Source organism: Bos javanicus, chromosome 6, assembly GCF_032452875.1.
Source record: "Bos javanicus breed banteng chromosome 6, ARS-OSU_banteng_1.0, whole genome shotgun sequence".
NCBI classification, from domain to species: domain Eukaryota; kingdom Metazoa; phylum Chordata; class Mammalia; order Artiodactyla; family Bovidae; genus Bos; species Bos javanicus.
The window spans coordinates 87,516,289-87,638,184 of record NC_083873.1 but is presented as its reverse complement, the minus strand read 5'-3'; the positions used below and the strand labels follow the sequence as shown (position 1 = coordinate 87,638,184).

General features: G+C 38.4%; 1 protein-coding gene across 1 annotated transcript; it reads right to left on the bottom strand.

Annotated features, from left to right (window-relative positions):
• Nucleotides 1-1,639: 1,639 nt before the first annotated feature.
• On the bottom strand, nucleotides 1,640-82,763 carry NPFFR2 (neuropeptide FF receptor 2). Its single transcript, XM_061420427.1, has 5 exons — nucleotides 82,483-82,763; nucleotides 17,397-17,452; nucleotides 13,327-13,658; nucleotides 10,526-10,625; nucleotides 1,640-7,346 (listed from the first exon to the last, which is right to left on the bottom strand). The coding sequence occupies exons 2-5, from the start codon at nucleotides 17,438-17,440 to the stop codon at nucleotides 6,512-6,514; spliced, it is 1,311 nt and encodes a 436-aa protein (XP_061276411.1). The 5' UTR covers nucleotides 17,441-17,452; nucleotides 82,483-82,763; the 3' UTR covers nucleotides 1,640-6,511.
• Nucleotides 82,764-121,896: the final 39,133 nt, after the last annotated feature.

The window sequence follows — 121,896 nt, the reverse complement described above, 5'->3', positions numbered from 1 at the left end:
AAAAGTTTATAGTCTTTGGGGCAGGATTTATCTGGCATAAGGGCTTCCAGGGTGGCTCAGGGGTAAAGAATCTGCCTGCCAATGCAGGAGACACAGATTTGATCCCTGGCTCGGGAAGATCCCCTGGAGAAAAAGTACAGTGTTCGTCATTCAGTTGTGTCTGACTTTTTGGGACCCCATGAACTATAGTCTGCCGGGCTCCTCTGCCCATGGAATTTTCTGGGCAAGAATACTGGAGTGGCTTGCATTTCCTTCTCCAGGAGGTCTTTCTGACCCAGGGATCAAACTCAGGTCTCCCATATTGCAGGCAGAGTCTTTAACTCTGAGCCACCAGGGAAGCCCATATCCCCTGGAGAAATGGCAACTCACTCCAAAATTCTTGCTTGGAAAACCCCACGGACAGAGGAGCCTGGCAGACTAGACTCAGCAACTAAACAACAACAGCACATATTCTATTTACCCCGTAAAGCTCATGAACTGCGCCTTGACGATGGATGCAATACACTCAGTCCAACTCATCTGAACCTACAATGCATCATTTTCTTTAAAGAACTGATACTTCATAAATAGAAAAATGTAACATTTCTTTGAAAGTTACCAGATGATGAATGTGGCTGATTTTAAGTACTTAAGATGGAAAAGCATTTACTTATTTTGAGTAAGTCTACTTAAGGCTTTTCAGGATTGATAAACTTGAATTATCTTTTCACTGTTGTCTCAGGTCTCTGGGCTTAAGTTGTTACAGCCTTACACACATACAAAATCAAATATCTTGAAAGTATTTGCCACTTAAACTGATAAAGGCCACAACTTCCCATATGTATTAAACACTGTACTACTTTCTATAAATAATGTGATAAATATGTTCTTTTTCATCCATAAGGAAAGTGAGTCCTTAGAATATCTTGGTAAATTTCCTATAGTTATACAGCTAGCAAGTTGCAGAATTAAAATTTTAATGCCTCAGGTTCCAGCCTGTGCTCTTTATCTACATCAAACTGCCTTGAAAAAAGCAAATGCCATTTTTACTTAAGATTTGTTTGCAAACAAGAATTCATAAAATACTTTTCTTTTAACCAATTATTTTATGGGTTTTGGCATTCAGCACTCCTGAATTTAAATACCAGTTTCAAATTTCTTTGTTGAGTAACCTTATTTGGCCTCTCTGGGTTTTAGTATTCTGATGTGAAATGTGGCTGGTATATATTTTGCAGTTGTTGTGAGGATTTATTTTAGGAAGTGAAGAAAAGTGTTGAATCCTGCCCCAAGGTTGAAATAAAACAAGAACAATTCAATGTTGTAATCAATATATAACTATAAGGTCCTCGTTATATCTGGGTTATAATCTTATAAATGGAACTTGAATAGAAAATACTGTTGTTATTGTCGTTGTTTAGCTGCTAAGTTGTATCCGACTCTTCTGCAACTCCATGGACTGAGGCCCACTGGGCTTTTACTTTTATATTGTTGTGTTCATTCACCGTTTTGTTATTCTGCAGTACCATTCCATTGTTTTCCCACTGTCTGGGAAAATGTATACTTGAGCACTGTCTGTTTACATGGAAACATCTTTGGAAGACATATGTATAGGATAATTCATTTTGTAATGAGGTAAATATCTTTTTGAAAAAAATACTGCTTGAAAAAGAAAGCTAGCTAGAAATATATAAGAAAGCAACAAAGTAGAAAATCATGATGCATATTTATTTTCTAGTACATAAGGTACAATAAAAGATTGAGTTTTATATTGTTTGTTTTTTAAGGTTATTATCCAAGCAGCCAGTTTAGAACAGTTATCTTTAACCTCTGAGTTTTACCTAAGTGGGAATAAGCCTCTTAAAAATTGATTACAGACATTAGGCTGATACAAACTATGTTTCCTCTTAATAAATGGAAGAATACTAGGTATAGTTCTAGTCTATTTACAAATGGTATTGCATTAAATTGCTAAATGATTTCTATTATTATGTCCATTTTACAGTTGAGGAAACTGAGTTATTGAGAATTTTAGGAACTGATATCTAGATGGCAGAGTCAAGATGCAGCCCTAGACAATCTGACTCCTGAATAAATATTCTTAAATAGTTCCTTATGTTAATATTTGAAAGCTTCAGCCTTTGTGTCTGTTTGAAAAGGTGAATATTAAAACTTACTTCCTAGTATATAAGGATTCAATGAGATGATTCCTGTAAAGAGCTTAATGTAGTGCCTGCCACATAATAAATATTCATTAAATGCTGAAATGGGTTAGAATTTGGCTCCATGAGTCACTGTTTATGTTCAGGGTTATGGTTGCATAACCCTGAACAACTTCCTTTACCTCTGTGAAGTCAGTTCCTCATCTGTAAAGGCTAATATGTGGTAATAAGGTCCCCACTGAGCTGGACTGCTAACATCAAGCACAGAATCAACATCTATATCCTTTAAGAATCCAGTGTGTTTCAGGATTCTGTCACAGTGGCTGAAACTTTGTCCTCATATCTGTGCATATACACGTACATAGTCACACATCAAATAGAAAAAATGTTTGAAACATGTCTGATAGTCAAAGATTAATATCCTGACTTAGGGAGCACTTTTATACACTGTTGAGAAAAAAATCAAATAATCTAACCAAATAGGAAGTAAAGAACAGGAAGAGGGAATTAACTAAGAAAGAGATACGAGTGAATATGATGGGCTTCAGAGGAGGCCACCCCAGAATATGCCATTGTGGCAGGTGGGTTATTTCAAGCTGAACATGATAAAGGCCCAACAGACTCAAGAAGAACTTTTTATCTGTCCCTTAACGCCCTAAAATAATTTAGATGGGAGCCTACCAGGAAGAGAGCTATTGTAAACATATATATATATATATATATATAAGGGAACAACAGAGGATGAGATGGTTGTATGGCATTGCCGAGTCAATGGACATGAGTTTGGGTAAACTCTGGGAATTGGTGATGGACAGGAAGACCTGACGTGCTGCAGTCCATGGGGTCGCAAAGAGTCAGATGCAACTGAGCAACTGAACTGAACTGAATTGATATCTATATACATATATATATATTTTTTTACATAAAAAAGACTTTGCATGGTGTGACAAACATTTCCTTAACAAATATTTTCTCTTTCCATTTTCCTGTGAATTATCTTCCTCTCCTTTGACATTCCATCGCCTACCCTTCTTCTCCTTAGTCCAGGATGGCATAAAAGCCTCAGTTGCCTGACTCTCTGGGAGCCTCTCATGTCTTCATGGGGCTCCCATACATATGTAATTAAATTGTTTCCCTTCTGTACCGTCTTATGTCAATTTAATTATAGATCAGTGAACAAACTAGAAAGAAAAGGGAAATGTTTTCTTCTGCTACAAATACAAGTGAAGATAAGTGAATACAAATGAATCAAATTAAATGAAGATTATTTTAATGTCCGGCTGCATAACAATGGAATGAAACAAACATAGGTATACAAGTTCTCTCTGACCAAACTGACAAGACAATTTTGTTCTATGAAGTAAAGATGAAGTGAAGTGAAGTCGCTCAGTCGTGTCCGACTCTTTGCGACCCCATGGACTGTAGCCTACCAGGCTCCTCTGTCCATGGATTTTCCAGGCAATAGTACTGGAGCGGATTGCCATTTCCTTCTCCAGGGGATCTTCCTGACCCAGGGATCGAACCCAGGTCTCCAGCATTGTAGACAGACGCTTTACTGTCTGAGCCACCAGGGAAGTCCATGTTCTATGGAATATGCCATATTATAAGTGTGTGAGTGAGCAAACCCTGTTACACCACTAAAGTGAAAGTGAAAGTCACTCAGTCATGTTCAACTCTGTGACCCCATGAACTGTACAGTCCATGGAATTTTCCAGGCCAGAATACTGGAGTGGGTAGCCTTTCCCCTCTCCACGGGATCTTCCCAACCCAGAGATCAAACTCAGGTCTGCAAAATAATTACAGGCAGATTCTTTACCAGCTGAGCCACAAGGAAGCCCAAGAATACTGGAGTGGGATAGGCTTTATGGATAGCTCAGTTACACCACTAAGGGAAGTATGAAATATTAAAACCTATTTAAGAAATATTTGACAATGTGTATTAAAACATTATCAAATGTACCTGCATTTGGACATGCAGTTGTGTTTTTATATGTCTATTCTAAGATAATTATAAATATGCCCAGTATTATACAAGGTACACATAACTGCATCATTTTATAGATTTAGGAAATAGCTTATATTTTCATCCTCAGAAAGGAAACTTAGTAAATTAAGGAATGGATATTTGAAGAATATTAAACAACATGGACATGTGTTCTTGATATACTAAATGAATAAGAAGTTATAAAGTACATGTCCCAGAATCATTACTTTATTAAAGAAAGCATGTAAATATGCCCCCAAATGACAGTAAGAATGGTTACCACTAGGTAACTAGATAAGTAGTGTGAATGATGTGTGTAGGATATGAGACAAGATTAAGGGGTGGACAGGGGGCAGAAAAACTAAAGGTGTGTAAGTCCTGATAAGGAGTTTGTTGTTGTTGTTATTTGTCCCCTAATTTGAAAAGAAATGATTAATGGCTTTTAAGCAGAGAAAAGACACCATTTTTATGTTTTTTTTTTTTTTTTTAAAGACCAATTCTGCCTGTTATTGATGGTTGATACACAAAGTGCACGGTGGTGGTTTAGTAGATAAGTTGTGTCCAACTCTTGCAACCCCATGGACTGTAGCCCGCCAGGCTACTCTGTTCATGGATTCTCCAGCCAAGAATACTGGAGTGGGTTGCCATTTCCTTCTCCAGGGGATCTTCCCGACCCAGGGATCAAATGCAGGTGGCAGATTCTTTACAAACTGAGCTACAAGGGAAGCCCCCCAAAGTACATAGTAATAGATAAAAGACAACAACAAAACTACAATGGGAAAATGGCCAGTGAATGGGAAGAGGAATAAATACAAATCAATAAGAAACATGAAATAATATTCAGCCACACTAGTAATCAAAACCACAAGTTTAAATGATTTTTCACCATTAAAGTAGCACAATTGTAGAAATTTAATATGTATTAATGATATTGTAAGGTAGACAATGGCAAAATAATCATTCCTGAATAATCACTCTTGGCAAAGATGTACATACAGGATGCTGATCTACATAGTGTTTTCACTGTTTTATTTCTCCTTTGAAGAGGAATTACATGCAATTTTTGCACCATTCTGTTTTTCATGAAAATTCCACTAGTAACAGGTGTTATTTTGATAATATCTGTTTTGATATTTCGTAATGTAAATTTTATTATTTTATAATCACAAAAGTGGTTATTAAGGAAGTCCCAAATAAGTTCTTCATAACACATAGACGACATGATATAGAAGAAATAATGAAATTCAAAAAAGGTTTTGGAAATATGTAACACATACAGATTTAAATATTATATAGCATAAACCCAATTAAAACAATTATTTTCTCAAAGGCCTATAGTGTTGGAAAGCTTTTACCTTAAACCACATTACAGCCCGAGAAAACGTGATAGGTCCAAGCCCAGAGATTTATTTTTATTTGCAAAACTGTTTGTTATTTTATAATTCCCAATTTTCTAGGGTCTATCCCACCCCAGAATAAAAGCCAGCATTTATGACTATTGTCACTACATAATCCTAACCAGGCAGAATCCAGGGGTTCACCATTCTCTTAGTAGCAGTATTAATTTGCTAATCCAGTAGGACTTCCAGATTTAAATGTCCTGCCCAGTAGGAAATCTGGAATAATCAGTTCAAATTTTCTGGGAGTCTTACGATGACTGTTGAACATCTCTGATCAAGCCCTTCAAAAGAGAGCTGCTTTCCTCTGACAACTGCTGCTTTATTACAAGATTGACTTTTTTATGTCAGGGATTCTATTAGAAAGGAGGTCAACTTGGGATCCTGAATCATCTCTACAAGAAACGTGGGTTCAGCTAGGGCTTAAATTCATTTATGGAAGTATTAAAACTCAACAATAACTCATTTGGAGCAATTGTTACCAACTTTGTACTTTTTAAAAGGAAAAAAGTCAGCCTTTAAATACAAAGAAATACAGTGTCCCTTTATTTGCTATTGCAGTTCTTATTCTAAGAAAGCTGAGTACATTTTAAAAGCACACACAGATAAATAGTTCTGTAGTCTGAAATTTCCAATTCAAAAGCAAAAGGAGAGTTTGCAAAACATGCTCTCATGCAAAGAACTGCCCATTTATCACCATTTGATGAAAATGTGTGTGTATGTGTGTTGCATATATATACACAGCAAAGTTGGAAAAGATGAGGCTTTGAAAACTAGTCCTAGAAAATAGATTTATCCATGCCAATTTGTGTATGTTTCTGTATATATTTTAAATACAATAAGGTTGATTACAAACAGGAGGTTCATTTTGTTGACTTTTTCAGAGAGGGTTTCTAACATTCATAGAAAGAACTAAAGAACGAAGCCATAGACATCAACAATATTTCAATATATATCACACAGCAGAGTTAAAATCATCACACCAGCTCTTTTTACATCTCATTGCTACTGGTAATTTCTCCTAATTCTTCCATCATTAATTCCTGTAAGGGCTTTTCAGCACTTATCCTACAAAGCACAGTTTCCTCGTGTGGGTTTTTAACTGTTGATTCCTGTGCTGACAGATGAGATGTGTTGATGACCACAGTGTTTTTAGCTCTCAGAGTGTAGACTTCCTTGGACTTTGCTCTTTTTTGGCAGAGCTGGAGGTGAAAAGCATCTTGGAAACCACGACGAAAATTTTCATTGAAGAAACCGTAAATGATGGGGTTGACGCTGCTGTTGCAGAAGGCCAGCCAGTGTGCAAAAGGGTAGATGTAGATATTGATGACCTGCAGTTCATTTGCAGACAGGTCAACATAATCTGAGAGCATCATCAGGGTCCACAGGGGCAACCAGGAGAGAATGAAAAGCAGAGCCACGGTCAGGAGCATCTTAATGATCTTCTGCTTCTTCTTGGATACCACGTGCCACTGCTCCCGGTTCTGTTTGCCTGTGTGGGGCACTTTCCTCTTGAACAGTGAAATTCCAATCCTTCCATACATGATGACAATGAGGGACAGGGGAGCCAGGTAGATATTGGCAAACAGCACTGTGGTATAAATCCTCCTCATTTCCTGACTTGGCCAGTCTTCCCGGCACCAGTAGACTGGACTGGTTTTATCCTGGGAGTTGAATCTCACTCGGTAATTTTTTTCTTCCTGTACATGTAACATTACTGCAGATGGGGCCATGATGGCAATGGCCAGGACCCAGATAATCATAATGATGACAAACGCCGTCTTGATAGTGAGCTTTGGTTTAAAAGGGTAGATGACACACCGGAACCTGTAACGAAAGGCAAATATCAGTGAAGGACTGCTCATAACTTCTGGCTGAGTCATTAATTAAATTTCAGTAACTGCAGTCTTCATCCACGTTCTCCCTAAAACGTAGAAAGTTAGAATTAGGAGAGACGCATTTTCTGTAATTATTATATGAGATTAATTTCAACTCAAAATGCGAATAAGTGGAGTATATCAGACACTATTAATAGCAAAAGTACTCAGGCTTCCCTGGTGGTCCAGCGATTAGGAATCCATCTTGCAGTGCAAGGGATGCTGGTTTGATCCCTGGTCCAGGAGGATCTCACATGCTGCAGAATGGCTGAGTTGATGCATCACAACTACTGGAGCCAGCGCTCTAGAGCCTGTGAACCACAATTACAGAGCCCATGTGCTGCAGCTACTGAAACCTGCGCACCTAGATCCTGTGCTCCATAACAAGAGAAGCTGCTGCAACAAGAATCCTGTGCATCACAACGGAGAGTAGCCCCACTCGCTGCAGTTAGAGAAAAGCCTATGCACAGCAACGAAGACCCAGCACAGCCAAAAAGTAAATTAAATAAATAAATACAATAAACCTTTAGAAAAAAAGCACGGATGTATGCATATGTATTTACAACTGATTCACTTTTCTGTATAGCAGAAATTAACACAACATTGTAAATCAACTCTACTCCAATAAAAATTTTAAAGATATAATAAAAATGTTAGTGTTAAGCAGCCCATATTGAACATTTAATATTCTGTTCTAAGGTCCTTTTCATTGGTTTGCATGGATTGTATCTTTAAGCCTTTTATGGGGAAAAGTCTTAGAAAGGGTAAAAATTCTTGCCCATAATCACACATGATTGTTGCACATGTGGTTTGGCTGCAGAGCCCATATTCTTATACTTTCCTTCATGCCCTTCTGGGGTCCCCTCACATATGATCTGTGTGCTTGGACATGCAATTTGCTTTGGCCAGTTAGTTGAACATTAGCAAGCATGGTATAAGTGGAAGCATGAGCGATTTCAGCTGTAAGACATAGAGTAGGAGAACCACACCCAGCCAATCTACAGAGTTGTGGGAAGTACTAAACACTGCTGTTTTGAGCCACCAAGTGTCTTGGTGGTTTTTTTCAGAGCTGTAAGACTCTGAGAGTTGCCAATTATGAGTTCTGTTTATACACCTTCCTGGTGTTCCATATCTTCTGAGCATGAAAATTCAACATCAGTATGAAGAGTAACACTGGTTCATTTTACTGCTGTTAATTTTTGTCATTGTGATTCTTAATGTTATTATTGATGTTCATTATGTTCATTATAAGATAACCATGTGCTCAGTCATTCAGTCATGTCTGACTCTTTGTGACCTCATGAACTGTAGCCTGCCAGGCTCCTCTTTCCATGGAATTTTCCAGGCAAGAATACTGGAGTGGGTTGCCATTTCCTTCTGCAGTATAAGATAACCATACAACTATGCAACTGCATAACATATTTTTCAAAGTATTATCATCTATTGAATTTTCTAGGATTTTTTTGATGACTCTATAAAACTGAAATGTTATGAAACTTACTGTTTTCCAGATCTGCAGGTAAGAAAACAGAGTTTTTAAATGGCTTAGAAGCAACCCAAACTAATTTAACTAATATCTTTATATAACGACTAGTTAGCTTGAGCTTTTACTACTCTGTTGTCTTTCTTTACAACTCCTTCAAAGCATATGTAAAGTCTTGTTTTTGTTGTTGCTCAGTTGCTAAGTTGTGTTCAGCTCTTTGCAACCCCATAGACTGCACCACGCCAGGCTTCTCTGTCCTCCACTATCTCCCAGAGTTTGCTCAAATTCATCTCCATTGAGTCGGTGAAGCTCTCCAACCATCTAATTCTCTGTCACCCGCTTCTCCTCCTGCCCTCAATCTTTCCCAGCATCAGAGTGTTTTCCAATGAGTTGGTTCTTCACATCAATTGTAGTTTCAGCTTCAGCATCAGTCCTTCCAATGAATATTCACGGTTGATTTCCTTTAGGATTGACTGGTTTGATCTCTTTGCAGTCCAAGGAACTCTCAAGAGTCTTCTCCAGCAGCACAGTTCAAAAGCATCAATTCTTTGGCTCTCAGCCTTCTTCATGGTCCAACTCTCACATCCCTAGAGGACTACTGGAAAAACCATAGCTTGGACTATATGAGTTTTGTCCACAAAGTGAAGTCTCTGCTTTGTAATACACTGTATAGGTTTGTCACAAGGCTTCCCTTGTAACTTCCAAGAAGCAAGCATCATTTCATTTCGTGGCTGTGGTCACCATCCACACGTGATTTTGGAATCCAAGAAAATAAAATCTGCCACTGTTTCTGCTTTGTTCCCATCTATTTTCCATGAAATGATAGGTCTTCTGTCTTAACCTCCAAGTGTTCATCTAGTCTTCTAATCAGTGGATTCTCCCATTTACTCACTCTTAAATTACGGATAACTTCATAGGTGCTGTTCTAGGTATTTTTGCTCCTTTTGTAAAACAATTATGGAAACTTCAAGTATTATTTTTTCATTTATTCATTCATCAAATAACGTATTATACCTTGTTATAGCAGGCCAAACTAGGACATGAATCATCTCTAATTATTTAATTTTAAAATATGAAAACTTTACTAGTTTTATTTTATTACCGAACTCTTAGTGTGTGTGTGTGTGTGTGTGTGGTTTCTCAGGTGGTGCAGTGGTAAAGAATGCTCCTGCAAATGCAGGAGGCATGGGTTTGATCCCTGGCTCAGGAAGATCCCCTGGAGTAGGAAATGGCAACCCACTCCAGTATTCTTGCCTAGAAAATTCCATGGACAGAGGAACTTGGCAGGCCACAGTCCATGTGGTCACAAAGAATCAGAAATGACTGAGTGACTGAGCATGCACATGCATACACACTATCTCCCTCTCTCTCTCTCTCTATATATATATATACATATATAAAGGGATACATACTGTGGATACAATTTATGTATATATAATGCACAAATATATATACACACACATATATACTATGCATATGTATATATATTATATACTACATATATATATATATATAAAAGGATATATTATGAATACAATTTTAAACAGATATGCCCAAATGTAGTAGATGACACATTTTTCACTGGTTAGGTAGAATAGTTGCAGACATGCTCAATTTTCTGGATTCAGAGTTTGGGGTTGACCTACCTATCCACTGCTATTGCAACTAAAGTAAAGACAGAAGCTGCAACGGATATTCCCTGAACCAAGCCACTGATCTTGCACATTGTACTTCCAAAAGGCCATCCTGAAAGGGAAATGGAACAGTTAGTCTTCAGAGAGATCATACATGTATATTTTAATTTCACTGAAATTTTGAAGAGAAAGACATGAAATTAGATTCATGTAACTGTTTCCTAAAAGATCCAGGGAACAATCAACGTTTCCCATTATTCTCATTAATATATTCAGAGCTTTGTTTTTCAGTATATTAATAATGTCAAAGCTTATACAGTAGTTTCAACATTCTATATGCTCTAATAAATATTTTGCATCTATTAACATATCTAATCCCCACAACAAGCTTGGAAGCTTTATTATTCACCTCATTTACATCTTTTTGATGTGTTAAAAACACATATATGTACTTTATATGTTTGAAGGTATTGGCAAGAAACTTAACTCTCCTGGAAGAAAATCTGAGAAAACATTATTGATAGCTATACTCAAAACATTAAACAAATCAAAAGATTATGCCCTTATTAAATCCAGGAAAACAAAAACATTTTATAAGAGAAAAGGTTGCTATCATAGTACTCTACATGGTTCAGCAGGGGTAAGGTACATATAATAATAGTAATGCATACCCTAAATATTGATTTAACAAAAAACAATGATGTGCTCATATTGAGAGAATGAGGGAGGTGAAAAATGAATGTATATTTGTGGCTTTGTATAAATGTGTCTGTTGGTATTTATACCAAATTTCAACCAGTCATGTTGTTTTTCCAATTTCACATTCAGACAGTTTCTATGGATTTACATTCTTTTGCCCTAGTGCTGTCAGTTCAGTGGAGTTTGGTGAGGGAAACTATCTCCTGGGGTAGAAGAGGATAATGAGAACTAAATTGCATCTTCTGCAGTTGGATAATATACTAGAATAAAAACATGTTATTCAGAAATATTATAGTAATTACCAAAAATAAATGCAAAAATGCTGAATGTGGCTGCCTCCTGGGAATAGGAATCAGGGGTAGGGAAGGATACTGTATATGAAAAAACTTAACTAGTAATTTAATTATAGATATTTATGGGAGACATATTGAGATCATTTCTTAAGTTTATTGAGACAACAATTTTTATCAACTCTTTTTGTCTAGCACATCTTAAAAATGTACATCATTTTTTTTAAATGTACATCATTAATAAATATTGCTTTTAAATGACAAGCATCATGGAAACACAGAATTTATGTAGTATATTATGATAGAATAGCCACTCAAACATTCCCTGACTCCCACTTCAGAGAAAGGAAAGAAACAGAAATAAATTCTTAAATCTCCATTTTTCAGTAAACCTATGTTGAATGCCATAATGGAAAAGAACTGTGATATGACTTTTGTTATTATTGTTTAGTCACTCAGTCGTGTCTGACTACACAGCAGTAACAACAAACCACACCACAGTTCTTTCCCTTTTGTGGCATTCAACATCAGTTTACTTTCTGGGCAAGATTACTGGAGTAGGTTGCCATTTTCTCCTTCAGGGAATCTTTCCGACCCAGGGATTGAACCCACATCTCTGCATCTCCTGCATTGCAGGCAAATTCTTTACTCCTGAGCCACCACAGTAGCCCCATGATATGGCTTGTTTGATCTAAATACTTTTTATATTTTCTTACACAGATTTGGAATATGAGTATCTTGAGTGCTATTCATTAGTTTATACAACAAATATTTATTAATCAGGTACTATGTACCAAAACTCTACCAGGAGCCGTAGATACACCATTCCTATACTTCTGGGGTGTATAATGTGATGTTTTGTGCTTGGTCGCTCAGTTGTGTCCAACTGTTTGTGACCCCATGGACTGCAGCCTGCCAGGCTCTTCTGTCCATGGGGATTTTCCAGACAAGAAAACTAGAGTGGGTTGCCATGTCATCCTCCAGGGGAATCTTCCCAACCCAGGGATTGATTACAGGTGGATTCTTTACCAGCTGAGCCACAAGGGAGGGACATAAAGTTGTGTTAGGAAGTGGTAATACGGACCTGGAAGTCCTCTAGGGTAGCACCCGAACCATTGTTTATGCTGCACATGTAAATTACTACTCCATGAATGAAACTACCACTTTGTGACATATCATTGGTCCTGCTGCTTGCCTTCCATCAAAAACTGTTGGAAATCTCCCAACCACCAGAGAAGCCCAGCTAACCACAAGAGGGTTTAAATATCTATTTACATTATATCAAAGACATGGTATTAATGGAAACCACATTTAGCAGTTCTTTGAGCTTTATGATCCATAATAGTCTCAATAACATTCCTACCATACTATATGTGCTCAGAGCTGTCAAAGAAATTCAAAGTCTTCAGTAAGAAGTGTCATCATTCACAGATGACTGTCAGTGAACTCTATAAAAATCAGCCTCCACATCTCATCTCTGTCACTTGCTTTACTTTTCCCCATAATTTTTTTTATTCTCTGACTGTTTATATAGCTTTTTGTTTGTTGTTTTTTTATCCTCCTTTATAATGTAGGCCTCATGAGGACAGCTACTTGGAGAAGTTCTTGGAACTCCATAAATATTTGAAATGAATGGATGACCGTACCATAGCTGCAGGAATATGGGACAAATTTTTTTTATATTATCTTTGAGCTGTACACAAATCAACATAAGTGAAGTCACTCAGTCGTTTCCAGCTGTTTGTGACCCCATAGACTGTAGCCCACCAGGCTCCTCCATCCATGGGATTTTCCAGGCAAGAATACTGGAGTGGATCAACATACCTGCTATAATATTGTCCAGCAGTGTGATAGGCATACAGAATATACCAACTAGTAGATCACTTATGGCCAGGTTCAAGATGAAGAGATTAGTGACTGTGTGCATATGTTTGTTCCTCATTACAATGAAGCAAACCACTGTATTTCCCACCATGCATAGGAAGAAGATCAAAAAGTAGGAAATAATGAAAATCGCTGCCACTTGAGGCTGGTGAAGATAGTAGTTCACATAGGTAATATTGATATCTGAGTACAGATCATGTGTTGTGGCATTATTCCAAATGTAATGCCAGTTTTCTGTAGAGTTTGAATCCCATTCCTCACTCATGATGGACCTGAACAAAGAGGCAGAAAAGAAAAACATGATTAAAAATCAAGAGAATATAAGCTTAAGAGAGCTTTAGAAAGATGCTTTTAAAATTCCATGGAATTTTGATGGATTTTCTCTAAGGACCCCTGGGCTTCTCTGATGGCTCAGTGGTAAAGAATCCACCTACCAATACAGAAGATGCAGGAGATGTGGGTTTGATCCTTGGGTCAAGAAGATCTTCTGGAGAAGGAAACAGCAACCCACTCTAGTATTCTAGACTGGTGGGCGGCAGTCCATGGGGTTGCAAGGAATCAGACACAACTGAGCAAATACACACACACATACACACACACACACACAGTGACCCATAAGTTTTGCTTAAAAGGGCTTCCGTGGTGGTTCAGATGGTAAAGAATCTGCCTGCAGTGCTGGAAACCCAGGTTTGATCTCTGGGTCAGGAAGATCCCCTGCAGAAAGGGAATGGTTACACACTCCAATAATAGAAATGAGTTATAAATCAGACATTCAAATTATTAGGATTCTAATCAAGAGCATTTGAAAATTCCACTTTGTGCTACAAGTAAAAATTATTATTATGTCATTTTCCTTGATATATTCTATATTATTCATTTATTTACCATACTTTCTATCCACTTGCAAAATTTCAAGGGAAATCCTGCAAAACTCCTCTTTCTTTTGCCTTCAAATATCATAACCTGTCAAAATCTACTTGTTCTAACTAACATGCCTTGAGCTTTCCTGATATTTGAATGAGATGAAATGTATACATCTCAAAAGTTGCATTGAAAAGAGCTTACTGTATTTTCCTTATTCTGCTTTGACTCAGTTAATTGGATATTCTTTTTATATAGTTCTGTGTGTAGACATAGCCACAAAACTGAATTTCTTAAAATAGGCCTGGATTACTTATCTTGGTTTCACATAGCATAATTCAATTCACATAGTATTTATGCAATAAATATTTATTTAAAATCTATATATCTTAAGAAAGACAAAAATCAATGGGTGTCAGAGGTCCCTGGTAACACTCCCAAGTTTGGTGGTTTATTAGAAAGACTCACAGGACTCAGCATACTGTGTGTGTGTGCTAAGTCACTCAGTGGTGTCTGACTTTTTGCGACTCTATAGACTGTAGCCTGCCAGGCTCCCTCTGTCCATGGGATTTTCCAGGCAAGAATACTGGAGTGAGGCTGCCATTTCCTATACCAGGGGATCTTCCAAACCCAGGGATCGAACCTGCATTTCCTGCATTGCAGGTGGATTCTTTACCACTGAGCCACCTGGGAAGACCAGCATATAGTGTATTCACAGCTAGTTTTAGTATAGCAAAGTGATCCCAAGCAAAATCAGCTTTACACATGGAGTAAAATCTGCAGGAAACCAGGCACAGGGTTCCAAGAGTCCTAGCCCAGTGGAGTCTCACAGGACATGCTTAATTCCTTCAGTGACAAGTTTGACAACAAGTGTTAAATGTTGTCTAGGAGGAAGGCTTGTTACTCCATTCCAAGGTTTTTAGAGAGAGATCAGATGGGCAACTTCTTTTTAGTATGTGTCTAAATTCTAGGCTCCCAGATGGAAATTCAATGTGCAGCATGAACTTTGTGATTGTATAAACAAACTAGGCACTGTGAGCCACTCTGCCATTTAAGGAAAGCTTGTATCAAGATAGGGAGCTGTTTAGAATTTATTTAAATTCCCAGACTCTAATCCAGCTTGCAAACTGGGCCCTTCTAAAGATAGCACACTCGGGCCTACTTGTTAACTCTTTTCTGCATGCCTTGTAAATTGGATAGAATGTTATATGTGTCCTTAAATGAAAATCAACTTGATAGTGGACATGTACTATGGAGCTCCCATATTTGTGTTTTTAGTAGTTGAATTGTTGAGGGTAAATCCAAATGTCTTTACAGGTAGATAATCAGACCCTAGTTTGCAGAGACTGAACCATTTAATGACCTCATTATCATTTAGCATTTTTTAGTCTTTTACCAAGTACACATTTACATCATATTAGGGGAGCATGTCTATTTTTGTCAGTGCTATATAAGATTAATATATGTGTTACTTACTTCTGATACTTGACTTTGGATAGTTTTTGTATTTTAGGTACAGGGAAGGGTAAACAAGTTTTTTACTAATAAAAAATAACTCAGTGAGGATCATTTTTCTCCAACAGCTCCCATTATTTTGCCATTTAATTTCTTCCCTTTCCTCAAATTTTTAAAATTCGTCTTTGCTTTTCTGTACTTCATATTCCTAAAGTTAGATAAAAACTGGAAGTGAAAAGCAAAGTGAGCATGGGATCGGGTGAGGGCTTGGAGAAGAGAAAAAGAAAGGAATTTGAGTAGAACCAACGGTAGGCTGCTATACAAATTCAAGCTGAGAAAGTCTTTGGGGTCCAGAGACGCACTGAGAAAACCTACCAGCTTGACAAAAATCATTTTAAAGTTTCCAAAAGAAAAGCTTTCACACAAATATTTAAAGATATTTGTACCTAAGGCAAGGAAGCACTTTAAATACAAATGAGAAAGACATGAGAAAAATGTAGGAAGGTAAGAGTTACTAATAAAAAACATTTTTCTGTGGATTCAATTAGAGCTGGCAAACATATGGTTAGGATATATCGTAAGATATAATGCTTTATATTTACACATTCTTTTTTCTTATAACCAGGCTGAAAGCAACCACGTGTGTCCGAAGCAGATATGCATCCATGATGTATCTGTTGAGATTAGAGGGTTAGGAGGATTAATACAGAATCTTCCAGTGTATTATATTACACTCCATGTCAGTCTTTCAAGACAGAAGAGTCTCTTTTCCTCTTATTCCAATCGATTTTTTTTTCTTTTAATTTGGATAGCTCGGGTCTTAGTTGTGGCGTGAAGGATATTTAGTTGCTGCTCATGGACTCTCTAGTTGTGATGTGTGGATTTAGTTGTTCTAAAGCTTGTGGGATCTTAGTTCCCAACCAACCAGGGATCAAACCCACGTCCCCAGCATTGCAAGGCATATTCTCAACCAGGAAAGTCACCCAGTAGATTTTTTATAAACTAAAATCATATTTTGTTTTGGGTGCCAATATGGATTTCACTAATCCTATTATTGGTTTGCTAACTGCAAAATAGCACGCAAAATGCAATGCAAAGAGTTAAAGAGTCCATCATTTTAAGTGTTATTTTCTCCTAACATTCAATTATAAATTTTTTGTACATGAGGTCAGAGCTTTGACCATTAGATTAACATATAATAATGTGACTTTGGGAACAACATCATCACTCATAGAATTACTATAGTGAAGTGGAGAAAAGTCAGATCCTGATTTATCTCAATGTAATACATCAGGGGCAACTGCTCTTTGCTATTCATGTATCAGGCATCTTTCTTACTGGGCACTTAAAAGTTCCATACCGTTGATTAAAAAGCTTTAAATAAAATGTACCCCTGGTTGAACACCTTTAAAACTAAAATTATTTAAAGTATACTCTGTGAACCATATTTGTTTCTAGATGAAATAATATAAGGAGTAAGAAACTTGAGTACATCAGTTTGAGGAAGGCAAATTTACACATACTGATGATTCAGTAGTTTCAAAATGCTTCACTGAAAATATGTAATGTCTTTTTAATAACAGAAAGTCTAAATGTTACAAGTTAGAACATACATGCTAAATAGATAAATTGTAAACATAAGCCATTTTACCAAAAATTAGTCTTATATTCTCTATTTCTACATGGGAAAATACCTGATGAATACAATACTTGGTTGTGAGCTTTCTTTTTCATTCATTCATCTTCAATTCTGGAGAGAAAAAATAGGAATAATAGGATAAACTTCATGAGTTCCATTTACAATCCTGTTATGACAATTTACTCATTTTTTTTAAATATAAATTTATTTATTTTAATTGGAGGCTAATTAATTTAAAAAATTGTATTTATTCAGATTCTTCTATAGGAAGAGTATCTAGGTCTTCAGGAAGAGAAGTCAGGAGAAGAAATGATTTAAAATTTTTTCCTTCTTGGAATTGTACTTGCCGAAACACTGCCAGTAGATAGATTACTCTGGAAGATGGAATGGTTGGATAATATCATTTTTTTTTTTTTTTTGCTTATTTATATTTCTCAACTTTTTTCTTATTTCCAGATTTTTTTATAGTCTGGGAAAAATGCTTCCATATTATTATCTGAATTCATTTGTATAGAATAAACCACTTGACATAGCTTAAGTTCCTCTTATAAGTTCACAATAGTAATAAGTTATATGTTGTTGTTTAGTTGCTCACTCACGTTTGACTCTTTTGTGGCCCCATGGATTGTAGCATGCCAGGCTCCTCTGTCCATGGTTCTCTCTAGGCAAGAATATTTGGATGCTTTGCCATTTCCTATGCCAGGGGATCTTCCTGACACAGGGATCAAACCCACGTCTCCTGTAAGTCTCCTGCCTTTCTGGCTATAAATGGTGTTACTTTACCCAAAATAGTTGTATCCCCCAAATTTCAATTAGGAAAGAATCCATAGAGACTCTAATTTATTAGGTTTAAATATACTATAATACAGTGTTTACACATACTATAGAAAGAATTATCCATCTGAAAGAAGAGTCCATATTCTTTATTCTTATATCAAAGACTCATTAAATAGACCAAGTTGGCAAATGTCAGCAAGCATTGTTTACTTAGACTGTGAGACACACCAAAGCTGACCATGGCAAGCGCTCTCCATTTTTGTCATCCTTCTCTCTTTGGACTTTCCCCTATTGCCTCTATTATTACGCTTGTTATTATTAATTTTACTGTATTCTTCATGTTTTCCTTTTTATTTATGTGTATTTGTACAAGGAATTAAGGACAGGAAGGTGGTGGTATTTACTTCTATCTATTTTGGATTATCTAAGGTCTAATGAAGTCCCTCAGAAGAAATGGAGTAGCCATCATGGTCAACAAGAGAGTTCGAAATGCAGTACTTGGATGCAATCTCAAAAATGACAGAATGATCTCTGTTGATTTCCAAGGCAAACCATTCAATATCACAGTCATCCAAGTCTATGCCCCAACTAGTAACGCTGAAGAAACTGAAGCTGAACGGTTCTGTGAAGACCTACAAGACCTTTTAGAACTACACTCAAAAGGATGTCCTTTTCATTATAGGGGACTGGAATGCAAAAGTAGGAAGTCAAGAAACACCTGGAGTAACAGGCAAATTTGGCCTTGGAATACCGAATGAAGCAGGGCAAAGTCTAATAGAGTTTTGCCAAGAAAATGCACTGGTCATAACAAACACCCTCTTCCAACAACACAGGAGAAGACTCTACACGTGGACATCATCAGATGGTCAACACCAAAATCAGATTGATTATATTCTTTGCAGCCAAAGACGGAGAAGCTCCATACAGTCAACAAAAACAAGACTGGGAGCTGACTGTGGCTCAGATGATGAACTCCTTATTGCCAAATTCAGACTTAAATTGAAGAAAGTAGGGAAAACCACTAGACCATTCAGGTATGACCTAAATCAAATCCCTTATGATTATACAGTGAAAGTGAGAAATAGATTTAAGGGCCTAGATGTGATAGATAGAGTGCCTGAGGAACTATGGAATGAGGTTCATGACGTTGCACAAGAGACAGGGATCAAGACTATCCCCATGGAAAAGAAATGCAGAAAAGCAAAATGGCTGTCTGGGGATGCCTTACAAATAGCTGTGAAAAGAAGAGAAGTGAAAAGCAAAGGAGAAAAGGAAAGATATAAGCATCTGAATGCAGAGTTCCAAAGAATAGCAAGAAGAGATAAGAAAGCCTTCTTCAGCGATCAATGCAAAGAAATAGAGGAAAACAACAGAATGGGAAAGACTAGAGATCTCTTCAAGAAAATCAGAGATACCAAGGGAACATTTTATGCAAAGATGGGCTCGATAAAGGACAGAAATGGTATGGACCTAACAGAAGCAGAAGATATTAAGAAGAGGTGGCAAGAATACACAGAAGAACTGTACAAAAAAGATCTTCATGACCCAGATAATCACAATGGTGTGATCACTCACCTAGAGCCAGATATCCAGGAATGTGAAGTCAAGTGGGCCTTAGAAACCATCACTACAAACAAAGCTAGTGGAGGTGATGGAATTCCAGTTGAGCTATTTCAAATCCTGAAAGATGATGCTGTGAAAGTGCTGTACTCAATATACCAGCAAATTTGGAAAACTCAGCAGTGGCCACAGGACTGGAAATGGTCAGTTTTCATTCCAGTCCCAAAGAAAGGCAATGCCAAAGAATGCTCAAACTACTGCACAATTGTACTCATCTCATACGCTAGTAAAGTAATGCTCAAAATTCTCCAAGTCAGGCTTCAGCAATATGTGAACCGTGAACTTCCTGATGTTCAAGCTGGTTTTAGAAAAGGCAGAGGAACCAGAGGCCAAATTGCCAACATCCACTGGATCATTGAAAAGGCAAGAGAGTTCCAGAAAAACATCTATTTCTGCTTTATTGACTATGCCAAAGCCTTTGACTGTGTGGATCACAATAAACTGTGGAAAATTCTGAAAGAGATGGGAATACCAGACCACCTGACCTACCTCTTGAGAAATTTGTATGCAGGTCAGGAAGCAACAGTTAGAACTGGACATGGAACAACAGACTGGTTCCAAATAGGAAAAGGAGTATGTCAAGGCTGTATATTGTCACCCTGTTTATTTAACTTCTATGCAGAGTACATCATGAGAAATGCTGGACTGAAAGAAGCACAAGCTGGAATCAAGATTGCCAGGAGAAATATCAATAACCTTAGATATGCAGATGACACCACCCTTATGGCAGAAAGTGAAGAGGAACTAAAAAGCTTCTTGATGAAAGTGAAAGTGGTAAAAAGTTGGCTTAAAGCTCAACATTCAGAAAACAAAGGTCATGGCATCCGGTCCCACCACTTCATGGGAAATAGATGGGGAAACAGTGGAAACAGTATCAGACTTTATTTTTCTGGGCTCCAAAATCACTGCAGATGGTGACTGCAGACATGAAATTAAAAGATGCTTACTCCTTGGAAGGAAAGTTATGACCAACCCAGATAGCATATTCAAAAGCAGAGACATTACTTGTCCAACAAAAGTCCATCTAGTCAAGGCTATAGTTTTTCCAGTGGTCATGTATGGATGTGAGATTTGGACTGTGAAGAAAGCTGAGTGCCAAAGAATTGATGCTTCTGAACTGTGGTGTTGGAGAAGACTCTTGAGTGTCCCTTGGATTGCAAGGAGATCCAACCAGTCCATTCTGAAGGAGATCAGCCCTGGGATTTCTTTGGAAGGAATGATGCTAAAGCTGAAACTCCAGTACTTTGGCCACTTCATGCGAAGTGGTGACTCATTGGAAAAGACTCTAATGCTGGGAGAGATTGGGGGCAGGAGGAGAAGGGGACGAGAGAGGATGAGATGGCTGGATGGCATTACTGATTTGATGGACGTGAGTCTGAGTGAACTCCGGGAGTTGGTGATGGACAGGGAGGCCTGGTGTGCTGCGATTCATGGGGTCACAAAGAGTCGGAAATGACTGAGTGACTGAACTGAACTGAACTGAAGGTCTAATTATTTTTATTAAAAGGTATTGTAGTTATTAAGCAACTAATTTAATAATTATGAACTGACTAAATTGAATGCAAGCAGTTATGACAACTTAAATTGGTAAAATCATTTAGTTGAGACAGAAAACAGCAGTAACAGAAGTGCTGAAAAGGCACATGCTTAAACTGGGGGTGAAAAACTACAAGAGACAGAATGATATGACCTAATATTTTAATTTTCAAAACAATTTCAAATATATCACCAGAGGGTAGTAGTATCATATAAGTACAAAATGTCCTTCCTTTTTCCACCCCCATTTAACAACTAAAATTTGGTATTCATTTATGAACGAAAGTGCCACTGTGGGAGTTGTGGGGTCCAGCGCCGAATGCCAAAGGACTCAGGAGGAGTCTCTCCCACCTGGGCATTGCTTAATAGGCAGGCAAACTTCACATGGGCTTTGGAACCAGTACGAGCCCATGAACTGGTTCCAGCTGTCTTCTGCCACAGCTGGGAAAACCTGCAGGATGCTGAAAAGGGAAGACATCCACAGAAGAGAGAGCCTCTGTAGAAGTTCCGGTTGAAGAGAGATTCCAGCGCTCCCTTGGATCAAAAAAAAGTTCGGACGCCTCAGAGAGTGTAAGAGGAACTTTACTAACACCATTCTCATACCTGGTGCTGATTAATAGCTGGTGTTGGGAGAAAACCCTTAGACTTCTTTCCTCTGAATAAAGAAGGTTGCATGTGTGCTAAGTAGCTTCACTCATGTCCAACTCTTTGTGACTCCATGGACCATAACCCGCCAGGCTCCTCTGTCCATGGAATTCTGCAGCCAGGAATACTGGACTGGGTTGCCATTTCCTCCTCCAGGGGATCTTTCAAACCCAGGGATTGAACCTGTGCCTCTTATGTCTCCTACATTGGCAGGCATGCTCTTTACCAGCTGAACCACCAGGGAAGAAGTTTCAAATAGCTATGCACAATTGAAGATATCAGTAATTGAGATGGAAAAAGCATATCAAAAGATGTTGAAAGAGTTATGTTCACTGTGAACATGGCTTATTTCTACTCCTTGTCGGGTATTTCAAATATTGGTGACCGTCAAGGTATGAGAGACACTATTCTTTGTTTAAAATATTAAAGGGTGTGGTGATATAATAAAAATTTCAGAAACTTGTAGCAAAGAAATTTTAACTGCGGTTAGAGAGTGAACTGATTGGAGGTGTTGAAGCAGCTGGTTGGTAGCCCACTTTTCCCCCAAACATCATGAGAAAGCCTTCAGAGAAGAAAAGAAGGCTGATGATTCAGACTATTATGTGAACATAATAACTAGATCTCCAGGTAAAGTAATGTTATTATCTAAGATTATGGCCTTATCTATTTAAAGGTTTTAATAGGATATTCCTAAGACTTGCTTAGAATAAATAAACCTAGAGTCTATGGATTGAGGAGGTATGACTCCTTAGAAAATGTTATGTAAGCTGAGATATAAAATGAAGATATATCATGGATTGAACACTCGCTCTGCTGGATAGGTGATACTACAAAACCTAACTTAGAGACCTCACCTATTACTCTGGGCTAGAGAGTGAGCATCTAATCCCAGAAGAGGGTTCCTAAGGAGTCACCTTCAGTATTCCAGACCTTCTTCGATTAAGCCTCTTAATTGCCTTGAAATTATTAGTAAGTCATGAAATTGAGTAAGATTTCAAAGAAAGTGATTCAGGTTTTAGCTATAAAATACAATATGCACAGAGAATTGAATAACTTTTCCTATCTTTATATCCAGAAATGCACAGACTAATATTTCAGTCTATCTCCTACTGGTGTTTTTACTTTATATTTTCCATTAATGTCCTGTGAATAATTGTAATATTATTTTCAAGGAAGTTATGGCTTCTACTGGAGTGAGAAATGTCTCACTTAGAAAAATACTTAGAAGGGTTCTCTTCGTATAAGAAAGTGACTAACGTCATACAACGTTACCCTCTAGGGCATAATGAGTTTGAGTAGAATAACCAAAGATATAGTTAAATACTTTATTATACTTACATTTTTAAATCACCTTAAGAACTTTATTACCTTTGAGTATTTTAATATCACCTCTGTGCTGGAAACTGTGGTAATTGCTTTATGTATGTCATTTAATCACAGTATGAAGTAGATACTAACTGTATCTCAATTTAATATATAAAGAAAGTAAGAGAGAAAAATGTTACGTGACCTGACGTAGGCTCCACAGCTAATAACTGGAAAAGTTTGGAAAGAGAGAAAGGGTATCCTAAGAGTGGAGGGTCAGCAACACAGCTGAGGGAGTGGACAACTTGAAAGTTGGAAACTGGCCAGAATCAAGTTCAATGAGATGGATATGGCTGAGAAAGTTCTAGACTCTATTATGAAAGCGAAAGTGTTAGTTGCTCAGTCATGTCCAACTCTTTGCAATCCCATGGATTGCAGCCTGCCAGGCTCCTCTGTGGAATTCTCCAGGTAAGAATACTGGAGTGGGTTGCCATTCCCTTCTCCAGAGGATCTTCCCAACCCAGGGATGGAACCCAGGTCTCACAACTTGCAAGCAGATTCTTTACCGTTTGAGCCACCAGGGAAGTCATAAGATCTATCATGCCTAATATTTGATTTTAAACTCACTCTTATACTACTCCATGCCCAGATTCCCAAATTGTCAGCAAATCTGTTAGATATAACTGCCATTGTGAGAGGTATTTTTCAATTATCAAGGGAAATGTTCTAATATTTGGGCTAGTGTAGGGCAGAGAAAAAAGAGCAGCTCTAAAGGAAAAGATTGGAACAGAATTCTTCATATTTATCCAGAGAATTCCTGGAGACACTGTGGTAGGGAAGACATGTGGATACTGGATTCTCCACAGCATATGGGAGGGAGACAATTTTATTTGAATGTAACAGCTACACTGAACAAGCATGATTTGTGAGATGCAATGTAAAAACAGTTATATCTGTATACTACTGACCCTTTAATTTTATTATTTAAGGCTAATTTCCCCATTGTCCCTGGGGAAAATTTGGAAGAAGTCTTAATATTTTCTAATCATTTTCTGATGATAAAAAGCAGCATAGTTATTAACATAGCCATACAAGTATAATAAACTAAATCTCCACTAAGGATGCCTCTTGTCTTGTCTCTTTGCTGACTTGCTCTAACATATCTCCACTTTTATCTCATTAATCTCAGTTTCCATCCTTGCCAGAGTTGTAGGTGGAGAGGTTAGGGAGATGGAAAGGACCAGGAAAAGTCTCGATTTTCTTTCTAGGGTTGCCACTGGGGTGTTCTTTGGATTTGACAGAGCTTGGAAGCTGACCCTTACTTTTCTGGTCAAAAATAACAGACTTATCTTCAAGAAGAGCCTAGGACTGATGGGGAATACCAAGAGTTTTGCTCTTATGGCCACTTCTCTACTTCCTGTGTAGGAATGTTTTACCATCTACAGAAATGGAGAGAATTAAATACAGCTGAAGGCTTAGGTGGCTGAAGCACAGATCCATCTGGGCAGAAATGAGACTTGGCTAGTTACTCTGTCATAGTTTCTACGGTTCTAAGACCTCTTTATCCCCAGGGAGCCACAATTAAACTGATCATTAAATATTTCTACCAACAAGGCCAGTCCTCCAAAACATTATCACCTTTGAGATCACTGCTATTTTTCTAAGAAAGGTTGCTATTTAGAGTAGCTTGCGATTGTATCTATTTCAATTTCTTATGGTAAATAAGATGTATTTTTAATAACTTCTGATAAGATTTATTTGGAAAGTGTATTTCTTTCTGATGAAGACAAATCAACACAGATTACTAATTTGTAATTATTTTCTAAGAGTGTAACTGCAAGTGGGGTCTGGCTGCTCACTCCTCAAAAGCCAATAAAGAGACAAGATTAGTGGAAAGGAAGTGAAGTTGCTCAGTTGTGTCTGACTCTTTGTGACCCCATGGACTGTAGCCTACCAGGCTCCTCCGTCCGTGGGATTCTCCAGGCAAGAATACTGGAGTGGGTTACCATTTCCTTCTCCAGGAGATATTCCCAACCCAGAGATCAAACCTGGGTCTCCCACATTGCAGGCAGATGCTTTACCATCTGAGCTTTGGATGCTAACAACCAGGGTGGTGTGAGGGGAGAGGGCAGATGCCTGTCCAAAGGCCAATTCCCCACAACTCTGACAATCAGAGGTCAAGAGCTTTTATAGCCAGAGGGAGGGATCTACATGGAGAAAGAGCACAGTGAGTTCTGACAGTCATCTTGAAATTGGTTATGGGGTGGTCTGACCTGCACCATCTTGATTCCTTTGTGTGTGTGTGTGTGTTAGTTGCTCAGTCGTGTCTGACTCTTTGCAACCCCACGGACTGTAGCCTACCAGGCTTCTCTGTCCATGGAATTCTCCAGGCAAGAATACTGGAGTGGATTGCCATTCCCTTCTCCAGAGGAACTTCCCAACCCAGGGATCGAACCCTGGTCTCCTGCATGGCAGGCAGATTCTTTACCGTTTGAGCCAAAGTTAATCTTCACTTCCTGAGTTGGTTTGTTCCTATTTCCTTGGGGCCAATTCTTGGAATTAACTTCTTCCACCTGGTGAGGGTTTCCGTATCTATAAGACAGCTCACAGATAAAGGCTCAGAATAGTTTCTATAGCCCTTGAAAAGGAAATAAAGGTCTTTCATTTTTCTTACTGACTCAGTTATTATAGTTTTGTCCTATTATTCTTTGCTTCTACATTTTCTCGCTTCTTTGATTAAACTTACTCTTTGGCTAAAGTTTTTCTATAGACTAAAGACAGGCTGAGGACATGGTGGAGAAGGACCATAGGGTTCTGCTCTGTTTCGTTAGTACAGTTTAGAAATGACATGGCACTATATCTTACTGTCTCTTTGTATTTCCTTAAAGTCAAAACTTCATAGGTTTTCTCTTTCACTATAAACTATTCTTAGATTTTAGATTAGTAATTGAGGGACCCAATGAAATAATCTTTTTAATCTTCAAGAATAATCAAGAAGGAACTTTAGACAGTTCTTATGAATCACATTATAGAATTGACTCTCAAAATAAGGCAATTCTCTTAACAAATCCTTTGTGTTTACATTTTCTAAGTTGGTCTCAGCCTATAATTTCTCTTCATTCATCCATCCTGTAAATTCTTTCTCATCCTGTATATTAAGTTGTAATTATCGCAGTATAGGTAGTAATTTCCTAAAATAGTGTATTTTGGGGTTTCCCACTCTTTAGCATTCTTCAAAGGCTTCTCATTCCTACCAGTTGAACTCCAAACTCACTAATCTGTCATTTAATTTCTTTCACAAACTATACCCAATGGATCTCATGAGCCTTATCTTCAATTCTTAGTACTCAGGTTATTCCACTAAGGGACTCATGGTTAAGGAGAATGGACCTATACCCATGAAATTTGGGGAAGTAGCTGAACTTAGAATGACTTATACATTTTCACCTCATAATATATCTGAATTTTTCAGAATAAAAAATATTTTCTTTTTTTTAATTTTATTTTTTAACTTTACAATATTATATTGGTTTTATTAATTTCTCCTGTTAAAATATAATATTTCTGAAAAGTATGGCACATACCTTGTGGCTTTGTGAACCTCCTGACTAACAACCTTACTCATGAGCATATCAGTTGGATAATATATGTGCTACTCTCCTCAAGAGGGGCATTCCACATATATATTTTAAATTTTAATCTTTAAATTTAAATCTGTTTTAATTTAATCTTTCTTATGTACCTATGTCCAGTTCCTCTAATTTTAATGTTATTGCCTCAAGGGAGAAAATATATTGTAAATATCTGTCTCTTTTGAGGACCTACTCTATTTCCTTTAGTTCTTTTTACAAATTTGGTATTCAATACAAATATACTTATTTTGACCTTGTTTTTGGAATCTTAGATTGCATGGAACTAAGCATATCTTTATTAAGAATTACTAGTAGGTAAACAATAGTGAATGAATAAATTAATGACTTCAAAAAAAGAATTAATGTACAGAAGTCAGTGAATTTAATGGTATATGAATTATCCCAATAAATTTGTTAAAATGAAGTAATGTACAGGACAAAGACAGATTTTTATGACCAACTATTTGTTTTATTTTTCTTAATGGAACTTCATTACTTAATGTGTAAATGAGTGGAAATAGCACAGATATTTCTTCTTCCTCTATAGAAAATTAGCTCTTGAAAACTGTTTTCAAGTAATTATATTTTAGCAACTGGAAACTGTCATTGACAAGAAAATAGAATCATTTATCTCAATATGAAGCTATGAAAAGACCCTGAGTTCTCTCTAGCTGGTTGAAAATGATAACAGCCTGAAAGTAAACCATCTTCTTGGCAGTAGTTATCTAACAAACACTTAAGAAATTTCTGAAATCTTCATCACTTTCAATTCACTGCTCCTTATGTGTTCAATTATAGCATAACTACCTTTTTTTTCAGATGGCATTTTATTACACTCTGCATGCAAATTCAAGAAATTATATTAACAGGAAACCTCCTTCCCCAAATTCAATCTCCTGCTAATGATACACAAAGAAAAAAACAAGCAAAACTTCCTGTCCTATCTGAACTTAAAGATGACTCAAACAAATTGGTAAAAATTATAATAATACTATTATTATTGTTATTATAACATTATTATTATCATTGTTGTTATTATTCCTATTATAGAGACCAGAATATTCTACTAACAGTTAAAAATTTATTGAGTCACATGTTAGTTGCTTTACATTTATTATTTCACTTAATAATCCCAGCAACTCTGAAATTCATGTATGATTATCCCTATTTTATAAACGAGAAGACTGAAAGTTCAAAATATTCTTATTCATCATTGTACAGACATTAAACAACAAAGGTGAAATTTGAATTCAAGTCTAAATGCAAAGTCTATACAGTCTATTATCAGTTCTTAAGTTATGTATTCAGTTCTTGAGTTATTGATTCATTTTAGTCTGAAGTAAGCAGTTTCCCCATTTGTATTAATAAAATATAGATATTTTATGGATAATGAAAAACTATTAATTTTTGAAGCACATAATATTGAATGTTGAAAATACAGTATCTGAACTGCAGTAGAATTATCAAATATTAAGTTAAGTATCAAATTTATATGAAATGGATAAAGGAAAGCCCCATTCAAAATGGAGTCAGAAAGCCTCCTAGAGCGCTGGAGCATGTACCACATATACACCACTCGTACCACCTATGGAAGCTTATTTTACATACCCCAGCAGGAAGAATCTCATTTTACAGATCCCAGCAGGAAGAAGCAAGATTTTCTCCTTGTAAACAACCCAGCCTATGAAAAAACTGCTGCAACTCAGCCAATGAGAAGCTGTCACACCCCACAAAGGCTTGCTCTTCTCCAGTAAACTTTCATTCAAAACAGTCCAATTTCCTCCTTTCCTCTGCAAAAGAATGCTTTCCCTTTTTGTGTTCCAGACTTACTAATGGTGAACCAGAGTTTGTCTCAAATTGTGATTCCTCTGCTCTGTGCATGTGTGTGTGTATGTGTGTGTGTAAAGTCCCTTCAGTTGTGTCTGACTCTTTGAAACGCTATGGACTGTAGCCTGCCAGGCTCCTCTGTCCATGGGATTCTCTAGGAAAGAATACTGGAGTAGGTTGCCATGCCCTCTTCCAGGGGAACCCCAAGGTATGGAACTCGTGTCTCCTGGGTCTCCCGCACTGGCAGGCAGGATCTTTACTGCTGTCACCACCGAGGAAGCCTATTCCTCTGCTATCCCTGAATAAACTTGATTTTGCTGGCTAAACCATATACCTGTTTATTATAAAGTTTGACAATATCAAATATGAAATTAGAACTTTAGCACAAACAGCCTAAAATTAATCTTAGGAATCAAAATACTTTAGTATTTCTGAAGGAACAAATCCAGACATTAGGTGTGTGTTAAGAAAACTAACACTCATTTACGTGTGCAAGCATGTGGGAAAAGTGATGAAATGGGACATCTGCTTCCTTCTTGTTCCTGATTCTGGCTCTCACTAAATTCTCTGTTCCTTTAGACTTCTTGGCCTCTCCACGCTAAGTTTTCAAAGTACACTTATGTTAGGTATTTGATCTGGGATGATGTTGGGGAATTGCAATAGAGCTAGAGATGAAAACAACCTTAAACTGAATGTTACGTCGCATTTTTCTTACAGTGCCCCCAGCCATACCTACCATAATCAAAGTTTTTTGGGGGGAAATTTAACCTCAGTTTATGGGAACTGCTCTAACCCTCCCTATTCATTCCCTTCATTTTCTCTCATCCAATCCTAGCCACCTGATTCCAGAAAGCAAACAAATGCCCTTTTATCTTCAGCCTATGGACCTCACACTCATGTTAATTTGTTATTCAGAAAGTTGATGTATTTTTCTGATTCTTCTAGATCCTTTAGAGGGCTTTTCACTTGTCATAACTGAATAAAAATTACCTAAATAAGAGAATTTACTAATGCTTAAATCCTAGCAATTAAAAAAAAAAAAGAGCAAAATTTCAAGTTTTGGTTTAACTTTTCCTCAGTTATATTTTTAGCCAAGTCTGTCTACTTCTGCAACAATCTCTGTAAGTTGAAAGCAGTAGAAAGCATATTAGCTATCTTTCCAGAAGAAACACAAAGGGCCATGGAAAATTTTTGAATGTTATTTTAATTTTTCTTTCCAATGTATTAGCCACAGCAGCAAACAGCAAGGCATTTATCAAAGCAATTCACAGACTCTATAGTGGGTCTTAAACATATTTCTAACAAGCTGATGTGTGGATCACAACTCATATATTTCAAAGCTCAGAGGTTAGTGTTAAAAATTAAACTACAAGCTGTCGTGTACCTTCAGAGCACACCCACACATCAAAATACTGATGGACACCACTGAAATATTAGCCTGAAATAGCCACTCGACTGCAACAGGTGTTTCTGATGGTGTCTAACAGTCTATTAACATTATATAGTTTTAAACTTGTTTCCTTTTTTATCCCAGTATTTCTAAGAATATTTATAAGGAAATTACAGACTTGTAAAAATACTTACTAACTTTCTTATCATTAAATATGCATTTCAAATTTCATCAACAGTTTAGTCATTTAAAATATACACTTTGGTGTTCTCATAACAAACATAACTTTTTAAAACCCTGTGTAATCTTACACTATTTATATTCAACTTGGTCTCTACCAACAATAATTTTGCTATCTATTCTGCATTATCAATAAGCTGTTAATATTCTTCTAAAAAATCTTTCTTTATTTTGTTGTTTTTGCCACTCTGTTTTTTTGAAGGATAATTGCTTTACAAAATTTTGTGGTTTTCTGTCAAACATCTTTCAGAGGATCTATTTTTGAAGAATTGCATACTATTTAAGTAATGTGATTGTATTTTGAATACTAAATAGAACTAATCCAACCATCAATTTAAACTTTTTCTTTGTTATAGAGTTTAAAATGTTCAAGTAAATGGACATGAGGTTATTTTCTTATAATCAGGGAAAAATCAGAAAAAAAAACATGTAGATATATGTAGCTTATTTTTCTATATCTGAATTTCTAGAATGCTTTTACCTAATTAAGATCTATTTTTCAGTGGTCAGTTTATCAACTCACATGCTAAGAGGCCTTAGTAGAACACTACAGATAGCAAGAATAGCTTTAAGTAATGTAGCCTGCCTACAGTTAGACTGACAGAAATAGAGCTGTTAATGAAATCCATGCACCAGACCATCAGAACTAGTAGAAGACTTTGAGGGCTTTAAAGAGCTGAAACACATTGCAAAACAAAAAGTATCTAAATATTTGTATCTTGTCTAAGCTAGTTCATGGACTATTTTTTAAATACTTTCTGCCTTCAGTAGAGAGCGATGGTTGACATTTTATCACCAAGAACATAATAGGCGATACCAAGGAAAAGACATTTATTTTGTACTTATTATGAACTTGTACTCAGTGCTCATCAGTTGCTCAGTCATGTCCAATTCTTTGCAACCCCATGGACCATAGCCTGCCAGGCTTCTCTGTCCATGGGATTTTCCAGGCAAGAGTACTGAAGTGGGTCGCCATTTCTTTCTCCAGGGGATATTCCTAACCCAGGATTGAACCTGCAGCCCCTACATTGGCAGGCAGATTCTTTACCACTGAGCCACCTGGGAAGCCCTTACTGTGTACTTGGTACTCAGTAATTCCTGATGCATTATTTCACATAAAGAATGTCCATAAGGACCCTGTGGGGCACGTTGTTGACCAGGAGTCATTATTGAGCCTCTTGTTAGTGTGTATCATGCGAGTCATACACAGCTCCTGTCCTCTTTCGGTTTATAAAATTAGGAAACCCACACTTTCAACCCATTCTTTCCTTTCTTAGATTTTGGCTTGCTATGGCTATATGCATGCATGTCTTAATTGGTAGTCCCAAGAATTACAAAAATGTCACTTGACATTCGCTTCATTTCAAAATTTTAGTTTTCTCTACTAAGGCATTGCTGAGAGGGGTGGGAGTATAATCATTGTAGGAGGGTTCAAAGGCTTTTGTTTTTAATTAGATAGCAATTAACAACTCTTTACATCTAAATTGTCTCACAGATCTAATTCATTGAACCTGACATAATTCAGTTGCTCTTGTTAATCAGTAATTATGTCAATAAAAAGTGAAAAAATATAATAGAACATCATTTGCCCGGGCAATTAGGCAGAAACAAGTCTAAAATTAAAACATGTTTTATTCTGTGATAATCTCAGCATGACGTGTATTTAGTTGAACAACAACAACAAAAAAAAAACAACCTAGAACATGTATGGGAAAGGGAAGAAAAAAAATGCAGGGAATAAAAAACCAAACAACTTCATAACTAAATGTTGAAATGCAAAATATATATATAAAAAAATCCAAGTTATTGATCCTTTCTCCCAATAGACTGTCTTTCCTCCTCCTTCATAGTTGAAGATTATTTGGTTTTCTAGAAGTTTCAGATGGGCTCAGTCATAAAAATCTGCTTGCCAATACAGAAGTTGGGGGTTCAGTCCCTGGTTGGGGAAGATCTCCTGGAGAAGGAAGTGGCAACTCATTTCAGTATTCTTGCCTGGGAAATCCCATACAGAGGGATGGGATGACAGTACAGAGAAGCCTGGTGGACCACAGTCCATGGAGTTGCAAAAGAGTGAGACATCACTTAGTGACTCAACAACAAAGAAGTCTGTGATACCAACGACAAAAGATATAAAGCTGGGAGTAAAGAACAGTAATAATTCTGTGTTTACCTGAGAGCCATGCTATAGACATTGACTGGGAGTACAGTTACTTTCCAAAAGCAACCATCTATTTGCTGCCATAGGTAGTGCCAGACAGTCTGTTGCCCTCTGAGTCAGTTATGAGTCTTAAGTCTCAAACTCATGGTGGTTTTCTTAAATTCCCTCTTATTTCCATCCCACTCTGTGACTAGGCTGGATATGGTAGGAATATATCTGTCTCCTGCTTATGAAGTGTGTGAATGTTGTAGGTGGCTGGGGAAACCATAGGCAAGGGAAAATGCTATAGTCCTTCAATTTTCTGCAACAAAATACCCTCTCCAAGCGTTCACTGTACTCTTGGCTTCTCTAAATTTTTTCAGAGGTGGTTACTGGGAAGCCAACTAAGAATTACTAAATCAATTATTAGCCTTCTTCTTTCTATGTCCACTGATACAGGTGCTGTATCAGTAAGGGTTCAGCCAGGAAGGAAGAACCATGTGGGACATGGAATTCTTATAGGAACTATATACAGAGGTCAACAAATGTTTCCTGTAAAAAAAAAAAAAAAAAAACAGATTGTAAGTGTTTTTGGCTTTGTGGGTCAAAAGTTCTCTGTAATAAACTATTCAACTCTGTTGTACAGTACAAAACAGCTGTAGGCAATTTTTAAACAAATAAGCAGAGTTATTTTGTAATAGAACTTCATTAAAACACACACTGGCAGTGGAGCTGTAGTTAGTTTGCCCTTCTCTGCCATCTCCTGTTGATTTCTTCTAGTGTATTTTTCACTTCAATGATTGTATTCTTGACAAACCTAGATAGTGTATCAAAAAGTAGAGACATCACCTTGCTGACAAAGGTCTGTATAATCAAAGCTATGGTTTTTCCAGTAGTCAAGTATGGATGTGAAAGTTGGACCATAAAGAAGGCTGAGCACTGAAGAATTGATACTTTTGAATTGGGATCCTTGAGAAGACTCTTGAGAGTCCTTGGACAGCAAGGAGCTCAAACCAGTCAATCCCAAAGGAAATCAACCCTGGATATTATTTGGAAGAACTGATGCTGAAGCTAAAGCTCCAATACTCTGGCTGCCTGATGTAAAGAGCTGACTCATTGGAAAAGACCCTGATGCTGGGAAAGATTGAGGGCAGGAGAAGCAGGGGGCGGCAGAGGAGGAGATGGTTGGATGGCATCACCGACTCAATGGACATGAGTTTGAGCAAACTCTGAGGGACAGGGAACTACTGAAGGACAGGGAAGCCTGGCATGCTGCAGTCCATGACGTTGCAATGAGTCAGACAGGACTCAGGGACTGAACAACAGCATTCTTTATCTCTGGTTGTTCTTCATAATTTCCAACTCTTTTAGAAAAACTTCTAACACTGTGCACTGTGCATCCAGTCTCCTGAGTTTTTCATCATCCTTACAATCATTACTCTGAAGTCTTTCTCAGATAGATTGCCTATATCCACTTCACTTAGTTCTTCTTTGAGGGTTTTATCTTGTTGTTTCACCTGGAACTTGTTCCTCTGCTGCCTCATTTGGTCAAGGTTGCTATTGGTATTTTTATGTCTGTGGTGGGTTAGGTTTCTCAACCTTAGAGAGGTGGCCTTCTGTAGGAAATATTCTGTGCATCCCAGCAGTACACTCCCAGCTCCTCACCCCAACTATCATGTTGGCCAAAACGTCCGTTCAGGTTTTCCCATATCATCTTACAGCAAAACCTAACAAACTTTTTGGCCAACCCAATATATGCTCTAAGGGTTCCCCCAAGATAATTGCTTGGGTCCCCCTGTCATGGTAGGCTGACTGTGCCATAGTCTGGTAGGCCTGGTTGGCCCCCAGCCTGATTGATTGCTAGGCTCCCCTGGTGACTCAGATGGTAAAGAGAGTGAAGTTGCTCAATCATATCCGACTCTTTGCATCCACATGGACTGTAGCCTACCAGGCTCCTCGGTCCATGGGATTTTCCAGGCAAGAGTACTGCAGTGGCTTACCATTTCCTTCTCCAGAGGATCTTCCTGACCCAGGGATGGAACCCAGGTCTCCCACATTGCAGGCAAATGCTTTACCATCTGAGTCATCAGGGAAGCCCCAGATGGTAAAGAATCTTCCTGCAATACCAGAGACCAGGATTCTATCCCTGGGTTGGGAAGATCCCCTGGAGGAGGGCATGGGAACCCACTCCAGTACTCTTGCCCAGAGAAACCCCAAGGACAGAGAAACTTGGTGGGCTACAGTCCATGGGGTCTCAAAGAGTTGGACACGACAGACTGACTATGTCTGAAGGGTGAACCTCTGCTGACCCCAGCCTCTCCAGAAGACACAAGACCAGAGGTAAGACTGGTTCAGCCTCTTATCAAATTACTGCTTTCGCTGTGTGTCTTGGGGCAAGTGAGGTTATTTGTGAGTCCTTTAAGAGCAGAGTCTCTATTCTGTTAGTCCTGTGGGACTCCTGAAATTAAACCCTGGTAGTCTTCAGAGCCAAATGCTTGGGGTGGGAGTGGGGCTTGTCTTCCTAGTGCAGTACCCTGGACTAGGGAGTCCACCGTGGGGCTCAGAATCCTCGCTTCTGTAGGAGAACTGCTGTAATATAATTCTCCAGTTTCTGGGTTAGCCACCTGGGGATAGGGGACTTGATTGTATTATGAGTCTGCCTGGCTTGTGGTTCCTTCATCTTATTTTTAGTTGTAGCTGTTTTCTGGTAGGTTTTGGTCTTTTTTCATAGATGATTATTCTACAGATAGTTGTGACTTTGGTGTGCTCTTAGAGAGGAGGTGAGCTGAAGGTTTTCAACTCCATTGTCTTCTGGCCTTATCTAATCAGTATGGTTTTAATTTCCATTTCCCTAATGATAATGGTGGTGAAGCACATTTCCATGTGTTTATTTGTTATGTATATATCTTATGTGTTTGCTTAAATTTTTTGCCAAGCTTTCACTGGACTGTTTATTTTCTTAATATTGAATTTTTAGAGTTTTATGTATTTGGATATGTCATTTATCAGATGTGTTCATTTGCAAATATTTTCTCCTAATCATCCTTTACCAGTTTTCTTCAACAAAATACTCTCTTCAAGTGTTCACTGCACTCAGCCTCTCTAAATTTTTTCAGAAGTGGATATTGGGAGGTCAACTAAAATTTATGAAATCAGTTATTAGCTTTCTCCTTTACATGTCCTGGTCAGGTGGTATATTGGTAAAGGTTCAATCAGAATTTTGAAGAGTAGAAGTTCATAATTTTTATGAAGTCTAATTTATGGATTTTATCTTTCCCTAACCAAGATCACAAAATCTTTCTTCCTATTTTCTCCTAGGTTTTTAAAATAACATTTATTTATTTATTTATTATGATGGACAGGAAAGCCTGGCATGCAGCAGTCCATGAGGTCACAAAGAGTCCGACACGACTAAGCAACTAAACTGATTTATTTATTTGGCTGTCTGGCTGCATTGGGTGGTAGTTGCAGCATGAGAGATCATCAGTCTTCGTTGCAGCACTTCGAGTTTGTTTGTGTGTTTGTTTTTCAGTCATGGTATGTAGGATCTTTAGTTGTGGAATGTGGGATCTTAGTTCCTCTATCAGGGATCAAACTGAGGCCCCCTGCATTGGGAACCTGGGGTCTTAGCCACTGGACCACCAGGGAAGTCTCTAGATTTCCTTTTTTTTATCTTGAAGTTTTGCATTTATGTCTCTGATCCATTTTGAGTTAATTTTTGTATCACTACCACATTTCCTTTATGAATAGCTATATAGAAAGCCTTAGTATCAAGTAGAGAGATTCCTTTCACTTTCTTCTTTCCAAAGTTGTTTAAGCTCTTCATGGCCCTGTGCCTTTTCATATAAAGTTCAGAAAGAACTCGCTTATGTCCACAAAAAAAATCTTGTGTGGATTTTGATAGAAATGAAATAAAAGTATAGATCAACTTGGGATAGATAGACACATAGATCAACAGAACAGAATAGAGAACCCAGAAGTAGATCTACATAAACATGCCCAACTATTTTTTGACTAATGTGCAAAAGCAATTCAGAAGAACTATGCTGAGTGGAAAAGATCAATCTCAAACTTTTTTATGCCATATCATTTCACTTATACAACATTCTAGAGGTCACAAAATTCTAGAGATAGAGAACAGATTAGTGGTTGCCAGGGCCTAAGGAGGTTGGAGAATGGGAGGTGGCTGTTACTATAGGTAGCATGAGGGACACTTGAGATGCAGCTGTTCTGTACCTTGACTATCGTGGTGGCCCAACTAATCTGCACATGGTATAAAACTGCATAGAACTAAAGAGAAACACACATATATAAGAATATATAAAACTGGAAAGAATATATATATATAAAGAATATATATAAGAAGAATATATAAAACTGGAAGAATATATAAAACTGGAAAAATCTGAGTAAGGTCAATGAATTGTATCAAATTCCTGGTTGTAGCAGTATGCAATAGTTATGTAAGATATTACCATTTTGGGAGGCTTGATCAATGGACATAGAATCTCTCTGTTTTATTTTTACAACTGTATGTGAATTGACAGTCATCTCAAACTAAAATGCCTTTTAAAAAGATGGAAGAGAAATGATTTGGTCTTTGTTTCTTTAGTTCCTAGTTAAAAAATTATTGTATGCTTTCAAACAGTACTGTCTTTTAAACATTTTAGTGGTATTATGCATGCAAATCCTCACTGTAGAATAAAACATATAGCCAAATAATCTACATATCAACTTTTATTACAAATTAGCTGCTACATTGAAATAAAAATGTGGTTTTTTAAGATTGTGTTTTAGTGATGGATAAGACAGTCTACTACTGAGGAATTCCAAAATGCTAAAGTATGATAAGTTTGCCTGATAAAATATAACATGCCTTTTTGAACAAACATTGAGATAACACATCAACTATACATTGTAAGAGATCAGATACCATTATTTTTCTAATTTATATGTGCTTTTTACTTTTAATATAAGAATAGTTCTATCAAAGAAAGGAGGAAATGCCACCACCATTCCATCCCAACACACATACAAACAATATAAATGACCTTTAAAATCTATGGAGGAGGAAAACTCAACCTAATTTACACTCACTTTAGAGTGAAATATCCTCTGAGGCAAATCAAAATTTTATAAGAATATGTCAGTAAATACTGGCTTCCTTAGAGCTAAAATGTCTAAAAATAACTGTCATATCTAAACAGGCAAATGGAATGAAGTGAAAATTAGAACCTCATGGAAGGTTTGCTGTAGAAATCAGACACATCTGTACTAAGAGATTAGATGGTTCCAGAGGAAGCTCTTATCTGAGCTGTGAGCTCCTTCAGGTATGGGTTTTACATGGCTGCCTGGCAAAGCCTGTAGCACTTTCATTTTTAAAGACTGGCAAAGGAAACAACATTTTGGGATGCTAATTAATATTCTTTGTTGTTGTTGTTCATTCACTAAGTTGTGTCTCACTTTTTGTGACCCCGTGGCCTGTAGCACACCAGGCTCCTCTGTCCATGGGGTTCACCAGATAAGAACACTGAAGTGGGATGCCATTTCCCTCTCTAGGGGATCTTTCTGATGAGGGATTGAACCCGTGTCCCCTGCATTAGCAGGCAGATTCTTTACCAATGAGCCACCAGGAAAGCCCTACATTAATATTCTACCTCCTTTTAAAACAACTTCATTTACCCCAGGACTAAATTCGTACAAATAAATTTTGTATTCTCTTCACTGACGGTCATCTGGAAATAGAAGCAAGGGACTTCAGTTGTGAGAGGATGGTGAATAGGAGAGCGGTTGAATGTTCCTTCTCTTTATATTTAATTTTACTTTTTATTAGATTTAGCCATTACTTTTCCACTTGCCTAGCCCACCTCAGCTCCTGGAAGTGGTAGTAGGAGTACTTAAAGTGGTCCCACAATATGTTCTATAGGCACAGAATGTTTTTCTAGTAGTAGTTTATGCCTGCAAACAGAAAAATGTAATAAATATGTCGTATCACATACACAGGTTACACTGGTGAAAGTCTGGATGAAAGAAAGTCAGGGAAGAGTATTTTTACTTTTCATTGGAGTATAGTTGATTTAGGAAAGGAGTACTTTTAAATAGTGCCTTTCCTGGTGGCACTAATGGTAAAGAACCAGTCTGCTAACGCAGGAAACACAAGAGACTCAGGTTCCATCCCTGGGTCAGGAATATCCCCTAGAGGCAGAGATGGCAACCCACTTCAGTATTCTTGCCTAGAAAATTCCCATGGACAGAGGAGCCTGGCGGACTCAGACCATGGATTCACAAAAGAGTGGGACATGACTTAGCAATGAAATAACAACGACAAATTTTTAAATAGCTTGAACATTAGGATAAATGTAGGGGTAGCTAATGGAAACCTAGCACACGCACCTAGACCCTAGACCCTGATGCTGGGAAAGATTGAAGGCAGGAAGAGAAGGGGTCAACAGAGGATGAGATGGTTGGATGGCATCACCAACTCAATGGACATGAGTCTGAGCAAACTCTGGGAGTTGTGTTGGACAGGGAGGCCTGGCGTGCTACAGTCCATGGGGTCGCAAAGAGTCGGACATGACTGAGCAACTGAACTGACTGGCTGAACACATGTACAAAAGATGTTATTTTAAAACATTTTATTTTTCTATGTACCTTGGAAAGTCATTACTAGATAGACAGAGGTGGGGGGATATTTTCTCTTTTTGAAGAAAATATAAGGTTACATTTAGATCATTTATTACTTTGCAATTAAAAGGGAAATATTTTACTCTTTATTAAAAATGCCATTTGCTATAGGCAGCATCATTGAATAAGAATTAAAAATATGTTTTGCTGATGGTGTACACTGCTTCTTTAACTCCCTTCTATGATTACATCACAGATCTCCAGTCTAGGAGTGCAACATAAGTAAGTGATGAGTGATCCTTCTCTGGGGATGACTATCACATGGACTCTCCCTCTCTCATGATTTGGATACATTAGGTCGTGGCGTATTTGTGCTAAAATGACTCTCAAACTTGCCTCTGTATAGCACTCACTCATCAGTTTTCTTGAAGAAAAATAATATTGTCTGTCTTTAGTCCATAGTGGTGCCTGCCTTCACTCTTCAGTGAATCTGTTCTTAAGGCTACTTCCTAATGGTCAGAGCCAATGACTTCTTTTCAGTCTAATCTTGACTTCTTGTCTATTCTAATGTATTTGATGCTTCATATCCATTTTGGGGGTACATGGTTGTTAGGGGAGTAGTTTGCATGCAGTTTTCTAAAAGTGAGATATAAACAAATGTGTAAAATCAATTTTATTTAGTTATAAGAAAGATAAAATATTGAGTTTTCCCCAAATATCAAATATATAAAACATGTCTCGCCCAACTTTCTTCTTGAAATCAATCCTTTCATAGTATTTTTCCTATGACATAGACCAAATTAGGTTATTTCATTCTTTAATACAAAAATGGATTAGTGATAAACTGTAAGAAAAAGGTTTCACAGAGTAGCACTTGATGATTTGCTGCATTTGGCATTTACCTATCTTCCTTCCCTGTAGCTCAAATGGTAAAGAATCTGCCTGTGAGGCAGGAGACCAGGGTTCAATCCCTGGGTTGGGAAGTTCCTCCGGAGAAGGGAAAGGCAATCCACTCCTTTGGCAAAACTAATACAATTATGAAAAGTTTAAAAATAAAATAAAATTAAAAAAAAAAGAAAATTAGAGATATCAAGGGAACATTTCATGCAAAGATGGGCTTGATAAAGTACAGAAATGGTATGGACCTAACAGAAGCAGAAGATATTAAGAAGAGGTGGCAAGAATACACAGAAGAACTGTACAAAAGAGATCTTCAGGACCAAGATAATCACAATGGTGTGATCACTGACCTAGAGCCAGACATCCTGGAATGTGAAGTCAAGTGGGCCTTAGAAAGCATCACTACAAACAAAGCTAGTGGAGGTGATGGAATTCCAGTTGAGCTATTTCAAATCCTGAAAGATGATGCTGTGAAAGTGCTGCACTCAACATGCCAGCAAATTTGGAAAACTTGGCAGTGGCCACAGGACTGGAAAAAGTCAGTTTTCATTCCAATCCCAAAGAAAGGCAATGCCAAAGAATGCTCAAACTACCACCCAATTGCACTCATCTCACATGCTAGTAAAGTAATGCTCAAAATTCTCCAAGCCAGGCTTTAGCAATATGCGAACTGTGAACTTCCTGATGTTCAAGCTGGTTTTAGAAAAGGCAGAGGAACCAGAGACCAAATTGCCAACAATCCCTGGATCATGGAAAAGGCAAGAGAGTTCCAGAAAAACACCTATTTCTGCTTTATTGACTATGCCAAAGCCTTTGACTGTGTGGATCACAATAAACTGTGGGAAATTCTGAAAGAGATGGGAATACAGGACCACCTGATCTGCCTCTTGAGAAACCTGTATGCAGGTCAGGAAGCAACAGTTAGAACTGGACATGGAACAACAGACTGGTTCCAAATAGGAAAAGGAGTACATCAAGGCTGTATATTGTCACCCTGCTCATTTAACTTATATGCAGAGTACATCATGAGAAACACTGGACTGGAAGAAACACAAGCTGGAATTAAGATTGCCGGGAGAAATACCAATAACCTCAGATATGCAGATGACACCACCCTTATGGCAGAAAGTGAAGAGGAACTGAAAAGCCTGTTGATGAAAGTGAAAGTGGAGAGTGAAAAAGTTGGCTTAAAGCTCAACATTCAGAAAACGAAGATCATGGCATCTGGTCCCATCACTTCATGGGAAATAGATGGCGAAACAGTGGAAACAGTGTCAGACTTTATTTTTGGGGGCTCCAAAATCACTGCAGATGGTGACTGCAGCCATGAAATTAAAAGACCCTTACTCCTTGCAGGAAAGTTATGACCAACCTAGATAGCATATTCAAAAGCAGAGACATTACTTGTCCAACAAAAGTCCATCTAGTAAAGGCTATGGTTTTTCCTTTGGTCATGTATGGATGTGAGAGTTGGACTGTGAAGAAGGCTGAGCACCAAAGAATTGATGCTTTTGAACTGTGGTGGTGGAGAAGACTCTTGAGAGTCCCTTGGACTGCAAGGAGATCCAACCGGTCCATTCTGAAATAGATCAGCCCTGGGATTTCTTTGGAAGGAATGATGCTAAACCTGAAACTCCAGTCCTTTGGCCACCTCATTCGAAGAGTTGACTCATTGGAAAAGACTCTGATGCTGGGAGGGATTGGGGGCAGGAGGAGAGGGGATGACAGAGGATGAGATGGCTGGATGGCATCACTGACTCGATGGACGTGAGTCTGGGTGAACTCCGGAAGTTGGTTATGGGCAGGGAGACCTGGCGTGCTGCGATTCATGGGGTTGCAAAGAGTCAGACATGACTGAGCGACTGATCTGATCTGATCTGATTCTTGCTTGGAGAATTCCATGGACAGAGAAGCCTGGCGGGCTACAGTCTGTGGGTTCACTAAGAGTCGTATAGGACCGAGTGACTAACACAGGATCTTCCTAGACTTATTGCCCATCCCTTACGCCCTGTGGCCTGAGGGGCCCTTTTGCTTTTTCCCAAACACATAAAGTATGTCATTCATTCCTTCCTACCTTGCCTGTGCTATCTGTATTTGGTTTTTAGGCCACACTCTTTTTCTTACAGCCCAGAATCCTACTCACTTGTCAAAATTCAATATAATATCAGTTCCTTCATGTCCTTCTGATCTTTATATTTAATTTTACTCTTCTCCCTGAATCCATGGCTCTGCTGGGTGAGATTACCCAGAAGTACTGACATTCATTGTATTTCAGTTTGTTTATTAAACATGTTAGGGTATGAGAAACACTGGGGCCTGAGGGATTGGGTTGCTAAAAATATAAATAAATAAAAGCAAATTCTTCAAGCTAAATAACCCTAGGTCAATTGATCATAATTTCTGTGGATGATGTCCAGAATTATGTTTTTTCCCTCATCAAGTGTTGATATTTTACTATTGGTACTGCATAAAAATAACATAAATAAAAGAATAAAAACCTCCCTGCTTGATACTAAGATTTCATCAGTATCCTCATTTATTTCTGGAATATTTGAATTGTTCACAAGCGTATTTAAGTATTATTTATCTACAATATGATTGATACATTTTACATTCTGTGCTCTGATTGATTTATGCTCTAGGTATTTTCCATGTTGCTACAGTCATTTTCCCTCTGATTTTCCCTTCTAATTCCTCACTCCCTCAATCATTATTACATGATACTTAGACTCCTGTCTTAGAGGATAGCACAGAGAATTTCCATATATTCTAAACTCAGTTTTCCCTATTATTGATATTTTATATTAGTGTGGTATGCTTGTTAAATTACTGAATCAATACTGGTGCGTTATTGCTAACTATTCATATTTCCGTAGTTTTTACCTACTGTCCTTTCCCGTTCCAGAACCCCATTCACAAGACCACAATGCATTTAGCCATCATGTCTCCTTAAGTTCCACTTGGATATGACAACTTTTCACACTTTCATTGTTTCTGATAACCTTGACAGTTGTAAAGAGTGTTGGTCATGTATTTTGTAAAAAGTCCCTCAAAATGACATTTATCTCCTGTTTTTCCCATGATTACATGATGGTTGTGTATTTTGGAGAGAGACCACAGATACAGTGTTATTCTAATTATACATCAAGGGTATCTATTATTAGTATGACTATCACTTTTGACATTGACTTTAATTTCCTGACTGAGGTGTATATTTGTCAGATTTTTCTTCCATAGAGTCACTCTTCCCCCCACCCTCCATACTGTAGTCTTTGGAAGGAAGTTACTACGCATAGCCCACGCTTAAAGGAGTTGAGTGGTCTCCTCCAGCATCTTGAAGATGAAGTATGCTGCTGCTGCTGCTAAGTTGCTTCAGTTGTGTCCGACTCTGTGCGACCCCATAGACAGCAGCCCACGAGGCTCCCCCATCCCTGGGATTCTCTAGGCAAGAACACTGGAGTGGGTTGCCATTTCCTTCTCCAATGCATGAAAGTGAAAAGTGAAAGTGAAGTTGCTCAGTCATGTCCGACTCTTCCCTACCCCATGGACTGCAGCCTACCAGGCTCCTCTGCCCATGGGATTTTCCAGGCAAGAGTACTGGAGTGGGGTGCCATTGTACAGCTATATAAATTATTAGGAATTCTTTATGAGAGAATTGTCTCCTTTTCCCCATTTCTTTATTCATTTTTATATCAAGATGGACTCATGAGATATACCTTATACTTTGGGTTATCATTCAATACTAGTTCATTTGTTTTGTTGCTTGGATGTTTCAGCCTTGGTTACTGGGAGCTCTCACATTTGTTTCCTTTAACATACCCCCTGATCTTTTTTTCTTGAGGTGAGGGGGCACTTGCTTACTTTTTGGCACTATGAGATGCTTCAGGTTCACCTCGTGAGTTTCTTGTCCCAATCTCATAATTAGCTTTTTCTCTAAGGAGCTTTGGTTATTGGAGAATAGTTTTAGAAACCCAGATCTAGGTCTAGGTGTGCTTGTTGTGGGAAAGAACAGAATTGTTGCTTCTAAGCCATCTTAGCTGACAGAGCAGGGAAATAGAAATATGTACACCAGCACCTATATATGCACACCTATTTTTATATGCCACCCTGTTTCTCTATATTAACCTAAATGTGAGTTCATACTGATACCTCCAGTTCTAATCCTTTACCATATGCATCATTCTAGCCTTCTCCCTTTGTCTATAATCTCTCACTTCTAAGTATTTTTGAATCATTCACTTAAATGTAACATCATAATCTTTATGCATCTTGCTTTTTGCCTTTAAAATATTTCTTAGAACTAATTTCAGTTCAACTGAAAGTTTTAAATCTTATTTTGATTGATACAATCTATTACGTACTGCAATCCAAGAGGAGACCCACAAAAGATGTGTTTAATAATAAGAGTGATTCATGGCATATGTTACTGGAAAATATATTAAGAGAAGTAGGATCAACTACAGAGTTAGTTTTATTCAGTAGTTTAGCATCAAAAAGAAACTGGTTTGTGTTTGTCTACACTTGTCTTCCATTGTTTCTACTTATTCTAAAGATGGCTTTCATGTTTCCAGTAAGGCCCTCAATTACTTCTGAGGCTACATAATGCCTTATCCATGTCCAAAGAGAGTTTGTCAGAAGCATGTTCTAAAAAGAGGCAGAAAACTTTCCCAGAAGACCCTGGGAAAGCTTGATTATTCCCCATGATTTGAATCAGTAACATCCTTGTACTAATTATTGTGCTTAGGTGATGATATTGCACTGATTAGTTGAGGTTGCAGTAATACAGTAAATACTAGCCACATGTGACTAAAGTTAAGTTGTTTTCTTAGTTACACTGGCCACATTTTGAGTACTCAGTAGCTTATTGATTGCTGGCTACTATATTGCACATTTCCATCACTGCAGAAAGCTCTATTTTATAGCAGTAATATGACCTCAGTTAGGTAGGTCATGCTTAAAACTAAGGTAGAACTAGCTGTCACCATTTTTCAAAGAGCATAGACTATTGGCATTGGTTGAAGGGGGTATATATAGAAAAAATTGCCAAATAAAAATAAAGTTTCTAAGAATATGGAAATGAATATTAAGGAAGCAATTACAAGTTTCATTACAAGAATGAAATAGTCTTTTAATTGTTATTCTACAATTATGCATCCATTTAACTTCTATTCCTGAGTACTCCACGTAATCCATAGTCTCATACACATACCCTTACATTCTTGAGTTGTTTTTCCCTAGGGAATGGACTCCTTGGAGTAAAATGTGGGGCCAAAGTATACACAACATTTTAATTTCAATAGATATTGTGCTGTTTCTCTCTAAAGAGGCTAGAATTCTCCTTGCAATGAGTAACATACGAGGAGGGCTCTTTTCCTATACTGCTGACAGCAATGAGGAAGTCTGGAGTAGTGGTTAAGGCCACAGTCTGGAGCCAGTCTGCTTGGGTTCAAATTCTAGCTTTGCAACTTTTTAATTCTATGACTTTGAACAAATTACTAATGGGAATAATTATAATAGTACCTAATTCATGTATTTGTTATTAAGAATAAGTGAATTAATATATATGGAGCATGAAAATAGTGCTTAGTACATCATCAATGCTTGATAAATGTCAGCAATTAATAAGGGAAGTGGGTATGATCACCCCTTCTGACTTCACATGGGAAAGGTATGATCTAATTTTTAATTTAATGTATAGTTCATTATTACTAGGTTAAATATATTTCCATGTGGTTACTATTTAGATTTACTTCGCTGAGAACTTCCTATCTCTATCTCAAGCAACATCTCTATTGAGTTGACTGTTATTTCTTTATTAATTTGTAGAATTCTCTGTATATTTGGGCTTCCCTGGTGGCTCAGATGGTAAAGAATCTGCCTGCAATGTGGGAGACCTGGGTTTGATATCTGGTTCAGGAAGATCTCCTGGAAGGGAATGGCTACCCACTCCAGTATTCTTGCCATGTATCTCAAGCAACATCTCTATTGAGCTGGTTGTCATTTCTTTACTAATTTGTAGAAGTTCTCTGTATGTTTCCCCCTGAAAGTTGGGTTTTTTTCTCAGTCAGTGGAAAGGTTATTTGACTGTATTATAGCTTTCATCAGAATTGTTTATTTTCTTGTCTTAATGCAGATGCTTTGGAACTTTCGTGTTGAGTGATAATAAACACAACACCTGCAGCGATCAGGGCCATCTTTATCTTATTTCTATTTTAATAAAAACAGCTTAAGCCATCCACTTAGAATTTTTCCAGCTGGACTTTGAAGACTCTGTCATACTTAAACAGTTTTCATTTATTTCTGTATTTTAGTGCATTAATTAGGAAAGACTGTCAAATTTTATGAAATTCCTCCTAGGATGCAATGATAAAATTAGTTTTAAAAATTGTGTTGATCTAATGACTCATTTTGACAATCTACAATTAATTATCTTTGTGTTCATAGGATACTCTTTTGTAGGTCATACTCCATTGCTCTTTGGACACAGCTGATTTTCAGATTGTTAGAAAAACAATCTGTAGTCATAAATAAAATTAGTCAAAGGTGAGATTTAGATGCTCTTTACAAGGCATAGCATTATATTTTTCTGCTTTCCTCATTAAAGTAGCTTAAATAGCATGGGTGTTATTCTCCAAAAGATTTAAAAAAATAGAGTACTTTTATGCCACTCACTGATCTATGTGCTTTACTCTTATTAAGACAGTCAATCCTCATGATTGAATTATCAGTTATAAGCTGTAATTATCATCTCTATTTCAAAACTGAGGAAACTTGGAAATAAAGAAATGTGTCCAAAGACATTCAGCTAATGAAGGAAAAGTCACATACATGAACCTCAGGAAAACTCCAGAAGCTTATACTCGATCACCTCTATGCTATGTCAGCTAGACCCATCTGCTTGCTCCCTTCCCAATTTTTTCTATAAAAATTGGTCTATTTGAGTTTTCTACTTTGCTCATTTACTCATTTGTTAATTGAGTCATTCAACACATATTTGTTGAATGCCTACCACGTGCCCCTATCTGTTCTAGGGACTGGAGATACAGCAGTAAACACAAGACAAAGGAGGTCCTACTCTCAGAGTTGGGAAGAGCTAATAACAAGTACATGCATAATATGCAAGGTGGAATATTAAGTAGGGTAAGGGGGATAGGAATTGCAAGGGTGGTGGTGATTGCTATTTCATATGGGGTCAACAGGGAAGCTGATAGGCTGAGCCAAGATTCCTGAAGCAGTGCGGTGGTGAGACCTGCAGATCTCATAGGCTGCTGTCTTGATGTAACTTTTAAAGCACTCCCTTTTATTTTCCAATAAAAGTGAATAGTCCCTCTGTCACTGGGGGAAGGGTGCACCAGCAGAAGGAAATGAGACTGGGAATTGTGGTGGGATGGACCACCAAATGGACCGTTTGGCTGGAATAGCATGCATGAGAGGAAAGCCAGTAAATTTTTATTACTTTCTATTATAAAAGGAAAATAAATTCATTTTCATCAGAATTAAATATTTATGCTAACACATGACTAGCAGTTGCTTTAAAAACATGAATATTGGATCTTTCTTTCTCTTTCAATTTCTTGAAAAAGAAAGCTTCCTTCAGACCAAACTTTTTCTCCCATTTCTTTAACAATTGCTTATTATTTCTCCATTCCTTTTCCTTCTTCTAGAATTAATATTATTTGCATTTCAGGTATCCATTATTTCCATCTCATTGTATTTTATCTCAATTTTTTCCAAAGGGCCATTTCTTTAACTTGATATTCCAGGTCACTAATTAAGTCTTCAATTATTAACATTATCTCCTTCCACTTGCCTACAAAATGATTTGATTCCAAAGGAATGATTTTCATTCTCAGTCTTTCAGTGCTCTGTGTTAAATTTCTAAAAGGTTCTTGATACCATTTTTATGCAAATTACCTTTATCTTATTCAGTAGTTTCTTCCTGAGCTGCCTGTGCTGGTTGCTTTCGGATTCCTCTCTCTGACCGTGGGGCTCCTCAGGTGGATTGACATTTGCCGACTCATGTCCAGCTTCAAGTTTGACAAGCAAGTGTTGCTGCAAGCATCACCCTAGCAGCAGCACACCTCTGAGGGACGACTAGGGAACAAGGGTTCCCACCACTGTGGGCTAATGCTGTGCTCATCTGGAAGCTGTAAACCTTTGCTGAGGCACTTGAAACCCTTTTATTCCTAGATCTCTGGTGATAAGCATTAGTATTTCTTAGTCTCAAGCTCAGGGATCAATATATCCCTCTTGTGCAAACTCTCCTGTCACTCCACCGGGCTGCTAAATGCCCTCCCCAATTTGCCTCTTGCATACATCATCAGTTTCACTTTTCTTCATCATCCATCTCTTCCAGAGTACTACTCCTCCTGATGGATGAAATTGCATTTGCCATCTTTTGGAAGCTATTTCTAAAATAGCCCCAATAATCTCTGCCTCCTGGTATCTATATCTATGCCTTCGTGTCATCTGCCCTCCCTCTTCCTTGAATGGGTGGTGGACCTAGAACCTTGCTTTTAAAGGATAGAATATGACAAAATTTATGGAAGTCACTACTGAGGTTAGGTTACAAAGGACAGTGACTTCCATCTTGTTCATTCTCTGTCTCTGGCTCTTCTTGCTTGTTTATTTTGATGAAGCAAGCTGACAAGTTGTAAGCGGCCTAGAGAGAGGAACAAGGAACTGAAGGAGACCTAGGGCCCACAGGGCACAAGAAACTGAATCTTCCTACCATGTAAGTGAGCTTAGAAGCACACCCCTCCCCTTCCGTGTCACTAGATGAATCCACAACTCTGGTATTCAACTTCATTGCAGTCACATGAGAGATTATGAGCCAGAAGACACAGCTAAAACATACCTCTTTGCTTTTTGAGCCACAGAAACTATAAGATAAATGTTCTTTTAAACAACTCTGTGTGAGTGTGTGCTAAGTCGCTTCAGTCGTGTCCCACTCTGTGCGACCCTATGGACTGTAGCCCACCAGGCTCCTCTGTCCATGGGATTCTTCAGGCAAGAATACTGGAGTGGGTTGCCATTTCCTCCTCCAGGGGATCTTCCTGACCCAGGGATCGAGCCGTGTCCTCTGCCACTAGCACCACCTGGGAAGCCCTTTAAGTAACTGAGTTTTGAGACAGTTACCTATTGCTGCAGACAAATTAACATCCCATCATTAATCTTATCTTATCTCTATCATTTTCTGTCTCAGAGCACCTATTCTCCTATTAACTGGAGTTTTCCTATTATGAGTTACTTGTATACATCTCCATTCCTTTGTATACACAACTTCTTTTTATTTCTGCCACGTTTTTTCCCCTATCTGGTAAACTATAAACATAAATTGAGACACAGTCACCGACTTTCTCCTCTGCGACTCATTCTCTGATTATGTAGGCAAATTTTACGACTCCTATCTTACATATGCTTTCATTCTGCTTTTCATACAGATTACCAGTCATTTCTTTTGGCCAAGACCATGTCCTTAGCACCTAGTAGGGTGACTAGCACATTATAGTTGAAAGACTGTTTTTTCCTGCACTAACTTAAACCCTCTCTGGTAGTTTTCTCCATGCCCTGTTTCCCCAGCTGGAAAATTTCACTTGGTCCTAAGTTAAAGTGGAGTTACTGAGAAATAATTACTCTTGTCTTTCTCAAGCAATACTGTAGATGAATTTGTTTATTTATGTCAATTAATATTTTGCCTTAAACTTTTGTGCTGAGTGCTTGAAACTGTGTTGCTCAACACTATAACATTTTTCTCTTACTTTTCTTCAGATTATTTCCACATCCCCAAAATACTTAACAACACTTTTTTTTTTTCTTTAGAGTCTGACTTCCTGCTGCACAGCAACACTAAAGAGAGACCATTCGTTTCTTCAAATTACCCTGTTTATTTCAACAGAGGTAGCAAATGTGTGTAGAAAGTAAAATGTTAAGAATGAATAAGTTCCTCTGACTTGTTTGTGTTGCCTACAGATTCTTTGAGAATAAGAAATACAAGCCTGCTTTTGGTTATGAAAACAAATATTCCATGTTTCCCCTGAAATGTTTTTGAAATCTTTACATATTTAGAAAAAGAATCAAAGACAGGGTAATGATGCTTTTCTGACTTTCCTAAACAAAAATACTTTTTAATTTAAGTATACACACTGCAGCATCACCGACTCGATGGACGTGAGTCTGAGTGAACTCCGGGAGTTGGTGATGGACAGGGAGGCCTGGCATGCTGCAATTCATGGGGTCGCAAAGAGTCGGACACGACTGAGTGACTGAACTGAACTGAACTGATACACACTGCTAGGTTTTTGGGGTTTTTTGTTTGTTTGTTTTAATCTTTGTGTCAGGCACACTTATCTAGTGCTACAAAAATGCTGTGTAATGAACAGCCATACAAACTTAGACACCTATAATAATTTTGTTTTCCTTCTAAGGTTATTGGGAAGTCTGATAATCTGAACTGAGATTGGGGGGGTTCACCCACACGTTTTTGAACAGCTATAAGTTGGCTTTGCTATTCTTGACTGGGTTTTCTCAGTGTGTCTGAGGCTTTGATTGGGACACTGAGCTGAGTCGGCTTTGCGTTCAGGTGTCTTTACAAATCTCATCCTCTAGTACACTAGCTGGGACATGGTGTGCTCTTGTGATAAAGACGGAGGAGCAAAAGAGTCAAAGTCACAGAGCCTCAGGTCCTGGAAATACCATCACTTCTTGTTGACAAAATGTCATAAGCACAGCCTACATTCAAGGGGTAGAGAAACTCTTAATCTCTTTAGGAGAGAAGAGTGTAGATATAGGGGAGGATGAAGAACTGCAACCATTTTTTTTGTAATCTATTACAGTATGTTTACTTTTGAAAATTTAAAACATAAACTATAAGTTCAGCTTGAAAAATATCTAATTGACTATATTGTAATCAGTTCTTCTGGAAAAATATCCTAGAGAAATTTAGGTTATAAGATCATTAGTTCTTATTTTATTACGTTATGGATAGGGAGAAATTCTTTCAAGGAATTTTAATTTTTTAAAGACGCCTAAGATGAACATTTTGACCATCTGGTGATGTCCATGTGTAGAATAATCTCTTGTGTTGTTGGAAGAGGGTGTTTGTATGTCCTGTGTCTTCTCTTGGCCAAACTCTGTTACCCTTTTCCCTGCTTCATTTTGTACTCCAAGGCCAAACTTGTCTGTTACTCCAGGTATCTCTTGGCTTCCTACTTTTGGATTCCAGTCCCCTATGATGAAAAGGACATCTTTTTTTTGGTGTTAGTTCTAGAAGGTCTTGTAGGTCATCATAGAATCATTCAACTTCATCTTCTTTGGCATTAGTAGTTGAGGTATAGACTTAGATTACTGTGATGCTGAACTGGTTGAAGATGGGAGATAGTAAAGGACAGGGAATCCTGGCATGCTGCAGTCCGTCAGGTCTCAATGAGTTGGACATGACTGAGTGACTGAACAACAGGATGAACATTAGAAAAAAACAAAATACACATCTGTCATCCTACTCAGAAAAAAAGTGCTAAAAACTAAAATTGTTCCTTAGCCTTCAAAAAATAGTGATTAAAGTGTATTACTATGAGTCTTCAGATAGTGATGCCTCCTTAACCTAAGAGCAATGCTAATTAGACCTAAACTAGCTATCGGAGTATGTTGCCTTAAACATAAAGTACACCTGGAGATGTTAAATTGTTATGACTCGTGGGGAAAAATACCTAAAAAACTCACATACTACACAGTTACAAATAGAATATTTGCCTAATCTTTTTATTTGGATTTTGGCAAAACCATACTCTAGATTTTAATAATAATTCCTTACCGCATTGAGGTTTATTTTATGTCAAGCATTGTTATACACAGTCTATCTGCATTAACTCTCAAAATTTCTTCAAGTTAGGGAAATTATCCACATTTCATAACTAGCACAACCAAGTCACAGAGAAGCCAGGTGGCTCACCAAAGGTCACACAACTGGTGGGTGGTAGAAGCAGAATCTGACCCGAAGTAGGATGGCTTATACCCATAACACCATGTCAGATTGCCTGGTAATAGCTGAAAACCATTCTCAGCCTTGTCTGTATGCTCCCAGGTCACAAGGGCTGAAAACCAAGTCTTATTTTGCCCTGGGTTAGACCAGTGGTGAAAGGCTGTTACATGAGATTTGGAAGGTGGAAGAGAGCTAAGGAAACATACTCTGCTCCTCCAGCAATGGTGGGCAGATATATAGGCTTCAGCAGATTAAGTCTTTCACTAACCTCTAGCCTATATGTGTATACATACATATATACACGCATGATGGACTGTTGTTCATCCCTACAAAATAGGAAATCCTATCATTTGTGGCAACCTGCATGGACCAAGAGGCTATTAGGCTAAGTGAAATAAGCCAGTTATAGGAAGATAAATACTGCATGATTCCCTCACATAAGGTATCTAAAACAGTCACTCTTAGAAGCAGAGAATGCAATATTGGTTGCCCAGGACTAGGGAGTAGAGGAAATGGGGAGTTGTTATTTAATGGTTTTAAACTTTCAGTTATGCTAGATGAATAAAGTCTAGAGATCTGCTGAACAACAGAGTGCCTACAGTTAACATTATGATATTATGCACTTCAGACTGTGTTAAGGGGGTAGATCTCATATTGTGTTATTACTACAAAGCAAACCAAAAACAAAGGGACCCAAGGAAACTCTAGGAAGTATTGGATTTATCTATTACCTTGCTTGTGGTGATGGTATCACAGGTGTTTTCATGTGTCCAAACTCATTAAATTGTACACATTGAATATAAGCAGTTCTTTGAAAATCAAATACACATGAATCAATAGAAGTATTAAATACATTTGAAAAATTTTAAAGTGAAATAAAGTAAGCTTCAGAACCTGGCAAAATATTATTGTAAATTTAAATCAGGTATTGATTCTCTTGCCTCTGCTATTCCAGAAGTACTTCTTTACAGGAATAAATCAGCAGAGCCCTTGGAACTGGGGTGCAGTTCTGTGTCTGAAAAAGTCTCTCTCTCCATGGAAACTCCCAAAGACTACAAGAACTCGTTTACTTTTACTGTGTAAAGACAGCATATCTTCACTCCTGTACCTCAGGGCTTTGTCAAACTATGTCAATTCTTCAGCCCTGTTTCATAATCTAGCTCACAGGGACCTTACTCACATTCCTGTTACTGGTCTACTAAAATGAGAAATCATATTAATCAGACCTGTTGAGCAGACATTAGCTAATACAGTTGATGCCTTGATAAAACACATGAATACCAGCAGGTAGAAGATAATAGCCATGAAAATTCAGGAATCTGGCATCTTAATGAAGTGTCCAGAGAGATAATGGTCCAAGGTCCAGATAACACTTCAAAGGGAAAGCCAGTTGCTGTGTTTTTCCCTTCAGCAACTAGGAAACACCGCACTTGATGGGCTCATCTGGATTTTATAAAAAATATTTACTCATAGATAACTGATGTATTTGCTAACTAACCCCTAATATTTCTAAATTCTAGAGAAGCCCAGAGCAAGAAGTTTTGCAGGAGATTTGGGCTGTGGGTCCTCAGCTACTCTGCCACCTTGGTCTTAAGGTTGTAGAGATCCAGTTGTGCTTAAAAGATTTTGACAGACAGCAATAATAAATGGAAATCCTCTTTAGAGTGATAAAAACACATGCAATTCTAAGGGTTTCACAGAAAATCTGTATTCTTCCTTGAAAATGGCAAATTACCTTTTCAAAAACAGTTTCTAGCTTGCTCTTGTGCTTAGGTTGAGAGAGAACTGCTGACGGTAGAAAAATAAAAGATGATGTGACCTGATTTGTCTCTTGCACTCTGGGTATTACCTGATACACCAGGCTACAACATATATGATCAGACTTGAGTAGGTCCAGAAACTATAAGTTATACAATAAGTTCATCTCCTATCACATCTATTCTTGCTGTGTCACCACCTCTCCCTGCATCCACACCTAAGGCCTCTTGAAAAATTCCTGATGACAAGCTAAATGGTCCCATGAGATGTGGTGACACCAACCAAAAGAAACAGAAGTGGCTCTGAGAGGCATCAGGTCAATCTTGGTAGACCCCAAGTGGATTAGCACATCTGGTTGTATAGTTTGTCTTGAGTGATTACCAAAGATATTGATATACAATGATTAATTGTCAATGACTAATGGACCAATACTGGAGGACTGTACAGGGTCTGGGGAAGAAGTATACAGATCAAGCAATTTAAATGAGCATATATTGTAAGTTTGTGTCTCATGGAAATGCCCACCAAAGAGAGGCTCTCAATAGTCAGGTATATAATATGACCTGTTCCAGATAGTTATTTAGCCTCTTTCCCAAGCTGCTCTGTGGTTAGTTAACTGTTTCATCAACAAAGTATCCATGGATATTGCATCTGGGTTCAATAACATGTCTTCTTTCTTTGAAACTGACTAAGCTAACACCACTGCAGTGAGGTTCCTTTCTTGCAAAAAAGACTCTTACTATGGATATAAATGTGCCTTTTCTCCTTAAAACACTTTTGTCAGCACTACTATCTAAATTCTTACTAAATACATTGTTCATTTCCATAGTGTGTTGCCCATTATGCTTCTGCTCAAGAAATATTTTATAGGAAAAGAAGGATGCAATCATATGGTACCTAATGGATTCATCAATCTTTCCATGGAATCTATCATTCAGAAATAATGGGTTTTATAAAACAGTAGACTTGTCTCCTTGAGAAACAAAAACTTGGAATGAAACCAGTTCTACAAACTACTCTTATTTTCTCTGAACCAACAATAAGATGCTATTTTTCCCTACAACAGAATACATAAATTCTTGTACCAGGGGTAAAAGTAGCAGCAAGTTCTTTAGCACTTGTAATAATCCAATTGCAAAACTTTTCCATCCCAGCCCACCACCTTTAGGCTCTTTTGGCTTAAACTTTTAGTTCTTAAAGAGAAATACTACTGCTAGGGGACACAAAAATGGCTCCTGTGAACAGGTGGTTGAGATCCCACTTAACTACTTTGGAATCACAGTGTCATTGAACCAAGAGGCAAAGGAGATTACTGTACCAGGTGAAGTAACTTATCAGATTATCAAGAGGGAGTAGGGTGGTTGTTATATACAATGAAAGTATGTCTAGATCCTAGAGGATTTTCTTAATACTTTCATGTTCAGTAGTAAAACTGAATGGAATCTATACAAGCCAGCACAGGCAGGACATCAAGAATGAAGGTTTGGGTCAGTCAACTTGGTAAAGAACACAGTCTGTAAGCATCCCTACTGAGATCAAACGAACAAGGAGTAAGTATTGAACAAAGTTATAAATATCAATTTTGGTCCAATGACAAAGTGCATAAATGAAGACTATATTAACTATGAATACTTTCTTCTTAATTTTTTTTAGGTAATATATTTGTGTATGTGTATGTGTGTGTATATACATGTACTATTTTATTTTTACTTTCTCCTCTTCCACCAGTATATTATATACAGTGTGGTAGTGTTTAAATGTAGAATTAGTCTTCAGATTACTAGATATCAAAGTGAAATTGTGACAGTTCAGAGAGGATTGAGCAACACACAGTAATAGTGATTAGGAGGTTTCCTATATTTTGGAAGAGATTAAGCACATTTTCATTTCCATGAGAGAGATTGTCACAAATTTAGCAGACTTACATTGTTAATCTTATAATTTGGAGGGTCAATATGCATGGAAAGATGTGTAAAAATGCTGACTAGCCAAAGGGATAGACTTCCCCATATGGCTGTTCCCAACTCAGCAGCATTCCCAGATCCTTCAATGCACTTCTTTGTATCTTACCTTACCAGCAGAGTTTCATGTTATACACTGATATGAGCTATTCAAATGTTGTTTGGAAGGTGGAAGAGAGGTAGAAATGATACTACAACTCCTCTGGCAGCAAAAATAGAAGTAGCAAGGGCTTTGGCAGACTCAGGGCCTTCTTGTAAGTCATGTACCCCCGTGATGGGGAGCTGTGATCACTAGTGGCAGTTTCTTTTGTGTCCTGGTTCTCTGAAAGTTTGGAGCAAATATGAGATCTAGCGGTAGCTGTCCTTGACTTTCATGGTTCTATTTCTTCCAACGATTTTGCCAACACCTAATAATCTGTATCAAATTTCTTCTTGATTAAAATAGAATAGGTCTCTGGCTTTCTAACTGGAACCTTACTGATACAATATCCTTAGGCTACATTGTTTCTTCAATATAAGCTTTTGTGCCCAGCAATCTCCTTCAAAATTAGTTATATTCCTCTTCCATGTTGATCATTTAGTTGCTACAGAAAGATAAATGTGGAGCATGGCATATTTTAACTCAAAGAAAAGTTTGGATATTTGGATAGATAAGTTATAAAATTCAAACTTAACTAAATTGTATTTTCATAAAAATATAAAATTTCTAGAGATAAACCAAACATTAAAAAAACCCTTAGGTATGTTAGTAGATATCTTAATACATTTTAAAACTGCAATAAGAACAAAATAGATAAAATTTAACTGTTCTAATATATGTCAAAATTTGTGCTTGTGTAATCCTGAAAATGTTGACCTACAAAAATTATTTCTCTTAAATTTTTGAGTGATATTTTAAAGTCTGTTGCTTTTTGATATTAATTTGCAAATATTGAACTTACCTGCAATAGCTGAGCTATTATCATGTTTAAAATAGTCAATAGTTCTATGTTTTTTAAGCTAAAACTAAAGCTATTTATTATGACGCTAGTGACCATGAAAATGACAAATTCAGAGTTCTGTATTAGTCTTTGCATTGCTAGACTACTTGGCTTCCCTGGTGGCTCAGACAGTAAAGAATCCACCTGAAGTACAGGAGACATGGCTTCACTCCCTGGGTTGGGAAATTCCCCTGAAGAAGAGAACGCCTACCCACTCCAGTTTTCTCACCCATTCCAGTTTTCTTTCCATAGACAGGGGAGCCTGGAAGGCTACAATCTATGAGGTCATAGAGTTGGACTCAACTTAGAGGCTAACACTTCAACTGTGCTGCTATTGTCTATTTTTCTGTAAATTTCATTTAACATAATGGTGCTAGTGGTTTAGTCTTCAGTCATGTCTAATTCTTGCTACCCCATGGACTGTAGCCCGCCTGGCTCCTCTGTCCATGGGATTCTCCAGGCAAGAATACTGGAGTGGGTTGCCATTTCCTTCTCCAGAGGATCTTCCTGACACAGAAATTGAACCTGGGTCTCCAGCATTGCAGGCAGATTATTTGTGGACTGAGTTATGAGGGAAGCCTGCATTTAAGATTATATTTGATCTAACAGGTCTTCTATGCTTTGCTATTTACTATCATTCTTTTGAGAAAAATTAAGCATTTTTTTCTCTTTTGTAATAAGATATTGTTTACTTATAGTGAGAGGGACTTATGTACAGTGTATGTAATTCCAGATATTCAGACCCTTTGCAGTATACTTCATTCAAGACATCAAGACTAAAAATGAAAATACTAATGTGGTGTGGAAAGATTAACTTTTCTTGGAAGTTTAGGTAGCAGTCTTTCATGCTTTTGTTTCTTCCCTTCAACTGAATTCATTTTCAATTTAAAAAGTAATAAATCCTTTGGAATATGTCCACTTTGCAAGATCCAACCCCAGAAAAAAGAACTGAAGAAAGACAAGCTTTTTTTTTTTTTCCACATGCTGATAAGCTGTGGATCTGATAGACTCTAAATATTCTTCCCTATCCTACTTTTATATTTTATGTCTAATATGAACAAAGAAGGGAAGATAATTCAGGCTAAGAAATATTGCCTTAATATAATATTACCAAAACATATTAGGGCTATCACTTCACATCATGTCAAGCTTATAACATAGGGAAATCTTTTGATCAATTGTGACAGTGAGACTAATTCCTTGGTTCCTTCCTTAAGCCTAAAAATGCATTTTATTTGACTTCCAGGCAAGTGGGTAGTTACTGTTTTCTAGTTCTACCTTCATTACGTGAAAGGATGGAGGATTGTCTTTGCAGAAGATCTGATTCAATTACAGTTTAAAAAAAAGTGATAGCTTGCATTCCCATATTAGCCTGATCTTTTCACATTGTCAGTGACAAAGAGAAGTATTTCACTGGTTAAGAAGAAAATAAACTGGGAAATTTTATTGTGCAACAGTTTAACTTTATTACTACCTGCAAAAGGCACTAGCAGTGGGAAGAAAAAATTGAATTTTTAAAAGTTAAACAAAAGGATTAGCTTTGTGATGGCATATTTTAAAATTGATTTGTAAACTTAACCTATTGTCCTAAAAGGTATAAAGGGCTGCAACAAATATGAAAAACAGATGTTGAACCTCTAAAGTGAAACTGTCCCTGTCCCAGAGCACCTCTTAATGCCTTGTAGTACAACACCCAGTATTAATATTGCATGCTTCCAAGACCTCATCCTCTTAGTTTTTATCATATATAAGTCAAGCTTTCCTTTCCCAGAAGTTCCACTCGACATTTTCCCTAAATTATTCTGGCAACTACATTTTAACCAAACATACTTAAGAAAAACCTTAGATCACACTAGAATACTAGCTGTTTATGACACTGCTCACTGCCATAAAACAAGATAAGGAACATAGAAACACATTTCCCATTGTAACAAAGTTCTTTCACCAGTCAGCAACCTAGCCATCATCTCTCCTTCTAATCATTAAGTACACAGAGCACCACTACAGAGAGCACAAATTGGCTTTAACAACCAGTAAGATGATAGAAGAAAACCCAAATGTCTAAAGATACCATCTATTATTGGGACACCAGGACACGATGGCAGCACTCTGACCCACATTGCAGGAAAACAACTACATAATCTAATGAACTGGTCCTGAAACTCCAATTTGGTTTAATTCCAGAGCAGAGTTAATCTTTATCAAAAAAACAGATGAAACTCTAAATTAAAAAAAACTTAGTCAAATAATTCAAAATAAATCATTAACAGTCCAGAAATTTTATTTTCCCTAAGCTTGTTCGCAGGTTGTCAAAGAGGTGACTATTCTGTTTGTTTGTTTGTTTGTCTATTTTTGGCTGCATCGGGTCTTAGTTTTGGCACCCAGGCTTCCCAGTGCCATGTGGGCATTAATTCCCTGACCAGGGATTGAACCCATGTCACCTGCGTTGGAAGGCGAATTCTTAACCACTGGACCACCAGGGAAGTCCTTAGAACAGATTATTCTCTAACTAACCATGGATACTTTAGAAAACCAATCAGGTTGCTAGACTGTCGCCAAAAGCCAGGTTACAGAAGACAGGGCACATGTAACACGAGTTTTCCAGCCAGACTGACATTCTAGAACCAGACTCCTCTTAAGTACAGAGTTACATTTTCAAAATTTTAAAATTTCAGACTTTTTATTTGTAAGCAATTCCAGAATTACAGGACAGTTACAACAATAATATAAATAACTTCCATATAGTTTTCACTCAGATTCCCCAGCTGCTGACATTTTGCCATATTTATTCTATCATTATTTTTCTATGTATGTGTAGTATTTTCTGAACTCTGTGGCAGTAAGATACTGATATAAGTCCCCTTAAGCCCCTAAGAACTTTGGTCTCTTTCACAGCTGCAAAACAAAGATCAAAATCAGGAAATTATCATTGATAAAAGCACTATCTCATAGGTCTCACTCAAATATTACCACCTCCCAACACTGTCCTTTGGAACCAAAGAAATCTTTCTCTGGTGACGTCTTTCCATCCTCCCTTCCTATCTTTCATAACCTTGACTTCCTGGAAAGTATTATAGGATGTCACCCCATTGTCTAGTGTTTCCTCGGGAGTAGATTCACATTCTGCATTTTTGGCAGAAGTACCACAGAAGCAATTTTGTGGAGGGCACCATATAAGAAAGCACACACTAGGATGTGTACTATCACAGAGGATGCTGACCTTCATTTGCCAGGTTTCTCCAATGTGGAGTCTTTTTCCCTTTCCACTTAAAAGTATATGGTGGGAAACACTCTGAGATAATGTAAATATCCCATTTCTCAGTGTCGTGGGTTGAATTGTGGCTTCCCAAAAACTGCAATGTGGGAGACCTGGGTTCGATCCCTGGGTTCCTCTAATTGTGGTGAGCAAGAGCTACTCTCCAGTTGCAGTGTGTGCAATTATTGTTGTTGATTCTCTTGTGGAGCACAGGCTCTAGAGCGCAGGCTCAGTAGTTGGGGTGCATGGGCTTAGTTGCCCCGAGGCATGTAGAATCCTCCTGGACCGGGGATCGAAACCATATCCTCAGCATTGACAGGCAGATTTTTAACCCACGGGACCACCAAATAATCCCCTTGTATTCTTGAGTTATAAAAATTGTTTATGTATTCTGGATATAAGCCCTTTGTAAGTTATGTGTTCTGTTACAATATTTACTTCTAGTTTGTGGATTGTTTTTCTGATTGTCTCTTAAAGAGTATAAATTTTTTCCTTTGATTTTGATAGTTAACGATATCTTTTTTAATGGCTTATTGTTCTTCTGCCATATTTAGGAAATCTTTACCTACACGAATTTGAAAAGATTTTCTATTTTTTAATGGAAATTAAATAGTTTTAGCTCATATTATGCTTGTGCTCAATTTTGGTTCACCTTTTGTGATATGAGGTAAGGGTCGAGAAAAAAATTTTTTTTTCATGGAGATATCCAGTTGTTTCATTGTAATTTATTCAAAATATTGTCCTTTTCTGATTGACTTACTTGGATAATTTTTCTAAAATAAATTTACCAAATAACTGTAGGTATATTTCTCTATTATTGTTCTATTGATCTATATGTCTATACTTAAACTAATAACACTACCTTAATTACTGTAGCTTTACAATAAATCTTGAAATTAAGTAGTCTAAATCCTCCAAATTTGTTCACTTGAAAAGAGTTTGTCTCTTCTAGGTTCTTTGCTTTTCCTTATAGATTAACATCTCACCATTTTCTTAAAAAAAAGTATGCTGAGATGTGCTTGGATTATATTGTATCTGCAAATCAATTTGAAGTGAGTGAAAAATCTCAAAATTGAGTTTTCAAATCCATGAATGTAGATTCAACATACAAATATGGTATTTACCACTACTTATGATATTTAAAGCTAAGAATATAAGAAAATTACCTCTACATGATAACAAACATCTATGCAAACCATAAACTTGCTATCATAGTTTCGGAAAATCACTGAAAATTGTACCTCTCAATAAGGAATAGGCTACGATGCATTTACACTACTTTAACGTCATACTGTTTCCACAATTACCCATCTATTTCCCATGAAGTGATGGGACCGGATGCCATGATCTTAGTTTTCTGAATGTTGAGCTTTAAGCCAACTTTTTACTCTCCACTTTCACTTTCATCAAGAGGCTTTTGAGTTCCTCTTCACTTTCTGCCATAAGGGTGGTGTCATCTGCATACCTGAGGTTATTGATATTTCTCCCGGAAATCTTGATTCCAGCTTGTGCTTCTTCCAGCCCAGCGTTTCTCATGATGTAATATTCATATAAGTTAAATAAGCAGGGTGACAATGTACAGCCTTGACGTACTCCTTTTCTTATTTGGAACCAGTCTGTTGTTCCATGTCCAGTTCTAACTGTTGCTTCCTGACCTGCATACAGGTTTCTCAAGAGGCAGGTCAGGTGGTCCTGTATTCCCATCTCTTTCAGAATTTCCCACAGTTTATTGTGATCCCCACAGTCAAAGGCTTTGGCATAGTCAATAAAGCAGAAATAGATGTTTTTCTGGAACTCTCTTGCTTTTTCAATGATCCAGCAGATGTTGGCAATTTGACCTCTGGTTCCTCTGCCTTTCCTAAAACCAGCTTGAACATCTGGTAGTTCACGGTTCATGTATTGCTGAAGCCTGGCTTGGAGAATTTTGAGCATTACTTTACTAGCGTGTGAGATGACTGCAATTGTGCGGTAGTTTGGGCATTCTTTGCCATTGCCTTTCTTTGGGATTGGATGACCAACCTAGATAGCATATTGAAAAGCAGAGATATTACTTTGCCAACAAAGGTCCATCTAGTCAAGGCTATGGTTTTTCCAGTGGTCATGTATGTACGTGAAAGTTGGACTACAAAGAAAGCTGAGTGCCAAAGAATTGATGCTTTTGAACTGTGGTGTTGGAGAAGACTCTTGCGAGTCCCTTGGATAACAAGGAGATCCAACCAGTCCATCCTAAAGGAGTCCAGTCCTGGGTGTTCATTGGAAGGACTGATGCTAAATCTGAAACTCCAATACTTAGGCCACCTCATGAGAAGAGTTGACTCATTGGAAAAGACCCTGATGCTGGGAGGGATTGGGGGCAGGAGGAGAAGGGGACGACAGAGGATGAGATGGCTGGATGGCATCACCGACTCAATGGACGTGAGTTTGAGTGAACTCCGGGAGTTGGTGATACACAGGGAGGCCTGGCGTGCTGCAATTCATGGGGTCGCAAAGAGTCAGACATGACTGAGTGACTGAACTGAACTGAACTGAGTTTTGTCATAGCTTGTCTTCTAAGATGCAAGCATCTTTTAATTTCATGGCTGCAATCATGTATAAAATATATAACTAATGGAACAAAAGACTGGTTCTAAATAGGAAAAGGAGTACGTCAAGGCTGTATATTGTCACCCTGCTTATTTAACTTATATGCAGAGTACATCATGAAAAACGCTGGGCTGGAAGAAGCACAAGCTGGAATCAAAATTGCCGGGGGAAATATCAATAACCTCAGATATGCAGATGACACCACTCTTATGGCAGAAAGTGAAGAGGAACTAAAAAGCCTCTTGATGAAAGTGAAAGTGGAGAATGAAAAAGTTGGCTTCAAGCTCAGCACTCAGAAAATGAAGATGATGGCATCTGGTCCCATCACTTTATGGCAAATAGATGGGGAAACAGTGGAAACAGTGTCAGACTTTATTTTGGGGGCTCCAAAATCACTGCAGATGGTGACTGCAGCCATGAAATTAAAAGACGCTTACTCCTTAGAAGAAAAGTTATGACCAACCTAGATAGCATATTGAAAAGCAGAGACATTATTTTGACAACAAAGGTCCATCTAGTCAAAGCTATGGTTTTTCTAGTGGTCATTATGGATGTGAGAGTTGGACTGTGAAGAAAGCTGAGTGCTGAAGAATTGATGCTTTTGAACTGTGGTGTTGGAGAAAACTCTTGAGAGTCCCTTGGACTGCAAGGAGACCCAGCCAGTCCATTCTGAAGGAGATCAGCCCTGGGATTTCTTTGGAAGGAATGATTCTAAGGCTGAAACTCCAGTACTTTGGCCACCTCATGCGAAGAGTTGACTCATTGGAAAAGACTCTGATGCTGGGAGGGATTGGGGGCAAGAGAAGAAGGGGACGACAGAGGATGAGATGGCTGGATGGCATCACTGACTCGATGGACGTGAGTCTGAGTGAACTCCAGGAGTTGGTGATGGACAGGGAGGCCTGGCGTGCTGCGATTCATGGGGTCGCCGAGAGTCAGACACGACTGAGTGACTGAACTGAACTGAACTGAATGAGAACCTACTGTATAGTACAGGCAACTCTACTCAGTGCTCTGTGGTGACCTTAATGGGAAGGAAATATGAAAAAGAGGGGATAAATATGAATCCATGTCTGATTTGCTTTGTGGTACAGCAGAAAGTAACCAACGTTGTAATGTAACTATACTCCAATAAAAACTAATTAAAAATTAACCAGTCTTCCTAAATGGAAGAATGTGTTTGGCGTTGCATATATGCCCAGTTGTGTCTGACCCTTTGCGACCTCATGGACTGTAGCCCACCAGGTTTCTATGTCCATGGAATTTTCCAGGCAAGAATACTGGAGTGGCTTTCATTTCCTTCTCCAGGGGATCTTCCCAACCCAGGGATCAAATGTGTATCTCCTGTATCTTTTGCATTGGCAGGCAGATTCTTTACCACTGTGCCACCAACCTAGGGTTAAATTTCATATTTGATGTGCAAAAATAACACACTACATGGGAAAGTTGTGGGAAGAAGGAAAAAAACTTGTTATTTTATCTTAGATAACTCTAGTACAAGTGAATGATGCATTTCAATTGGAAATAGTGCCCTATTTAAATCCCTTTTCTTATAACTTGACCTGTGGGCACTAGATTTATCACTGATGATATCAAATTGTTTCTTCTGCAATTACTGTATCCACACTTGGTCAACCTTTACTGATATGATTTTCCTTTTATTTATATTACTATTACAGTTCTGTCTTCTATGGCTACATAAATGTCTTACATAGACAAAGAAAATTCACCATGGTACTGGTTTTCCAGGTAAGGAGATACTAATGTAAGAACAGTTTTAATTAGATGTCTATAAAATAATTGCTCCTATCGAGAACAGAATTGTGGACACAGTGGGTGAAAGAGAGGAGAAACTCTCTTTTCTCTCAGAGGGAGAGAAACTCTCAGAGGGAGAAACTGAGAGAGTAGCATTAAAACATACACATTACCATATGTAAAGTAGATAACCAGTGGGAATTTGCTGTATGACTCAGGGAGCTCAAATCTGATGCTCTCTGACAACCTATAGGCGTGGGATGGGATGGGAGGTGGGAGGAAGGTGGGAGGAAGGTTTAAGAAGGAGGGGACATATGTATACCTGTGGCTGATTCAAGTTGATATATGACAGAAGTGAACACAATATTGTAAGGTAATTATCCTCTAATTAAAAATAAATTTTTAAAAATGAACTAGAAATGTGGAAGGCTTCCCCCAACTTTTTGGTATTCAGATAAAGGCCATTAAGTAATGTGTGACTATAGCTTTATTCTAAACTGAGCTTATATCTATCTCACTTCAAAGGCTAGCATTCTCTTCAGCTAATACAAAATCTGCAAGGTCTAATAACTGATATTTGGAATTCTTGATATAAACATGAACTTATGAACCCAAGAGACCACAGCTCATGGATCACACTTTGTAAGTTAAATCTTAGTTATCAAATACTATCATGTTCAAGGCTACAATTGTTATAGTTTAAAAAATTCCCCTATCAAACATTTCCCATCTCTTTAAAATAAACAGCAAATAACGTTCTGTAGATCCATGGTAGTCTATGTTCTACAGCTTTAGTTAAAAGATAGCTTCTTAGGTCCTTTTGCCCATATTAACCAAAATGCTGCTAAGTCGCTTCAGTCGTGTCTGACTCTGTGCGACCCCATGGACTGCAGCCTACCAGGCCTCTCCATCCACAGGCCTCTCCAAGCAAGAACACTGGAGTGGGTTGCCATTTCCTTCTCTAATGCATGAAAGTGGAAAGTGAAAGTGAAGTCGCTCAGTCATGTCCGACTCCCAGCAACCCCATGGACTGCAGCCTACCAGGCTCCTCCATCCATGGGATTTTCCAGGCAACAGTACTGGAGTGGGGTGCCATTGCCTTCTCCAATTTAACCACTCTCAAAAGTCTTATTGCACAGTATCCTAGCAAGCTATATTAAAATTTGTCCATACTGAATGCATTGGAACATACACATATCCTTTATGAAGACACAAAGGTATAACAAAAGGATAATCAAAGAAACAACTCAATCTTGAAACTATCAAATTCCATATAATTAAATGTACCTTGGTTTTTGTTTCCAAATAGTAATTTTAAGAAGACAAGCTCTAAACTCAAACAGTTTTGCTTTTGCACTGTTATCCTTGTTATTCACTTATATAGAAAACCACCCAATTATGTTGTATAACAGAGCACTAAAACTATTAAACACAAACCTAAAAGCTAGGTTTTTAAGTATTTGCATATGACATAAGTACTTTCAATTTTAAGAACATGTTCCACAGAGAACACGTTAGTTGACCTAGTAGTACTCCTTAAAGCTTTACTCACAAAGTGTTCAGAGGAGTGGGAGTGTTTTCCTTTTCTTTGTTGGAAGGTGTATTGCTATTTTTCTTTACGAGATCCTCAAAAGTTGTGACCTCATGGTGGATAGATGTATGCTCTAGCAGAAAAGACATCAAGTAGGAGGATAGGAAATGTGACACCTCATCTTGGCTGTCCCTAAGTTATGTGGCTTGATATTTATACATTTTAGTTTGATATTTATACATTATAGTTTGATAATCTATAAAATTAAGAAGAAAATAAAAATTATGGCTAATGTTCTTTCTAGCTCTAAAAGTTCATATTAGCTTCAATGAAACTCAAGATTACCGATCACAAGTGGAAAAATAGTGTGAACATATTGCAAAAGGAGATAAGGGAAAAAATTTTGGTCACATTACCAAAGGACTATAAAGAAAGTCTCAGTACTCATATCTCTTGCCACCAATCACTTCATTTAAAACATAATTTTCTCACACAAGAGGCCTTGTACAGTTGGATATCATTAATATGTATATTTTTCTTTTAGCTAATTCTCAAGAAATTTGTTTATTTTTTCCATTAGGTACTTCTTTCATTCTCTCACATGAGATCTTTCACATGAATATAAATGTATTGCAGATTGCCTCAACTAACACTTGTGAGATAATAAGTAGCAAAGGAAAATTACTATTGCAACTTACGTTTCAAACTTATTTTTTTTCAAAAACTTAATATTTTTGATATTAATAAATATCAAATTAAAAAGAGTGCATGATAATTAGAAAATACAGAAAATATAAACAAAAATGGAAAACCCAAATTACTACCACTAGAGGTAGAATCCCCTCCTCTTGAAATGTTTCCATATTGAAAGAAATTTTCTCAGATGAGCCTTCTGAGGCTTCAGTCACTTACTCCTCTGATAAGACTTAAGGAATCTGGGAGAAAAAAACTAAAGAATCTGTCCTTTCTATTACTCTTTTGGAACTTGCTGCCTATAAGGATTATATGATCTGTATTCACAATCATATAAATTGTGTGAACTGGGTTGCTTCCCTGTATTTGAGGAATTAAGTGGAAAATGGTCCAATTTAGGAATAACTTTTAGAGGAAATTCCCTTGCCCACAGTCTCATCACGTTTTGAAACAGCAGTTTTATCAGTAATAAAGCTATTTTTTTAATTGAAATATAGCTGACTTACAATATTGTGTTAGTTTCAGGTATACATGAAAAGTGATTCAAATAGATAGATGGAAGGGATTTCCTGGCAGTCCAGTGGTTAGGACTCCTTGCTTTCACTGCTGAGGGTGCAAGTTTCAATCCTGCTTAGGGAACTAAGATCCCACAAGCCATGTGGCACAGCTAAAAACATATATATATATATATATATATATATATATATATATATATATCAAGTTCAGATAGATGTAAATTTTTTTTTCAGATTCTTCTTCATCATAGTCTATTGCAAGATGTTGAATATAGTTCCCTGTGTTATACAGTAGGCCCTTATTTATCTATTTTATATATAGTAGCGTGTATCTATTAATAATTTATCCCTTCCCTCACCCTTTCCCCTTTGGTAACCATAATATTGTTCTCACTGTCTGTGAGTCTGTTTCTATTTTGTAAATAAGTTCATTGGTATTAGTTTTTACTTTCAATATATAAATGATATCATATAATATTTACCTCTGTCTTACTTACTTCCCTTAATATGATATTCTCTAGGTCCATCCACTTTCCTGCAGATGGCAATATTTCACTTTGTTAAGTCTACATAGTATTCTATTGTATACACACGCCAAATATTTTTAAACCAGTTGTCTGTTAATAGACACTTAGGTTGCTCCCGTGTCTTGGCTATTGTAAATAGTGTCACCATGAACACTGAGGTATATGAATCTTTTCAAATTAGAGCTTTCATCTTTTCCAGATACGTGCTCCAGAGTGGCATTGCCAGGTCACATGGTAGTAGCTCTATTCTCAGCTTTTTAAGGAACCTCCATACTGTTCTCCATGTGGCTTCACCAATTTACACTCACACCAACAGTGTAGAGGGGTAAGAAAGCTATTATTTTAAGTCTCCATGACTTAAACTGCTGCATCTATATCTAAAAGGCTCCAAACTCAAGTGGGCAGAAAAGAAATTATTATAAAGTGTAAAACTTCATAGAACCCCAACTATTAACATGTCAGCATATTTTTCTATAATTTTTATTCATTCATTCATACATTAATTCATGCATTCATTCAGTATATTCTGCTATTAACTAAACACAATACTCAGACTTACCAGCCTTCAAAAAGCTAATAGTCCTGCATAAAAGACAAACAGTAGTCAGTTAACTATAATACAAGGATGATGACTAGTATGAGTGTGGACCCTGAGCTCTAAGGCAAGCATATCAGAGAGACCTCTCTAACCTGGACTGGACAGGCCTCCTGTGGGGGGCGGGAAAAAATTAAGTCAAGAATAAGTCGTATTGAGGCAGAGAATACCACTTGGGTGGGGGGAGGTCAGTGAGAATTACAGAATTCAATATTCACCAAAACTGAGAAGAGAGACCCGGGCAGAAGTTCACTTTGGCTACAGCCTAGAGATGGACAGATAGCATCATGCAAGGGAAGCTCCACATAATAAGCAGATGTGGATCGAATCAAAAAGCACCTTTTAGGCTGTAACAAAAACTTAGGCGGTTACCCTAAGGGCAGGGGTTTCCCAGGTGTCACTAGTGGTAAAGAACCTGCCTGCCAATGCAGGAGACCTTAGAGACACAGGTTTGATCACTGGGTTGGGAAGATTCCCTGGAGGAGGGCACGGCAACCCACTCCAATAGTCTTGCCTGGAAAATCCCCGTGGACAGAGGAGCCTGGTGGGCTATAGTCCATGGGGTCACAAAGAGTTGGACATGACTGGAGCAACAGCACACACGCATCCTAAGGGCAATGGATGTTAAACATAACCAAACATTATTGCTTATGGGGGTTTTAATTCAGCATTTTTTATTTACTAGTAATGAAATAAATGAATTTATATTAAAGCTGCATTTCAAAAATGTTTCAGATGATTAAATACTATTTTATATCTATACTAAATTAATTTGAAATTACCTAAAACTTTACAGTGCCACAACCATAACATATACAGTGCTTGTTTCACTAATATAATTTTTAAAAAATTTAGTTATAAGCTACTGCTGTTCAGTCACTCAGTTATGTCCAACTCTGCAACCCCATGGACTGCAGCATGTCAGTCTTCCCTGTCCTTTTTATCTCCTGGCGTTTGCCCAAACTCACGTCCATTGAATCAGTGACATTAGTTGTTAGAGATCAACAAAACTATATCTTTGCTTCAACATTTTTAAAGTTGTTATTAAAATGACAGAACCTTTATAAATATTTAAGCTATTTATATATTTTTTCTATTTGGTAATTGATTTTGCATGAAACTTGTCCATTAATATATGAAATCAATCTTAGTGTTTTTCTTACTTATTTAAATGAAGCTTTTATCAAATAATGTTTTAATTTTTTTTTTACATTTTTAGAAAACTTTCCCCACATTTTTCTGACTTTTCAACTTCAAATTTTTACTATATTTTTATCTTTTTATTTTTTGAAACATTTTAAGTATCAATATAAAGGTCATAATATTATAGATAAGACTTACATATTGATAAGTATTAATATCTATCTTATTTGTTGCATGAGTGTTATTTTATAAATGAAATAAAATGTGATGAAGTAAAGCTTCCCAATGCTTTTTGGCATTTTGGCTTCAGGCAATCATTTTACATTCTCCCTACAAATATGTGCAAGCAGTAAAATGTATTGATTTGTGGGGATTTGGGTTACTCTGGATCTTTAGTTATCATGCTATGCTATGCTATGCTAAGTCACTTCAGTCGTGTCCGACTCTGTGCGACCCCATAGACGGCAGCCCACCAGGCTCCCCCGTCTCTGGGATTCTCCAGGCAAGAACACTGGAGTGGGCTGCCATTTCCTTCTCCAATGCATGAAAGTGAAAAGTGAAAGTGAAGTCGCTCAGTCATGTCCGACTCAGCGACCCCATGGATTGCAGCCTAACAGGCTCCTTCCATCCATGGGATTTTCCAGGCCATAGTGAGTATTTAATTCTGAAACTTTTTTCTTTTTAACTCAATATAGTGTTTTTCAAGATACTTCCATGTGCATATAGATAGATCTAGTTCATTCTTTGACTCTCTGAATAATAATAATAAAACATTTAATGAATTTTCTCTGTGTAACAGCCAATGTTCTACACACATTACATGGATTAACTTGTTTATAGTTAACTGTTGAGGTAGGTATTATCCATATTTTACAGAGCTACAGGATAAATAGCTGTCTAAAGTTATGACAGTGTTAGTCGCTCAGTCTGTCCAACTCTTTGTAACTCCAAGGAATACAGCCCACCAGGCTCCTCAGTCCCTTGAATTCTCCAGGCAAGAACACTGGAGTGAGTTGCCATCCCCTTCTCCAGGGGACTGCGGGATCAAACTCAGGTCTCCCATATTGCAGGCAGATTCTTTATCATTTGAGCCAACAGGCAAGTCCCAAGTTAAAACAGAGCAGTGCTCAAATCTTCCCAGTCTCTCCATTTAACCAATGCATGACAGCTTCTCTTCGTCCTTAGTGGTAGTATTCCTCATATGAGCATTTATCCATTTTCTAGAGACTTGTTTCCATTTTCTAATTGCAGATAATGCTCTCATCAATACTCTATGACAATGAGATTATACATGTCTCCTTATGTACATATATCAAGCATGTCCATTTTCAATTTTACCAAATATGGTGGCTTCCCTGGTGGCTCATATGGTAAAGGGTCTGCCTGGAATGCAGGAGACCCAGGTTTGATCCCTGGGTCAGGAAGATCCTCTGGAGAAGGAAATGGCAACCCACTCTAGTATTCTTGCCTGGAGAATTCTATGGACAGATGAGCCTGGTAGGCTACAGTCCATGGGGTTGCAAAGAGTCAGACAGGACTGAGCGACTAACACTTTCACTTTCATCACTTTCCAAAGTGATCAAACTAAATAAGAGTTTCCATTGCTCTAGTGCTTGGCTCTGATCAGATCAGATCAGATCAGTCGCTCAGTCGTGTCCGACTCTTTGCGACCCCCTGAATCGCAGCACGCCAGGCCTCCCAGTCCACCAACTCCCGGAGTTCACTCAGACTCACATCCATCGAGTCAGTGATGCCATCCAGCCATCTCATCCTTTGTCATCCCCTTCTCCTCTTGCCCCCAGTCCCTCAGCTTTTCCAAAGAGTCAACTCTTCGCATGAGGTGGCCAAAGTACTGGACTTTCAGCTTTAGCATCATTCCTTCCAAAGAAATCCCAGGGCTGATCTCCTTCAGAATGGACTGGTTGGATCTCCTTGCAATCCAAGGGACTCTCAAGAGTCTTCTCCAACACCACAGTTCAAAAGCATCAATTCTTAGGCACTCAGCCTTCTTCACAGTCCAACTCTCACATCCATACATGACCACTAGAAAAACCATAGCCTTGACTAGACGAACCTTTGTTGGCAAAGTAATGTCTCTGCTTTTGAATATGCTATCTAGGTTGGTCATAACTTTCCTTCCAAGGAGTAAGCGTCTTTTAATTTCATGTCTGCAGTCACCATCTGCAGTGATTTTGGAGCCCAGAAAAATAAAGTCTGACACTGTTTCCACTGTTTCCCCATCTATTTCCCATGAAGTGATGGGACCGGATGCCATGATCTTCGTTTTCTGAATGTTGAGCTTTAAGCCAACTTTTTCACTCTCCACTTTCACTTTCATCAACAGGCTTTTTAGTTCCTCTTCACTTTCTGCCATAAGGGTGGTGTCATCTGCATACCTGAGGTTATTGATATTTCTCCCAAAAATCTTGATTCCAGCTTGTGTTTCTTTCAGTCCAGCGTTTCTCATGATGTACTCTGCATATAAGTTAAATAAGCGTGACAATATACAGCCTTGACGTACTCCTTTTCCTATTTGGAACCAGTCTGTTGTTCCATGTCCACTTCTAACTGTTGCTTCCTGACCTGCATACAAATTTCTCAAGAGGCAGATCAGGTGGTCTGGTATTCCCATCTCTTTCAGAATTTCCCACAGTTTATTGTGATCCATACAGTCAAAGGCTTTGGCATAGTCAAAAAAGCAGAAGTAGATGTTTTTCTGGAACTCTTTTGCTTTTTCCATGATCCAGTGGATGTTGGCAATTTGATCTCTGGTTCCTCTGCCTTTTCTAAAACCAGCTTGAACATAGCCTTCCTAATTTTTTTCAATCTGATGATTGCAAAAGATCCCCTGTATTCATTTTTTTCTAGTTTGATCTAAAATTTTTATAATTTTATTAATCACCCCAATTTAGCCTCCATTTAATACTGGTTCAGGTTACATATAAGTATAGCACTGGGTCTCCCTCAGTACTCCAGAATGAAAACATTTTTCCTCTAAAATTCAGAATACCACTTTAAAGAAATACAAACCAAAGAGCTCAAGAGGAAATTAGCAGTATAATATTCCATATAGTTCAATCTCTCTTTAAGCCTGAGTTCAAATGTTTCCATGCTAATTAAAAAAAAGTTTTTTTCCTGGCTTTATAAGATATAGCATTGTGTAAGTCTTTAAAATTCAATGTGCATATATATTGCAAAATGATTACCACATTAGGGTCAGTTACCTCACATAATTACCATTTTTCTTGGTGGTGAGAACAACTAAGATTTACTCTCTTAAAACTTTTAAGTATATAAAACAATATTGTTAACTATAGTCATGGTGGAGAGTTCTGATAAAGCTCCAGTGGTCTACTGGACAAGGGAATGACAAATCACTTCAGTATTCTTGCCTTGAAACCCCATGAACAGAATGAAAAGGCAAAAATGATATGACACTGTAAGATGAGCCCCCCAGGTCAGTAGGTATCCAATATGCTACTGGGAAAGAGAGGAGAAGTAGCTCTAGAAAGAATGAAGAGGCTAGGCCAAAGCAGAAACAATGCTCAGTTGTGAATCTGTCTGGTGGTGAAAGTAAACTCCGATGCTGTAAAGAACAATACTGCACAGGAACCTGGAATGTTAGGTCCATGAGTCAAGGTAAATTGGAAGTGGTCAAGCAGGAGATGGTAAGAGTGAATATCAAAATTTTAGCAATCAATGAACTAAAATGGGTGGGAACAGGCAAATTTAAATCAGATGACCATTAGATATACTACTGTGGGCAAGAATCCCTTAGAAGAAATTGAGTAACCCTTATAGTCAACAAAATATTCCTAAATGTAGTACTTAGATGCAATCTGAAAAATGACTAAATGAACCCAGTTTATTTCCAAGGCAAACCATTCAACATCACAGTAATCCAAGTCTATGTCACAAATACTAATGCTAAAGAAGATGAAGTTGAATGGTTCTGTGAAGACCTATAAGACCTTCTAAAACTAACACCAAAAAAAGACGTCCTTTCATCACAGGGGATTGGAATGCAAAAGTAGGAAGTCAAGAGATACCTGGAGTAACAGGCATGTTGGCCTTGGAGTACAAAATGTAGCGGGGCAAAGGCTAACAGAATTTTGTAAAGAGAACACAATGGTCACAGCAAACACCCTTTTCCAACAACACAAGCAATGACTCTATGCATGGACACCACCAGATGGTCAACAACGAAATCAGATTGATTATATTTTTTTGCAGCCAAAGATGGAGCAAATACATGGAGCTATACATTCATCATAAACAAGACCTGGAGCTGACTGAGGCTCAGATCATCAGCTCCTTATTGCAAAATTCAGGCTTACATTGAAGAAAGTAAGGAAAACCACTAGATCATTCAGGTATGACCTAAATCAAATCCCTTATGATTATACAGTAGGGGTGATGAATAGATTTACGGGATTAGATCTAGTATACACAGTTCCTGAAGAACTATGGATGGAGGTTCATAATATTGTATAGGAGGCAGTGACCAAAACCATCCCCAAGGAAAAAATGCAAAAAGGCAAAGTGATTTTATGAGGAGGCCTTACAAATAGTTGAGAAAATAAAAGAAGCAAAAGGCAAAGGAGAAAGGGAAAGATTCACCCAACTGAATACAGTTCCAGAGAATGACAAGGAGAGAAAAGAAAGCCTGCTTAAGTGAATAACAATGAAATAGAGAAAAACAATAGAATGGGAAAGACTAGAGATCTCATCAAGAAAATTGGAAATACCAAGTGAACATTTCATGCAAAGATGGGCACTATAAAGGACAGAAATGGCATGGACCTAACAGAAACAGAAGATCTTAAGAAGAGGTGGCAAGAATACACAAGAACTGTACAAAAAAGACCTTCATGACCCAGATAACCATGATGGTGTGGTTACTCACCTAGAGCCAGACATCCTGGAAGCCTAAGTCAAGTGGGTGTTAGGAAGCATCACTATGAATATAGTTAGTGGAGGTGATGGAATTTCAGTTGAGCTATTTCAAATTCTAAAAGAAGATGCTGTTACAGTACTGCACTCAATATGCCAGCAAATTTGGAAAACTCAGCAGTGGCCACAGAACTGGAAAAGGCCAGTTTTCATTCCAATCCCAAAGAAAGGCAATGCCAAAGAATGTTCAAACTATCGCACAGTTGCACTCATTTCACACGCTAGTAAAGTAATGCTCAAAATTCTCCAAATGAGAATAGTACATATACTGAGAACTTCCAGATGTTCAAGCTGGATTTAGAAAAGGCAGAGGAACCAGAGATCAAATTGCCAACATCCGTTGAATTTTGGAAAAGCAAGAGAGTTCCAGAAAAACATCTATTTCTGCTTCATTAACTACACCAAAGCCATTGACTGTGTGGATCACAGCAAACTATTAAATTGTTCAAGAGATGGAAATACCAGACCATCTTACCTGCCTCCTGAGAAATCTGTATGCAGGTCAAGAAGCAACAGCTAGAACTGGACATGAAGCAACAGACTGTTTCCAAATTGTGAAAGGAGTACGTCAAGGCTGTATTTGTCACCTTGCTTATTTAACTTCTCTGCAGAGTACATCATGAGAAATGCTGGACTGGATGAAGCACAAGCTGGAATCAAGATTGCCGGGAGAAATATCAATAACCTCAGATATGCAGATGATACCACCCTTATGGCAGAAAGTGAAGAAGAACTAAAGAGTCTCTTGATGAAAGTGAAAGAGGAGAGTGAAGAAGCTGGCTTAAAACTCAACATTCAAAAACCCAAGATCATAGCATCTAGTCCCATCACTTACTTCATGGCAAATAGATGGGGAAACAATGGAAATAGTGAGAGACTTTAGTTTTTTGGGCTCCCAAATCACTTCAGATGGTGACTTCAGCCATGAAATTAAAAGATGCTTGCTCCTTGGAAGAAAAGCTATGACCAACCTAGACAGCATATTAAAAAGCAGAGACATGACTTTGCCAACAAAGGTCCATCTAGTCAAAGCTATGGTTTTTCCAGTAGTCATGTATGGATGTGAAAGTTGGACCATAAAGAAGGTTGAGTGCTGAAGAATAGTTGCTTTTGAACTGCGGTTTTGGAGAAGACTCTTGAATGTCCTTTGGACTGCAAGGAGATCAATCCAGTCAATCCTAAAGGAAATCAGTCCTGAATATTCATTGGAAGGACTGATGCTAAAACTGAAACTCCAATAGTTTAGCCAACTGATGTAAAGAACTGACTCATTGGAAAAGACCTGACTCGTAAAAAACCCTGATGCTGGGAAAGATTTAAGGCAAGACTAGAAGGGGATGACAGAGGATGAGATGGTTGGATGGCATCACCGACTCAATGGACATGAGTTTGAGCAAGCTCTCAGAGTTGGTGATGGACAGGGAAGTCTGGCATGCTGCAGTCCATGGGGTTGCAAAGAGTCAGACATGACTGAGTGACTGAACTGAACAGTTGCAATGAAGGGCTTTTCATGAAGTATTAATGAATAAGAAAAATTATACAATTTTGAAAACTGGAAATAAAAAGATTGTGCATGTGTATATACACAAGCATGTGTTCATATGTATACATGTGAATGGTTATAAAAAGCATAGGAAAAGCTAGAATAATAGAACTCAATTGCCAACATGAGTTACTTATGATTCAGTAACAGAGGAGAAAAGAGTGGGCAGAGGCAATTACCAAAGTAAACTGAAGAATTAAGAATTTAGTAGCCACAGAATATGATATAATTTGGGCACTTATATAAAATTACATATGCATATATTTTAAAAACAAAATATTTTAAAGATGAAATTATAGTATGCTGATTACAATAATAGAATGGGTGGATTTAACTTTACTTAAAAGTAAATGTTGTAGTATTTTTTACCATATTTTAGTCTTTCTTAGTGCTTAGGCCCAGCTTATTTTTAAAAATCCACATACACAGATACCATGGAACCCACATATATTCAAATAGTGCAGTCAGTGGTAACTAAGTGGCTTTTTAAAAACTTTTTCTGCCACATGAAATGAAAAAATATGTACAGATTGACCTTTTAGTTAAGCTAGGATGAGTGGAAAGGAGGATAAAAAAGCATAAAGGAAGAATGGGATTTAAAGACTGAAGTTTTAGCATCTTGATTGGATATGCAAAAGGATACAGGAGAATCTGATGGGTTAATGGAAATGAAATTTTCACTAGGCAAATATTTGCTGAGTCTTTACTGTGTGCCACATTGTTCTAGACACTGAAGCCAGGAGTTAATGTAAAAGCATCAAGTTGATCTCTTGTGGAGTTTACATTCTCCTTAGGGAGAGGAAGCTCAGAAGCAAGAGAACACAGACACAAAGGTAGTCTCAGTAGCTCAGGCACAGACCAGAGGACACTGTGAGGACAAGTAGCCTTAGGAGCACACCAGACCTGATCCCTGCCTGTGCAGCTCTGACGTTTGAGGTTCTCAGGTGGGGAGAAGGCAAGTCCAAAACCTGTAAGGAGGTCTGAGCTTGGAATGTTCCGGGCTGGAGGCACCACATAAGGACAAGGGGAATGAGCACTAAGCATGAACTCAGAATTCATCAGGCTTGCAGACTGTAGACACTTCGAGGGCCTGCTTCTATAGAAAAACTTGAATTAGAAGTTCCTAAAACCTGGACAATCAAAATATGATGAACTGCATGCTCAGGATGGGGTACTTGGGCAGGCTCCTCACAGTCTGCAGTGAACCCCCAGGGCTGCCAGTTGTGGGAGAAGTGTGAACCGTGCTCTGGGTCAGAAACCACTCAAAGCGGCTTTTCCAGGGAAAAGAAGTGGCGACAAAGAGAACAAATCTCCTCAAAGCAGCAGGATTCTAGCCAAAGACTTTCAAGCCTGAAGGAGCACTGTGATATTAATGACATCAGCAGCCATCCAAGGACAAAAAGACTTTGCAAACCTGTTGAGGATGGGGAATTCCAGAAAGGCAACCAGGGGATATGAGTAAAAGACCGAGGAAGCAAGAGGCTATAAACTCTACTAGAGAATCATGTCCAACTCTTTGTGACCCCATGGACTGTAGCCTACCACACTCCTCCATCCATGGGATTTTCCAGGCAAGAGTACTGGAGTGAGTTGCCATTTCCTTCTCCAGAGGATCTTCCCAACCCAGGGATTGAACCTGGGTCTCCCGCGTTGTAGGCAGACACTTTACCATCTGAGCTACCAGAGAAGGCCAAACTCTACTAGAGGGTACCTGTTAATCATGCAATGCACTCTGCTTATAAGGGTAGGAAGCTGAGTCCCTAGCGAGCCTACCTTCACTTTAATACCATTGTGTAAGATTGCAGGGACAGGGATGAAATGGTAAAGGAAAAGTTAGAAACTTTAGGTTCTTTCAGTTCACTTCAGTTTATTCAAGTCTTTAAGAAAAGCCATTAAATAAGATACCCTACTTTAAAGGAAAGTAGGAGAGTTCAGGTGACACCTCTCTAAATGTTTCAGTTTTGCAAGGAGACAGGATGTGTGAGATGATGCTCTGTGAAAGAAGAAGTAGTTTGCAAAACTTACAGATCCCTGCTGTTTTCTTCCCTGAAGAAAAGGAGAATCTTTAAAGTCATGAGCAACTTCTTGATCTGAAATTTCCCCTTATTGAGTTTTATGTTCACAGGAAATAAACTAATATACACAACTATTTGATTTGGCTGGAGTTCTGGGGAGAATGGATTCACAAAATCTTTATCCCCTTGCCCTGTTTTCTTTAAATATCTCTTTTCCCAGATAATACTTGAGTTTCTTCTATCTATTTCTGAAAACAGCAATGTGGGTTGGGACCCATTATTTTCACTTAAGAGTAAGCATGCAGATTCTTTTCATTTCTAAGTGAAATAAAAAATACAAATACTCAGAGCTAACTCCAGATCAATTTATGTCCAGTGGTGGGACTTAGGTATAGGCATTTGAAAAAGTTTCACAAGTAATGAATGTTTCCTATTTTGGTTTATAAGAAACTTAATCAAGCCTGTAATATTTATTTCTTCCTAAGAATGCAGCTTTGTTTGTTTAGAAAGGCTTGGCATATGCAGAAATAAGTACTTTGATTGTAAGCTGCTATTACTATATACTCAGGGGCCCTGCAGGATTGAATTTAAGCTCATGGACTTGAAGGCTACATGAATTCATTATCCCAATTCCTCAGTCTAGCTTACTTTGGGCAAAATCATTTCCAAGCCTCTGTTTCCTTATCGACAAAACTCACTGAAGATTAGCTCTCACTATCTCATTTGACTTTCAGAAACTGTTTTCCAAAACAAGCAGAACTAAAATATTCTCATATGCTTGGTAGACCCTTTAGAGTTTTGAAAATGAAGGTCAACTGCAATTCAAAGATGTATTAGTTCCAGCAGAAGATGCCTTAGTCTGTAAGTGCCTCAGTGGAACCCAGATTTTTTTTTTTTTCTAGATTTTATTTATTTATTTTTTTTAAATTTTATTTTATTTTTAAACTTTACATAATTGTATTAGTTTTGCCAAATATCAAAATGAATCCCCCACAGGCATACATGTGTTCCCCATCCTGAACCCTCCTCCCTCCCCACACCATCCCTCTGGGTCGTCCCAGTGCACCAGCCCCAAGCATCCAGATTTTATGCAGACACTTAAATGAAGCCTCTCAACAGCCCAAAAAGAAAATCAGAAATATTGGTAGTGTTTAGACATGTTAAATTTTCAGTAGCAACAAAGTTAAGAGAGAACCAATTTCTTGGCATTTCAGGTGTTATTTTGTTTGTAGTTTCTTTCTTTCTTTAAATTACTGCAGTGGTGTGATTGGGATTCTGCAGCTGTTATGATTCCCCTGATATAATGTGTCTGGTGTGTTAAACTGGAACAGAACTACACCCAGGTTGGCAGGGAACTGGAATAGGGCTTGTCTTCTCAGTCTGTGTGGCATGGAGCTTGACTTTTGTGCTGTTCTGACTCATTTTGACTTTTTGTATATGAGGGGAGAGTTGGTGAAATATCAAAGAGGCATTCACCCCATGCCTGAAGCTCTGATCATCCTGTGTCCCAATCCTTGATACATCCTGGAGAAGCTGCACTGGTAGGGCTTCCCCGGGGGGAGGTGGGGGGGGGGCTAGTGGTAAAGAACTTGCTGCCAATGCAGGAGACACAAGAGATACAGGTTTGATCCCTGGGTCAGGAAGCTCCCCCAGAGAAGGAAATGGCAACCCACTCCAGTATTCTTGCTTGTAAAATCCCATAGACAGAGGAGCCTGATAGGCTACAGCCCATAGGGTCGTGAAGTCAGACATGACTGAAGCAACTTAGCATGCATGCATGTACTGGTAACAGCCACTTGAACACATGGAAGGAATTTCTATGCACTTTTCTCATTTCCTCCCCACTGGAGACAGGAAAGACTTTAGATCTGTCAGAGATGGGTGTCCTAAAGAACAATTCTGTGCCAGAGGCTGCACCCAGCACAGTCACCTATATCGCTCCATTCATTCCTTCTAATCGCCCAGTGGAGACAGGAGATAATGATTTTATAGAATTTTCAGGGCCTTGCCTAAGGGTGGCTGCTTTCAAGTAGCAAAACAAGGATATCTGTGACTTCTCACCCTGGGTCGTCTGCCCTCTTATCATCGGAGAAGGCAATGGCACCCCACTCCAGTACTCTTGCCTGGGAAATGGAAACCCAGAGGGGTGAAAAGATTTTAGAAAGCATATTCTAACTTATCCATTTATATTTGAGAAATTTAGACTCAAGTTAAATGATTTGCCTTAGGCACAGAGCCAATGAGAAGCCTGACTGAGAAAAGAACTTTATCTCTTCATTTTTGTAACTCTGGTATCTCAGAATTCCACAAGGTGCTTAAAGGACATGCTGCTGCTGCTGCTAAGTCACTTCAGTCGTGTCCGACTCTGTGTGACCCCATAGACGGCAGCCCACCAGGCTCCTCCATCCCTGGGATTCTCCAGGCAAGAACACTGGAGTGGGTTGCCATTTCCATGAAACTCATTCAAAAAAGCTGTCTGTTGTGGTGACCATTGTAACTCATTGCTGGGGCAGTATCTTTCCATCTGCCTTTGGTTTGATAGAGTAAGGGACCTTCTAGACTCCGAATGTTCAGTTTCAAGGCAATTGGAAAATTCATTTAAGAGCCAGTTTATCCCCCAGAGCTAGAACTTAAAACTAAAGGTAATTAGGAAGGAAAGAAAAATCAGCTGTCAACAGCAGGCTAATCGCAGGCATAAAATTCATGTCTTTAAGAGAACTACTTGGTAAGATTAATATAAAACTATATAGATCTATTTTAGGAACATGAGGTTATATTTATCTTTCTTTCAATATGTACAACAGTTTTAAAGTTTTCATTTAAAATCAACTTACCCTCTCCAGAATAAGGAAAGTAATATTTTACAAAATGATTATTTTTTAATATATGATGCTTTGAGGAACAGTTATTCTTATGTCTGTATTACAGCTAGAGATCCACTCTAGGGCACTACAGTGAAAACATTCATGAATATTTATCAGAGAGTCATTTTCATGAATTTTTTTTATCAGCAATCACACACACTGATAAATAATAATAAATACAAGAACAATAAACAATTTTTGCAGGAGCAAATCACTCACTGGTTAATAGTAAATTTATATCTATACATTCTACAGCCTTTGAATCTGTAAAAAAAGAATACTGGTGTACTTAAAAGGAGCTATGACTTAAAGAATCATAAAAACAAGACAACAAATTTCTAATACAGACTTTTAAATACTTCATAATTTATTCATAAAATGCTCAGGAATAAAAATGTAAGATAAAATAGACAGATAGATGATAGACTAAGAAAAAAATGTTTGAGATTCAAACTTTGCTGAAGATGCCTATGGACATCAAGAAAAATGGCTATTAGGAAGATCTTCTTGGATGATATGGATTTTAGAAAAATATTTATGCTAATAAAAAAGCAGAAGATAACATATGAATAACACATTAATGCATCATCAAGCAATATTGAAATTACATTTTAGGTTATTATAACAACTACTTTTTAATGATGATAATGCAGTATACAGTGAAGACCTGTTCTCCTAAATGATAGCAGCTTTTAACAGATGAAAGACGCTAACCAAACTCTGTTTACAGTTGCCACTCAACTCTCTGTTCATGGTAATGGTTCTATCTTGAGCATTTCACAGCAATTTTTCAAATTCAATCATAACTTAAAATATTAAGATGATTTTACACAAGCTACTTCGGTTTACATAATTAGAGTTGAAGCTGGAAACAGAAATGTGTTTACACATTACAAACCAGAATTTGCCTATCTTTCCCCTCTTTGGTCATTATCAGTTGAAAATGATTTGGATGTATAATGGAAAGAGAAATTTAGACACATGGTTAAAATAACTTTTAATACTTTGATCAGAAAAGAAATCTATCATATTCTTATAACATGCCATCTTTAGATTTGACTCTTTAAAATAAATAATTTTTTGAAATACCTAGTCTAGCTGAGGGCAAAAGAAGGGATAAGCAAATGAATCTTTGTTTCTTAGTTTATAGTTCTGTCTTTAAACAAAAACCATAGCGCAGAGCAGAGAATGCTCCTGGTTTTCCACACCAGACACTGTCTTTGACCAAGGGCTGAACTTCTGGCAAATGCCTGGAGTTTTGGTAAAAGACAGGCTAACCTTGGCATTGTCTGGAAATCCTTTCTCACACCCTAGAAAGAGCTTTACAAAAATCTCTCCAAGAGCCTTCAGTGGAGGCTCTGTGCTGGACCTAGATAAAAAAACACATTTTAGCCTTTCTGGCAAATAAAAGCATACAAGATGCAGCCTCACTCACATACCCAAAGATCATTGCTTAAATCATCACAAATGTAGACAGAAGTTTAGAAAACTCGCTAGTATCAGGCATGGACTTCAAGAAGACTCAACAGGAAAGTTATTTTAAAAGGGGGCTGGGGGTTGCTATGGAGGGGTTTTAAGTGGCTCCCTCCTCCCGGTTCCTAGCCCAATCCCAGCACTAGGAGCCTGGGAAGAGGCATCAGTGGTCTGGACAGCCTAGGCACAGAAGCCCCAAAAAGTCACGCTGGTGACCAAAGGGAGTCCACAGACAGTGCCCCATGGGATTAGGAAGGGATTTGGGGAAAGTGGAAAGAATAAAGTCGCAAAATCCAAGATAACACTCCCCAATCGCTAATGCGAATCATCCAAGCCAGCCGCGGGCACTGGGGTTCCCAGCCCAGTCTGACCCGCTCCCCTACCTGCAGACCACGCCCAGGGCAGAGCCCCAGCGGCGTCGAAGTGTCCTGGCTGGGTTTCAGCAACAGGTTCCGATGATCCTGTCCCGGTTCCACCTGCCACCGCCTGGCGTCTCGGACCCCGCCGGCGCCTGCCTGCAGGCTTCACGCTTGGGGCTGTGTGCTCGCACGCTGGCTCGCCCTCTGCCTCCTGGCCCCCCTCCGATGTAACGTCACTCTCCAGGGGGCAGCAGCCAGCTGCTGGGAGCCCAAAGAAAGTATTCATATCCCGATAAGGGGCATCCGGATACCTCCTTGTGAAATTCAGAATCCGTGTGCAGCAAAGGAAAGCATCACTATGACTAATACTGCGTCTTTGATTGCCTGGCTCCATACTTTGGGCAGGTGATTGAGCTTCCCTGTGTCTGGGATTTCATTGTAAACTACAGATAAGGCTGATAATAGTCACCGGGTAATCTGAGAATGAGTGTGTCTGTGCAAAATGCCTGGGGTGGTGATTGGTACATAGTAAGCATTCGGTAAACCTTATTGTTGTAACATTCTCTTAGGGATAAAGAGTTCATTGCAGGCTGCATGCAGACTGCGAAAACCCTCCCGTTCTCCAAAGTGGACCCTGATCCGTGAGTTCTTGCAAAGACCTTTTAGCTTGCAAGAAATCCTCTCTGGAATTGTGGAAATGTGAATTCATGCTGTAATTAGAAGGAGAAAGGAATGAACCTGAAAGAAAAACTCAGTGATTCTAACAAGAAGAATGTGCTTTGTTGGAAGTCGCTAATAGAGAAATCGTGCCTAATACGTAACTAACTTATAGGTTTGTACAATTATGAGAAAGGGATAAAGGTGATTTAGGAGAGTAACAGAGATGAGGGTCAGGTGTGGGGAAAGTCTGTGAAGGGTCTTTGTTTGCATAAGTTATCAGATTGGACCCTCACAGCACGACAGCTATGGGAAACCACAACAGACTTGTTAAGTCATAGTGTACAATTATTTCCAGTCCATACCAAGGCACGAAATTCAATGGCTTGTCCAATATCACAGAGGTTGTTTTTAAATGACATAATAGGCTCCAGGAGCTGAAAATTCAGCTCTCTGTTACATATCTCTGCCTTAAATTGTTGCAGATTGTGAGATACAAGAAAAAGCTGCTTGGAGAAATCTTTTAAAATAGGATTCTTTGGTCTTGGATTAAGGTCGTAGGTTCAGACATGTGTGTGTTTAAACCTGGATCCTGTGTTCAGGATCCTGAAAGGGCTATCTTTCCCAAACCTTTGCATAGTTCAGGGCAGAGATGCTAGTCACACTTTGTGAGTTTGCCACTCCAGTACTCTTGCCTGGAAAATCCCATGGACAGAGGAGCCTGGTAGGCTGCAATCCATGGGGTCGCTAAGAGCCGGGCACGACTGAGCGACTTCACTTTCACTTTTCACTTTCATGCATTGGAGAAGGAAATGGTAACCCACTTCAGTGTTCTTGCCTGGAGAATCCCAGGGACGGTGGAACCTGGTGGGCTGCCGTCTATGGGGCCGCACAGAGTTGGACACGACTGAAGCGACTTAGCAACAGCAACAACAGCAGCAACCACATTTAAAGGCATAGGAAGTCTTAGGATAAAAGACATTAAACAGATAAACAGATACTAATAGGAGGCAGGACTTAGAAGTAAAAGTTCATCAAAATAAAGCTAAAAAGAGAAAGGCATTCTGTATCTAATCAGAAATTCTCAAGTCAAAGCAAAAAAAAAAAAATTATGACCCATCACTCCATATCATAGGGTTTCCCAGGTGGCTCAGTGGTAAAGAATCTGCCTGCCAATGCAGGAGACACAGTAGATGTGGGTTAGATCCCTGAGTCCAGAAGATCCCCTAGAATAGGAAATGGCCACCCACTCCAGTATTTCTTGCCTGGAAAATTCCATGGACAGAAGAACCTGGTGGACTACTGTTCATGGGGTTGCAAAGAGTCGGACACTGACTAAGAAACTGAGTGCACACACACCCCCGTATGATTCTACTTACCACCACTTGAAAAATAGATCACCAGAATGAATTAGGAATAATGGCAAAGCTTCTAATGAGACAGTGAGGTAATGTCTAGCTTGCAAGAATTCTATTACAAATTAAAAGACATACAAAACTTGCCATGTAATAATCATTAAATCATGACTCACTTTCTGTATCTCATAAAACAGCACCCTGTGAGAACTACTGTCCTTATCCTCCTCCCCTCACCTTCCCCCACTGACAATTTTAATGGAGAATTTAAATGTAGATTCTGACTCCAAAGTTCCGAGATGGGGCTGCTAGTTTGCCTTTTTGAAAAGTTCCCAGGTGTTGCAGATGCTGCTGGTCCACACACCACACTTTGAATGGCAAGGTCTTACCGAAATCAGTAGTGAGCCAAGGTTACATATTTAATATGTGATAGAAACAGTGTCAGATCCCAAATCTACCTGAGCTCCATGGTGTTGTGATTATCCATTATTCTGTGCTAACCTTACATACGGAGAAGGCAATGGCACCCCACTCCAGTACTCTTGCCTGGAAAATCCCATGGACAGAGGAGCCTGGTAGGCTGCAGTCCATGGGGTCGCTAAGAGTCCGACACGACTAAGCGACTTCACTTTCACTTTTCCCTTTCATGCATTGGAGAAGGAAATGGCGACCCACTCCAGTGTTCTTGCCTGGAGAATCCCAGGGACGGGGGAGCCTGGTGGGCTGCCGTCTATGAGGTAGCACAGAGTCAGACACGACTGAAGCGACTTAGCAGCAGCAGCAGCAGCAACCTTACATAAGGAAAATTGAAATTCATTCACATAGATAAAATGTGAAGGTGGGAGTGGGGCTTTGAACCGGGTGATCATGAATGACTGGCTGTGCTTTGAGCTGAAACCTGTCAAAACAATGTGGAGTTTAAGCACCTGGAGTGAACTGGCACTTAAACTCTCTAGTTCCTTTACTTTTACAAAGGAAGAGTCAGTCAAGGCAATTTCTAAATAAGAAACATTTGACCTTTTTTAGGGGTCACCACAGTGTAATGAATGCTTTGTGGAATACTATGGGATGATAATAAAGAATACTATGGGATGATAACAAATCAAAGAAAGATCTCATCAGACTTCTTTCCTGCTTAACCTCTCATTTCTGTTGGACTGAATCTTAGAAGAGAATTACAAAATAATTTCAAATTGCATGCTTGGTTTCTATTTCAGTGGCCCTCATTCTTACACTTAAGCTACTGCCTTAAAATAATCATTGTTTACCCAAACTCCAGTAACAGTTATGTGATAAGATTAAATCCACTGCTTCTGGAAAAACATATCACGATGTTATGATGAATGCTTAGGAAGTCAAAACCATAAGTGTTCTCGGAAAGCTGATATTTCAGAACTGCAAAAAAGAATTAGAGTGAGTATTTTTTTCATTCAATACATTGTTATGTTTAAAATATTTGTGGTTCTGAGTTTTTTAAGTACCCATACATTTGAGAATTTAGCTTAATCCTTTGCATGTAAGAGTGGATTTATGTTGTCAATTTAGAATAAAAAATGCTCTAATCATCTAAAATGACTTAATCTATTTATCAGCCTTCTGCAAGAAGGCAAGGTTTTCTTTAGGGTAATGGCCAAAACAGGGCTTCCTAGGTGGATCAGTGGTGAAGAATGTGACTGCCAGGGCAGGAGCTGGAAGAGATGAGGGTTCAGTCCCTGGGTTGGGAAGATCCCTTGGAGAAGGAAATGGCAACCCACTCCAGTACTCTTGCCTAGAGAATCCCACGGACAGAGGAGCCTGGCAGGCTACAGTCCATGTGGTTGCAGTTGGACATGACTTAGCAATTACACAACAACAAACTAAGCAATTCCTTTGACAAATTTCCTGAAGTAGAAACCTGTATAAATGGGGAAGTGGAAAAAATCATGTAATTAATGGTTCTATCAGTTATCAATATGTTGCTATTTGTATGTATTTGATTGCAGTTGATTTGAGATAAATTTCTTGTAGTGCTAAAATGAGTAGGAATAAAATAATCTCTATAAAAGAGTCATATCTTCAATAACTTATTAATTACTCCTGGCATCTCTATGATGTGTAGTATGCATTGGGCTATCTATTACTTGAGATGATCTGTGTCATCTTTCCTCCCATGGTTTGAGGACTAGGGCTGGGTACCTGGGGTGGAAGATAGGCTAATTGGGGATTAATGGGTCTCTATGGTCTAAACCAACTGAGGAGAAGGAGCTTTGCCTAAACTAGTGTACAAAGTGAAAGCCAAGTTGACAGTAGGCAGTAAGCGGGACCAATTATATGGGGAAGAGTGCGGGCAAGAAATTTTCTGTAGTCTTGGTGAGAGAACTGTGTTAAAGAAGAGGCAGAAAAACTGGAAAAGAAGGGATGGGGTAGAATACTTGACATAGGTACATGCTGCAGGAATTGGCCATTGAGGCCAAGGTGGCAACTGAGACTGCACTAGTTTTAGAATTTCCACAATTAGAGGTTGCTAATATCGGCTTCCCCAGTGGCTCAGATGGTAAAGAATCTGCCTTTAATGAGGGAGACCTGGGTTCAATCCCTGAATTGGGAATATCCCCTGGAGAAGGGAATGGCAACCCACTCCAGTATTCTTGCCTGGAGAATTCCACGGACAGAGAAGCCTGGCAGGCTACAGTCTATGGGATCGCAAAGAGTTGGACACAACTGAGTGACTAACACACACACACACACACACACAGGAGGCTAACACCATTAGTGTGAAACAGCGAAGTCTAAAGACAGATATGCACCCTGGAGAAAATACTGACTCAGTTTTAGACGCGTTGAATTTCAAATGATTTCAGAAGAGCCAGAGGGTGATAACAAGTAAGCAGCTGAAATATGGAACTGGAGGGTGCCAGAGAGATTACATTTCCAATTTAGATTTGGAGAGTCATCCACATAGAAGTGATAGTTGGAGCTGTAGGTGTGAGTTGACTCAGCAAGTAAAAAACTGGAAAGTGAAGAAACTTGTGTAAAGAGCTTTAAGAGATGCCTAAAAGGTAGGGAAAGGAAGAGAGGCCTAAAACATAAATGAGGAGAAATTAGGGAGGTATGAAAAGAATGTGAAGTGTTTCATGATGATCAAAGCAGGAGTGGTTTCCAAAAGGAGGGACTACAAGCACCAGTGCCTGGAGAAGTCAAGAGTCACTTATTGGATATAGGTTACAAGGGATAGTGGTAGAGGGACAGAGTTGTGGGTCAGAGATGGATGAAATGAGGCAAACATAGGTTATGAGGATCATAGACTTAAGTGATCAAATTCTTGTAGGTGAGAGGAGTAAGAGAGAAAGACTTCGTGTTTTACTATCAATATCCTGTGACCTAGGGCTAAGACTCTCACCTATATGCGTGCATCTCGACAGCCATACCTGGGAAGTTCCCACTTCAACCTGTGGATGTGCATGCAGACTTACTCTTATCAAGTATTTCCAGTTTCCAACATTATTTGCTAAGCCTGGGCCTATCTGATATATGCTGCTGCTGCTGCTGCTAAGTCACTTCAGTCATGTCCGACTCTGTGCTACCCAATGGACGGCAGCCCACCAGGCTCCCCCATCCCTCGGATTCTCCAGGCAAGAATACTGGAGTGGGTTGCCATTTCCTTCTCCAATTATCTGATATATAAACCCAAGCAAACGATATCTACTGTGTTCTCTCAGGAAACTCAGTCTGATGCAAAGAGTTGACTCATTGGAAAAGACTCTGATGCTGGGAGGGATTGGGGGCAGGAGGAGAAGGGGACAACAGAGGATGAGATGGCTGGATGGCATCACTGACTCGAAGGACGTGAGTCTGTGTGAACTCCGGGAGATGGTGATGGACAGGGAGGCCTGGCGTGTTGCAATTCATGGGGTCACAAAGAGTTGGACACGACTGAGCAACTGAACTGAACTGAAGTGAATGTTATTTTCTCATTTCATCCCATGGTCTCCTTCCCCTGCTGTGTCCACAAGTCTGTTTTTTACATCTGGGTCTCCATTCCTTCTCTGAAAATAGGTTCATTACTACCATTTTTTTAATATTCTATATTTCTGAGTTAATATACAATATTTGTTTTTCTGTTTCTGGCTTACTTCACTTTGTGTAATAGGTTCTAGGTTCATCCACGTCACTACAACTGATCCAAATTCACTCTCTTAATGGCTGAGTAATATTCCATTGTGTGTGTGTGTGTGTATATATATATATATATATATATACCACTTCTTTATGCATTCATCTGTTGGTGGACATCTAGGTTGCTTCTATGTCCTGGATATTGTAAATAGTGCCACAATGAACATTGGGGTACATGTGTCTTTTACAATTGTGGTTTGCTCAGGGTATATGCACAGTAGTGGGATTATTTTGTCATTTGTTGTTCAATCGCTAAGTCGTGTCCACTCTTTGCAACCCCATGGACTGTAGCACACCTGGCTCCTCTGTCTTCCACTATATCCCACAGTTTGCTCAAATTCATGTCCATTGAGTCATTTATGCTATCTAACCATCTCATCCTCTGTCACCCCCTTCTCCTCCTGCCCTCAACATTTCCCAACATCAGGGTCTATTCCAATGAGTTGGCTCTTTGCATCAGGTGGCCAAAGTTTTGGAGCTTCAGCAGTTGTCCCTCCAAAGAATACTCAGACTTGATTTCCTTTAGGATTGACTGGTTTGATCTCCTTGCAGTCCAAGGGACTCTCAAGACTCTTCTCTAGCACCACTATTCGAAAGAATCCACTGATCGATGTTCAGCCTTCTTTATGATCCAACTCTCATATCCGTACATGACTACAGGAAAAACCGTAGCTTTGACCATATGGACCTTTGTCAGCAAAATGATATCTCTGCTTTTCATATTGTATCTAGTTTTGTCATCACTTTCCTTCCAGTGAGCAAACATCTTTTAGTTTCACGGCTGCAGTCACTGTCTGCTGTGATTTTGGAGTCCAAGAAGATGAAATCTGTCACTGCTTCTACTTTTTCCCAGTCTATTTGCTATTAAATGATGGGACTGAGTGCTGTTATATTAGTTTTTTGAATGTTTAATTTCAAGCCAGCTTTTTCACTTTCCTCTTTCACCCTAATCAAGAAACTCATTAGGTCCTTTTCACTTTCTGCCATTAGAGTGATATCATCTGCATATCTGAGGTTGATATTTCTCCCAGAAAAGTTGATTCCAGCTTATGATTCATCCAGCTCAGTATTTTGCATGATGTACCTTGCGTAGAAGTTAAATAAGCAGAGTGACAATAAACAGCCTTGTCGTACTCCTTTCCTAATTTTGAACCAGTCCATTGTTCCATGTCAGGTTCCAATTGTTGCTTCTTGACCCACATTCAGGTTTCTCAGGAAACAGATAATGTGGTCTGGAAATCCCAACTCTTTAAGAACTTCCCACAGTTTGTTGTGATCCACACAGTCAAGGGCTTTAATATAGTCAATGAAGCAGAAGTAGATGCTTTTCTGGAACTCCTTTGCTTTCTCCATGATCCAGTGAATGTTGGCAATTTGAAATTTGACTCCTGTGCCTTTTCTAAACTCAGCTTGTACATCTGGAAGTTCTCAGTTCACAACCTGCTGAAGTCTAGCTTGAAGGATGTTGAGCATAACCTTGGTAGCATGTCAAATAAGCACAATTGTATGGTAGTTTGAACATTTTTGGTGCCCTTCTTTGGGATTGAAATGAAAACTGATCTTTTCCAGTCCTGTGACCACTGGTGAGTCTTCCAAATTTGCTGACATATAGAGTGCAGCACTTTCACAGCATCATCTCTTAGGATTTGAATTAGCTCAGCTGGAATTCCATCACCTCCACTAGCTTCATTCATAATATTGCTTCCTAAGAACTACCTGACTTCACACTCCAGGATGTCCGGTTCTAGGTGAATGACCACACCATTTTGGTTATCTGAATGGTTGAGACCTTTATTGTATAGTTCTTCTCTGTATTCTGGGCTTCCTTTGTGGCTCAGCTGGTAAAAATAAAATAAATAAATAAATAAATTAAATAAAATAAAACCCGCCTGCAATGTGGGAGACCTGGGTTTGATCCCTGGGTTGGGAAGATGTCCTGGAAAGGGGAATGGCTACCCACTCCAGTATTCTGACCTGGAGAATTCCATGAACTGTATAGTCTATGCAGTTGCAAAGATCAATTGAATGACTGTTACTTTCTGTGTATTCTGGTCACTTCTTAATCTCTTTGCTGGGTCATATGGTAGATCGATTGCTAGTTTTTTTAAGGAATCTCCATACTGTTCTCCATAAAGGCTGTACCAGTATACATTCCCACCTTCAGTGCAGGAGGTTCCCTTTTATCCTCATCCTCTCCAACATTCACTGTTTGTAGATTTTTTTGATGATGGCCATTCTGAATAATGTGAAGTGATATCTCATTTTAGTTTTGATATGCATTTCTATAATAATGAGTGATTTGGAGCATCTTTTCATTTGTTTGTTGGCCATCTATATGTCTTCTTTGGAGAAATGTCGCTTTAGGTCTTCTGGCCTTTTTTTTTTCTTTGGTCGCGTTGTTTGTTTTTCTGATATTGAACTGTATGAGCTGCTTATCCATTTTGAAGATTAATTCTTTGCCAGTTGCTTCATTTGGAATTATTTTCTCCCTTTCTGAGGGCTGTCTTTTCATCTTTTCTATAGTTTCCTTTGTTGTGCAAAAGCTTTTAAGTTTAATTAGGTCCCATTTGCTTCTTTTTGTTATTTCCTTTACTTAAGGTGGTGGGTCAGAGAGAATATTGCATCGATTTATGTCAAAGAGTGTTCTGCCCATGTTTTCCTCTAAGAGATTTAGAGTTCCTGGCCTTACATTTAAGTCTGTAATCCATTTTGAGTTTATTTTTGTGTATGGTGTTAGGGAAGTGTTCTTAATTTCATTCTTTTACATGTAGCTGTCCAGTTTTCCCAGCACCACTTATTGAAGAGGCTGTCTTCTCTCCATTGTATATTCTTGCCTCCTTTGTCAAAGATAAGATGTCCATATGTGCCTGGGTTTATCTCTGGGCTTTCTAATAGATAGCTGATTTTTACTAGTCTTAAAATTTGCTTGAGAATATAACAGAAATCAGTAAGGTGATAACAGGCAAGCCAACAAACCATCTTCTTGAACTGGCCAATGTCATTCATTCAATAAGTATTTACTGCACATTTCAATCACAAACAGTGTCCTTCCTCCAGGGCTCAGAAACAAAAAAATGAATAATTACATTCTTGTAATAACTACTATAGTAGATGTGCTGTTGGAGGATTTAACAAGATTTTCTAAATCTTCCTTCAGGAGTCCAGGCAAGACCACCTAGGAGAGATGACCTTTTGGCTATTTGTTGTTAGAATATTTACCATGTCAAATAATATTGAAGTGTGAGTAAGAAATTGTCAGGCAAACACTTATGTAGAAATAGGTTATTCCAAGAGCACTGAACTGCATATTTGCAAGTACAGAATATTTTTTTAAAAAGACACAAAGTTAACATTTATTAAATGGAAATAAAGGCCAGGCATTTTGCAAAGTGCAGTATCTCATTTGCTTCTCATAACCGATAATTTTCTGTATTCCTTCCTTTGTAGCTGAAAATATTCAGTCCCAGAGAAATTAAACTGCTTTCTTAAAACCACACAGCTAACTACTGAATGGACAGGGTTTGAAATCAAGTCAGGTTGAGCAGGTCGGCCACATGCCTAACTAAGCCACCCAACATCTGAACCAGAATAACTGGAAGTAGTTCAGCGGAGCTGAAATCCAGTGTGTGTACATTAGGTAGTACAGAAGAAGATATCAGAAATATAGATTAGGGCAGATGGTAGAGAGCTGTGTGTGCTAAGGATTTAGGGATTTTTTTTTCCTGAAGGTAATAAGGCGCCCCTGAAGATTTAAGTACAGCAGTGACGGGATTGGATTGGTATTTTAGAACAATTGCTTCCCATAACATAGTGTGCAGTAGAGGGAGAGCAAGCATAAGGAATTACCCTGAGAGATGCTGACAAACAATAAGAACTTAACTAAAGAAGTAGTGGCCTAGATTGAGAGATGAATGGAAGACTATCTGGAGATTTGGGATGTAGGATCAATAGAACTTGAGTCATTGGATGAAAAGCGTGACTAAATAAAAAGCTTTGAAGATGCCTCAGATGTTTCTGCTTTGGTTAATTGTGTGGTCTGGGGTACTGTTAACCAAAATGAGAAACTCCACAAAAGGACCATGTTTCACCAGAAGAAAATAAGCTCTGTTATTATTATTACAGTACAGGTGAGTTACAGTATTACATGGCTTTCAGGTGTACAGCATCGTGATTTAATATTTTTGTACTCCATTTAAAGTTATTATAAAATATTGGCTGTATTCTCTGTGCTGTACAATGTATCCTTATATATTATTTGTTTCACTATAGTAGTTTGTACCCTTTAATCCCCTACTCCTGTCTTTCCCCTCCTCCTAACCGTCTTCTCACTGGTAACCACTAGTTTGATCAAATGAGCTGAGTTTTAAACATGTTGTTTACAAAGTGAAAAATATTACATAGGCAGCTGGATACAATCTGTTTTCTGATTTACCCCCTACCTCTGTTCCATTCCCGTTTCCCATTCATCTGCCTTTGACCTTCATGCCAACCTAGATAGCATATTCAAAAGCAGAGACATTATTTTGCCAACAAAGGTTCGTCTAGTCAAGGCTATGGTTTTTCCTGTGATCATGTATGGATGTGAGAGTTGGACTGTGAAGAAGGCTGAGCGCCGAAGAATTGATACTTTTGAACTGTGGTGTTGGAGAAGACTCTTGAGAGTCCCTTGGACTGCAAGGAGATCCAACCAGTGCATTCTGAAGGAGATCAGCCCTGGGATTTCTTTGGAAGGAATGATGCTAAAGCTGAAAGTCCAGTACTTTGGCCACCTCATGCGAAGAGTTGACTCATTGGAAAAGACTCTGATGCTGGGAGGGATTGGGGGCAAGAGGAGAAGGGGACAACAGAGGATAAGCTGGCTGGATGGCATCACTGACTCGATGGACGTGAGTCTGAGTGAACTCCAGGAGTTGGTGATGGGCAGGGAGGCCTGGCATGCTGCGATTCATGGGGTCGAAAAGAGTTGGGCACGACTGAGGGACTGATCTGATCTGATCTGTTTCATTCCCGTTTCCCATTGATCTGCCTTTGACCTTCATGCTACAGCCATTTTGAGCTCCATACTTGTGCTTCTGTAAACAAGCCTTGCTCTTTCAATGCTAAGTATTTACAGAGGCTGCTCTATCTTCTTGGATTTCCCCTTAACAAGAATACCCCTCTCCTGTGTGCTTTTAGTACTTCATACATACATCTCTTTAAATTTATCACACCTCATTGTTATTATGTCTGCTTCCTTCATTAAATGTAAAGCCCCAACTGAGTGAGTCTTAATCACTTTTGAATACATTTTTTATTTTCCTGTAGCAGGTGCTGAGCCTGTCGTTTGAGCTAATTAATGCTTTAGTAAGCCAAGACTAGAGAGATGGATGCAAAGTCTTCAGCATGCTGTTTCTTTGATAAAAGTAATATTTGTTATAAAAGCAATTAGAGCATTATAGTTTAGGAAATCTTAGTTCCGCAATTATCATCTTGGTGAATATTGGACATGTTACATCTCTCTGCTATTTGGTTTTCTTATCTATAAAATAGGGATAATAGTATTATCTATTCAGTGAAGTGAAGCTGCTCAGTCATGTCTGACTCTTAGCAACCCCATAGGCTGCAGCCTGCCAGGCTCTGCCATCCATGGGATTTTCCAGGCAAGAATACTGGAGTGGGTTGCCATTTCCTTCTCCAATCTACTCATAAAGTATTTTCTAATTTATTTTTTACAGTAGACCCTTGTTAGTTAAAATATAGCAGTGTGTGTATGTCAATCCCAAACTCCCAGTTTATCCCTTTCCCACTGCCCTTCCTCCCTGGTAACTATAAGTTCATTCTCTAAGACTGTGAGTCTTCCTGTTTTATAAATAAGTTTGTATCATTTTTCAGATTCCTCATGTAAATGATATCATATGATACTTGTCTTTTTCTGTCTGACTTACTTCACTTAGTATGATCATCTCCAGTTTCATCCATGTTGCTGTAAATGTCATTATTTCATTCTTTTTAGTGGTTGAGTAATATGCCATTGTACATGTATATCACATCTTCTTTACCTATTAATCTGTCAATGAGCATTTACGTTGCTCTCATGCCTTGGCTATTGTAAACAGTGCTGCAATGAACGTTGAAGTGCACGTGTACTTTCAAACCATGTTGTTCTCTGGATCCAGCAATTCCAGCAGTGGAACTGCTGGATCATATGGTATCTCCGCTGTCAGGTTTTAAAGAAAACTTCATTCTCTTCTCCATAACGACTGTACCATTTTACATTCCCACCAACAGTGTAGGAGGGTTCCCTTCTCTCTATATCCTCTAGGCGCTTGTTGTTTTTAGACTTTTTGATGTCCACTCTGACTGGTGTGAAGTGACATCTCACTGTACTTTTGATTTGCATTTTTCTAATAATTAGTGAAGTAGAGTATCTTTTTATATGCATCTGGGCCACCTGTATGTCATCTTTGAGAGAAATGTCTATTTAGGTCTTCTGCCTCTTTTTGGATTGGGTTGTTTGTTTTTTGGATATTGAGCAACATGAGCTGTTTATAAATTTTTGGAGACTAATCCCTTGTCAGTTGTGTCATTTGTGAATATTTCCCCCCATTCTGTAGATTTTCTTTTTGTTTTGCTTCTGGTTTTTCTTCCCTTTCTTAAGATATTTGTGACCATTAAATTAGTTAGGACGTATAAAGTGTAGCAATGTCTTATACATTAGAGAATTCAAACATTAGCTATTAATTTCCTGATTGATCATGATGGATTTTAATCATATGGTATTAGCCACAAGTTTCACTTTCTCTCTCTCTCTCCCTGCTAAAAGTAAGTCTCCCTTTTCTTATGATCTAAGAAAAAAAGGTTCTGTACTTAACAGTGAGTAATGCTCTTCACCACCCAGCTCTAAGAAAAGTAGAATTTAGGCTACTTTCATTTAGATGAAATGGTTGTCATTACAGTGTAAACAACATTCCTTTTGTCTTCATAGTAGTCTACCAGACAGCTGGCTGATAAATATATCCCTATTTTCCTCTTTTAAAGTATATTGAAACTAGATATATTTGAGTCAATTACATAATAGAAAAAAACACAAGATAGTTAACAGATCTGGGTTCCTTTCAAAGTAAGTTTTATTTCTAAACTTATGCATTCTCAAAATATTTTCCTACTAATCACCAAAGACTAAATTCATCATCAGACTTAAGGTTTATATCATTTAAAAAGACATTGATTATATGTGCTATGATAATATTTTTATAATTAAAGAGAAGATGGAATTTATGTTTAGTGTTACTTGTCACACCAGTGAAGAGTTCCTAAAAATATGCAAATGAAGAAACTGAACATTTAAAAAGACATAAAAAAAACAATTGGGTCCCAAAGATCCCCTGGGAGAAGGGCATGGCAACCCACTCCAGTATTCTTGCCTGGAGAATCCTATGGACAGAGGAGCCTGGTGGGCTGCAGTCCATAGGGTCACACAGAGTTGGACACAACTGAAGCTGCTTAGCATGCATGCAAAAAAACAACCAACTAATATTTCTCTTTTTCTGCATGATTCTAAACAATGGATGTGAACTACAAGAACTACTACTGTGGACAGGAATCCCTCAGAAGAAATGGAGTAGCCAACATAGTCAACAAAAGAGTCCAAAATGCAGTACTTGGATGCAATCTTGAAAACAACAGAATGATCTCTGTTCATTTCCAAGGCAAACCATTCAATATCATGGTAATCCAAGTCTATGTCCCGACCAGTAACACTGAAGAAGTTGAAGTTGAACGGGTCTATGAAGATCTACAAGACCTTTTAGAACTAACACCCAAAAAAGATGTCCTTTTCATTATAGGGGACTGGAATGCAAAAGTAGGAAGTCAAGAAACACCTGGAGTAACAGGCGAATTTGGCCTTGGAGTACAGAATGAAGCAGAGCAAAGGCTGATAGAGTTTTGCCAAAAGAACGCACTGGTCATAGCAAACACCCTCTTCCAACAACACAAGAGAAGACTCTACACATGGACATCACCAGATGGTCAACACCGAAATCAGATTGAATATATTCTTTGCAGCCTAAGATGGAGAAGCTCTATATAGTCAGCAAAAACAAGACAAGGAGCTGACTGTGGCTCAGATCATGACTCATTATTGTCAAATTCAGACATAAATTGAAGAAAGTAGAGGAAACCACTAGACCATTCAGGTATGACCTAAATCAAATCCCTTATGATTATACAGTGGAAGTGAGAAATAGATTTAAGGGACTAGATCTGATAGAGTGCCTGATGAACTATGGATGGAGTTCATGACATTGTACAGGAGATTGGAATCAAGACCATCCGCAAGAAAAAGAAATGCAAAAAAGCAAAATGGCTGTCTGAGGAGGCCTTACAAATAGCTGTGAAAAGAAGAGAAGTGAAAAGCAAAGGAGAAAAGGAAAGATATAAACATCTGAATGCAGAGTTCCAAAGAATAGCAAAGAGAGAGATAAGAAAGCCTTCCTCAGCGATCAATGCAAAGAAATAGAAGAAAACAATAAAATGGGAATGACTAGAGATCTCGTCAAGAAAATTAAAGATACCAAGGGAGCATTTCATGCAAAGATGGCCTCAATAAAGGACATAAATGATATGGACCTAACAGAAGCAGAAGATATTAAGAAGAGGTGGCAAGAATACACAGAAGAACTGTACAAAAAAGATCTTTACGACCCAGATAATCATGATGGTATGATCACTCACCTAGAGCCAGGCATCCTGGAATGTGAAGTCAAGTGGGACTTAGGAAGCATCACTACAAACAAAGCTAGTGAAGGTGATGGAATTCCAGTTGAGCTATTTCAAATCCTGAAAGATGATGCTGTGAAAGTGCTGCACTCTATATGTCAGCAAATTTGGAAAACTCAGCAGTGGCCACAGGACTGGAAAAGGTCAGTTTTCATTCCAATCCCAAAGAAAAGCAATGCCAAAGAATGCTGAAACTACCGCATAATTGCACTCATCTCACACGCTAGTAAAGTAATGCTCAAATTTCTCCAAGCCAGGCTTCAGCAATACGTGAACAGTGAACTTCCAGATGTTCAAGCTGGTTTTAGAAAAAGCAGAGGAACCAGAGATCAAATTGCCAACATCTGCTGGATTATGGTAAAAGCAAGAGAGTTCCAGAAAAACATCTATTTTTGATTTATTGACTATGCCAAAGCCTTTGACTGTGTGGATCACAATAAACTGTGGAAAATTCTGAAAGTGATGGGAATACCAGACCACATGACCTGACTCTTGAGAAACCTATATGCAGATCAGGAAGCAACAGTTAGAACTGGACATGGAACAACAGATTGGTTCCAAATAAGAAAAGGAGTACGTCAAGGCTGTATATTATCACCCTGCTTATTTAACTTATATGCAGAGTACATCGTGAGAAACGCTGGGCTGGAAGAAGCACAAGCTGGAATCAAGATTGCTGGGAGAAATATCAATAATCTCAGATATGCAGATGACACCACCCTTATGGCAGAAAATGAAGAAGAACTTAAAGTGTCTCTTGATGAAAGTGAAAGAGGAGAGTGAAAAAGTTGTCTTAAAGCTCAACATTCAGAAAACTAAGATCATGGCATCCAATCCCATCACTTCATGGCAAATAGATGGGGAAACAGTGGAAACAGTGGCTGACTATTTTTTGAGGCTCCAAAATCGTTGTAGACAATGATTGCAGCCATGAAATTAAAAGACGCCTACTCCTTGGAAGGAAAGTTATGACCAACCTAGATAGCATATTAAAAAGCAGAGACATTACTTTGTCAACAAAGATCCATCTGGTCAAGGCTATGGTTTTTCCAGTAGTCATGTATGGATGTGAGAGTTAGACTATAAAGAAAGCTGAGCGCTGAAGAATTGGTGCTTTTGAACTGTGGTGTTGAAGACTCTTGAGAGTTCCTTGGCCTGCAAGGAGATCCAACCAGTCCATCATAAAGGAGATCAGTCCTGGGTGTTCATTGGAAGGACTGATGCTGAAACTCCAATATTTTGGACATCTGATGCGAAGAGCTGACTTATTTGAAAAGACCCTGATGCTGGGAAAGATTGAGGGCAGGAGGACAAGGGGACGACAAAGGAAGAGAGGTTTTTTGATGGCATCACTGACTCAATGGACATGAGTTTGGGTAAACTCTGGGATTTGTGATGGATAGGGAGGCCTGGTGTGCTGCGGTTCATGGGCTAACAAAGAGTCGGACACGACTGAGTGACTGAACTGAACTGAAAGGATTAACCAAACACTTTAATTTTAATGTGTTCTTTAGAGAAGTTTTTTTCCGTAGAGTCTGTAGAGGGCGCCTCCTGACAATAAATTCATTTAGTAAAATCCTGTCTGATATGGTAATAAATCAAATGTTTTATTAAAATATTGGCCCCATTCCAAATTATCCATTAATGCCTTTTAAATAAAAAAATTGTACTCTGTATCTTAAATTTGAAGGTTTTATCACTTATTGGATGTACTCAGTATTTTGACATTCTCTGTGAAATATAAGTACTAAAATTATTGAGAAATAACATACTGGGCTGTCTCAACTACGTAGAACAGGAAAATAGAATAGTTGGTAAATCTTTATACTCTTTTATGCTCAATAACAAATAAGTTCTCAAAAATTCTAAAGGGTTAGATATTTGTAAATAATCTCCATTTGGAGAAGAAACAAATTTTAAATATTTCTGTCAAAAAAAGAGATCCACTGATCACATCTCAAAGTACTAGAGTTTTCAGATGGATATTTATACTACTGGATGAATGTATTATCATTACCAAAGGCAAAGACACAGTCGTCCAGTCATGGAGCCTGTCTCTTATGAAAAAAAAAAAAATCACTTTCTTTGGAGACAGCAAATTATGCTAAACCAGACAATAATCTACATCTCAATACTGAATTTCAATAGACTATTGTAGCAATATCCATCAATCTATCCATATACATACAAATTCAACTTTCAAATAATTCAATCCTCCAGCACATCGGATATTGGAATTATTGGAGACTTGATATGAAATATGTCTTAGAAGTGTTCAAGGAAATAAATTGTACCCAAAATATGAGCAGGAAAAAAATAAGAGACTATGAATGATTGTACAGGGGAAACAAGTGTCTTGCACTTATCAGAGGCAATGAGGATGGAGAAGCCAGACAGTTTAAAGAACAACTTAGGGAATTGAATGTAATGCCTATCAGAGATGAGGAAAAGAGAGGAATTTGCATAATTTATTTTTGTTTTGCGAAAATAAAAATGTTTTACATTCCCAATGAAATCCTTTTTTCCACTCTGAAGTTTCCAAGGTTAGGTAGGTGTGATTGCCTGACTTCAGAATCTAATTCCTTGCATGCTTCCAGAATTGTTCTATCCTTTTCTCTTCTCTGAGATTACATTTCTTGATTTTAGATTTTTTTAAAAAATGCCTAGAATAATAGCAAGGAAGTGTTTTTAGCAGATTTTTAGAATAACTGAAGTCTTACAGCTCTGTTTCAGCTAACATTCCATGGACAACACTAAAATGTGGACAACTACTAAACCATTATGTACTGTCCCCTAAATCAGTGCTACCGCAGTCTGTGTGGTCCATGGACAAGTGCCAATCTGTGAAATTTTTGCTACTCGTTAGGGATAAATGAGGAGGATGCTCACTGTTACAGAGCTATGCTATGCTTACTTTAACTGACAGTCTTGTTTAAAGAAGCTAAAGACCATGCCACCGCTTCTCCTAATTATAGAACACTAAATTGCATAATATCAGGCTGTAGTTCCACTTTTTTTTTTTTCCGACAGCAAAACAGCTAAGAATTTAGCCCTTATTGCTAATTGTGTGATCAATGGATCTGACACAACGGTTTCATCTGAGCCTCTTATTCTTAGGCTGCTGAGGTTTTTTTTTTTTTTTTTTAATCACCTACATATCTGAAGATAATGAGACAGTTTTACCAAATGAATACCTAATTGTTCTTCCAGGTTCCTCCAGGGAAAGGAAATCTTTGAGGCTTTAAAAATTGCAGGGCTCTGAAATCTCACTTCAAACTGTGGAGTATGATGCCTATTTCTAATTTACAGGAATAGGATAAGAGAGCTTTGACTGATATAGGATTTTTAAATTTGAATTAGAGAAAGCAGTAATACCTTTTAGTGCAAAGGTATTGTGGTATAATCCATAGACAGACTACAATTTTTTTACATTAAATTAGAATGTTTCCTGGATGGAATCCTATAGCAGGAAAAGATATCTAGTAAAAATTAAGGATATTTGGATGAAGTGTAGACTTTTGTCAATAATAATATGTTTATTGGCTCATTAATTATCACAAATGTACCACACTAATGTAAGATGTTAATAATATGGGAAATCAGGTACAGAGTATATGGTATCTCTCTGTACTAGCTTCACAAATTTTCTGTAATTCTGTAACTGTTCTAAAAGAAAAAAATTATTTTAAAAATCAGTGGAGAGAAATCACTATAGAAATCAGGATAACTGAAATTTCTTGAGATATTTCAAGTAGAAAAATTTAATATCAAAAATTGGTTATACAAGTGATGGGAAAAGCTAAGAAACCAAACAAAAAAGAACTAGAATCTGCTGCCACTCCAAGTGTTTGGAGCATCAAGGAGTGGCATTAACAGGCTTAGGAGTAGCCATCCCAAAGAAGCTAGAATGATAGTGAGCAATCTGGAGGGACCTGGGCTACCAAGGAAGGGAGGAACTGGTGGAAAGCCAGAACCCTGAAGGTGACACAGATCATATGGGAAATGCCACCAGTGACAGAAGGAGGAGACATTTTCTGGATTCATCTCTTCTACTGTGTAGTCTTTTGCTAGTGCCTCTCATTGACTTAACTAACTAGAAATCAGAAAGACATGGGAGCCTGGGCAATGTGGTTATTTGAGACAACAAAGGAGTAGGAGAAGGACAAATATGGATCTGAGAACAAAGAGATATCTAAAAAATGCTGCAATCTTTCTTTTAATCACATCTTGATCTGTTAACATTAAGAGAAGATTGACTATTTAAGAAATCTATAATCTATAATCTTTTCTACAGGGAAAGAAGAAAACCATATTTTATGCACTTCCAGATGACTTTATTAGTGTTTAGTAATTCCTGTCATTTTTCACTCTCTCTTCTCACTTCTTACTCTCATCTCTCATTTTTAAGACTGTAATATGTTTCTCCTCTTATTATTCAGAATTAGCATTTATCTTCACAAGCAGGTTTACTCCAAACACTATATCTTCTTAAATCAACTGTGAAACTTTTTCAAATTAGTTTCAAATGAGTTTTACTCAAAACAGCCATGTCATCTCATTGGGGAAGATAACATCAAAAGATTTATGACAACCTGAAAGAAAAGTTTGAAAAGAAGTTTATTCTTTTGCTATTTCATTGAAATGGAGAAAAGCAGAAGAACTTGTAATGAGCCAGAGATCAGTTGAATATAATGAATTTTCCAGTATGGCCAAACATTTGATTGTCTGAGATTAAGCACTACTAAGAGATCGAGTGTGTCAGTGGGGGAGGCATATCAGGAAGAACACAATGCACAACCTTTCTTTGAGGCTTGTGTGAAATAAAGGTTGATACCGGTTTTGCTGAGTTTTTACCTTTCATTAAGAGTGAGGAAATTTCACTACCCTCCATGAATTCTCTAGCTGACACTTCCAGCTGAGAGACTAAGTCATGCTGTGGTCTGCCATATTTAAACCAAGGCAAGACATGGGATAGAACATTTCTATCCTGCAGTGTATGATGGCATCATCACCTTTCCACAATTCTTGTTGGAAGCCCTTAGTTGGAATTCTCTCAATAATAGGAACGCTTTATGCCCAAGAATATGGAAGGTAAAGAAAAGCAAAATCAACAGTGATACCAAATTAAAGTTTTTGTGGCTGTTCAGTCTCTAAGTCATGTCCAACTCTTGCAACCACATGAACTGCAGAAGACCAGGCTTTTCTGTCCTTCACTATCTCCCAGAGTTTGCTCAAACTCATGCCCATTGAATTGGTGATGCCATCCAACCATCTCATCCTCTGTCACCCATTTCTCCTCCTACCCTCAATCTTTCCCAGCATCAGGGTCTTTTCCAATGAGTCAGCTCTTGGAAACAGGTGGCCAAAATGATGGAGCTTCAGCTTGGGTTCAGTCCTTCCAGTGAATATTTAGAGTGGGTTTCCTTTAGAATTGACTGGTTTGATCTCACTGCTGTCCAAGGGACTCTCGAGAATGTTCTCCAGCACCACAGTTCAAAAGCGTCAATTCTTCGGCATTCAGCCTTCTTTATGGTCTAACTCTGACGTCCATACGTGACTACTGGAAAAGCCATAGCTTTGACTATATGGGCCTTTGATGGCAAATTGATGTCTCTGCTTTTTAATGTGCTATATAGGTTTATCATAGCTTTACTTCCAAGGAGCAAGTGCCTTTTAATTTCATGGCTGCAGCCCCCATCCATAGTGATTTTGGAGCATAAAAAATAAATCTCTCACTATTTGCACTTCCCCCCCATCTATTTGTCCTAAAGTGATGGGACTGGATGCCATAACCTTAGTTTTTTGAATGTTGAGTTTTAAGCCAGCTTTTTCACTCTCCTCTTTCAAATTCATCAAGAAGCTCTTGAATTCCTCTCTGCTTTCTTCCACTGAAGTGATATCATCTGCGTATCTGAGGTTGTTGATATATTTCCTGGAAATCTTGGTTCCAGCTTGTGATTCATTAAGCCCAGCACTTCTCATGATGTACTCTGCGTATAAGTTAAACAAGCAGAGTGACAATATACAGCCTTGACATACTCCTTTCCCAATTTTGAACCAGTCCATCATTCCATGTCTGGTTCTAACTGTTGTTTCTTGTCCTGTATACAGGTTTATCAGGAGACAGGTAAAGTAGTCTGGTATTCCCATCTCTTAAAAAATTTTTCAGTTTGTTATGATCCACACAGTCAAGGCTTTAGTGTAGTCAATCAAGTGAAAGTAGATGTGGTTTTTTTGGAATTTCCTTGCTTTTTCTATGATCCAGCAGATGTTGAAAGTTTGATCTCCTGTTCCTCTGCCTTTTCTAAATCCAGCTTGAACATCAGGAAGTTTTTGGTTCACATATTGCTGAAGCATAGCTTAAAGGATTTTGAGCGTAATCTTGCTATCATGTAAAATGAGTGCAAGTGTATGGCAGTTTGAGCATTCTTTGACATTGGCTTTCTTTGGGATTGGAATAAAAACTGACCTTTTCCAGTCCTGTAGCCACTATTGAGTTTTTCAAATTTGCTGGCATATTGAGTGCAGCACTTTAACAGCATCATCCTTTAGGACTTTAAATAGCTCAGCTAGAATTCCATCACTTCCACTAGCTTTATTCGTAGTAATGCTTCTGAAGGCCCTCTTGACTTTATGCTCCAGGATATCTGGCTCTGAGTGAGTGATCACACCACTGTGGTTATCCAGGTCATTAAGACCTCTTTGTAGAGTTCTTCTGTGTATTCTTGCCACCTTTTCTTTATTTCTTCTGCTTCTGTTAGGTCCTTGCCATTTCTGTTCTTTATCGTGCTGATCTTTGCATGAAATGTTCCCTTTGTATCTCCAATTTTCTTGAAGAGGTCTCTAGTCTTTCCCATCCTATTGTTTTTCTCTGTTTCTTTGCACCATTCATTCAAGAAGTCTTTATCTCTCCTTGCTATTCTCTGGAACTTCTGCATTCAGATAGGTATATCTTTCCCTTTCTCCTCTACCTTTCACTTCTCTTCTTTTCTCAGCTATTTGTAAGGCCTCCTCAGACAACTACTCTGCCTTCTTGCATTTCTTTTTCTCAGGAATGATCTTGGTCACCACCTCCTGTACAATGTTACTAACCTCTGTCCATAGTTCTTCAGATACTCTGTCTACCAGATCTAATTCCCTGAATCTATTCATCACCTTCACTATATAATCATAAGGGGTTTAAGTCATAACTGAATGACCTAGTGGTTTTTCCTATTTTGTTCAATTTCAGCCTGAATTTTGCAATAAGGAGTTGATAATCTGAGCCACAGTCAGCTCCAGGTCTTGTTTTTGCTGACTGTATATAGCTTTTCCATCTTTGGCTGCAAAGAATATAATCAATCTGATCTCGGTGTTGACCATCTGGTGATGTTCATGTGTAGTCTCTTGGGCACTCTTTCAATCTAATAGGGATTTGAATGGCCCTCTCTATATGGTGTTTGTGTATATATGTAAATATATATTTATATATTCAAAGACTATATATTGTATATGATATATGGTGGTGGTGGTTTAGTCGTTATGCCGTGCCCAACTCATGACCACAAGGACTGTAGTCTGCTAGGCTCCTTTGTCCATGGGATTTCCCAGGTAAGAATAATCGCATGGGTTGCTGATTCCTTCTCCAGGATATCTTCCCCACCCAGGAATTGAACCTGCATCTCCTTCATAGACAGGTGGATTCTTTACCACTGAGCCATCTCAGAAGCCTTATATGATATATAATTATATATTAACATGTCAGATATGGCTTCCCGGGTGGCACAGTGGTGATGAATCCGTCTGCCAATTCAGGAGATGCAAGTTTCACCCCTGGGTCGGGAAGATCTCCTGGAGGAGGAAATGGCAACCCGCTCCAGGTTTCTTGCCTGGATAATTCCATGGACAGGGGATCCTTGCAGGCTTTAGTCCATGGGTGTCACAAAGAGTCAGACCCAACTGAGCGTGCAGGCACACAGAGCTCAGTCGTGTTGACTCTTTATGGCCCCAGGACTGTAATCCACCAGGCTGTCCTGCCCATGGAATTTTCAGGCAAGAATACAGGAGTGGGTTTCCATCTCCTCCTCCAGGGAATCTTCCTGATCCAAGGATTGAACCCACACCTCTTGTATCTCCTGCATTTTCAGGCAGATTACCACAAGCGCCACTTGGGAAACCCCATATGTTAAAATTTCAGAAATCATTATGTTATATATCTATGAGCTGAAACAAAAATTTCAGGGCACGTTTTCTTTCCCAGGAGGCTATAATTATGGCAATGAGGAAAAGATGCTGACTTCCACACTCCATTTTCAAAACTAATCTCCACATCACCAGGGATGCCTTCATTATTTTGAAATATGCAAGCTTAACAGCATGATTTAAGCAGAATGGTGTACATCAGAAAATTAAAAGAAAATAAATGGGTTTTGCCATCATGTCCAGGACAGCTATGGCCAAACTTGGTGTGGGTAAGATTAAGAGGAAGGGTATACACAGGAGCAGAGCCATGAGAAAGAAAGCAGAACAGATGCCTTAAAATTGCTCACCATTATGAGACCTTCGTCTCCCCAACACAAGCCATTCACCAGATTGATAAGTAGCCTAAATACTAGCCTAAATGCTCTATGCAATGGAAACTTAATCTTCTTAGGACATGAAATAATGACCTTCCCACCCTGTGTTCCCTCAATTCCAACAAGCATGTCATCACACAAACTAATAGTGTAGTATAGTAAATGTTCTATGAATAGCTGGAACATATTTCTTTTTTCTAAAACTCTAATGAGCCTTTGGCCTCTTCACTTTTCCCATCCATCCTGCATACTGATGCCAGCTTAATCTACCTAAAAGAGTTTGCAAGCAAGCAAATAAAAACTACCTACAGGGTAAAGCATCCAGGGTGCTTCTGTTCAGTTCAGTAACTCAGTCGTGTCCGACTGTTTGTGACCCCATGGACTGCAACACGCCAGGCTTCCCTGTCCATCACCAACTCCCGGAGCTTACCCAAACTCATGTCCATCGAGTCGGTGATGCCATCCAAACATCTCATCCTCGGTCGTTCCCTTCTCCTGCCTTCAATCTTTCCCAGCATCAGGGTCTTTTCGAATGACTCAGTTCCTTACATCAGGTGGCCAAAGTATTGGAGTTTCAGCTTCAGCATCAGTCCTTCCAATGAATATTCAGGACTGATCTCATTTAGGATGGAGTGGTTGGATCTCCTCACAGCCCAAGGAACTCTCAAGAGTTATTCTCTAACACCACAGTTCAAAAGCATCAGTTCTCTGGCACTCAGCTTTCTTTATAGTCCAACTTTCACATCCATACATGACTACTGGAAAAACCATAGCCTTGACTAGATGGACCTTTGTTGGCAAAGTAATGTCTCCATTTTTTAATATGCTGTCTCTGTTGGTCATAACTTTCCTTGCAAGGAGTAAGCATCTTTTAATTTCATGGCTGCAGACATCATCTGCAGTGACTTTGGAGCACCAAAAAATAAAGTCAGCCACTGTTTCCCCATCTATTTCCCATGAAGTGATGGGACTGGATGCCATGGTCTTAGTTTTCTGAATGTTGAGATTTAAGCCAACTTTTTCATTCTCCTCTTCCACTTTCATCAAGAGGTTCTTTAGTTCTTCTTCACTTTCTGCCATAAGGGTGGTGTCATCTGCATATCTGAGGTTATTGATATTTCTCCCAGCAATCTTGATTCCAGCTTGTGCTTCTTCCAGCCCAGTGTTTCTCATGATGTACTCTGCATATAAGTTAAATAAGAGGGGGACAATGTACAGCCTTGATGTACTCCTTTTCCAATTTGGAACCAGTCTGTTGTTCCATGTCCAGTTCTAACTGTTGCTTCCTGACCTGCATACAGATTTCTCAAGAGGCAGGTCAGGTGGTCTGGTATTCCCATCTCTTTTAGAATTTTCCATAGTATATTGTGATCCACACAGTCAAAGGCTTTGGCATAGTCAATAAAACAGAAATAGATGTTTTTCTGAGGTGGGGGAAAAGTCCTTTCAATCTGTACTATTTGTAGCATATGTTACATTTTTATCTTCTCTTTCTGGGCACTAGGATTGTGACCATATTTGTTGGCTGGGGTCCAAACTGTTCAGTTGTCCTCGACTACCTATCCCAGAGGTGGAAAGGTGCCCTGCATGGACACTGTGGGAGGGAATGAGCAAGAATGGGGTTCTGAAAGTCTGGGAACTGAAATCCACCTGAGAACCAGGAGCAAGGGGTTATTAAATGAAAGAATAGCAGATGCAGAGCTTTGAAGGCATTAAACCAGAAATGGTATAGAGGGGTGATGGTCCAAAGGAAGGAAAATGTCAAAAGGCTCGTCAGTGGTCAGTGGCTTGTCCAGAAAGAGCAGGAAGCAAGAATTAAAGTCAGGGAGTTCATTAAAGCCATGAATTCATATTGAACTTTCTGTCTTGCAAAAAGAAAGCTAGTTCTTTTCTATCTTCCAGAAAATGTTTCTAAAGTTGATAACATTTTAGTCACAAAGTAAATCTCTATAAATTCAGTCAATTGTACTGGCCAAATTCTCTAATGAGTGTAACTCATTAACAAGACTATTTAAAGAAAATATATTGTGCAACGCAGACTTATTGAGAGATTGACTCCCTGGCAGGCAGCCTTCAGTTTGTTACTGAAATGAGCCAGCCTAGATGAAGGTGCCAAGAGCTCAGTGTCTGGAAATGGCAAACCCCAACTCCTTTTCAAACCATGGCATAAGACAGTGCCTAGCTTGGCCCACTACCCACTCTCCAGATATTTTTTTCTACCTCTTGAAGTATTACTAACCATCTTAACTGATAATACCCTCAAGAGAAAATTGTTTTGAGGTAAAAATTCCACAGCATCACAATATAGTAAGTGACCAAAAAAACAGCTGAAGTTTGCTATTCCTTATACATATGCTATTCCATTCCTTATACATATACTGTTTCTTATACATATGCTGGGAGAAGGTAATGGCACCCCACTCCAGTACTCTTGCCTCGAAAATCCCATGGACAGAGGAGCCTGGTAGGCTGCAGTCCATGGGGTCGCTAATTGTTGGACACGACTGAGCGACTTGACTTTCACTTTTCACTTGCATGCATTGGAGAAGGAAATGGCAACCCACTCCAGTGTTCTTGCCTGGAGAATCCCAGGGATGAGGGAGCCTGCTGGGCTGCCGTCTACAGGGTCGCACAGAGTCGGACACGACTGAAGCGACTTAGCAGCAGCATCATACATATGCTATTCCATTCCTTATACATATACTATTCCTTATATATATATATATATATATATATATATATATGAAAAAAAGCCATGAATTCACAACCATCTCAGGGAAAAACAAAGAAAGGATTGTAACTCTGTGTATGTTGGGGAAAGAGGTGGAGAGAGCAGCAGGTAAGGTGGGCAACAGATGGACAGGCAGTCAGTGGTGAAGAGCTAAAGAGGAGTCTCAGTCATTTCCTCTGAAAACATGTGTACTGGAGGCTGGCTTTTATGATGGCCAATGGAGAGGTTCTCTCAGACCAGCAGCAATGGGATCTCCTGGGACTTGTGAGACATGTAAATTCTCAGGCACACATCAGTTTACTTCAGTTCATTTCAGTTCAGTCGCTCAGTCATGTCCAACTCTTTGCAACCCCATGAATTGCAGCACACCAGGTCTCCCTGTTTATCACCAACTCCCGGAGTTCACCCAAACTCATGTCCATCGAGTCGGTGATGCCATCCAGCCATCTCATCCTCTGTCGTCCCCTTCTCCTCTTGCCCCCAATCCCTCCCAGCATCAGGGTCTTTTCCAATGAGTCAGCTCTTTGCATGAGGTGGCCGAAGTATTGGAGTTTCAGCCTCAGCATCAGTCCTTCCAATGAACACCCAGGACTGGTCTCCTTTAGGATGGAGGGCACACATCGGGCCTACTCAATCAAAAACTGGGCCTCTGGTTGTGAGACCCAGTGGTCTGTACTTTAACAAGCCCTGCAGGTGGTTCTGATGCTCACAGAAAAAACAAAAAAAATTGTGAACCATTGAGCTAGCAGGTAAGGCTAGTTTAAAAATAGGAGGTAGAGTGAACTATAGGAAAACTGGAAGAGAGACTTCCTTGGGAATTTCTCCTTTAAGAACACATGAAATTTCATTTGACTTGTACCACATTACAGATTAGCAAGTTCTGTTTACTAAACGGGTGGCGCAGTGGTAAAGAATCCACCTGCCAATGCAGGAGACAAGACTCGGGACACAAGTCACAGGAGACGTGGGTTTGATCTATGGGTCGGGAAGATCCCCTGGGGAAGGGAATGGCAACCCACTTCAGTTTTCTTGCCTGGGAAATCCGATGGGCAGAGAAGCTTGGTGGGATACAGTCTATGGAGTCACAAAGAGTCAGACATGACTGAGCGCATATGTATGCGCACACACACACACACACACACACACACACACACAGATTTACTAGACAGGTGTGCCTAGTGGCTTATATTTGTCCCTTCCATCTGCTCTCTACCCTTTCCCACCTGCTCCGTGCCCTGGGCAGGGGAAGCTGACTTATAGGGGCTGCATCAAAAGGTCCCTGTCTCTGTGGTTCTGCTTAGATTCAGTCCATGGGGAGCCCCAGCATGAAAGTGCACAGAGAAAAGATGATGAGGTCAGAGGTCAGTTTATTTCCCTGGTTCCCTCTTTCTGTGGGGTTGCCTCAGGCTGCCTGTGTCTTTTGATCAAGGTCATTTCTCGTCTATAGGTGTTCCCTCTCCAACATTCTCTTCTTCCTGATTCTAGTAGAAGCTCCCAGCCCTGGTCCCCTTAAGCCTAGGAATGGAGTCGGCTTTATTGCTACTATTTCTGAGTAACTTTATGATTGCCTGTGGTTCTGCTAAAACTCACCCACACCTTTGCAAAATAAGCTTTTTAAAAATAGCACCCTTGGCAATAAACTCACCACAAATTAACCAAACTCAAGTGTTCCATCTGTTCTTTATTGGGACTCTGTGTAAGACTTAGCACCTCCTCCAATTCCCTAAACCCTCAGATGCTTCTTATCTCTGCTGCAGTTGCGTCCACTTCTGGTTAACCTGTTGCCAGGACGGTGTTGCCTATAACCAACTTACCCTGGGCCCTTTCCCTAATCTCAAAGACAGTCAGGCTGACTATCCATGTGCTGAGAGTTTCTGATTGTTGCTACCACTTCTGGGCCTGAATGGAACACCACCCCCTGAGGACTGATATATGACATCCCAGACAACCATAGACGGGATAAAATGATGAAATGAAACCAGGAAGTTGATGGTGGTTGACCAATTGGAACTAGGAGACAGGAGGGACCTAGGCAGATTGTGCTCTGATGCATGGATTTTCCTTGCAGTCATGGAGAAAAGTCTCCCAGGCCAAGCAGATGGACTCCAAAGTAATATGTTATGTCTGTGTGGCTCATGATGAAGTAGCAGTCAGCATGGTCAACTATAACTTCCTAATGCTTCTCATTTTTCTTTTTTCCCAAACCATTTCCTATTCCTTAAGAAACAAAACAAAACAAAACTACACTCCTCTGGACTTGAAGGTATAGTAGACTGATTATATATAGTTGGGCTTTCTTTGATTACTTAGGATGCCAAGGAGTTTCAGAGCTGTGATAATGAAGGTCATTTTACATTTCTATAAATGTACTCATCATGCTTAACAGATGAAGTATCATTGTGCTTTGGAAACAATACAGTACTATGCAAATATAGGATAGAAACACCACTTATACAGATAAAGGAGTGTAATTTATAAAGAAATGTTCAGCGTATGGCAATAATGCAAACTTATTTTAAATTTTTATTTTTTATTGAAGTATAGTTGATTTAAAATATTGTGTTAGTTTCAAATGTACAGCACAGGGATTCATTTATATTTTTTTTTCCTTTTCAGATTCTTTTGCCCTGTAAGTCATTACAAAATATTGAATATAGCTCTCTGTGCTATATAGTAGGTCCTTGTTGGTTATCTATTTTATATATAGTAGTATGTATATGTTAATCCCTAACTCCTAAAGTATTACTCCTTTCCTCCTTTTCCCTTTGGTAATTATGTTTGTTTTGAAAGTCTGTGAATCTGTTTCTGTGTTGCAAATAAGTTTATTTATATCATTTTTTTAGATCCCACATATAAGTGATATCATATATATTTGTCTGATTTATTTCATGTAGTATAATAATCTCTAGGTCTGTGTTGCTGCAAATGGCATCTCCTTCTTTTTTATGGCTGACTAATATTCCATCGTATATATGTACCACATTTTCCTTATCCATTCCTCTGTCACTGGACGTTTAGGGTTGCTTCCATGTCTAGGGCTGTTGTAAATAGTGCTGCAGTGAACACTGGGATGCATCCATCTTTTGGAATTATGGTTTTCTCTGGATATATGCCTAGGAGTGATATTGCTGGCTCACATGGTAGCTCTATTTTTAGTTCTTCAAGGAAACTCTATGCTGTTTTCCAGTTACTGTACCCTTTACATTCTTACCAACAGTGTAGGAGGGTTCCCTTTGTCCACACCGTCTCTGGCATTTATTATCTGTAGACTTTTGAATGATGGCCATTCTGACTGATGTGAGGTGATACCTCATTTTAGCTGTTTTGCACTTCTATGATAATTAGTGATAGGAACATCTTTTCATGTGCCTTTTGGCCATCTGTCAAACTTAATTTCTTAAAAATCACTTTAAAAAGGATGGGGAACACATGTACACCCGTGGCGGATGCATGTTGATGTATGGCAAAACCAATACAATATTGTAAAGTAAAAAATAATAATTTAAAAAATTTTTTAATTGAACGCATAAGGAAAAAATAGTTTACAAAATGTTTTGAGTTCTTACTGATGACCAGGTGATACAATAAGTAGTGTTTTATGTTTCTAGCTGGTATTATTTAAAACTCTGGTTTCTAAACTGTGCCTCACTGAATAAGAGGTGTTTTCAGATATTCTAAAACCATATGTATATCTTCACAAACAATACCATTCAAACTGCCTGAAGGAACAGATTAACACTGAAATTCTTAGGTACATTTTAATTTAAAATATTATACAATAATAACGATGTGGCAATGTAGGTTCACTGAATATAGCAAATGTACCATTCTGAGGCAGGATGTTGGTAGTGGGAGTGGCTGTGTATGTGAGCATAAGCAGTATATTGAAACGCTGCTTTCTGTTCAATATTTCTGTGACTCTAAAACTGGTTTAAAAATAAAATTTATTAATAAATAAAGGAAAGAAATGCCTATCGAAATACTTCAAAACTATTGATTATGGATATTTAGTTTGCTTTTTATTTTTGCATAAATTTAATAGATATTGTTTGGAAATGAGCCTAAAATTGGAAAGATCTGTAAGGCAGAATAAAAAAATTAGAAAATTAGAAAATGTGTGAATACAGTAATAAATGAGTCAAATTTGGAAGCACAGAGTAATCAAAAAATTATTGGAAGAGATGCATGTGGATGATATAATGTAAATAATACTTGGGGGAAATCTCAATTTGATCACCCTGTCATATTTCCCACTTTGATAATAAATATCCCTGTTTTCACCTAAGGCATAGATAATAAAATCAAAGGGATGGAAAATTCTGTATTACCCAGTGAGCTAAAATTTTTACTTATGATATTTATGATAAACATCTAAGCAATGAGCTCCAGTTTCAGTTGGAGTAGAAATAGATGACATTTAGTGGAACTTAATCCAGTTTTAATTAGAAATCTATTCATTAAGCAACTGAAACATTTATGTGAATCACCATTAATTTCATTAAAACCTAATGCATGTTTTAAATTTTTAATGTTAATTCATTCCAAACATTCTTCTTTTAATACAAACTTTTATAAATAGTTCCTTTAACATACATCATTGGTTATTATATTATTATTATTATATATTTTATCATTTTAATGACAAAAATACTCTCATCCTTGTACATAAATAAAATTTTATGTATGCATTATAAAATATATATAAACATGTTTGTTTATTCCAGTTTATCTACTTTTGCCAAGATTTGCCCTGAAGATGATTCGTTTTTATAACTTTTTCTGAGGATGGATCTGAATTTAGATTGGAAATTTTACAATTCACATAGAGTCTAAAAGTGTGTATTGTTGATATTCAGTAATAACCTACTATTACCTGGGTTCCTAATGACAGGTGACAAGTTGCTTTAAAGAGAAGTTGCTATTCAGACACACACACACACACACACTTACTCTACCTCCCATACCAAAATGCACTGAACTGTCTTTTCTATTTCCATGGCTCCTTAAGACTCCTGATATAACTAGCTGCTTACCCAAGTTATGTGAATTTTCAAAGTGCTTCCCAAAAAAGTCAAGCACCTGTATAAAAGAAAACTATCCAAGACCTTTAAAAATTATGTCTAAAGAAGGATAACATCTGTATAGAAAAGTTCACAAATCATAAATATACAGCTTAACATGAATCCATCATATAAATGCCACCGATGTCAAGAAATAACCATTCAAGTTTAAAGATCAGTCTTATGGACTCTGTGGGAGAGGGAGAGGGTAGGGAGATTTGAGAGAATGGCATTGAAACATGTATAATATCATGTATGAAATGAGTCACCAGTCCAGGTTCGATGCACGATACTGGATGCTTGGGGCTGGTGCACCGCGACGACCCAGAGGGAGAGTATGGGGAGGGAGGAGGGAGGAGGGTTCAGGATGGGGAACACAGGTATACCTGTGGCGGATTCATTTCGATATTTGGCAAAACTAATACAATATTGTAAAGTTTAAAAATAAAATAAAATTTTAAAAAAAGAAAGAAAATGAACACACACACACAAAAATAAAGTAATATCACAATAATCTTAGTTGGGAACAGCACTCTAGTTCTGCTGTTTGAAATAAAAATGTTGACAAAATGTTTACATGGTTTTAGTTTCAAGGTATATATAGATAGATAGATAAAAGGATTTTGAATGTTATGTGTGCATTGGTGAATTTCCCATTTTAATGTGGAAAGAAATAACAAAAAATATGAATATGTATTTGTTATGACAATGTTATTATGATATGAAAACTAAAAACATCCTTATGATTTGTCATCTATGGTATTTCAGAATTAATTCAATTCTGAATTATTTGATAATGATCATAATATTAATTATAGAATAATTGCAGTAGTATATTATTATATAGTTAAGATCAGATCAGTCGCTCAGTCATGTCCGACTCTTTGCGACCCCATGAATCCCAGCACGCCAGGCCTCCCTGTCCATCACCATCTCCCAGAGTTCACTGAGACTTACATCCATCGAGTCAGTGATGCCATCCAGCCATCTCATCCTCTGTCATCCCCTTCTCCTCTTGCCCCCAATCCCTCCCAGCATCAGAGTCTTTTCCAATGAGTCAACTCTTTGCATGAGGTGGCCAAAGTACTGGAGTTTCAGCTTTAGCATCATTCCTTCTAAAGAAATCCCAGGGCTGATCTCCTTCAGAATGGACTGGTTGGATCTCCTTGCAGTCCAAGGGACTCTCAAGAGTCTTCTCCAACACCACAGTTCAAAAGCATCAATTCTTCGGTGCTCAGCCTTCTTCACAGTCCAACTCTCACATCCATACATAACCACAGGAAAAACCATAGCCTTGACTAGATGAACCTTTGTTGGCAAAGTAATGTCCCTGCTTTTGAATATGCTATCTAGGTTGGTCATAACTTTCCTTCCAAGGAGTAAGCATCTTTTAATTTCATGGCTGCAGTCATCATCTGCAGTGATTTTGGAGCCCAGAAAAATAAAGTCTGACACTGTTTCCACTGTTTCCCCATCTATTTCCCATGAAGTGATGGGACCGGATAGCACGATCTTCGTTTTCTGAATGTTGAGCTTTAATTAAACTTTTTCACTCTCATCTTTCACTTTCATCAAGAGGCTGTTTAGTTCTTCTTCACTTTCTGCCATAAGGGTGGTGTCATCTGCATATCTGAGGTTATTGATATTTCTCCTGGCAATCTTGATTCCAGCTTGTGCTCCTTCCAGTACAGCGTTTCACATGATGTACTCTGCATAGAAGTTAAATAAGCAGGGTGACAATATACAACCTTGACGTACTCCTTTTCCTTTTGCAGTCTGTTGTTCCATGTCCAGTTCTAACTGTTGCTTCCTGACCTGCATACAAATTTCTCAAGAGGCAGATCAGGTGGTCTGGTATTCCCATCTCTTTCATAATTTCCCACAGTTTATTGTGATCCACACAGTCAAAGGCTTTGGCATAGTCAAGAAAGCAGAAACAGATGCTTTTCTGGAACTCTCTTGCTTTTTCCATGATCCAGCGGATGTTGGCAATTTGATCTCTGGTTCCTCTGCCTTTTCTAAAACCAGCTTGAACATCAGGAAGTTCACAGTTCATGTATTGCTGGAGCCTGGCTTGGAGAATTTTGAGCATTACTTTACTAGTGTGTGAGATGAGTGCAATTGTGTTGCATTCTTTGAGCATTCTTTGGCATTGCCTTTCTTTGGGATTGAAATAAAAACTGACCTTTTCCAGTCCTGTGGCCACTGCTGAGTTTTCCAAATTTGCTGGCATATTGAGTTCAGCACTTTCACAGCATCATCTTTCAGGATTTGGAATAGCTCAACTGGAATTCCATCCCCTCCACTAGCTTTGTTCATAGTGATGCTTTCTAAGGCCCACTTGACTTCACGTTCCAGGATGTCTGGCTGTAGGTCAGTGATCACACCATCGTGATTATCTGGGTCGTGAAGATCTTTTTGTACAGTTCTTCTGTGTATTCTTCCCATCTCTTCTTAATATCTTCTGCTTCTGTTAGGTCCATACCATTTCTGTCCTTTTTCGAGCCCATCTTTGCATGAAATGTCCCTTTGGTATCTCTGATTTTTTTGAAGAGATCCCTAGTCTTTCACATTCTGTTGTTCACCTCTATTTCTTTGCATTGATCACTGAAGAAGGCTTTCTTAGCTCTTCTTGCTATTCTTTGGAACTCTGCATTCAGATGTTTATATCTTTCCTTTTCTCCTTTGCTTTTCGCTTCTCTTCTTTTCACAGCTATTTGTAAGGCCTCCCCAGACAGCCATTTTGCTTTTTTGCATTTCTTTTCCATGGGGATGGTCTTGATCCCTGTCTCCTCTACAATGTCACGAACTTCATTCCATAGTTCATCTGGCACTCTATCTATCAGATCTAGGCCCTTAAATCTATTTCTCACTTCCACTGTATAATCATAAGGGATTTGCTTTAGGTCATACCTGAATGGTCTAGTGGTTTTCCCTACTTTCTCAATTTAAGTCTGAATTTGGCAATAAGGAGTTCATGGTCTGAGCCACCGTCAGCTCCTGGTCTTGTTTTTGCTGACTGTATAGAGCTTCTCCATCTTTGGCTGCAAAGAATATAATCAATCTGATTTCGGTGTTGACCATCTGGTGATGTCCATGTATAGAGTCTTCTTTTGTATTGTTGGAAGAGTGTGTTTGTTATGACCAGTGCATTTTCTTGGCAAAACTCTATTAGTCTTTGCCCTGCTTCATTCCGTATTCCAAGGCCAAATTTGCCTGTTACTCCAGGTGTTTCTTGACTTCCTACTTTTGCATTCCAGTCCCCTATAATGAAAAGGACATCTTTTTTGCGTGTTAGTTCTAAAAGGTCTTGTAGGTCTTCATAGATCCGTTCAACTTCAGCTTTTTCAGCGTTACTGGTTGGGGCATACACTTGGATTACTGTGATATTGAATGGTTTGCCTTGGAAACGAGTTAGTTATTGACAATTCAATTAGAACTACAGTTTGTAAAAATGCTATTAATAATGTGGGGTTTACTGCAAAAGAATGCTCTCTAAACTAATCTTTTGAAAGTTCCGTTACGCTTTCTTTTTCCCTTTGGAAAAATCTTTGTATAGGTCCAAAAGGTGCATGTTCTTTATTTCCTTCATTTCTTCCTTCCTTCCTTCCTTGCTTTCTCTCTCCCTTTACTGATCTTTAGTGCACGTTTATACAACACTGTTATTTTCTTAAGTCATTCTGGGTGGATGGTCCAAGGGTAGATTTGAGTTTACTGAACAGGGTTAAAATATCATAGAATTTAGGACTGAAGGCCTGATTAATAATGTTTTCATTATATTTGCAGTCATCCAAATACCCTGAAGATATGAAGAGAGACAGGTCATTTTACGCATTTTTAACCTTTTCTCCATATATGTTAGAATACTACCTGTATAATCAACTCTACCTCTGTTTAGCTTTTCTTCTTCGAGTATACAATACACCATATCTTTTTCATCCCCATTTTCTATCTGCCTTATGGATAAATTAAACTCATTATCAGGTTGTATGCTGCTTTGGAATGGAATTGAGAAACTGAATTAGAGAAATGTCCTAATACGTATGACACTCTGTTTGAGTGTTTATATGTACTGCACACCAACAGTCACTCACTTTTGACTATGGGTCAATATTTGCAACTTGCCTTCAAGGGCATCAATCCCTACCTCTTCTTTTAGCTTGAGTGGCCTCCAGACTTTCCCCGCAGTGCAAGGCTGGCTCCTTCTCTTTGAAGGGAGTCTACTTCACTATTAACAGGCCTTGTTGATAAACAATGGAAAATATTCTCCTTTTATGAATGCAGGTTGTCAGGGAAAGGAACTCTAAGTATATTTCAGTTCTCCCCATTTCCAAGATCTAGTTTTCTGAAGAATCTTAGGCAACACTGCCTTAGCAAACTAGTGGGGTTCTTTGATCAATTTCTGGATGATAACGTCAGTTTTGGTAAACATATGAATCTGATGAACTGGCTGCTTGGGCAGCATGAATCAGCGATGCTGTATTATTCTGTTCCCCTTAGATAAGTTTTGACAAGGGCAAAAAGTAAAAGCATACTGTGTTCTTATGTTTTATGACTTACATTGTGATCATTCTTCTTCATCTTATTTTGTAAGAGCTCTGTTAGAGAATAGATGAATCTGGCCACTCTATGCTCAGCAGGAGAAAGGACAAGTTTAATTTGGAATCCATCATGATGAGTCACCTTATATAAAGAGGAAAGCAGGGTATCTTTGCAGGGAGAAGCAGTGATTGGACAAGGACACTTTAAATGCAGGAGCATATTTTCCTCTGCCCCTCATAAAACTAGGACAGGGTAAGCAGTTTGGAGATAGTCTCAGATCTCTACTAGAAATTTGAAACAGTATCACCATTAAGGAAACAGCCCTCACCAAAAGCAAAGAAAAGTAATATCTAATTATTACTTAGAAAATAAAGGGACTTGACTGAAAAACCATACTGATTCTGAGTTTGTTGCTATTTTATTTTTAAATAACTTATTTTGGCTGTGTTAAAGAGAGGAAAATCACCTCAATTTCTGGTTGAAATTCCTTGGTGGTTCAGACAGTAAAGAATCTGCCTGCAATGCAGGAGATCTGGGTTTGATCCCTGGGTCGGGAAGATCCCCTGGAGAAGGGCATGGCAACCCACTCCAGTATTCTTACCTGGAGAATCCCCATGGACCGAGGAGCCTGGCAGGCTACAGTCCATGGGGTCGCAAAGAGTCAGACACAACCTGAGCTACTGAGCACCCATTAGGTCACTTTCCCATGCCCCTGTCTTTGTCTCTCTAGATGAAAGGAACTCGGTGAACTTTATCCGAAATACCTTCACTTTCTGCAACAGCAACACTGACCTGTTGGGGAGAGGTGTAAGTGTTGGTTCCCACTGTTTTCTAATATTTCTTATAAATTGTGCTCTATTTGACAGAATTGCCTTGGAGTTTGCATTATTGGGAACTGATAGTTTTAGCATTAATAACCAGTCACTTCTGTGTGTAGGATTTTGTCTTTAAGTGTTTGCTTCCATTTTCCTCAGATTTGATGGGTTGGGAAGATGAAATAGCCAAGTAAACAAATAAATGATACACAATTAGTTATTGACAGCTATGAAAAGAACAGAATAAGAGATTTGAAAGTGATTAGGAGGAGACAGACAGACTACTTTCCTAAGTAGTAGGAAAGTGTTATTTGAAGAGGAGACATATTAACGGAACTCTGAAGAGGAGCCAGTAGTGACAAAGTGAAAAGATTAGGAAACGAGTCAGAGGAGACAGGTAAGGCTAGATGATGTAGACCCTTATAAGAAGGATGACTTTAAAGTTTACTGAAAGGCCACTGAAAAGTTTTAAGAAGGGAAATGACTTGATTTGACTTACATTTTTAAAAGTTCACCCAAGGGACTTCCCTTGAACTCCAGGAGTTAGGACTCAGTGCTTCCAATGCCAGGGGGGCAAGGTTTTCAACTCTTGGTCAGGTAACTAAGATCCAACAAGACATGTTGCAAAATTAAAATAAAAAATAAAGATCCATCCCAGATATTGGGTAGAAAATGTACATTAGGGACAGAAAAGTACTGGAAAAAGAAAAATACATTAGGAGGCATTTGTGATAATGCAGGTTGGAGATGGACATCATTTGAACTTGGCTCATTTACATGGAGATGAAGATAAATTACCAGCTCACCATCTATTTTAAAAGACTTACTGTTAAATTGGAATTGGGCTGAAGTGCAGCCCAAGGAAGAGAGTAGAAGAAGACAATGATCAGTCATAAAAGAAAGAAAGGAACTATGGAAAACACTCTGATGCTGGGAGGGATTTGGGGGCAGGAGGAGAAGGGGACGACAGAGAATGAGATGGCTGATGGCATCACCGACTTGATGGACATGAGTTTGAGTGAACTCCAGGAGCTGGTGATGGACAGGGAGGCCTGGAGTGCTGCAGTTCATGGGGTCGCAAAGAGTCGGACACGACTGAGCGACTGAACTGAACTGAACTGAAGGATAGCTGCTGAAGGAATATATTTAAAAGTCACAGGGAACTACAGGAAAAATAGTCAACCATGTAGACTAGTAGCCAAGCTCAGTTATCCCAGATAAATGTAGATGTTTTCCTCTTTTCTGGAATGTCCTGCTTATTTTTATATTCTGAACATGAAAGGGAAATGTAGAAACTGAAATTTGTGTTGTACATAATTTAAAAATTAAATAAATTGAAATAATTTAAAATGATATGGCAAAAAGGTAAAGTTAGCAGACTTAAAGCATATTGTTATAACATTGAAATAGGAGCTCATTTTAAAAAAAATAATGACTTATACAGCAAAAATTAGCAGTTTAGACACTCGCGAGACTGTAAATCCATGCACTCAGCTAAGTCATAGAAAAATGTTTTGCAGAAAAAACTGAATATAATTTATGAAGCAAATTTGCTCATTCAAAGAACCAGTGACATTTGTTAGTTCCTTCCAGTCAAATATTACCAGGGGCACAAATCTCAATTTTATTGCTGTTGCTGTGAGTGAGAAGCTACCCATGGCAAATCCTGGGGCAGCTTAGTAAGAGGGTGTGAGAAACACTTAGAGTAGGATCTGGGCTTTGTGTTAGCTGCCTTGGGGAGGGTTTAAAAAAGGAGGGATTTTCTCTGGCTTGGAGGCTGTCAGAAAGTGGAGCATAATTCTGTGATTGGATGTCTTAATAAATCTTACCTAGAAGGTCGGAAGAATCAAATGGAGCTAAAGACTTCAATTAAAAAGCAGTAGTCACTCAGCTGGAATATTTTATCTTTTTTGTGGTTTGTACAGTAGTTATGTTTTTGCCTGTGTTTAGACATGATTATACAACTTTGGTTTTGCCATGTCTAATGTCAGTTCTCTGGGAAATGATGCATGTCCAACAAATGAATACCAAGACCTAGCTCTGAGTACCAGGCCAGCTACTGGCTGTCATGGGCAGTTTTTCTTTCTAGCATTGACATTATGAGTGACTTCTCTGTGTACAGGTTTTCTAGCCTGTCTTCACATAGATTACTTTTATTTATTTCTTCATTTTAGGTAATTGTGAGGAAATAAATGAATATATACCCACATAGTGTTACATTGCTAAATATATATCTTTTCGTATTCTTTTAACCATAGTGCTTACTCAAAGACAACATTTTTGTTTTTGGTATTTCTTTTATTTTTCATCTTTAAAATATTATTTTGAAATGACAGAGGCAATTGTGTGTGAAAATTAATGTTAAAAAAATCTATTACAACATAGCAGCTGGAAGACAGAAAATTATTCTCTAACATTCTAATTTGTTTTTAGAGCCTACTGAAATAACATTTGAAAAATAAAAATGTAGAACATAAAAAGATACATGATTTCCTGTTTGAAATTTAATAGTATAAACTGAAAACTGCACAACCTAAAAACTGAGAATTACAGTTGATTTGGAAGACCTGCTGAGGACTTAAGCCTGGGAAACAGGCTCTGCGATGACCCTAAGGGACTGTCCTGAAGAGGTAAGGGAGGAGCTAGGATATATATAGGAGTTTTTGCACCAAAGACCAGGTATTCAGAACATTAAAAGATAACTTAATTACAAAGAACCTAGAAATTAATGAGTTTAGCACTTTCCTGTATATGGGAATATACAAGAGTCTGGACTCATTGGTATGCACCTCAACTGTCTAGAGCTAT

Coding starts and splice junctions, on each gene's coding strand:
- NPFFR2 (XM_061420427.1), bottom strand. CDS start 17,440: ATGAATGAAAAAGAAAGCTCACAACCAAGTATTGTATTCATCAG. Junction 13,659..17,396: donor CCAAGTATTGTATTCATCAG/GTATTTTCCCAT, acceptor CTCTTTGTTCAG/GTCCATCATGAGTGAGGAAT. Junction 7,347..10,525: donor GTTGCAATAGCAGTGGATAG/GTAGGTCAACCC, acceptor CTTTCGTTACAG/GTTCCGGTGTGTCATCTACC.